This window comes from Pecten maximus, chromosome 15 (genome assembly GCF_902652985.1).
Source record: "Pecten maximus chromosome 15, xPecMax1.1, whole genome shotgun sequence".
NCBI classification, from domain to species: domain Eukaryota; kingdom Metazoa; phylum Mollusca; class Bivalvia; order Pectinida; family Pectinidae; genus Pecten; species Pecten maximus.
The window spans coordinates 29,707,977-29,830,268 of NC_047029.1; the positions used below are offsets into that span (position 1 = coordinate 29,707,977).

At 33.8% G+C, this 122,292-nt stretch overlaps 2 protein-coding genes across 2 annotated transcripts; both read left to right on the forward strand.

Annotated features, from left to right (window-relative positions):
• Window positions 1-8,095: 8,095 nt before the first annotated feature.
• On the forward strand, window positions 8,096-70,141 carry LOC117343508 (polycomb complex protein BMI-1-like). The gene is made up of 11 exons (XM_033905881.1): window positions 8,096-8,210; window positions 23,316-23,419; window positions 52,500-52,650; window positions 61,717-61,813; window positions 63,487-63,542; window positions 64,685-64,732; window positions 65,111-65,249; window positions 66,328-66,382; window positions 66,964-67,062; window positions 68,022-68,102; window positions 69,182-70,141. Exons 3-11 carry the CDS (start codon window positions 52,539-52,541, stop codon window positions 69,944-69,946), a joined length of 1,452 nt encoding a protein of 483 aa, XP_033761772.1. The 5' UTR covers window positions 8,096-8,210; window positions 23,316-23,419; window positions 52,500-52,538; the 3' UTR covers window positions 69,947-70,141.
• On the forward strand, window positions 45,447-47,330 carry LOC117343377 (oocyte zinc finger protein XlCOF6-like). Its single transcript, XM_033905718.1, has 2 exons — window positions 45,447-46,093; window positions 47,195-47,330. The coding sequence occupies exons 1-2, from the start codon at window positions 45,447-45,449 to the stop codon at window positions 47,328-47,330; spliced, it is 783 nt and encodes a 260-aa protein (XP_033761609.1).
• Window positions 70,142-122,292: the final 52,151 nt, after the last annotated feature.

Below are 122,292 nucleotides of genomic sequence, written 5' to 3' on the forward strand. Positions count from 1 at the left end.
AAACAGAAAATGTACTGATATTGCCTGAGGGAATACTATGAAAAAGTTGTCTCCTTGTAAAATTTGCGGGGGATTGGGGAGGAGTATTTTTATGAGTGATATAGTATACGATATTGTTGTTACACACAGTCAGAAATTATATCATTTCTTTGAAGTGTCTTCCTGTTTCGCATTTCCTTCTTCCGATTTGTATTGTTATATAAGCACGCGTATGGCCTTGTGTCATAATTCTATTCTAAGATGAGTGGGTTTTTTTTAATTGTGTACATTTTTGAAAAAAAAACCCAGTAAACTGTTTCTAATCTTACAGACAATGTACATAATCACGATGGTTTTTTCATCAATGTACAGTGAATATGCCACACTTTGTCAGAACATACAAATAGGCCAAACCATTTAGATACTAGTATTGGTTTTTAGTAGCATGACCCTTTTTAAAGCAAAGCTATTTTCCCTAATTGCCTTAAAAATACTCCTTTTTTAGTAAACGCCTATAAAGCTATAAAGATTTTCACTGACAGCACATCTCATGTATCCAGCCGTTCGTGATAACCAGTTATCATTTTCGGTGAAAAGAAAACTTAACGGTCGCCAAGAAGAAAATAAAACACACACAGAAAAAAGGAGGAATTAGAAGAAAATGAATACAATTGTCAAGCTTTTGTAAGAGTACGATGACAGGTCAGACATACTTTACGATTGTGTTGTATCATGACGTCGGCGATTTTTTTCCTAAACCTGCAGGTGTGGAAAAGTATCCATTTTGACATAAAATATTGCAATTGAGTCTAGAGCATGTCGCCCCGTCGGAATGTTTTATTTACTTGTGGCAAAGGGTGACGTAATCCAGCATAAGGTTTATTCGCGTTAATGAATTAGGAGAAAACACGAAACTCATATTCTAATCATTTTTGTGTGAAATATTCTAAATAATAAGACAGACATCGGATGATCCGCACAACACCTAGTTGTCATATACAGTTAGGGTTGCCCTAAGGCTTGATATGACCTAATAGGAGTTTGGGACCAATTAACGGTTGGTGATGAGTATCAGCCCCGCGCGCGCTCTTTTAAGGTCTTATGTCGGTACAAATTGGTATGTTACACCGTCAGGAGGGGGTTCCAAGCTCTCGTTTAAAACGATAATGGGTAGTCAATGGCAACGGCGTAATAGTGGCATGAGGAAAACAGTTTCATCAAAAGACGCAAGGGGAATTATTTGTGTTACAAACTTTCTTTCTAATATATCTTTGCATCTATTAAGTTATAAACTATTCATCTTACAACAATTTCGCAATGTTAACCGATATTTGTCAGCCCAGAAGGAAGCGCGCGAGGGGTCCTTATTGTGGAGAGAAATCGGAGAACCGGGAGAAAATATACATGGACGGAGAGGTGACCAAATACCTGTCCATGTCCGATCGGGGAATCGAACCTCGGTAGTCTAGGTAAAAGGCGGTTGGGTTACATGTACTACCCGACGACCCTTTAAATTAACCATTTATGTAACCTTTGTGAAACATATTTCACCAAATCAATATAGGAGTATCAACCAAGTAAATAATGCTATTTGATTATTGGGATTAGTGAGGTAAATAACGTTTAAACATTAGGAACATCTAAAGAAGACATTGCTGAAATACTTGGAGCTGGCCCCAATATAAGTACTGCCCAAACTCTTCCAACTAGTTAAAGACAAACTTACTAAAACATTTCTGAACTTTGGGACCAGCCAGTCAAATGAGTTTAGGGTAGGTAAATCTATTTCAGCTATCGGGATCAGCCAATAAACATTGTTTAAACAAGAGGGGCCAGCCAAGTAAATAGTCATTTAAATTGTCCACACCAGTCATATACCTACTATCGAACTACCAAGCGACCAACCGTGTAAATGGTATTTAAATCGGAATGAGCAGCGAAGTTTTCTAATCTTACTGTGAAGCGTACATATTATTTACACGATAAGAGTTACAATATTTGATTAAACGTTGAACTATCTCGGTGTGGTAGTTATGGTCGTTATAACTGATAGAGCCTTCCAGGGCAATATCACATTGTGCTAGCTTCGACTACAAATACCAAATCAAAGCAGTGCGATGTATTTATATACATATATATATTAACATGTCCTCCCACATGTACTGCCTGATACAGATACTGATAAGATTAAGTCTAAGATAACACACATTATTATCGGCAGTGTGATACTTTACATACAACAGCCATTTTGACGATACACTTTTGCCATTTACGTGGCTACGTTTATGACATTATAACGGACACGCGCTGAATGGCATTTACAGTCCTTTGAACGCATTTCTTTCTAGTGACTTCATATCGCGGGAAATATAATATGTTTTGCAGTAACAGCATGCCAAGTTACATTACACATACATGTGTTAGTCAATATTAAATATTAAACTCAATATGAAAGCACGGGTAGCTTCTTTTTTATGTTAACTTAATTTTTCTACATTTCATTTTTTCCCGTTTGCTTTAATTTTTTATATTACATGAAAATCAGCAACATTTGACTATCCTAGGTCAACGTCATCGTATGGTAAACGATACCCTAGCATGCTAGACTATAACGAAAAGGTCGAAATTCTACTTAATTGGAACGGATATTTTACATTTCAATATTCGCCTATACAATTTAGTTTGAAATTTTATTATAAGGATTGCAAGTTATGCAGTTGCATAGCACCTTAAGACATACATTTAGAAATAGGTACAATATATAATAGATAACTCATTATAAACATAAATCATCGTCTGCTTTGTTCTGCTAGACGACGAGAAAACTAAATGTTAAAAAAAGTACACTTAATACAGTAATCGTGTTATTGTAGGTTTTGGTTATAACCATGTATAATTGGGCGTTTTAGCGGTCATAAGAGTAAAATCGACCAAATTTTGTATCAGGAAAGGAATTTATATCAGTTCTAAGCTTCTTTTCCTATCCCATAAAAATATGTTTATATGTATTGATCGAGTATTTTGAGTAATGAATAAAATATGTTTTAAACTTAATTGTATCAGTGCGATATCAATATAGATTACCTTGGTGGTATTGCGCTACTGGTGTATTTCCCTTTGGTCAGCATAATAAAACAAATATAACATTGAAATAGATATGTTAGATATCGTTTATTTATAGCAATACATGAAAGAAAGCTATGATTTTCAAGCCTCACCTATGTCCATAAGATTTGCGGTATCAACATGTATGCACGAGCATTTGATATCCCTTTTCCGTGTGTATATGTATCTAATATCACAAATCATCATACTGATTTAATTATGGGGTTAGAGCACATTCCAGTCTATATTTTAACAGTTATCCGGTTTTCATATCATGCATGTTCTGCTAGGATTTTCTCTCGTTTGGCCCCCAGTATAGAACCGGAAGTAAAAAATAAATAAATAAAAAATGTGCGATCCAATTTAATTCATTTTTTGAATTATTCAGCAAAAATGTATCTGTAATAAATTTAAATTCAAAGATGGCATTCACATTTTCACAATCATTTGTTTTGTATGCTGTTTGTGCCATCTCCGTTTTTTGGCTAGGTGTGTATGCTGTTTTATGGCTGTCTCCGTTTTCGGCTTGTTGTGTTCGCTGCTGTCTCCGTTTTCGGCTTGTTGTGTTCGCTGCTGTCTCTGTTTTCGGCTTGATGTGTACACTGTTTTTGCTGTCTCCGTATTTGATTAGGTGTGTGTGCCATTTTTTCGCTGTTTTCCTTTTTGTTATGATGTGCACGCTGTTTTTGCTGTCTTCATTTTCAGTTTTGTGTGTACGCTGGTTTTGCTGTCTTTGTTTTTGGTTTGGTGTGTACGCTGTCTTTTTTTGTCTTTGTTTTTGGTTTGCAAGTGTACGCTGTTTTTGCTGTCTTTGTTTTTGATTTGATATGTACGCTGTTTTTGCTATATTTGTTTTCGGTTTGGTGTGTACGCTGTTTTTGCTATATTTGTTTTTGGTTTGGTGTGTACGCTGTTTTTGCTGTCATTGTTTTTGGTTTGGTATGTACGCTGTTTTTGCTGTCTTTGTTTTTGGTTTGGTATGTACACTGTTTTTGCTGTCTTTGTTTTTGGTTTGGTGTGTACGTTGTTTTTGCTGTCTTTGTTTTTTGTTTGATATGTACGCTGTTTTTGCTGTCTTTGTGTTTGGTTTGCAGTGTACGCTGTTTTTGCTGTCTTTGTGTTTGGTTTGCAGTGTACGCTGTATTTTCTGTCTTTGTGTTTGGTTTGCAGTGTACGCTGTTTTTGCTGTCTTTGTTTTTGGTTTGATATGTACGCTGTTTTGCTGTCTTTGTGTTTGGTTTGCAGTGTACGCTGTTTTTGCTGTCTTTGTGTTTGGTTTGCAGTGTACGCTGTATTTTCTGTCTTTATGTTTGGTTTGCAGTGTACGCTGTTTTTGCTCTCTTTGTTTTTGGTTTGGTGTGTACGCTGTTTTTGCTGTCTTTGTTTTTGGTTTGATATGTACGCTGTTTTGCTGTCTTTGTGTTGGGTTTGGTATGTACGCTGTTTTTGCTGTCTTTGTTTTTGGTTTGGTGTGTACGCTGTTTTTGCCGTCTTTGTTTTTGGTTTGGTGTGTACGCTGTTTTTGTTTTCTTTGTTTTTGGTTTGGTGTGTACGCTGTTTTTGCTGTCTTTGTTTTTAGTTTGGTGTGTACGCTGCTTTTGCTGTCTTTGTTTTTGGTTTGGTATGTACGCTGTTTTTGCTGTCCTTGTTTTTGGTATTGTGTGTCCACTGTTTTTGCTGTGTTTGGTTTTGGTATTGTATGTACGCTGTTTTTGCTGTCTTTGTTTTTGGTTTGGTGTGTACGCTGTTTTAGCTGTCTTTGTTTTTGGTTTGGTGTGTACGCTGTTTTTGCTGTCTTTGTTTTTGGTTTGGTGTGTACGCTGTTTTTGCTGTCTTTGTTTTTGGTTTGGTGTGTAGGCTGTTTTTGCTGTCTTTGTTTCCGGTTTGGTGTGTACGCTGTTTTTGCTGTCTTTGTTTTTAGTTTGGTGTGTACGCTGTTTTTGCTGTCTTTGTTTTTGGTTTGGTGTGTACGCTGTTTTTGCTGTCTTTGTTTTCGGTTTGGTGTGTACGCTGTTTTTTCTGTCTTTGTTTTTGGTTTGGTGTGTACGCTGTTTTTGCTATCTTTGTTTTTGGTTTGGTGTGTACGCTGTTTTTAGCTGTTTTTGCTGTCTTTATTTTTGGTTTGGTGTGTACGCTGTTTTTGCTGTCTTTGATTTTGGTTTGGTATGTACGCTGTTTTTGCTGTCTTTGTTTTCGGTTTGATATGTACGCTGTTTTTGCTGTCCTTGTTTTTGGTTTGGTGTGTACGCTGTTTTTGCTGTCTTTGTTTTTGGTTTGGTGTGTACGCTGTTTTTGCTGTCTTTGTTTTTGGTTTGGTGTGTACGCTGTTTTTGCTGTCTTTGTTTTTGGTTTGGTGTGTACGCTGTTTTTGCCGTCTTTGTTTTTGGTTTGGTGTTTACGTTGTTTTTGCTGTCTTTGTTTTTGGTTTAGTGTGTACGCTGTTTTTTTTTTTTTTTGTCTTTGTGTTTGGTTTGCAGTGTACGCTGTTTTTGCTGTCTTTGTTTTTGGTTTGCAGTGTACGCTGTTTTTGCTGTCTTTTGTTTTGGTATTGTGTGTACGCTGTTTTTGCTGTCTTTTGTTTTGGTATTGTGTGTACGCTGTTTTTGCTGTCTTTGGTTCTGGTATTGTGTGTACGCTGTTTTTGCTGTCTTTGGTTTTGGTATTGTGTGTACGCTGTTTTTGCTGTCATTGTTTTTGGTATTGTGTGTACGCTGTTTTTGCTGTGTTTGGTTTTGGTATTGTGTGTACGCTGTTTTTGCTGTCTTTGTTTTTGGTATTGTGTATACACTGTTTTTTTTCTGGCTTTGGTTTTGGTATTGTGTGTACGCTGTTTTTGCTGTCTTTGGTTTTGGTTTGGTGTGAACGCTGTTTTTAGCTGTTTGTGTGCTGTCTTACGATTTTATTGGAATAAAAAATTACGTATGACACTTATATGATTGGATCGGCTCCATTGCGATCAGATTGGATGAGCTCCATTTCAATCTCACAATACTTTAAATGATGAATTAAGTAATATTAATTACGTTTGAAGTATTTACACAAACAATCTATAATGCACTTATGATTGAAAACTTAAAACTTGAATAAACTATTCATGATAAGGTTGGGGACACATCTGGCAACTCGACACAAACAATCAACTAAATAATTAATTTGAATGCTTAATCAGTATCGCTTATTTTGACTTAATCTCTTACTTCAACTATGTGCATTGTCGTTTCGCTTTAGACTTTTTGCAAATGCTATCAATTAATTGATAACCTTTAGCGATATTGTCTTTTTTTGTAATTATCATTAATATCGTTTATGAGTATGTATCATCAAATAACATTTCATGTATAATTAATATTTTTTCTTTATAAGTCGAAAACTAATTTCTGTTGATTTCAAACAGAACAGCTTCTCATTTGTAATGCAAAGAAATTCGTCATATCTATTACATTTCAAAGTCATCAGATCATTCTGAAAATCACTTTCTCCCAATCCGTTATAAATTTTATTGTTATCATCTTGATATTAATGACGTTATGCAGTTGATCGTAATTGTTACGTCATAATTTAACTATTCGTGACGTCACAAGTATAATTATCAATTAGTTAAAAATTACAAACACGTGACATTAACGTATCGAAAAAAGAGCACGTGATGTGAATTGATATCAAAAAGGGTCACGAAAATAAAAATATCCCAAATTTGCAAAATCAATTACATTATGCTACAAATACGTCTTTGTCTTAAGTATCGAAAATGTAATATCTATGTCGTCATGACATATGTTATATTGAATAAAATATTTATGAATATGTTGAACTAAAGAAGTGTAATATAGTTAATAACATTCAAAGTTATACATCTTTATAAATGTAGCCATTAAAATTTAGGGATTCCGGAAACTTTAACCTTATGTCGAAATCACTAATATAGCGAATAAGATACGGATCCTTTTTTTTTTTTTTTTTACCCTTTTTTTTTATGAGAACCAATAACATGTTCGGGTCACGGCCAAGACCGAAGTGCTTATAATTTATTTCTTATTAGAATGTAAAACACATGTCATAAATCAATCAAGTTTATATTTGTTTATTTATGTCAAGACTCTACCTTGATGAGATAAAAGATATCTTTTAAGCTTACATCATTCGAATAATAATGAATTATCATAAAAAGAAAATCTCGAAAAAAATAGTCATTAATAAAGGAATGCATTTTACGCACACGTATACCCTGTTTCAAGTTTTATAATAATGACACTAATTAAGATATACGTTTCGAAGGAACTATATAATAAGCAAATAAAATGTTTCGTTCCTATAATTAATCAAGACACATTTAAGGGTCAAAGGTCACATGGCTAACACCTATAAAGACGATGCCTGTTCTGTTATATGATCCGATTTCATTATTAAGACAAACTGTAATGTATATGTATCGAGGTGCTGAATTATCGAAAAATCACAGGTCAAAATGCATTGTATTTCAAAGAAGCTTCCTTTCTATCATTCATAGTCGTGGATATAGATATGTCTTCAAACAAAAAATAATTTAATTGGAAAAGATTACAATAATGAAAAGACATATCTGCTTATTTTTTTTAATCTAAAGTTAATATTGTCTATCTATATTTAAAAAGTTAAAATAAAGTTATAATGTAATTAAATTGAACAGTAGAATCTGTTTCTTTAAAGTAGCTTTTATTTCAAAAATAGTTTTCACGTGGTTTAATTCGTTTAAAGTGCAATTGTTATATTACAAACAGCCGAAGATTTGCGGTCTCCAACCAACACAGCAAGCAAATGATTTTCATTCGAGGGTTTAAGGGGTTCAAATTCCACCTTATGTAACGAAGACCAAAACTCTCATGCTGTTTAATATGTAGAAACGCGCTCAATAGTTTTTTCCCTTCAAATCGAGCTGCTCAGTCGACTGCATTACCATGTTAATATACACTACGCGCTTTTTGTCCTATTCTTATCGAAGCTTAGCCTTATAAATTACCGCGAGTCACGTGACTACACCTAGAGCTATCGGTATCACTGCTGTTCACAGCGACCTACAGGGAAGCTCCCCACGTAAACACAAGGATTACACAGTTTCCAGCCGGAGGCAAATTTTTCTTTATACACAGGTAATTTCGTATTTATATTTTCTGTATATATTTGAGTTTTTCTTGTACAAATGTCAGTAGATTGACTATATTTTATATTTACTCTCTCGATGCGAAGTTATGCGGAACGTCTCTGTGTGTATTCTACAATATGGCGGCCGACAGACGAGCCAGTGTATTTGCGTGTAGTTGTTGACATTTTATAAATGGGAACGTTACTCTGTAACATAGGTATGAGTCGGGATATATCAAGTGTAATTTACTTCGCCAATTTTCGATATGGTAGAATTTATAATCATTTATTCGCATTGAATTTTCTTAATTAATTTATCAGCTATATGTAAATGTACTGGCATTCTGCCACGACTAAGCTCCGCCCCCATTTCTGAGCAGACGATATTTCATGTGTCGCGGAAGACATTTACGCACACAGTCTCGCCACCGGCCGATACGTGCACTGGGTGTTTGCATGCATGTGTGTGTGTGTATAGGGTGATACATTTAAACGTTTATTCGATAAAAAGTCGGTATAAAGAGTTGTATTCGTCGTTAGAATTTACACACACACTCACTTACATTGACGGGAAACGTGTCGGCATGAATCTAATGTTAGTGTTAACCTTGGAATGCGAGTAGTTGGAGTGAAATAGAATGCCTATTGGATGCATGCATAAAAAACGTTAAATATGTTTGAATTGTGTAACATGACGATTTATGTAAATACATATCGCTATAATGGAAGTCGTTTATGTTATATTTAACATGTTTTACAATTACTTCCCTATGTGATTTCAAATTTACTTTGGAAACCAAGGATTATTAACTTGCCTGAAAATTGTTGGATTTTACTGGAGTGAAAACATAATACCATTTGAATTAGATCAAGTGGTAGTATTATCAGCCTAGAAACAGCTGGTTTAATAGCTTTTACATTTCAGCCTTAATAAGCCCGGATTGTACATTTTATCACTATTGGTTGCTTGGAAGTTGAGCGAGGACACGTTTATTGTTGTGTCGAGGCATGCCTTGTGATGGTATTCTGCAACTATTGATTATACAGCAGAGTTTGGGCTACGGAGAATTTAAGGACACACGTTATTTCCTTAATTACTTTTTCGGAGAGGATTTAAAAATATATTCCTGTGAAGCGGCTCGATCGAATTTAAAGTTATGATATTGATAAATTTCATCTAACATGCCCAGGCTTGCTGTGTTTGCGAAGGTTGTGGAGTTTGTTAAAACAGCTACTTCGTCTTGTGAAAAAAAAGTATGAATCAAAACAAATCTGGCTACTTTCTGGTCGATAATTGGATTTTACTCTCTGTATCTCCGACGGATGTCACGTCAATTTGAGAAGTAGTTAATTGAAGTTCCTATAATTGATTAAGAGATAAAGTGTGGCACGTTTCCATGGGATGTACTTGGATATTAGCATATCACCGGATTTGTATACGAACGCAGAAATTCTGTCTGCCTGAAGAAAACATAGATTTTTATACAGTAAAAGAAAATTCGAAATGTCAGTCAAATCGGTGCATGTGTATCAAAGTGAAACAAGTACATATAATCTGATGTCGTAGCAAAGCTTTATGTTTTGTGAGTCAACAAGTGCGTCAGATTCCGGCTAGGGTTTTATTAGCCGATTAATCAATTGTTTTCATAAATAAGACCAGATTCTTTCCGTTGTTGTTATTTTTAACAAACCAATTTCGCTGTTAATATTCCAATGGCAAATGAGACACCAGTAAGTCGATAATATCTTAAGCGATAAAAGCGGACGGATGTCCCCCCCCCCCCTAAATTGTATATATCCCTGTGACAAGCCATTCCTCACTTTCATAGCTTCGCAATCGCCCCAAACTATTTCTTAAACTCGATGAGCAAATCACGACGGCGATATCGATGAACATCCTGTCCCTCGCTTCCTTTCATGTTGAGGTTCATAAGTACAAAAACCCCATTGCGAAAATCTGAAAACATCTTCACTGAGATATGAGCGCGTGATGGACATTAGCATGCAATTACGTACATATATGGAAATGTAGATTCCTAATGATGGAATTATTATGGAATATAGCATTCTCTCTGAAAAAAAGGTTTGATGATGAAAACGTGAACATCCGCTACTATTTCCTGAGAAAGACGAAAATCCATTGTTGGCTCTTCCAATTAAACGGAAAATATCTTAATTCAAAACGGGGATGGGATGGGGGCTAATTTTAATCTAGCCCCCAAAACGTCTCAAAATGTGCTATGGACACTAGGGAAGGTACAAATACAAGAAGACTGTTACACATTCTAAAGTCCATGTGGTGTGTATATGTCATGGCAACGAGCGAGCCATTCATTTGAGAACAAACATGGAAATGATGCCTTTAATGGCTTGTTTAGTTTCGTAACCTGCTTATATCAAACCTACTCGGTAATGTTCTGCTATGGTAGGCGGAGACAATTTTCATCGCCGCAAAAATGGTAATTTTTGTTATTTATGATGATTTTATATATCTTTTATAGCAGTTCAGAAGTTAAGTTGTCGGAAACTACTATAAATTGTATAAACGTATTTAAATGTCTCCGCGACTTGACACAAATCCCAAATCCACGGTCCATTATGATGGTACATATATATTTATATGAACCGTGTGTAGCGAATTAATGAAGTCGCTGTGTTTAATGTCATAACGTTTAACGCGATCATCAGAAAGCTATAAAAAATTCTTCAGTTTTAGTTCCCAATAGCTATCGACCATCACTCAAATAAAGACGAGGTTTTCCGGTTTAGCGTTAAAGTTAAACTGGGAAATACTTTAAAGCGGAAAGTTTAGTACAGCTAATATCTTAGAGTGTTTCGTGGAAAGTTTAGTAAACTTTTATCACATGTGATTTGCCAGAAGTGAACCGGTGTAGTCGATAACCTTTATCTTCCGGAATCTAGAGTAACCTCAAAAACTCCGTTTATACCAACCAGAAACCCGTTTAAATACTCTATACAAAGATAGAAGTTCTTGTATGGATTGTAGCGTTAACTCAGTATAACTTATTAAAAATTAAGTTATGTAAAATTGATCACAGTGAATACCATAAATCTGATATAGAGGTTCAGACTCTGAAGACTTTACCATAAGTTAGGTTTTACAGGTTTCACTTTAGAGAGGTTTTACTTGACTTTTATGCATAAACACGCTACAGAAAACACAAATTCAAGTAGATGCAAACTACGTTGATTGGATTGACTAGCAGAGGTTGCTTTTAACTGTATAAGAATCTTTTACTGTATATCATCGTACAATTAACGGTCAAAAGACTCAGATTCAGCATATTGTACAACTATACTAGTCTGTACTATCGTCGGAAACTGCCCATAGTGACTTGGCACAAATTCCAAAACCACAATATTCATTCATACATAACATAACGTGTATGGTATTGATGAGAGCTGTGGAACTGCCCTGTACTGTCCGTCTTCGAAATGAGTGGTTCCGCTGTCAATACGCACAACTATCAGGCTAGTCTGAAACTGTCGTCAGGGACTATGCACACATTTCCAAAGTACGGTTCATGCGTAATATGTGTGATATGGAACAGGGGTTGGGGACTGGTACCGAATTTCATTATAGCTTTCTTAAGCTCGTGACAGGAAGACGATCTGATATATTATCTGTCTGCTTATTCGGACAGGAGTATATTCGGTTTCAAACATAACACATTTGACGGATATATGTTCAGATGTCTTACTCGATTTAGTAGACCAGAGGAAACTCGGACCTGATCTATTTCGCTTGCACTTTCTTACGGAAATTATATGATTACACAATCTCAAGAATGTGTTTATTTTTAATCTCAACAATCGCAATGATGACAGGCTATGATACCTGTGGTTTTGAATGTCAATTACACCGTTTTGCCGCCTCACGACTCCCTTTAACAGTCATAATCCATAAGTATGAAGGACAAATCAGCTTTTAAATTTCACACGTAGACGTATGTTAATATGTTACTGTTACAATGAACGTAGGTAAGATATATATATATCGTGAACGAAACCCCTGGATTTTGAAGTTGTCTATCGCCAAAGCTAAAATGCACCATAAGGCACACAAGATATTGCCATCCTTCAATGGAGCTAAATACAGTAATCTGTACCGCTGACACAATAGATACTATTTTTCGGAAGTTGAAATATCAACGGAAGCAAATTCTGACCTTCGTATTTCTTCCACGTGGCAATACTGGTGTCGTTTACGAGATGTAATAGTTCTTCAAATATTGCATCTCACGTGGAAATCACGTGCTTTTGCCGTTACCTAAGTTTGTCAGCACTATCTGATCAGACGCTAGCACAATTTCTAAGCATCCTTAATTACACAATCATTTTTTTTTATTTAACCCCGTCATCGTATCAGACTTGCATGGTCCAACATGCAATTTGGTGAAATTCAAAACTGCGATAACGAATTCGAATGTCAGAATGAATATCGTGACGGCAAGTGGCATTTCTTTCATTTTTTTCCTTTGCTGGTAAAACCTCTTTAATTCAAGGTTTGTCAAATCCGACACAATAACTCTTAATAGCGGCAATCGACTGACGTCAATATCAGTATTTGAAAGACGAGATGTTTTGGTGTGTAATGCGAGGTTTGCTGACAGTTCGTTGTAGTTCTTTACTTCCCTGTGGGCATGCAAGTAACATTGAAAAGGATATAATGAAGACTCTTTATCTGCATGCACCCGTATTTTTTTCCTCTTGCTGGTAGTTAAATACATTACTGACTTCATAAGCAGATTTGTTTAACACGAAAATACCGCCAATTTTAGGTTACAGCCATCTTTCATCACACGAAACAGAGAGGAATTACACAGCTCCTTTTCGAAACACATAATAAAGCATTGCATATATGCTTATCTTTGCTGTGTCCTATGGTCGATATATCGTGGAAAGAAACTGTTACACTCGCAGTGAGCAATTTCTGTTGGTTCCTTACACAAGACATTGACTAAACTGTCACTTGAAGATTACAAGAAAACTACACCAAAATCAAGCCTTGTCAAATTTACCAGTTTTCTGCTTAGTCATCTCGTATTGTCCATAAGATAATGCGGCAACAGTCTTCCGTGTTGTCAAGCGTTTAACCAGGTTCTTTCCATGTCTAGAACGGAAACTGGTGAATATGAGCAGATATTCGCTAGACATACCAAAGACGATTTATTCGTATGCAGTTACCCAACAGTAACATTTCACATGGCTCCTTGCGCTATATCCATTTGCGTAAACGACCCCAGGTAACAATACTTCAAATCGCTGTCGAAAAAAACACTATTCACATTTCGTTTGAAAGTGTTTGTGAAAAGACAGCGGAAAGCTTTATGGTCTTGTGTTGAAATATTAATCGCGGCACATGAATCACATTGTCATACCTATTAAGTGTCAATTTATACTGTTCTGGTAGAGATATTTCTGCTCAGGTTTTAAACATGTTCCAAAGCATAGTTTATACTCGTCAACTGGAAAGTTTGGGAAAGGGGTGGACGGGCCTTCATCATCCACCAATGAGGGTGTAATTAAGTGTATTCATTGTTTGACGTTCTCTCATCGTGTATGATCGTTTAAGAACACTACTATCGACAATATAAGCGAAAAGTTATTTATCATATATATATATATATATATTATGCATATTTTGTTGTCTGTCTGTGTACCGGTATTGTCCCTTTTTCACCGTACTTTATTTGTGTACCTGTTTCATGTTCTATGTCTAGATGTGATCGTATGTAATTTACCTGTGTCTTGATAAACGGGCAGATTGCCTCGAAAATTCGACAATTTACTCGTCTGTACTATCGCTGTTACTACTTGTCAATTATCTATTTCTAGTAATACGCATCCAACGAACATTTGTTTGCTAGGATCCAGTACCTATATTGGATTATACCGTCGTTATCACTTACTAGACCCTATATATGATCATATATATATATATATTTGATATGCCGTCATGAAGGAAGAACAGTTGGTGTATATTCGACTTGTGGCCAAACAAACCACACGAAACATAATTCGGCGTCATAATTTGATGGAAATTACCATACATACAGAGATCGCAATGCATTCTGGGAGTAACCATTCAATCTGTGCATATTGAATTCCAAAGAATTGGATCGATGCAAAATTTGGCCAGGACTTTGTGGTATGCGATGTTGTGTGGAATTTCAGACAGATCTAGATCTCGTGTCATCAGCGAGGGTCACCATTCTATCTCGCCCGGATACAAGTTGCGTACGATTACGTCCGTCATCGGTTTTCAATCACGTGACTGAAGTGGTTAGTTTGATTGTACGTTATCCGTAGAAATCGTCAGTGTCGTTCGTTTGATTAAGTCGTCAGCTGTTATACATAATGTACATATATTTCCCTACAATCGGTCTGTGGTCTGTATGGCCGATCATCGGTCTGCCGTTCGCATGGCTAGACTATCAGTCTTCCGTCCGTATAAGTCGTCATATACTGCCCGTTGGTACAGGTCACCATTTCTTCAATATAATATAAAGTCGGTCTTGTGTCCGTATCACTATGTTTTCCCCAAGTACAGCAGCTGTTTGACTGATCACACACGTGAATCACGTGGCCAGGAGATGTGCGGTCTTTCGCCTTTTGACCAGTCCACCCTTAATTGTCTGTTTGTACGCATGCTTTTGTCTAATCTAATAGGTATTCGCTTAGATTGTGGTCATTTAAGCTTTGAACTGGTTTTATTTGGCATTCATGGACTTATGAATGAACTGTACGAAAGCAAATTTAATGAAGCGCGCGCACAACATACCAAAACCTTCATTTGCATATTTCGCATACACCGTCTGACCACCATGCATATATCATGCGCATAGTCGTATACATGAACGATACGTTATCTACAACGTATCAGATCGCACATTTTGTACGGGTTTGGCACGGTTCTTTGAATAATATAACGATTAAAACTCAAACAGAAGACTCTCGCGCTTGGCTATCAGTGTTGATCGGTGACCAGAAAGGCCATTGGCTATTTGACAATTACAGTATAACTTTGTGTAATGTTATAACTGTATTTATCACCTAACAAAATTAAAATATTAAAAAAAATAAAATTAATTATCACGAAAATTATCAAAGTAAGGAAACTACATTATTTAAAAGATACATTTGAATGGCCCCTACATTTTTCGTAAAAAAATGTTCATCTGAATTCTAATTAATGCTAGAGTGCCTCCTTGACAACCGTCCTCGTATGACCTTGGCTATTACGGGGACGTTAAACCCCTAAAAACAAACAATATAATATTATATTATATCCCATTAATTTGAAACTCTAGAATCAAGCCATAGCGTATAGAACACATTATAAAACTCAATTATATTTATGATTTTGATATTCTAGAGACAGGGGTACCAGTATAAAAGTGTCTTCAATCACGTAAAAAGCAGCTGGTTCAAGCAACACTTCTAGCTACCACGTTAATATTTGGAGATCATTTACCTTTTGTGTTGACACGTGAACATCACATTATCTATATTATCTTTAGGCTTTACTCTTGCGCGCTAGGTTGCAAAATTATGCAAATAAGACATTACCTTCCGTTCAACGTAGAATTCATTCTAACACTTTATGCGAAGGGAAATAAAACATATTATCAAAGTTTTTAGTTCTTATATTAAAAGAAGAAAGCGTATTTCATTAAAACAGTAACAGCATTTATGAACACATCTCGCTAGGTGAGAAATGTGGTGTCGCCTCTCTGGTGAAACCTCTCTGCCACTTGATATCGAATAAGATATTCTGAAAAAAAAGAGTTGTCTTAACAGGGAGGGATCGTACAACGTCAAGCGTGACACGTGCAGGGCTTTGAACCGGTCACGATTCGCCAAGATATCTTGATGTGTTGTATATATAGAGGATCTTACATGGGATTGAAACGTGTTTAATAATTTGATGGCATATACTAATTCAATGAGTTTGATAAATCCTATATAACATAGCCACTAGCCCGAGTTTCCTCAGACCCTGACACCATGTACCAGACATGGTGACAGGGCCAAAGGAAATTCGGGCTACATAACCACGAATGTAAGATTATGTTTTGTCCATAACTTATATTTACAAAGTTCATGATAATATAAGTAAAAACTGACAAACGACTCGGACGATACGTAAAACGTTGCAGGGACAATCATGCGACGTCACCGATTTATTGCACTCCAATATTGTTATAACACACGTATCTTAGATCTTTATAACATGGCCGTATGACACAGTTGAACAGCCCAGTTACATGTATGTGTCGAATTAGGAAGTGTCTATTTACAAGCGTGTACATGCTGTGATTTACTGTCTTTTTCCGTTAAGGAAAAACCAATAGTCCCATGATATAATTATCTTTAATAAGCCTAATTACATGCAGTATTTGTATTGAATCAATGCGCATTTTGAAAACTGTCGGGGATTTTTAAACCGTTATTTATGTTTTGCAAATTTTCAAACACTGAAAAATACGATTATTTAACTAATATATTTAACTGCTTGTATATTATCAACACGGTGTTTTAAAATTTACGTATAACTATAAGAAAATCATTGATTTTTTAAAAATTTATAAGGATTAACATATAGAATAACGAGGTGCTGTGTACTTGTCAGTCACCCTCTGACTTAAATTATTTTAGCTTAAATTTAATCGTGAACAGTAGGAAATATATGTACAATGTAATCATTGGTAATACAAAATTTTGTTAAGCATCACAAAACTTGTGTTTTCATAATAATAGCATTTTGAATTGCAGCATATCTTTAGGACAATTTGAAAAATATAATATCGCAGTTGAAGTTTTACATACTGTGGAATTGACGAAACGAAAATATGAATCGTTCGGTTCAAAATCAAGAATGAATTAATTTTTGATTTACAGTTATAAATTGCTCGGTTTAAAATCAAGAATGGATTTATTTTATATTTACAATTGAATTTTTATGTTATTTTATATACATGTTTGCAATCCAACGGTCTGGCTTTCGATGGATTCGTTATTGTTGACGAGCGAAACCTTTCGCTTTCGAAAAGAACGCCTTCGCAACGACCGAGGTCGTTTGCCAATAGACAGCACTATAGAAAAGAGAAGCTTTAGGGGTCAGGTGTTGGAAAAGGGACGGCAGAAAGGTTTTGCGTAAAACATACGATTTGTAATATTCTCAAACCTCCCAATCCCCCAAAACCACATCCTCCACCGATTCTGAAGTGAGTTCCTCATTTATTTATTTAGACCACTTTTATATCTATAGATAGAACAAAATTATCAGTAGCTATGTTTATTGATGTAAAACACAGCAACAACAGTCTATAATTTCACCATTAATGCGAAGCTACTGTGTTTCTGTTTTATCTGTTACACAAAAATTATTTCAAGATTACAGATTTCTGAAATACACGCATTTTAGAGATACAGAGACACAGCAGCATGTGAGAAGCCCTATGTATTATGCAATAAAACGTAATCCGTCTAAAATATATATGAAAAAAATATAGCATACGTGGATAATTCATAATCTGTATGTCATGTAATTGTAACAAAAATGAAGCAAATATGTTTTCAATCTTTGGTTCTGTTCATTTTCTGAATGCCTAATTTGCCATGTTCACAGTTTAATTGCTGTTAGGGCGGTGGTGGATTTTAATATCTGCATCTCAAGCGGTGTACATGTACTGCGCAATAGATATTTAGTGCGTAACTACGGTTTTTTCATCTGACGTTAGTTAGCGTTTTCAGCAGGCGTTTTCAAATTACGCGTCTGGCATTTCAAATTCTGTGAAACACTTGACGCTTACAAGATAAAGAAAAACGAAGGGCGGTGTGAAAATTAAATTAACGAAAACCCAAAGCGAACCTCAATAAAAAGGTGACAGAAACTGCTATCAGCCCTCCGATGTATATGACAGCAGTATCTGGGTCATGTTTTGTCATGCGTCATCGAAAATGACGTCATACTTATATATATTAGCCGTCTTTTGAGGGCATTACGGTCTGATAGTGTTGTCGGAGGGATACGTGCTAATGCATCTCGAGACAACACTACAGTATCAGACTATAGTTTTTAGCACATCACACTTACATTTGCCTTGCTAATTTCAATACCCAACTGAAATATTTCGCCACCGGAGGGTCTGTCAGCGTCAGCCGTTTTCGTTGTCAATCTCGCGCCAAATTTGATACTGTTGATAGACTATGTAGACGAGTGTTAGAAGGATGTTTGGTTATGTAGCAATTCATATCGTATAGAGAAATAAAGTGGACACCAATTGAGCATGATTGAACTAATTACTGAACAATCTTTGGCGATTCCAATGTCGATCTTGCACGTTATTATGTAAAATATCGCATTGTTAAAGTTATTTGAATGATACATGTATGAAATCAAGAAAGAAACCGATTTGGCTTTTTTCGTAATTATAATATTTTTATGTTTTCGAAACCTTTCATTGCATTTGAACGGGTATCATTTCGATGCGTTTTGTGCGAGCATGCCTAGAGGAGGTAATCTGGAACGGGAATTGGCGAATGTTACAATGTATGTTCTTCTCAGTTATAAAAGAAATGTATTCAAATATGTAATATATCGGTAATATACAAAAATAATTGTGATGAAGGATATTTTAACGCTCAAACAAAAGTGAAAGTGTTTGTTGACCATTTCAAATCCTCTCTTATCAATTAAAACAAGTTAGAAAGACTAGAATTTGTAAATTATGCTGTCTAAAGATATAACAACACGGCTGTTTGGATTTTACTTTTTATATGTCTTTTTCGTCTGTCTTCCAAGCGATAGTGCGAAACATGAAGCGCATGTTTTGATGATGTCATAAATATTCCTTTTCGGACAAAAATACAATTGGGTTTTTGACAAATTTGTTTTTCGATCATCCGTTACTGTTTTACTTAGTATTTTTCGGCCAATAACAGACTGTTTTCGAACAAGTATGTTAACAACACAAAGGAACTAAAATTTGAAGTATATAGTTGCAGCAAAAGGCGCTCTGGAAATTTGAAACGACCCGTTGTTTGGTCAATGTCAAAATCATCGCGCCATAAAAAAATCACATTCTTGCTCTTGTAAGTTAAAAGTATTTTCGTTATAGATTTCTTTTCCTTTAAGTTTCGAAATAAAATTTTAAGGATTGATCGACATACCAATTCATTATCTCGTTCAATCCTTAAAAACGTTTTAAGAACGCAAGGGGGTGTTGTTCAACGTTAAAATTGGTAACGTTCTAGACGCGATTTATGGGAATTTGCTTTAATTTGTGACGTGATGCCTCGCAAATGTGTTGTCTGATAGGAAATCGGATATTTTCTAGACAATTACTTAGTTTTCTATCTTAGTTGGTGAGAAAAGTGGCCAACAGCGGCTGAGAGTAATAAAATCATGTCTTCCTACACCGATTCAATCATTTTAATAATACAAAAAAGACAGGTGTATTTCATCAGTTTCAAAATTAACCGAGTCTTGAGTGTTTGTACCATCTCCATTATCATATGAGGCTACAGTATAAAGAACTCTGACGCTTCCCTTGTACACTTTTATGATCGTGTATGTTTAAAATGAGAATATCACCCAGATCATATGTTTATGTTGATTGCCGGGTTTAATAATCACATATATACATGTATAACTTGACCCCGTATTAAAACACGAGTGCGCTAAGGTGAAATGGAAAAACAACCTCTCTGCCTCATTTAATGAGTAATTGCTACCGCCAGTTAATTGCTGTATACGGGAGTACTATTTCATCAGTGTACAACGGAATAGGTATGTTGTATCTAACTCGTATTGTTACGGTTTGACGTGGTCAGCATGCGAATGACCGGTCGTACGCTGACCCGAGTAGAGAAGTCAACTAAATACCTTGGTCTATAGTTACCTTGGTATTTTATGTAAAATTAGTCATTATCACGATAGGACTTAACTCCGTTGTTAAGTGTTAACTCCGTTGTTAAGTGTTGTAGATTTTTATACATAGCTAGCTTCGAAACGGTTCACATATTTGTTAATGTTTCAAAAGTTTCGTCAGAATTTATTTTCACATGTTTAAATTGAAAGGAAGTGTGAAGCACGAAATTTTTTTAGCACTCCAAATTACATATTTTATGTATCAGCTCGGCTCCATTGTAAACTCAACTCTGGAATGCGTGCTTAAGTAATTTCCATTTATACAGCTGAAATGGTCGTGCAATTTAATGTTTTTGTATTTGCAAACCGAAGACGTGACATTATTACCAAATAACAAACCAATTGATGTGAAAACGCGCATTTTCAATTCGTCTTCTGGGAGTCTATAAACAGACCAGACAGCGGTGCCAAATATCCGGAATATTTATCTCGGGCGCACACCAACCCCAAATTTTATTACTGCTGCCAAAAGTGTTTCGAAGAGTGTTTATATACGCAGATTTCGTATTTCACGACCGGGAGCTGGCGAGAGTTGACCAACGAGCGAATCTGTCTACGAGCCCTCTAAAACACGATCGTTCATCATTCGCCAGCTAGTATCAGTTTCAATCAATCTAACCCCAACGAGAACCACATGGTTTGCATGCCTTATCCCCCTGACGCTATTGTGCTGTTTGAAGGAACGTCTTCGGCATTTACAGTCAAACATCTTTTAAACCATTCTCTATAGGCACAGAATGTAATTAGGTTTTATACACTGCGTATGATTTATTTTTCGCGAGCTGTCTATTTTCGTTTTAATTTGCCATTAATGTTTCTTTCTAAGAATTACTGGTGTCACAACTAGAGTAATATATTGCTGTTAGTTTAGTTAAGTACCTTCATCGGCATTCCTCCATCCACTGTCTTCAGATCTCCGAAAGCGAAACAATACAAATGGTATTACGTAGAACACACATGCTATTACGTAGCGTACAATACACTTTTGTTTGCAGAACGAACAGTGTGACGTAGTACACACAAATCATTACATGGTGCAGACAACTATTGTTGAAATGATAAAGTGGAAGGGACTCACATTTCTGTATGGTCGTTTATTGTAATGTGTAAATTGTAAATTTCATAACGTATTAACTATGTCAGACATACAATTCGATATTGGTCACGTGACACACAAATGATACCAAATTGTTTAAAAAATTACCATGCTGCTCTTAGTTTCCTTAATCAGTTTTAGCTGCTTCCTAAGTAAGGCGGGGCCGCGGTGGCCGAGTGGTTAAGGTGTCCCGACACTTTAACACTAGCCCTCCACCTCTGGGTTGCGAGTTCGAAACCTACGTGGGGCAGTTGCCATGTACTGACCGTAGGCCGGTGGTTTTTCTCCGGGTACTCCGGCTTTCCTCCACCTCCAAAACCTGGCACGTCTTGAAATGACACTGGCTGTTAATAGGACGTTAAACAAAAACAAACCAAACCAAACCAATCCTAAGTAAGGTTTCTCATTAGAAACTAAAGCATGCTATCAGAAAAATTACATATGAACTGAAAAATGGGATTTTCACTTTTAAACTTTTATGAAGTCAATATACACTAGCTACATACTCATTAAAACAGTTTAGTATTCACTGTCAGTGCTATTTTTCAATCATTCCGAGGCTGTCGGTACGTGGTCCTCCACCGGAGATCCGGTTCCTGTTGTGTGAGGATGTTCCCATTGTCCTAGTAATACAACACCCATATGTATTAATCGTGACCGAGAGATAGACAATCCGTGTCACATGTGTATCGATCAACGCATGTGTATCATATCCTTATCACAGGATTGATATGTATGGACCAAGGTTATAATTCAAAGGACTTTTCATACGTTTATTTGATTAAATTGCAAAAACGATCAAGTAGTTCATTTTTGTATATACTTCCATAGATGTCAAATAATCAGAATAATTAAAAAGAAAAAAAAATAAGTAAAACATAAACACATACTTCTAATTTTATCCCTTAGTGATGAATATTGTACGGAACTAAATTAAAAAAGAAAAAGAAAAAAGTTTGGATCGACTGTCTGTAAGTCATTGACCACGGCGACAATGTACTGTCTTCTTTTCTGGAAAAATAATATGAATATATTTCAAATGGTCATCTTCAATGAAAAGTCATCGAATGTCTACTACAGCGGTTGTTATATTAAAACAGTTTTCACATAAGTCCCCTCAAAGTCTACAAATGATCAGTTGTTAATGCAGCACTTGTACGATGTACTTGAAATATGAAACGTCCACCTATTCCTAATATATGAACACCTCATTTCTTAAAGATTCACGATTCTATAGGTGCGTGCTCACTTAATTTGTTTTGAAAGGTGGTGATAGCTTGTGTATCTTTGATACAGTCCTTAAATCTCTGAAATGGAAGTATTTCCAAGTAGCTCGTTTTGCTTCCCTTTTTCTTTTTCTTTTCTTTTATGTCATTAGGTCATCTAAGACAAAGTCTCACGTGACCTTTTCTAATCCCTTTTTGTCCGTCGTTGTACTTCTGTAAACAGTTTACATTTTCGACTTCTCCCTTTACAAATTAACTTTACCAATTTTCCTTATATGGTCCAGGGGACTGAGAGACAAGGCCAAAAGGGGCCAATTGACTGAAAATTCAAAAATCTTCTTCTCAAGGCCACCCACATTAGGTAGAATCAAATACACTCTCATAAATGGAACGGGGGTACAGTTTACTATAGTTTATATAGGGAAATCACATGTTTGCCACCATTTTATTGAATTTCTATTGAAATTCATTCTAAGTTAGTTCAAATTAGCAGGATGGGATGACAGTTTGATGGTATGAACATTTTAGCGCTGAATGACCTCCTTGGCTGATGGGCGAGGCCAGAAATGAACAAATGGTAGAAATATTTCAAAACCTAGGTGACGCTAAGGCCCATTGGCCTCTTGTTAAATTTTCGCAATATCAATACGAGCTGAAATGTGATCGCTAATCACGGAATATGTCATATCCAAATGGCATCCATGTTGGAGACAATACCATCTAAAACATTTAGTTGGTATTTATTTAATATATGATATTCAACGCTTATGTATGTGGAATCTTTTAATTGAATTTCTGTCATCACTCATGGCGATTTTACCCTATGTTGCAGAGGCTACCAGCGGTCAGCAACCCGATAATGTACGGCACGCCACGTGGTATAAATTGACCAGCAACCATCTCGACATTTGGTCAGGAAGTGAACACCATAAAAAGGTATGTATTTTGGTTTTGTTTAGTGCTTCTACAACACTTTACATATGTAAATTCACATAACTTGTAAATGTATAACTTGTGCAACTACACCCACACTCAATGTCCTGCTCCAAGCTACAACACTGACATATTGTGTCATTTCACGAGACAAAAATCCCGGAACCCGTCAAACGAAACCCTGTTACACGTGCACATAATTGATGCTTAACCTCTAATGTCACTTTCTAAAAATTATAAGCGGAATGCGGTCAAGGGAAACTTCATATCACACAAGGAAATAGAATATTTCTAAATGATGCGTCTCTTCATCAACCAGTATTTTATATCCCTTGCCTATTTTCGATATGTCGCCTCTTTTCACTAAACGTGTAAAAAGTGAATTTGTTATTCATTAGATGTGAGAAAAAAAAATGTTTCTAAAATAAATTTGACATGTCAGAAATACTTTGATTTACCCTGCCTTTACAATTCATTGTGTGTGCGATATTGTAACAAAGCGTGGGTTTATTAGTAAGTGGGTTTATTATTAAAAAGTGAATTTGTTATTCATTAGATGTGAGAAAAAAAAAAGTTTCTAAAATAAATTTGACATGTCAGAAATACTTTGATTTACCCTGCCTTTACAATTCATTGTGTGTGCGATATTGTAACAAAGCGTGGGTTTATTAGTATTGATCGTTTTGCTACTCTGAAGGTCAAAGCTCTCAAAGCTTCCATTTCACTAGCCATTTTCAAAAGTGCCTCGTTGTTATTGTAAGGAGTGCCTTTAGATACTCACAGAAGATTCAGTTAATGCCCGTGGTACATTAATTGTCCCTTAACCTTCGATAAGTAGTCTAACATACATAACAATGGATGATAAGTTGATAAATTATCCTAAGTTGATTACGTGGTCATAGCGTTGTGTGGATTAAATTTGATTACATTAAACGACTACGTGAACATTTAACAGAAAATGTCTGCAACTTACTTTGTATTCATGACGTTTTAATTTTTTTAGTTTTTTATTACGTTAATTTTTCCACTCGAGTATCGCCGTTTACTCTGCTATTTCGTCTGCAGTCATTCGGTGAAATCCGATTCCAGATATTTTCGACGGTTGATCGCTTGTCTTCGACTCGGTTACATCTCTCGGATACTCGTAGACTTTCGACGGTTGTTCGGATATGTTCGCTTCTAACTCGGGTATTTCCGACGACAGCGGAGCATACAGCAAGATCGTGCAAACTATATTGCATCTTATAGTGCACGTGAACCCACACGCACAGATACGCACAAATAGATCGTGCCGAAGAGAGTAATTGAGTAACCAGTGCTAACACATGTCCCATTTATAAGTCTTTGAAAATAAATTGTGTGCATCTGTGCTCATTAATAGACACGGGTACATTTCTCTGCTAAGCCACCTACGCTGCGCTTAACGCAACATGCATAATAACTAATGCACGTGCATTGAGCCGCTATTAGTGATGCGCAGTATGGTTCTTTTAATCTTTACTCTTGGCCGAACCACTTTGCTGTTCGTACGGAATGCAACTAATGTACAGTTAATGATTGGATACGAGATCATCATTATGTATTGTCGAGTGGATGTTTTGTAAACATTCCAATTGTAAATGACTGAATCATACCTTTCCTCTATCTATTCAGTTGGGATGTCAATGTAACATTGTATTTGTGCCATTTCGGTATACTGTATATTTTGTAATATTCGCTTGGATATTATATACACTGTATTCGCGGTAATTTATTACAGAACGAAAAGGAATATTCCATGATTAACGTTATAAACAGGTAACCGCGTGAAGGTACTACATTTGTATATATCTGTTTTTATGTGTTTCCAATGTTTGAAAAGGCGTTAAATGTTAAAGCCGCGAACTAGATCCAAATAGGACAACCGCGAAATATCAATCCCGTGAAATCAAACAATTCTGCAGTAGGAATCCATGTTATCCAATGCCCTTAGGGTATGAAGTAAGCATTCGTGTGTAGTCAGGAACCTCAGGTGTAGTTTTGTATAATTGCTTTGTGAAAATTACCTGTCATCAAGACAAAAGATGCGTTTGTATTCCCTGTAATTGGACTAGGCTAGGCTTGTGTACCGTAATTTCGCAATAATAACAAGGCTAGTCTTGTATTAAACTATATATGACGTTACGCTATGAGGTAACGATCAAGACTTTTTCATTGCAAAAATATTTTATTATTCAGATCTTAGATGAAAAAGGCACCAGGCAAAACCTATGAAAGCCCTCTCCTTAGATCAAAGCTTCTGACTCGTAGTCAAGAAAAGATGTTTGCTTTACGACCATTCTTATATGACGTTATGGTTTTAATATAGTTTGAAATAAATTGTTGTTTTGATTAACATCTTATCGAATGCCATTGTATACGGATTTCAATAATAATCTTAGATTTCAGGATTTGACGTTAGTTTAATGGAAGGACTTAATTTAGTTTGTATACTCTCCCTACGTCATTTAGATAGCCGTCGGGTTGCCCAAGGAACCCAGATACTCTACTTAGTCATTAGAACATGGAGAATAAAGACCACATGAGTTTTATTTGGGCATCTAAAATGAATGAACACGAGGTCTGAACGACGTTGTTTGTTGTTGCATAACATTACTTTTATATGTAATTGAAATTAACGTCTACCGAGCACGACACAAGTAACTGTAGATGTGAGTACAACGGCTCCCGTAAGACGAATTCGAAATCACGATTCAATTATTGGCTTTTAAAGTAAACCAGAGAAATTGTACCATTGCGTCACCACGTAGAGACTAATCGATACACAGAGACAATAGCAGTAACCGAATAGACTCCAAAACAAATGGAAACCGTCATGTTCCTCTCACTAAATCACAGGTAAAACCAGAGGTTCCGGAAAGATAAAACGTACAGAATCTTCATTATTATTCCAGGGACTTTAAGATGGTGATGCTGTGTGTTAATCTCATTACAAGGCTGACTATAGTACAGGTCCGTGGTAACTCCTGTAATATTCCCCATTAACACTGTGTTAGTCTGATTACAAGGCTGACTATAGTACAGGTCCGTGGTAACTCCTGTAATATTCCTCATTAACACTGTGTTAGTCTGATTACAAGGCTGACTATAGTACAGGTCCGTGGTAACCTACTGTAATATTTCTCATTAACACTGTGTTAGTCTGATTACAAGGCTGACTATAGTACAGGTCCGTGGTAACTACTGTAATACTCCTCATTAACACTGTGTTAGACTGATTACAAGGCTGACTATAGTACAGGTCCGTGGTAACTCCTGTAATATTCCTCACTAACACTGTGTTAGTCTGATTACAAGGCTGACTATAGTACAGGTCCGTGGTAACTCCTGTAATATTCCTCATTAACACTGTGTTAGTCTGATTACAAGGCTGACTATAGTACAGGTCCGTGCTAACTCCTGTAATATTCCTCATTAACACTGTGTTAGTCTGATTACAAGGCTGACTATAGTACAGGTCCGTGGTAACTCCTGTAATATTCCTCATTAACACTGTGTTAGTCTGATTACAAGGCTGACTATAGTACAGGTCCGTGGTTACCTACTGTAATATTCCTCATTAACACTGTATTATTCTGATTACAAGGCTGACTATAGTACAGGTCCGTGGTAACTCCTGTAATATTCCTCATTAACACTGTGTTAGTCTGATTACAAGGCTGACTATAGTACAGGTCCGTGGTAACTCCTGTAATACTCCTCATTAACACTGTGTTAGTCTGATTACAAGGCTGACTATAGTACAGGTCCGTGCTAACTCCTGTAATATTCCTCATTAACACTGTGTTAGTCTGATTACAAGGCTGACTATAGTACAGGTCCGTGGTAACTCCTGTGATATTCCTCATTAACACTGTGTTAGTCTGGTTACAAGACTGACTATAGTACAGGTCTGTGGTAACTCCTGTAATATTCCCCATTAACACTGTGTTAGTCTGATTACAAGGCTGACTATAGTACAGGTCCGTGGTAACTCCTGTAATATTCCTCATTAACACTGTGTTAGTCTGATTACAAGGCTGACTATAGTACAGGTCCGTGGTAACCTACTGTAATATTTCTCATTAACACTGTGTTAGTCTGATTACAAGGCTGACTATAGTACAGGTCCGTGGTAACTCCTGTAATATTCCTCATTAACACTGTGTTAGTCTGATTACAAGGCTGACTATAGTACAGGTCCGTGGTAACTCCTGTAATATTCCTCACTAACACTGTGTTAGTCTGATTACAAGGCTGACTATAGTACAGGTCCGTGGTAACTCCTGTAATATTCCTCATTAACACTGTGTTTGTCTGATTACAAGGCTGACTATAGTACAGGTCCGTGCTAACTCCTGTAATATTCCTCATTAACACTGTGTTAGTCTGATTACAAGGCTGACTATAGTACAGGTCCGTGGTAACTCCTGTAATATTCCTCATTAACACTGTGTTAGTCTGATTACAAGGCTGACTATAGTACAGGTCCGTGGTTACCTACTGTAATATTCCTCATTAACACTGTATTATTCTGATTACAAGGCTGACTATAGTACAGGTCCGTGGTAACTCCTGTAATATTCCTCATTAACACTGTGTTAGTCTGATTACAAGGCTGACTATAGTACAGGTCCGTGGTAACTCCTGTAATATTCCTCATTAACACTGTGTTAGTCTGATTACAAGGCTGACTATAGTACAGGTCCGTGGTAACTCCTGTGATATTCCTCATTAACACTGTGTTAGTCTGGTTACAAGACTGACTATAGTACAGGTCTGTGGTAACTCCTGTAATATTCCTCATTAGCACTGTGTTAGTCTGATTACAAGGCTGACTATAGTACAGGTCCGTGGTAACTCCTGTAATATTCCTCATTAACACTGTGTTAGTCTGATTACAAGGCTGACTATCGTACAGGTCCGTGGTTACCTACTGTAATATTCCTCATTAACACTGTGTTAGACTGATTACAAGGCTGACTATAGTACAGGTCCGTGGTAACTCCTGTAATATTCCTCATTAACACTGTGTTAGTCTGATTACAAGGCTGACTATAGTACAGGTCCGTGGTAACTCCTGTAATATTCCTCATTAACACTGTGTTAGTCTGATTACAAGGCTGACTATAGTACAGGTCCGTGATAACTCCTGTAATATTCCTCATTAACACTGTGTTAGTCTGATTACAAGGCTGACTATAGTACAGGTCCGTGGTCACTCCTGTAATATTCCCCATTAACACTGTGTTAGTCTGATTACAAGGCTGACTATAGTACAGGTCCGTGGTAACTCCTGTAATATTCCTCATTAACACTGTGTTAGTCTGATTACAAGGCTGACTATAGTACAGGTCCGTGGTAACTCCTGTAATATTCCTCATTAACACTGTGTTAGTCTGATTACAAGGCTGACTATAGTACAGGTCCGTGGTAACTCCTGTAATATTCCTCATTAACACTGTGTTAGTCTGATTACAAGGCTGACTATAGTACAGGTCCGTGGTAACTCCTGTAATATTCCTCATTAACACTGTGTTAATCTCATTACAAGGCTGACTATAGTACAGGTCCGTGGTAACTCCTGTAATATTCCTCATTTACACTGTGTTAGCCTGATTACAAGGCTGACTATAGTACAGGTCCGTGGTAACTCCTGTAATATTCCTCATTAACACTGTGTTAGTCTGATTACAAGGCTGACTATAGTACAGGTCCGTGGTAACCTACTGTAATATTTCTCATTAACACTGTGTTAGTCTGATTACAAGGCTGACTATAGTACAGGTCCGTGGTAACTACTGTAATACTCCTCATTAACACTGTGTTAGACTGATTACAAGGCTGACTATGGTACAGGTCCGTGGTAACTCCTGTAATATTCCTCACTAACACTGTGTTAGTCTGATTACAAGGCTGACTATAGTACAGGTCCGTGGTAACTCCTGTAATATTCCTCATTAACACTGTGTTAGTCTGATTACAAGGCTGACTGTAGTACAGGTCCGTGCTAACTCCTGTAATATTCCTCATTAACACTGTGTTAGTCTGATTACAAGGCTGACTATAGTACAGGTCCGTGGTAACTCCTGTAATATTCCTCATTAACACTGTGTTAGTCTGATTACAAGGCTGACTATAGTACAGGTCCGTGGTTACCTACTGTAATATTCCTCATTAACACTGTATTATTCTGATTACAAGGCTGACTATAGTACAGGTCCGTGGTAACTCCTGTAATATTCCTCATTAACACTGTGTTAGTCTGATTACAAGGCTGACTATAGTACAGGTCCGTGGTAACTCCTGTAATACTCCTCATTAACACTGTGTTAGTCTGATTACAAGGCTGACTATAGTACAGGTCCGTGGTAACTCCTGTAATATTCCTCATTAACACTGTGTTAGTCTGATTACAAGGCTGACTATAGTACAGGTCCGTGGTAACTCCTGTGATATTCCTCATTAACACTGTGTTAGTCTGGTTACAAGACTGACTATAGTACAGGTCTGTGGTAACTCCTGTAATATTCCTCATTAGCACTGTGTTAGTCTGATTACAAGGCTGACTATAGTACAGGTCCGTGGTAACTCCTGTAATATTCCTCATTAACACTGTGTTAGTCTGATTACAAGGCTGACTATCGTACAGGTCCGTGGTTACCTACTGTAATATTCCTCATTAACACTGTGTTAGACTGATTACAAGGCTGACTATAGTACAGGTCCGTGGTAACTCCTGTAATATTCCTCATTAACACTGTGTTAGTCTGATTACAAGGCTGACTATAGTACAGGTCCGTGGTAACTCCTGTAATATTCCTCATTAACACTGTGTTAGTCTGATTACAAGGCTGACTATAGTACAGGTCCGTGATAACTCCTGTAATATTCCTCATTAACACTGTGTTAGTCTGATTACAAGGCTGACTATAGTACAGGTCCGTGGTCACTCCTGTAATATTCCTCATTAACACTGTGTTAGTCTGATTACAAGGCTGACTATAGTACAGGTCCGTGGTAACTCCTGTAATATTCCTCATTAACACTGTGTTAGTCTGATTACAAGGCTGACTATAGTACAGGTCCGTGGTAACTCCTGTAATATTCCTCATTAACACTGTGTTAGTCTGATTACAAGGATGACTATAGTACAGGTCCGTGGTAACTCCTGTAATATTCCTCATTAACTCTGTGTTAGTCTGATTACAAGGCTGACTATAGTACAGGTCCGTGGTAACTCCTGTAATATTCCTTATTAACACTGTGTTAGTCTGATTACAAGGCTGGCTATAGTACAGGTCCGTGGTAACTCCTGTAATATTCGTCATTAACACTGTGTTAGTCTGATTACAAGGCTGGCTATAGTACAGGTCCGTGGTAACTCCTGTAATATTCCTCATTAACACTGTGTTAGTCTGATTACAAGGCTGACTATAGTACAGGTCCGTGGTAACTACTGTAATATTCCTTATTAACACTGTGTTAGTCTGATTACAAGGCTGGCTATAGTACAGGTCCGTGGTAACTACTGTAATATTCCTCACTAACACTGTGTTAGTCTGATTACAAGGCTGACTATCGTACAGGTCCGTGGTAACTCCTGTAATATTCCCCATTAACACTGTGTCAGTCTGATTACAAGGCTGACTATAGTACAGGTCCGTGGTAACTCCTGTAATATTCCTCATTAACACTGTGTCAGACTCATTACAAGGCTGACTATAGTACAGGTCCGTGGTAACTCCTGTAATATTCCTCATTAACACTGTGTTAGTCTGATTACAAGGCTGACTATCGTACAGGTCCGTGGTAACTCCTGTAATATTCCTCATTAACACTTAGTCTGATTACAAGGCTGACTATAGTACAGGTCCGTGGTAACTCCTGTAATATTCCTCATTAACACTGTGTTAGTCTGATTACAAGGCTGACTATAGTACAGGTCCGTGGTAACTCCTGTAATATTCCTCATTAACACTGTGTTAGTCTGATTACAAGGCTGACTATCGTACAGGTCTGTGGTAACTCCTGTAATATTCCTCATTAACACTGTGTCAGACTCATTACAATGCTGACTATAGTACAGGTCCGTGGTAACTCCTGTAATATTCCTCATTAACACTGTGTTAGTCTGATTACAAGGCTGACTATCGTACAGGTCCGTGGTAACTCCTGTAATATTCCTCATTAACACTTAGTCTGATTACAAGGCTGACTATAGTACAGGTCCGTGGTAACTCCTGTAATATTCCTCATTAACACTGTGTTAGTCTGATTACAAGGCTGACTATAGTACAGGTCCGTGGTAACTCCTGTAATATTCCTCATTAACACTGTGTTAGTCTGATTACAAGGCTGACTATCGTACAGGTCTGTGGTAACTCCTGTAATATTCCTCATTAACACTGTGTTAGTCTGATTACAAGGCTGACTATCGTACAGGTCCGTGGTAACTCCTGTAATATTCACCATTAACACTGTGTTAGTCTGATTACAAGGCTGACTATAGTACAGGTCCGTGGTAACTCCTGTAATATTCCTCATTAACACTGTGTTAGTCTGATTACAAGGCTGACTATAGTACAGGTCCGTGGTTACCTACTGTAATATTCCTCATTAACACTGTGTTAGTCTGATTACAAGGCTGACTATAGTACAGGTCCGTGGTAACTCCTGTAATATTCCTCATTAACACTGTGTTAGTCTGATTACAAGGCTGACTGTAGTACAGGTCCGTGGTAACTCCTGTAATGTTCCTCCTTCACATTGAATTTAGACAAAAGGGAAACATTGAAATGAAAGCGACTTCACCTCCCGATAAACTAAATCTTGATAACTGAATAGTCGATAATATTTGCGGCCATTTAATACATTGCTAAAATAAATACTCAGTTTATACTTGCTATGTAAATTATGATACCCGTGAATATGTTCATATATAATTATAAATGTTCGTGTGTAGTTTCTTTCGTGGTTTAAAGTTTTCACAATTATTTCGCGGGTACAAACTTTCATGATTAGCGTGTTCAACAGCAGTATAACATTAGTACATACAGTAATATCCGTTGTATTTGTATTCGTTGTTCAATAGCAACCACGAAAAACAACAAAAGCTGTACAGAAGGAACGATTCGTATGACACAGTTTGTACAGACATGATTTCCTGTTAAATATTACAGAATTTTATGCTCGCGAACTTATTTGACCTTGACAACAGCGAAATATTAGCAACATTGAATTAAATATACACAGTATACCTTAAGGTATTATGCCCTGAAACTTATTTCATTTAACACATTTTGGCGGTTTTTAGAAATATCCTTTATCCAATATATACGGAATTAGATCAGGGTTTCTAAGTTCACTTCCTGTTCATATTTTAGATTTTGACTTCCTAATTTGTTCCTAGTAGACTTCTATACAAATATTCGCCGTCTGTGTGTAAATATTATATGTATACATTCTGGAATGACTTTAATACCAAACACTCTCTGATATCGTAATGTCAGATGATTGGAGGATAGGCCAGTTGTGTGTAATTCGTATTGGCATTGCCATACGTGTTTGCTGTGCAGAACAATCGTTCATTTAATTATGCTCCTATATTGATTGCTAATTAATTCGTTCACTCTTACGGAACACCTATATTTTCCTTTTTCAAAGATAACTTAATGAGGTATTTTACTTTTCTCCTTTTTTAATCCTTTGTTCAAGAGTAGGCTACTTCTGACATATTCTATTATATAACACAAAAGCGATACCTATAACCAAGGGATATCATTTATGATTCATTCGGATATATAGCGTTGATTTAAACTGTATTTTATTCATAAGATGACAATATAGTACTGTACGACACACTAAGAAAGCAGACAGAAACTAGCGTGAGAAGAAGGATTTTAATCTCTCACAACGGTAACATTACCCAGCCATGGTTAGTCTGAAATGACAATAGTTGAAGTGAATAGAAAAAAAGAAAAACCGATCTTCCATACGTGTTTGTGTGTAATTCCCGACACATCATCTCATGCAGTGTAGCAGAAAATAACTAAATAGTTACGTCGCAGGCTATGTCCATGTAAATGATTTAAACAAAGTTTGATCTTGTTGAAAAATTGAACAACATATAATTGACATCATTTAAACCCTATAACTATATTTAATTGCAAACATAGCCAATTGCCTGTATAGAGACTACAATCTGTTGCTTGAGAAATGCTTTTAATTAGTTATATTCCTGATGTGAGTTTTTATCAATTAACACGAGTTGTAACCATACACCATCCGGACCTAAGGTTCCTTATCAGACAAACAGACCTAGATTAGCTTACAAAAATGATATTCCACTTTTAAAACGGAGATACAATCGTGCTCCGATTCTTTGTAAGTAAAGAGACATTCCGTCATGCTAAGAACATATCTCTCGATCAAGCCAATTATCGGCTCGTATACAGTCACAACGAACGCCGTCTAAGAGTACAAGGCGAACACAATGCGATTATTACGCGTTGTCGACTAGCTTTACATGCAACGCTTCACAAACCCAATACATGAAACACCTCCGCGTTTGACAAAAAATACTTCCAATAAAGTTTAAGGTAGAATTTTAAATATAGAGTGCGAAAACGGAATGATCTGTGCGATTTGTGGGGCTAACAAAGGTACCATTATGCGGGAATGTGAGACTTTTCCCCCTTGTTAGAGTTTATCTCCGTCTTGATCTGTTTTGACAGGAAGCAAGTAATGTTTAGTCTACCTGGGCGAGATGATTGAGTCAGTTGATTGCAGGTAACGGCTCATCAAGGAGGAAAACTCACAAATACAGAGTCAATGATACCGGGCTTGTATTCAGCACGTCTTGTGAGCCGTTGTTGAGTAATTGTCATTAGTTAAATAATGGAAAAGAAAAGAAATTCTACATTCCGTAAACAATACTTCCAAACAGGGATATAAATCAATGGTATTTTAAACAGTCTTTCCCTGAACCTGTTTAATCTACATTTAATAAATGGTACAACATTTGACCTACATCGGATCAGTCTATTTGGTAGGTCCCTGCACTTGCGTTTAGTATCGTTACTATCGCAACGCGCGCTCGTTTAATGTATCAGACTAACGTCTTCGTTTTTCCAATGATATAATTCACGATAAGTCTACCTAAATAGACTAATAATTCCAGGATTATAATATTGAATAGTACCTAAGCAACACAAGCATATTATTTGCCATTCATCTAAATGATAGTGATGTAGTTTTATGACAAAAATGATTATTTGAGTATGTGATCAATTATTTCATTTTTGAATGATTTGGCTAATTTAATCTGATAATGATCGCCTGTAATGTCATATTAATCCGATCCAATCCAATGAAAGCTCAATATGTCATTCATTGCAATATAAATCCTGCGTGCGTGTCGCACACGTGTGTACGTGTAAGTGAAACACTGTTCCTACTATATGGACCCATATCACGTGAAGTCGGCGTCAATGTTGTTGCATTGACGAAGGAAACATTAAGCCGACTTCCTTCGTATACTTAAGTACACACGCAAACCTAAATGACCTTAACCAGACTGACGACATGACCTCCTACACAAGGTGAGCATGTAGCACATAAAACTATCGTCAAAGTTGGAAGACTTGTTTTGATATATGTCTCTCATACATCCCGAAGGAAAAGTGAAAATAAAAAATAGATACCTAAGGGACAATCATGATATACACAATGAAAAAAATTGCTATTCACTCTCAGTGGTGTATTGATATGCGATTTGGGTTAACATTAACATTTCTTTCGATATTCCCTAGTTTTTTTATCATCAAGAATATGATCACCTAGAGCAAAGTAACATAAAATACTGGCATAAAAAACGAAATTATTTCTCATCAAAAATCGACAAACGAGGGGACAAAATATAGATTTTCATGGAGACTTTTAATAAAAATTACAAAAAACGAACTTTACAATTTTTATCACAAAAATACTTTTTATCATTTACATACGTTAAAATATGTTATTATTATCTTCTTAAAATATTGCCTGATTTGTATCCATCCATGCAGGGTAAAACATTTCCATCATTGTCTTCGTCTCAAATTTCTTAAAAAATGTCCATACAACGAAATGAACTAAGATTGCTAAAGCATAAACTATGGACTCGTTAAACATGTATTGGACTTGCTAAACGTCACACGTATTCTTGAGGAGCATCTACTAGATATCGACAGCCAGAGGAAATCCGTGAAACATGGTTATGAGAGATGCAAGCTTATGTTTGGGAAAATATTATGATCATATACTGATCACATTAGTGAATATATCTATTTGTAATACATTGTTCCGGCGTGTTCGTTACCCCTACATATTTGTAATACCTTGTTCCGGCGTGTTCGTTACCCCGATTCTCGTTTTGAGATCATGCTATCACTCGCATTTAGGTTAAATTCATAGGTTTCGTCGATTAGCAAGATTCACTATCAGTGTCGGAACAAAATTAAGAGTTTATTCTTCTGGATCGTCTTGATGGATTTCGATGTCATTAAAAAAATCTCAATGTTTTCTTCCTTCATAACTTTTTCATTTGTTTTGTAATGTTGGCAGTTTCTCAATTTTAATGTGTGCTCTTCCAGTGTGTCGTTATTACGAGGACTTATCTCGCTCATCAAGCATTAATGAATGTTCCTTATTTCAGAACAAATATTCTCGTGGTAATTTTCGAGTAGTCTTGTGAATTAACGCAAGAAAAATAAAGTGTTTTTCGAATTGGAAATAGATAGTAGTAAACGGTCTTGATATTCCAACTATATATATATATACAATCCAGAGACAAGTTGACAGCCATATACATATAGCATGATGCAATTCTGTGATAGTCATCCCTGAGAAGCCGTTATTATCCATTCTGTAAAGGTTAACTTTTCCAGTAGCGCTTCCATTACTTCACACACAAAAACCTTTATCGTTATAGCCGTTATACGTGTGTTGCGGAACTGTGACAACGGATATGTGTTTTAAACCTCTTCAGTGCTCTTACGGTTCTCCCAACAATGTCTATCCACAATATCTTGAAAGACAAATATGGCATTTATTAATTAACTGAGGGCACATGCATGTAGACTCTGTTTGACAAAGTGAATATATACCACGCATTTTAGACCTGCAGCAGTCGTCGTATGGTTCTTCCACAATGCTTATCCCCTATGTAGGTGAAAGGTCAACTGTACACAAACGAAAGATAGATATGGCATTTATAATTACATGACGATATATGCCAGTAAAGTCTGACACAATGGACACAACAGCATGCGTGATGAAATATCACGTAGATTCAATCTTGTGGCAGTAATGTTATAAAACTTTTATGTCAATAAAGTCGAAATAATTAATTTGTTCACGAAAAAAAAATTCAATTAAAACCACAAACGATATTCTTTTTTTCTATGTTAGGTAACAATTAAAACCACAAAGGATATATTTTTTTCTATGTTAGGTAAATAGTAGGGCATCACGTGAACATAATTATTAACCATGATTGTTTAACCATGGCTACGGCATTTTGTTTTTACCCATATCGTCGTCAAAGAACTCCCTGATGCCATCAAAAGATAGCACGTAGTTCAAAGCGACTTTCAGCTGGAATTTGAAAGAAGCAATGTGCTTTTGAAGCTGGTCATGGATATCATTAAGCAACGTATGAAAATGAGACGGGCATTTTATGAAAAAAAAACTTTACTTCATACATTTATTTATACAGCGAGGACAAGCAGTTGTATTTTGAGTTAAAGATACAAGAACTAATAGGTTATGTGTTTATTGCAACAAGAAACCTTCCATAACTGCCACATGCTGTAGACATAAGCCTGCCTACACATGGCATGGAGTTGGTATTTTTGTAATCCTGCCTACACATGGCATGGAGTTGGTATTTTTGAAATCCAACCTACACATGGCATAGAGTTGGTATTTTTGTTATCCTGCATACACATGTCATGAACTTGGTATTTTTGAAATCCAACCTACACATGGCATAGAGTTGGTATTTTTGAAATCCTTCCTACACATGTCATGAAGTTGGTATTTTTGTAATCCTGCCTACACATGGCATGGAGTTGGTATTTTTGTAAGGATTAATTTTGCCTTTCGTTTTGCTGTGCAATTTTATGGGTTTATTTTGTTGTGTTATGATGTTGAGAACGGGATTTTGACCAAGATCGATCTTCGCGTGTGCCATTGATAACAAAGAACACTTTTTGAAACACATGGTTGATTGATATTTACTCTTATATTTCTAGGATTTCAAGATGAATTAAAGAGTTCCTTTGCTGATATTGCCATTTTAAAATTGTTCGTGTAATACATTTTTGTTTTGCGTGACAGCTGCAGCGAAGATTGTGCTTAAGATTTTTCTTTCTTAGATATTTGTATTATAAAGTAAAGATATGAATAACGTCACTTTTTGAGAGTAATGTAGAGTATTATAACTTTAAACATTAAGAAGCTCCGGAAAAGACTGATAGTATGATAAAAAAACTATTCAAATATATATCGATATTTTAAAAAGTCGTTTATTTGATCAATTGCAAAATAAGAATCTATTATCGATCGATTAAATAATGTATTGCCTTATATAACTACATGACATTAGCATAAGATTAACGAAATTCAATCTATGAATGACAATTGATTTTGAAAAAAAGATACATACATATATTATATCCAAACAATTTCACCTTGAATCTATATACATGAATATGAAGGGCAAAATACAAGTATGCATCAAGGTAAGTTCTATTAACTATGTATAACTATAACTATTTATTAATACGCTATGATCTTCAATCGATGCGAATGGTAATGAATTTACTAAATATCTACAAACTGTTAATGAAATAACATGTCTGTAAGGATTGTTCAAAAGATACAGTATATTAAGTAAAGTAATAATTTGATAATACAGTATTCTAAAGATAAGTTGATTAAAATTGAATGATTCTTTTAAAGTAAAAATAAGAAAGTGTAATTAAAAGAAAAAATCTATTAATTATGCTTCATCGTAACACCGCAGGAAAAGGTAAATATCAAAAGTATGATTTAGTAGTAAATCATAACTATAATCATGATGAACAACGTGTACTGCTCTGGGGTATGATTATCTTTGACATTCTGCTGGTTAATGCACAAGCAAATCAAATTATTTGGCAACACGGTGTTAGGACGCTCAAAGGGGTTATTCCCGGGCATTCCGTACTTAAATCTAGAGAAAACAACACTCATGAGTTCTTTCTTAATTAAATTTTGAAATTAATTGTTTAAAATGCTGCCTCTGATAACATCAACACATTAAATCGACGTAAATCTTAAACAGCAGTCTTTACTTGTTGAGTCATATGTGATGTTTCATCTAAATAGGTAAACGTGTTCATGTTATTCTAAATTGAATACTTGTTTGAGAAATTGCATTTGAATATTTGCCAATATTTCATTTTATTATTTTCATCAAAGTTGTATGGGTATACTATGGAGTAGTTAATATATTTAAATGCTTGACGTTATCTTAGCAATATAATCTGATGGGTGTGATTTATGTGTTCGTAGAAAGCGTTTGTAGTCTTGGCATTCGTGCAGCTTAATGTTCGCTATTACATTAAATGCAATATTTCTTACTGCACTTCACTAGAAAAAACAACATATCAATTGAATAGTTTGAATACGATTATAGTCTTTAAAACTTTCACTTTGTAATGCATTTGAAATAAGTATACTGTTCGTTTATTGCGACCTACAGTGAACGTAATATTAGAAATTGGCAACGACAGCACATTAGAGACTAACGCTGCTGTGGGATTATACAAAAGACAAACAAAATTTAACATTGAGACAAACAAAATTTAATATTGAGAAAAACAAAATTTAATATCGAGACAAACAAAATTTAATATTGAGACAAACAAAATTTAATATTGAGACAAACAAAATTTAATATTAAATAAACAAAATTTGATATTGAGACAAACAAAATTTAATATTGAGACAAACAAAATTTAATATAGAGACAAACAAAATTTGATATTGAGACAAACAAAATTTAATATTTCTGTCTGGCTCCAATTTTATCGAAGGATCGTTAACATTACTTCAAGGCGTGTTTAAATTTCACTACAGCCATAATTGATTTAAATGCAGTTATATCTTTGAGATACTGAAATGTATATTTTTGTATGACATATACAGGGTGAACAATTGTTGATATACAAAGGCATTCGGGAGGAGTAGTTTATGGAACTTTCTTTACAGTCCTTTGTCATATCGTTTTTTTAGGAAACATAATCGCGTGCCTCAGATCTCATCAGTAAATGACATGTTATCAAACTGTTTAAATGTATTCAGATGCACTGTTTTGAGGATACATACGGTAGTTTTTTTAGAGCTAAATTGTTTACAGATACAAACACATTTATTGGTAGATAATTCATCCGTGAATATCGCCTCCGTTCGTTTTAATATGGAAAGTCAAATGTCAGCCGAAGTAGGCTTTTTGTTTAAATTTGCCTTGTGGATATGATATTTCCATTGGTAAAACTATTTAGATTAGAGATAATTTGAGATGATGTCTAGGATTTTAAAGAACGACTTGTTGAGGACACGTGGCTAAATGAATGAAGTTCTGACATTCATATTATGTTAAGGTCATCAAAAGAAAGTACGACTCGTATTAAAACCTAAATATCAAATCAGTTTTGACACACTTAAATCAAATACCATTATCTAGTCTCTGAAATATATGAAGAGTACACTTAGGTTAGAGTATTACTGATAAATACTCTCATGAGTAAATATTACACTATGAACATGATTATAATCTCGAGAGAAATACATTTCAGGATAATTCGTGTAATTGTTATGAGATGCTAACGCACAGGATTAATTACAGGTATACGACCGACCGCGGTTATTCATTACAGTAAAATAGTCCGCAAAAAAGAAGTGCATGAGACTGAAAAAGCGAAATTTTCTACACAAAAAAAGTGGTTGAGAGTGATAAAGCGGTTTTTTCACAAGATAAGACAGTGTGTGGGAATGAAAAAAGCGAGATTGTCCAAGAAATAAATGTGCGTGAGAGTGATAAAGCGAGATTGTCCATAAAATAAATGTGCGTGATAGTGATAAAGCGAGATTGTCCATGAAATAAATGTGCGTGAGAGTGATCAAGCGAGATTGTCCGCATACTATGAAATTGCGTAGGAAAGGTTAAACTACTGCATCTATCTATTCGTAAGAGTAGCAGCTAAAATTAACATTAACTGTAACATTGTCTATTAAACAATATAACAAATGCTTAAATGACTACAAATAAAAGTGGTCAATATCGAAAATTGAGCCGCGATTTAGCAAAAACTAACTTTGATTCGTGTGTAGCTAACAAGTGTAAAAAAAAGTCTAAATTAAGTATCTTTCTTATTTAAATTCTTCCACTTCACATTGTTACCTTTAATTAGGACAAAAACCTACAAAGCAGCGACCTCGATTATCACGTGACTTGGAGATAGAAATGATACCTCTCGTATTGATGATAGGACTAGCCGGAACAGATGTCTCCCGACACTGTTGTGTTGGTTTACTACATCTGCGGAGTTCAGAGGTCACGCAGTATGTATGTGAAATATATCTGATGATGCCACGCTATCTGTCAATCAACACTGATATTGGAGAGAGTGTGTATTTGTGCAATGCACTACGCTGGTATCTTGTCTTTGAAATTCACTGAAGCAAGGAATGAAATATTTGTGTTTGGAACTACAAGCGAAACGCCGCCTCCACTGAACCTACCCATCAACAACAGCACCTGACGTTAGGGTGTTGATAAAGCCCTGCGAAGGAATGAGGCTACATATCTGATACAATTGCATGTGTTTTATTGTCCTTGAACCTCAACTCAAGCAGCATCTGGCTACAATTTTACAAACGACTATATCAAAATGCATACGTGTAGCATAGCGTGTACTAAGGAGGCAAGCTTTCGTCGTATGCTCACTGGAGCATGGCATCAAAATATCCCGATGTCTGCTCTGGAACGAATTTGTATCGGACTAGCATGGTGGGTTAATTACGCAAGGCGCGATAGGTTCATCACCTGGGCGTTTAGGTACTGCTCTACTGCACATACTCACAGTCCGTGCTGTGCTTCTCAAACACTTGTTAGTAAACCCGGATGTAGAACCCGGATGTAACTGTCAGAACTGCCAGTTATAATATCAAATCAGAGTTAGATGAAAAGATCATATCAGAACCTATCGAGGTTTGCCGGTCATTATTTAACATCGTTGTAATTCTTAATATTTACATTCATTGATTATTATACTGCTACTTATGCTAAAGATATACCTTTCGTTTTACTAGTATTTTCGTTGAAATGCAACTAATCAATATTTTGATTCTCTTTCTCAATAGTTTTAAACCTGCCACAATGCTTCCAAATTACATATAAAGCTTATTCAACTCTTCTCCATGTAACCTTTTGGGTGACAGGCAGGCACACATCGGTTTCCCTTCATTATTTTAAACGGATTAATTCAAGACTTCATAGATAGGTTCATTAATACACTGGTTCACGTGAAATTATATGATTTTCGTGATGGAAAAAACTGTTGCGTCTGATTTAAATAATTCGTTAATTTACATGTTACAACAGATTAATGCTGACGTTTAACACATGATTAGAACTGAAGAATCAATCACTTGCATATATATGCATCTTAGTAATGCATCACTAAATATCTTAGTAATACATCACTTAATAACTAATACTTGACATTTTATAATGCTTGCGAAATAACGTAAATACATCTAGTAATGCTTATTAATCTTTCAGAACACATCTAAAAATAGATAAATCATAGGGACGTGAATTCTGGATGCAGTTATATGAAATAATTGAAAATCAAGCATGCAGTTTTTATGACGAAATTAAAAATATTCCAGTTCCCTCCTAAGATCTTATGCGCGCTTCCATCCGCACCTACACGATTAATTAACATATTACATGTAAGTTGACAAAACTTGTTTGATAATTGTTACATAATGAAATATCTGTTACCGTATTGAAACGTGTCATAAATACAAGTACGCGGAAATATTTTTAGGCAATATAAATATATATATATATATGATAACGTTTTCAACCAATGTTGTATATGGTAGTGTGAAGGTTCTATTTCAAATGTTTAATTTACCATAGTGTATCATGAAACAAGCATGCGTATTGTGTATAAAATTACCTTTTGTCGTCAGGAATTTTCTAAAATCGATACTTAAATATACTTAAAACCGCAAAATAGCGTATACTTTGGAAAGAAATTAATGTAAGATTTAGGTTTTTTCGTTTCCCCCTTCCATTGTAATTTGTGTATATATTAAAAAACTGTTAAAACTATCCTGCATAAAAGGAAATATTCGTCTACACAGTAAAGTTGTGCGGTCTTATCGTTCCTAGTATATCATAGAAGTAACGTATGTATAATTATTTTGTAGAACATAATATCTGGCAACATGTTGAATGCTTCCATACTCATTACATCAGAACACGATATGTTGAAAGCGGACTACCAAACACTGAGTATGTAGGTATGGGGATACTTATTAGTGTAATGTACCAGCTGGTTGTCTGTGTCAATGGTACATATATGTATCTGGTCTCGTTATCATAAACAGGTTTAAATTGATACCAGTCGTGGTTCCCAGCACACTGCAATCTGGTACATTATCATGTAAGATATTCAAGTGATAAAAGTGTGTCACTAACATATTACTTACTACTCTTACTACATCTGTAAGTAAAAGCGTATGTGGATATGAGTTAATGTATACATTTATTTATTATTTTAACTATCATCCACATCTGGTGTAACGGCACACTATTAGCATGACAATAAATGCGTTACATTTAAAACCCAGGCGTTTGTATAATATATTTTTTGTGTTCATTAGCGTCAAGCAATGTTTATTGCTATTAATTTATATAAAGAATCATATCTATACTGTGCTGTACGTGTGGGATTAATTAACTGTATTGCTTGGTGAATTAATCCTTAATATTAATAGGATAGCGTTTTAAAAAAGTTGATATGCTCTCATGGTGACAAAACAAATGAATGAGTAATGCCACATTATACTGCTGTATATTATAATGAGAAGTTTTAATTTCTAATCAAATTACCACGTGCAATTCATGCTCTTGATAGCATTTCGTATAAATAATTATGTACTTCCTTGTAAAATTTTAATGATGTAATATGTCTTATCAAATTACGCAACTCTGCATATCTTATTATCGTGGTTTGGATTTTTTTTCAAAGTTTTTGTTTTCTTTTAAATCAAAACAAACTCTGGAATTTAACCCCGTATCCGGTAAGCATATCTAATGTATAGTGGCATGTTTCTGTCATTCATTAATTTTATGGGCTACTTTGAGAGTACATTTTCGTAAATCGTGTTTTTTTCTTTTCTTTTTTGCTTTTGCGACTTTTAACATACCTTAACATGTCTCGACTGAAACAGTATTTGTTTATTGATTTTTTTTTTCAACAAAAGAAACAAGTCTTAGTTCCATTAAGAAATATGGAGTTAGTTCTGTTGACTTAGTGTGAATTCGAGAATACCGGAACAACTCTTGACTTATTCTGTGTGCTGCAAAGTAACAGGAAGTTGTTGAACACGTACATGTGAAGTAGAAAACTTCAACTATAGCCTGGTAACAACTATAGCCTGGCAACAACTATAGCCTGGCAACAACTATAGCCTGGCTACAACTGTAGCCTTGCAACAACTATAGCCTGGCAACAACTTTCTGCATGGCTAAGATATATGGCTGGCTACAACTATTGCCCTGGCTACAACTATAGCCTGGCAACAACTTTTTGCATGGCTAAGATATATGGCTGGCTACAACTATAGCCTGGTAACAACTATAGCCTGGCTACAACTATTGTCCTGGCTACAACTATAGCCTGGCTACAACTATTGCCCAGGCTACAACTATTAGACTGGTTGAACGTATTCGCCTGACTTCAACTATTATCCTGGCTACAATTATTGGCCTGGCAATATATATTAGACTTGCTAATAGATAATCATTTCCTTACATTATTTTACAAAATACCACAACTTAATATTTGTCAAAAGAATGTGTGTAACATTGACACGATATATGGCACCAAAATGATTTTTATTTACCGTTTCCCTCCAGATGTAACTATCATATTTAAAGCAACAGAACATTCACAGTGGTTACATAAATACACGATACACGCATACCATACATTTATAGGTAATATGCATGAAAACTTCAAATATATATATATTAGCCATACAAATTACCATGCATTACACGCATGTACACCTGCGTGGTATAAACTCATGTGTGCGCGCGTCTCACATTTGAATGATACATTTCACTTCTTGTGTGTCACACGAGACATACACCTTGTGCATGCGCCCATGTAGTGATACAATGTTCATTCAAATGTTATATGTACATGTATGTATATTTTTTATATAACGTTTAACTAAAGTATGTCACGTGCATACCTCAAGATGATGTTGGTACATACGAAACATGCGTTATAGTTTCCCATTAACTTCCGTATCACAACAAGCGAAACCTGCAGTTACGTGTGGTAATAGAATTTAACCTTGGGAACGTGTTTCAAGGACAATATCAATGATGTAGTCAATTTCACAAAAGGATATTGACCATAGACAACTATCAAAATGATGTTACTATCAGGTAGTGAAATGGGATTTTCCTGTTTTAATTTAACATTAAAATGTATGGGGAACCTTATAGTTTCACGCATGTAGACGAGGAATGCGCCCGCTATCTTGTAAAGGAAATGTAAGAGTTCCACAGATAATACTAGCGCTGGTGCCATAGCCGATCAATAGCATTTATGCCGTGCTTTTGTTGGCAATGTTTCATGTCCGTGTGGGGTATCTTGTGGGGGAACTCTCTATGTCTCGGTACCACAACACATCCGGTCAAGGTACCACAAGACACACAATCCGGTCAAGGTACCACAAGACACACAATCCGGTCAAGGTACCACAAGACACACAATCCGGTCAAGGTACCACAAGATACACATTCCGGTCAAGGTACCACAAGACACACAATCCGGTCAAGGTACCACAAGACACACAATCCGGTCAAGGTACCACAAGACACACAAGCCGGTCAAGGTACCACAAGACACACAATCCGGTCAAGGTACCACAAGACACACAATCCGGTCAAGGTACCACGAGACACACAATCCGGTCAAGGTACCACAAGACACACAATCCGGTCAAGGTACCACAAGACACACAATCCGGTCAAGGTACCACGAGACACACAATCCGGTCAAGGTACCACAAGACACACAATCCGGTCAAGGTACCACGAGACACACAATCCGGTCAAGGTACCACAAGACACACAATCCGGTCAAGGTACCACAAGACACACAATCCGGTCAAGGTACCACAAGACAGACAATCCGGTCAAGGTACCACAAGACACACAATCCGGTCAAGGTACCACAAGACACACAATCCGGTCAAGGTACCACAAGACACACAATCCGGTCAAGGTACCACAAGATACACAATCCGGTCAAGGTACCACAAGACACACAATCCGGTCAAATCGCATTCCAATGAAAAGATCATTTTTGCTAGAATCAATGATTCTCTAGAACACTTTTCCGTATTCGAACATATCGTTACCGATTTAATTAAAAGACCTCTTTTATCCCTACCCAAACTCCCATAATCGGACATCTCGAACGATTTCGGAGGACGTGATTTTCCTCACCTCATAAAATACAATATAGTTTAATTCGTAGTACTTCACCTTTTACATATAAAACACATGCATAGTTTATAACTTAAACCTTCTTAAATTCTTTGTCGTATTTTTAACATAAACTATCCTGTCTTTGAAGTTTATATAATCGTATAGTCGTATCGACACATTAACAGGTTAAGTACTGTTTCTGTTTGTTGGGTAAGTTTTAATGACCTACAGGGCGATTGTACTTATTCTGATAAAAGAGGCACACATCAGTGATTTCAAAATGTAATTAAGATAATATAAGGATTCATCAAATCCTACTTTAATGAAATTGTCATATTAAAGAGATAATACATTAAAACGAGACAGGATATAGCACAGGGCATGTATTTCAAGTCGTATCAATCCAGAACTGGTACAGAAATAGAAATGAACGGTCGACGTGACACGTCAAGCACAATATTAGATAACATACAAACTATTCATAGCATGTATAGTTGTCCATTGTCAACTGCGGGCGTTATGATAATTTAATTTTATATGTGGAATGAACGTTTTGGGTAAATTCATTTCCGTGTATTGCGTGATATATTCCCAACATTTGGACATGTTTGTGTTTTTAATGTAAATCATCTGACAGATTTCGTAATTTCGGAAATGGTTTTTTGTATTTAATAAATCTTGATCACACCAATCCTGTCATCGACGCAAAGTTACAAAAAAAATGTTAAATAAAGTTGAGATGTTATCTTTTCAATGCAAAATTGAGGTGCAACTAGTCGACCTTTGTGGTTAAGAAATATGAATAAGGTGCCACGTACAACAGAGGTAAATATATCGTAGATATTTTAAATAAGATACTCTCACCGTAAGTAATCGGGACTTTTCAAAACGGCCTTATATTGGGTCTTTTTGTCTCATTTTAGGAAGAAAAATCGTGAATTAGGAAAGAGTTGGGAGAAAACTGCATTTATTGGGAAGATACCCATTGACGACCCAAAAAGCCCTCAGACAAAGCCCCTTAGCTACTGTATTTCTATCAATCTCAATAACTCTGATTAATAAGGTTGTGAATCGCAATATATCATGTCTTGAATTTGAATGGAAACAATGAAATGTCAGATAATATATAAAATTAAAACTGAGAAATATTTTAATCATATTTAGTTACAAGGCATAGATCAAATTTAGCACAAGACGAAGTTTCATACGTGTTTGATTTATTTTGAATGTTTTGGTAATTTTTTCGATTTATTGTGAATGTTTTGGTAATTTTTAAAAACATATTACTTATATACTTAAGGACAATTTGGGGAATCTAGTGAAATTCTCAATTTATGCTAAGACGTTTTCAATTGATTGAACATTAAGAAATAAATAAGTGATATTTCTTTTTTATTACATCTTTTCCTTCAAATCATGAGAAATTATAATGTAGTAGTTTACCATATTGGTTCGTCTGAAGTGTATTTTTGATACTTTCAAAGCTTCAAACATGTTGCTCAAATTGCAGATAAGACGACGTTAGCTTTGTTGTAAACCAATACAATGTACAGAATAATAGCAGCAGACAGAAAAATCAACAATTGATATTTCCATTTGCTCATCATTATAACAATATAACCTTACTAAACAAAATTATCAGATGTTTCTCACATACTTCCCACCGGTCTAGTGATATGAAGATCCTGTTCGTGACGTCATTAAATGACATTGTTTTGTCCGAGTCTCTATATTTAGTCTATTTTTGACGTCACGAAAATTAATGCTCTTGGATTAAAAAAAACAATTGATCAACGTTGCTTGTGACACTTTATATGCTAGTAGTTATATTGTATAAAAAAATAAGTCCCATTGACAGCGCGAAATGTGACTTTGAAATGCGATAAACTTGTAACAGGTTGGCGAGAGAAGAAAAACATAATTAAACATAAAAAAAAACAACAGGAATATACGTGTTAATCCGCCATCTTTGTAAAGTCATTGCACAATATTTCTCACAGGATTGCAGACATTAATTCTACGTCTTCAATATAATCAATATAATGAACATATTAATTATAAAATGCAATTATATAACGTGTGCTATGTTTTAATAATCTATTGATGTTTTATTTCCTTACTGTTGTGTTATACAGTAACTTCCAGAGCCTTTTATTTTAATGTACCTTCTGTTTCGATAAAATATATTTGTACCGAAAATGTCTCTATTTTGATCAATTGTGATTCACAATGATTAAAGATGACTACATTGCTACGAAATAGTAATTAAAGGTGTTCTTTTGACGAATTATTGTAATATAACGTAATATATCAACATGGTAGTACACTGTTTATTTCCCACTTAATAAAAGAACATGACTTAGACGTTGAAGATAAAAATAAATCAGATATTGTTTCCTATATATTTCTGTCCTTAAATGACCATCACTGCTGATAGGACGATAAACCGTACAAAGTCATGCATTGTTGTGTGGGCTATATAGTTTATCTTCTATTTAGCAGGGTCCATGCGGTATGTACATAACAGCTAGTATTTGATTGACTTTTTATAATGGCGATATATTAGAACATCTAAATTTGTCTACATTATTATGTGGACTCCCTCTATTTTAGAAAAAACGATAACATTTTCAGAATTTGAAATATTTCAATATTAATTTAATGTTAACTTTATAACATTACTTATGTAAACTTATTCACTATGGCAACAGTGTCGTTATCATTTAAGTCATACCAAATGCTAATTACCACGAGCTGAACTCATTCGCGGTCTACATCGAGGACATGTTATTCGGTCGATAAACTACACAGTTGAATTAATAATGAATGGTAATATGATAATTCATTAACACGTTGTACAATTTGTACATAAAACTAGGCTTGATATTTCCAATATATTCAAATTGGATCCGTACATTTTAGAAAAATTATATTCATAATGCTATTTTCTAAATAAACTTTATTTTCATAGAATCAAGAAAAATTAGACCATGACGTATTTGATATTGAAGGAATATTTCAGGCTCGCTGTCATATCCGCTTCATGCTTCATAATATGGTATCATTATAATAAATCCTATATACGTTCATACCAAATTTATGTTTAGTTATGCTATTAGTTTAATACAATAACGCTACACCCACTATACATATCATAAAAGAGACAAAATCTATTTGTATCAATTCAGAATGAATTTGTCATTGCCCGCGGCAAACACCGATTTATCTTTAATGTATAAATGATATAGATATGCGGATGTTTTTTTTATATACAATGTATATATAATTTTTCGTAGTGCGCATCATGTGTAGTTTTATATTTCTTTTCAAACTGAATGATGTTTATTTAAACTGAATCCAGATCCATTTTAGTATGACGCAGTTATTGTTGTCGATAACTTATTCGTTTCTATTTTCATGAAATGAAAATGTTCTTTTCATGAACCGAAAATGCTCTTATCAAAATACGGAAATAATGAGGCACTTTCGTTGCATCCTGATTGATGTGTGAAAGACATTCAACGATCAGGTTATTTCCGTGCATGTTGGTTTCAACCTCCATGTGACAGGTGCTATTTTTGACTAGGCAATCAATCCATACATAAATAAATTAACGTTTCCTTTTGAGTGAACCACATAAATAGCATGCATTACTAATGCAACCTATTACACTAAAAATGTATATCCGTCTTTGAAAACATTCTGATCGGGAGTATGTACTGTTTGTAAAATAGAAGAGTGTGTGTACTATTTGTTCAATAGTAGAGTGCATGTACTATTTGAAAAATAATAGAGAATATGTACATTCTGTTGGTAAGAGTGATTATACTGTTTATGAAATAGTGAAGTGTATAATAATAGAGTGTATGAACTAGTTATAGAATAGAAGAGTGTATGATAATTGAGTGTTTGCACTAATTGTAAAATAGTAGATTGTATGTACTCTGTAAAATATTAGACTTTATGTACTCTTTGTAAAATATTAGACTTTATGTACTATTTGTTAAATAGTAGAGTGTATGCACTATTTGTTAAATAGTAGAGTGTATGTACTATTTGTAGAATGACAGAGAGTATCACTATTTTTCACATATTAGAGTGTATATATAGTATGCGCTTTAGAGAAATATTTATACGTTTATGCGTTTAGCTGGATTCTTTTTACGCCCCTGTACGTTATTTCATCAATACAAAATGATCATAGATTCGTTTTTTTTTTAAGAAATGATTAAATAAGGTTACTCAAAATACTTTATCAAAACAAATTTCATTTTTTAAAGCAATATATAGTTCTTCAAGATTAAATCAGGTTACTAAAAATACTTTATCAAAACAAATTTCATTTTTTAAAGCAATATATAGTTCTTCAAATTTAAATCAGGTTACTCAAAATACTTTAGAAAAACAAATTTGACTTCAGATATCTATTTCTTAAACAATTATTATGATAAGTGATATAGGAAATAAAAGTTGAAATGCCTTTTATTAAATTTGAAGCTGTTTATTTCTAATTTGATGTATGAGCTGATATCTATTTTTGCGATAGATTATCGTATATAGGGATACCATATCGTAGCAATGGCCAAATGTGCTGCATAACGTCGTTTAGAAGACATATTACGAAATCCGTTATACAATTATAAAAAATAATAAAAATCTTTTTGTTGTCGATGTAAAGAATACTAATGACTCGACAATGTTCTTCATTTTTACTGAGATCGGGCCATACTAAGTATTGAACTAAAATACATTAACCAGGTCATTATACTGTCGACGAACCGTTAATACTAGTAACAATATAAAATACTTGATATACCAAAACAGCTGTATGTAGTGGTCAAGTATATTTTGAAAACTTACGAAACCAAATTAAAATGTGGTTTCGTTCAATTTCTGAGTTTTCGGTTTGACATCAAATGATAATCTATTCGTCATTGTTTAGTGTGTTGTATACCGAGAAACCTTCGTCATTTATTCATAGTGATAAGGGAACACGACTTATGCATAAGCAAGATAAAAATATATTTTGTGAGCTAGAAAGGGTACTTCATGTACTAAACTATATCAAGTGGTTTAGCGATGTCATTATATTTGTGTGTTTGGAATTGAACATGGAATAACATATTCGTCACACCAAGAAACTATCAACACAACTTATGCATAAACAAGGTAAAATTATAATTTGATGACAACAGTGAACCGATAGTGATGAACTGATACTAGGTACGCATATACAGCTATATGAAGTGGACAAGTAGGTTGTAGAAACTTGCGTAACTCATTGAAATATTGTGTTTAAGGCACATCCTCTTTTATGTCTCAGCATTGTTTGAGACAACGATTTTTCTGACAATAAGGAGTTCAGAACGAAAAACATTAAATAAAAAAATAGTATGTACATACTTCCAATATATGGTTTACTTCCAATATATGGTTTATATATACATTCATGCTTGTATATCTTTTCTTTATTATTATTGAAGACAATGTAGATATAATCTTATTCTGTATATGCATATGTTATGTTGAATAATCTCTATTTATAAATGTTACATGTTTCTCGGTAAACACCCACGCTAAACAGTGACGAATATATTATCATCCGATACCCAACCACAAAATAATGACGTCATTATATTATTTTAAAATATGACTATGTCGCAACATCATGCGAATGTTAATCCCCATATGCCTAACAAAACATCGTGTGCAAACGATCTCATTAATGCAAGCCTTTGTATATTGCTCGAAATTGGAGAAAATTGAAGTATTTAGGCGGGAGGTGCGTGGTGAAGGGAGATTGTGGAGTGTCTTGTTCCTCAAGTTCACGCCAGCAAGCCTCACTTGAGACCTCTAAGTTGCTCTAACCACCGTACTTGTATACAACTCCCCACAATCGCATTGACGTCCTTCTCCAGTAGAATCACTTGAGTCGACTTATATCCCGTGTTTTTATTCATATTTGTGTGTACAAGTGAATGACTGCAGAGATTTTGATTACGATATGCCCCTGTCGGATGTACTGCCATATCTTATATCCCAGATAATGTTTACTCTCCCACACGTTCTTGCCTGGTGCGGTAAACGTTTTTTTTATCCCTAATCTTATATCACATACACGCACAGACATATATACATTATATCGCTATAATCGCAATTACGACCTTGAGATTGATTACTCGTCTATGCTTCTTTATCATTAATTAATTTACGTTTTATTTGTTCCAGTGCGTTTCCATGTGAAGTGGAAGGACGACACTCTACACCATGCATCGTTCGACTAGACTGAAGATCACAGAGCTGAACCCTCACCTCGTGTGCGTCCTCTGCGGGGGCTACCTCATCGATGCTACCACCATAGTCGAATGTCTACACTCCTGTAAGTAGAACATTATACGTTGCTGATATATTTGCTCTCCATTTGATACTTTAACAGGTTTCAGTGAGATCTAAATAAATGTAATTTATCTACAAGCGGATGTGATAATGTTTGGGGCTGTTGCTTCCACAGGCGGCCACGATAATTGAAAGAAAGGTATATTCTGACTCAAAACAGCAAGAGCGAGCTGTTTGCGAATTTGAGATCAAAACGAATTGACTGAACAAGATTACGCAACAGACATAGTGAAGCGGTTGCTTTTCTTGCTCCGGTCGATACAAGGCTGCCTGTGATATCAACTCCCAGTCACTGAACAGGTGTCTGCTGGCGCGGAAGGGTAAAATTGTGTATCGGAGACTAGGGCAATGTAAGGAGAAACTTCAGATTGGTTTATTGGAACACGTTTATGAAAAAAGCAAGGTGAAGAGCAGTAGTACGAGCACAGGTTGGTTATTGCCCAGCTCAGATATCAAGAAAATTGTGAGAATTCCGCAGTATATCATAAACTACTTTTATAGAGGAAATGTAATGTAATCACCACCACGTTGTGTGGGAATTACACAAAAGACATGCTAGATGTTAGAACCTTTTAATACAAATAGATAAATATCTGTATCATATAACATATAGACGTTTCGTCCTTTAGGACCTGCCAACGATTCTAAGGTTCTAAGGTGTTGATGCATAAGACACCGCGAAGGAAACTGAAATGAAATTGTTAATGAATGGAAACATCGCAATTAATTGACAGGAAAACTAAGTTTAGTTGGATATCGTCCATATGGTCAGTATGAGTAGTCGCTCCGATACCACAAAATGTCATCACTGTGAACCACATTACTGCTTTGATGTTTCCGAGTCCGTCGTCGGTAATGCACTGATGACACGAAACAATAGCTGCAACTATTGACCTCTGCCTCTACAAAATGTCAAAGTAAACCTATCCCTCGTCATTGCAGTAATGTACCGATATCAGGTTCAAACTCCCCAACGACACTGACAAAAACGACACCACTACTTGTCATTGCTAAACATACACCCAATTTACACATTTAATTGTTTATCGATACTCTCTCTATATATATATAAATCACTGCCTGCCTGCTATTGGCATGATGAAGGACACTAATGTACTAATTTTATTTACTTCATCACTGATTACCAATGTAGGGATACATTCATCAATCGCCCCGGTGAACTTCAAATGCACCAACCGACTCCAGCATTTTCTTTTTACGTTTAATGCAATATACACGTTAATGTAACAAACATGCTTTTAGTTTACTTACAGAAACCTGCTCAGTATTACCAACCAACCGGTAAAAAATCGTTTCTATCAGACTCAGTTTGGTATTGTATCTACAAAATAATTTTATGTGAAATCATTTAAAGATACGGTTAGAAGTTGTATTTTAACTTATTAACATGCGTTTTGATAGTTCGTATACTTCACCTGCCAAAATGCTGTAAACCGATTGAGCATGTAACGGTAGATTTGAGAAAATGCCTGTCTTGTTATATAAAGTTATATATATATATGTGTGTGTGCCTTTATAATTTAAATTGTTCATAATTTGTAAAACTTGTTTATACAACTTAACAATTCCGAATATCAAACTTTTTTTTTGAATTTTTTTTATTTTTTTTTAAACATGTAGTATCAATATTTGTTTTCATGCATGTGAACAATTCAGAATATCAAAATATTTATTATTAGAATAATTTTGTGTTTTCTTATCAAACGCAAACTAGTTGTTTCCGATTTCAATTATTTTCAATAATTATAAATCTGTTCATATTTAAAATTTCAGTTTGATACTATCTTATAATCAAACGTTATACATGTACACGTTCTCCTCTGCACGTTATTGTAAACAGTTGTAAACCTGGAAGATAAAGGTATCGTGAAATCTTTTTTCAGTTTTAATCAGTTATAATACTATCTATTTCATGTCCAATTTGAATACATTTGAATGGCAACGACACATGGCAGAATCCTCTCAGATTTCTGAACGGTGTTTGTGTTCGTTGATACATCACAAAAGTGCATTATAGCATTGCTCTAGGGGTCGCCGACCCGTGAAATGAGAGTTTCGATGTTATCAATGGTGCGCTTCAACTTATCGTTAAACTGCAAGAGAAATCAAACAAACTAACATAAAAGTCCCTTGATAATTGTTGAAGTTGAGATATATTATACACAGAGAGGTCGTAAATAGAAAAGTAGGGAAATCTGTACACAGAAATAAATGTTTTCTTCATTCGGGCACCAGATACCATCACCGTATACAGTGTAATGTCTGCATAGTTGATACAAAACACCCCTTCCTAAATTGGGGAATTCGTAATGAAGTGTAACGCAATACAGAATTAATACAGTGATAGTGTCGATAAAAGCAATTAAAGGTATTAATCACTACTTTTCGTACAATAGTAGCTATGTAAGTAATATATACGGTAGATAAGGTAGATATAGTAGATATTACTCTGTGGTATATATCATTGACCGGTACCAAAGCCAAACTACTCCTGCAATATAGAAACGAAACTTAATAGGCTTTGATAATAGATGGAAGTCACACTTAAATCACATCAAAACAATGTAAATTGTCACGTATATAAATGAGCAAGGATCTAAGGCACCTTATCGCCTAGCCAGAAATTATGACGTTTCGGCCTTTTCACTGCTTCACAAATAAAAAAAATATGAAGACATCTTATCATCATGTGACCGTTTGTTATAGAAATATAGACATTTGATGATAACATGACAACATATAAGTAACCTGTCGATTGGCTCTCGGTGATAGTGATAGGTATAGAGGAAGTCATCCTCTTTTAAATTCGAATGAAATAACTTTTCAGGTAGTCCTAAAATGAGGAGTTCACGTCTGCCCACTATATGCTGATCTGAGTCTTTTGACACGCACAGGGAATTATTCCGATGTTTGTGCGTATCTAGAAACATATACCTTATTTTTTTTGTGTTTTCTGAGAAGACATGTAACCATATACATGTTTCCTGCCTAATTCTCTATAGATCGTCACTTCAAATATTTACTACTTCCGTATCGTTTGGATTTTACCAGTGAAAGAATAATTTTTTTTGTCTATTTTCACACTTGGCTTTGTTGTAAAAATTATGATACCAGAAGCAAATTAATGCGTTTGGTATTGATATCAAAACTGTAATGGTAGAAATACAAGATATGGCATTTCCTGAGTCATAAATTATTCATTTTAATATTAATTCTACGTTAATGAAAAAATCAATATATTTAGACGTAATATAAGATTGCTTGATTCGTTAGCGCGCTGTTTGTGAAAATCATATATCAGGAAAAGCGATATATTTAAGTTGTTAAAACTATATGAATTATAAGTTTATTTTCAAACGTGAATTTAAATGCATGAAATATGCGAAATACATGATTTTAACGTAATTAGGTATCAAGCTGGGGTGTTTCGGTGGAGAGTTCTGATATCGAATATATTCCAATAAACGTTTGGTTACCTAACACGTTATGATTTTTATTCTCTAGTTATATCTGCAGCTGTTAGGAATTGATGTACTCTAGCGGCAGAGTACGTGTGAACTGACACACATATTTATCTGGTCATCAATGAATCAAATGTGGTGAACGAAGAGGAAGAAGCGTCATTGTGAACGACTGCAACAAATGTAGTAGTTAATAACACTGATGACGTTAAAAGTCTTAGATTACGATCGATCTATGATTAATCTTTTTAAATATACACTGATAGATATTTATACAAATTAAATATTGATAAATGATTGTTAATATAGAGCTAACATGACGGTATACGGAGTAATGAAAACAACCTTTCTGAACACCCTGAGGCGATTAATGTGGAAAGCGCAGAGCTATAAATTCCGTGGCATCTGCAGAACGACATGAATTGCAGGTTTTAAAAATGCTTTTGCGTTGGTGTAAGAATGAGGCAATTTCCGGAAATGATATAAACGGATTTCCATAAGTAAGGAGCGTATGAAATGACAGAGCGCGCCCAGATTTAGGCCAAAATATGGGAATCGCAATTCATTCAAGATAATAAAACAAACGTAAATCTAGACTTCATTTCCCAGTAGCAGTAACGATTGCATCCGTTACATCCATCTTCTTGTTAAAAGTCGCCTAAATAGCACTGTCAAGTGGTGTTGCTGCCTGGCTATTGAATCTACCATTTGCTGTGATGGGGCGAATCCTCCTTGGGGCTGATCATATTTCAATTTTACTGATAGAATTGAAAATTAAATTCTGTAAATTCCCTTGAAAACACACATGTGAAATGGACATTTCTCATGCAACAAAGCCTACTTAAACTCCTGAAATGTTATTGATGCGAACAATAAAGCTCTTATGCCAAGTAGATTTACAAATCAATTCACTTGCAAGATTTCAATTGGAAACATTTGAAGTTCAGGATTGCGATCAATACTGTAACATGTAGTGCTTCTCAATGGACATGGAGAGTAAATAAGCTGGTAGTTATTCGCATTTAATACCGTAGTGAACCTAACAAAAAAACCAGATTGTGATTAACTGAACAAAGGCAATGGCATTATGTTATTTCTGTGCCGATTCATATTGATATAGCTTTGGGGGAAATACGAAATGGTAGTATAAATATTTTTTGATGAAGACTTTATATCAACTTTTTTAATCACTCTTATTGGCCCGGTCGGAAGCGTGAGAGGGGTCTTACTGTGAAACCGGAGTACCCAGGTGACTTCATACTTCTTCACGTCCGAAGGTCAAATCGACTTTCTAGGTGAAAGGCATGTGTTACCGCAGTTTCACCCAACCATCCAAAATATAAATATGTGTGAGCGATGTGATAACTTCCTCGCATCTATGTTTAATCCTTCTTTATAATCTGAGATAAAGTTGTAGTAAAAGAAAGCTTGTACAACCAGTATAATTCAAATGTTACTAATCTTACAACTATGAAGTCAAGTTATAATCTTACAATCTTATGTATAATATCATAAAAAAACAGCATTCCCTTTGATTAAATTAAGATTTGTATGTTAGAAAGAAACATGTATACAAGATCTAGTACGAGAAAAAGGATTTCGGCGATATCAAACGTATTCAAGAAATACATTAAATGACTTTAGATCTAATATTTGCTAAGTTTTCTCGAATGTCGCTTCTGGTATAAGGATATATATTTATATTCAATTTGCAATCAAATCAAAAAGAAATTTCGAACTGTAATACCTTGTCTACGCTGTTTATACTATCCCTAAACACGTAACACGTATACCTGTGAATTCAGTAGGTTTTCATTCTAAAATATGTTTTATCATCCAAATCAATTTAAACTATTTATCTGGCTCTATTCTTTCCGGAATACATTTAGTATTTTCAATGTATCTGTACTCATGGTTTTTCCGTCTGTGAAGCAATTATAACTTATTAAAACATTTTTCGGGAATTAAAACTTGTAACAAAATTATTCAAAGTACATGGATGCGTTCCGAAATGGTATTGTAGATCGCTCTATATTTAATCCACGTCATAATGGATTTCTTAAACGATTGATATTGAAGTTCTGATATTTGCTTCGCCCTATCTGAAGTATCCGCTGTTGCCTCCTACAGGTGTGGACATTTTAGGCCCTAAGCATCACTGACGAGTCCAGGAAAGTAAAAACAGCTGTATCTTATTCCGTGTTGGAATGTGTTAAATATCGTGTTTGGCCTTTAAACAAACATACATGATAGATAACTGATGGTCTCTAAGTTGAAAGACATAATCGTTGATATGGGTATGAAGTGAAAATTTGACCAAATAATTAAAGGATAGCAAGTGCTTGACTCCATAAATGTGGCAGAATCCGTGGTTGTGAATAAAAGTCCTGTCTGAGAGATATAAAGTTTAATCGCTTTACACGCGTAGTTACGGAAGTATAGTATAACTAAGGGGAAAGGATTTACCGTAGTCACGTTTTCGCGTACAGAAAATTATTATTTTACATTCAAATTGAAAATAATCATACTTCCGATTTATGATACCGTTCTCTTTGAACATCTGAGTGTATCGTAAGATAAATCAGCTCATAGGGAGACGTTCATAAAGAACAGTTATTTAGAGACTGGACTTTGAGCCGTACGATTTGAATTTGATCATGCTTCTCACAGCTTGATATGTTACTTTATTTATTAAGTGGCTACTGTTCCACAACGTGTTGAAACTGTATTAATAAACGTCAGTGTCGTCTGGTAGGGATTTTAGTAATAAAGTCATTTCTATGCATAACACAATCCTGACTTATCTCATCAGGATTTTATATTCATTTCCTTACTTTAACACATTGTTAGTTCATGTGAAGTTGAATATGGTAAAATTACTTTTATAACGCGTAGCCTTACCCAGGATAAGCTTTGTGTTTACGGCGTACATATAGCTTGTATCTAACTACCTATTATATTTAAAATTCAGTGAAGGTCGATGCGTACTAGGAACTTACTCATGTGCCTCTACTATTAGTATACACCTACCATCTCTGTTACATATGCAAGTTTACTCATACATATCTGGCTCTGACGTGGCAGTTTTTGTAGATGTAACTGAAGTGCTATATACTATTACAGTTAGTTAACTTAAGCACGCGATACTGTATATCAAGTTACATATGTGATGTTTTATTTTCATTTCTTCCCCAATATCCTCATTTGCAAAGTGCTTTTATTAATATTAATTCCATAAACATTAGGTAACGTATTAACATCTTCTCGGGGAGTTTAAGTATTCACAATTAAACTTTAATATATAAGAAGTATTAATAATTATAGTTAAGATACGTGTATGTTAACTTCAAAATGTTGTGAGCTATATGATATTTGTTTAATAGAACAATGATTAATAGATAGCCATTAATTGAAAAAAATGAATAAAATGCCGACTTCAATTCATTATTGTATTATTATATTTATCTAAATGTGTTTGCAGCATATATATTATTTATTTAAAAGTGTGCGGGTCATATTAGGGTGTTGTTAAGTTATTCGAAGTTTTTGCAATTGATCTTCATTACTGTTTTCATGATAGAAAATTAAACAAGTAATTAACACATAATTAGGATACAGACAAAGATCTACTAGAAGATCTATCCCGAGGGGACAGTAAATTTATAGCATAATCCTTTAATATTACACCAAAGATATGGTTTGTAATCAAAACAGGTGTCATTTATCAAAACTGTTAGAATATAAATAATATTCTTTTATAATCAGCATACATATTCTTTTAATTAACTTAATTAGCACGTGTAGAACTGTATGATTATATAGAGCTGGATTTATATGATTAGTTGTGAATAAATCAAGTCACAGAACTCATTTGACTGTTTCTAGTGTAAGATGTTTTATGTAATTTTCGTGTAAAATGAATGGATGCAGAACGATACATTCATAAAACAAACTATAACTAATGCTCAAATACGTGTTTTAAAATGATGCACAGCTGTATATCTAACAAAAGATGGATCTGATTCTATTTCTGAAATACTTTAATGAAGTTTGAATCATGCATATCTAATATATTGGTGTTATATTCATGAATAGTAAATCAACGAAATGGAGCGTAATTATATTATTTTGTATTGCAAAGGGTTTAACTCTTTTAAATAATTATATTTAAATAGAGAAGCACGTGCTCTTTCTAATTGGCACATGGCGTGTATTCTAAAATTAATGTAATTTGCTCTCGGATTTATAAACGTTAGGGTTTACTTTATAATATACAAATAGGTTTTTTCTAAGATAATAAAAAAAAATATGTTTTTCTAAAATGAACGAATTAACAGTGCTAAAAGGATCATATTGCTGTGGTATGGACATATTAGTCAGAAGTTAAAGTTACAAGTATTTAAACTTTAAAGCAATTTTCTAACTTTCAAAAACAGTTGGATATTACAGACATTTGAATGAACTTCCCCGAAAAGATTTTATCAAACATAAAGTATTTTTATGAATTAAACATAGTGAAATATTTGAGATATAATATTGACGAACTAATTTGATATGAAAGACTTCAGTGTGATATAGGGTGAAAAAATACATGGTTTTTAGAATACAGTGTTCCTGTTAGGATATTTAAATGTAAATGGTTAATCGAACAATGAAACTAAAGTAAAAATAAAATCTGAATGGTCTTAAGTCATTTCGTTAAGTCTGACAGGCAGAGCGAGAACACTGAATTGCTTTCCTTGTTAAATAATTTATTATTCAAGAGTAATAAACGAAGCCATGAATGATTGACATTTACTATGAACTGTATTGGGAAGCTCTTCCGAAAGCCTCCATAAAGCGAATATCGACCAGTTTTTGCTCGCTGCACGTGCTTTATCTGCTTAGGCACGTTCTCAGGGGAGGCATTTCATACCGACATTTTGACAAATCATCAGCAATTGAGAAAGCTGGTATTTCTCTCGTGATATGTCTTCACTCATTGTCGATTTTGAAACATGCAAATATCGATTATAAAAAGAAACATAACCCACAACAGGCAGTATCCTTTACAGATATGATCACTGGGTGGAATCAATGGTTTATACCAGTGTGTTGTGAAGAGAGGCTACAGTTAAATGCAGAAAGTCGTTAGGAGTAATGCCACTTCTCTGGAATTATCTATCACGAACAGGAGTTTTGTCATTCGCCAGTGTAATGAAACTTATTATTGTTGTTTCAAAATGAATCGATTATTGTTCTAGATGCGCACTGCGTTTAAAAACGATCCAATTTATTATCAATGCTTTGGGGATTTTCATATTACTTTGGAATGACTGTTTTTACTCTCTATAACTAAATAACTTTTCAATTTTCAAATTGAAAGGTTCTTGGTGGTGAATGTCGTATTTTTCATGTGTAATTTCTATTCAACAAGACATGATTGGTTTGACTATATGGTTAATATCTAATTCATCCAGTCTCTTCTTTTGTGTTTCTTCGATTGTTTTTAAGGACTTGCTAATGATTGTATTAATACACATTATATGGTTATCAGTAGCGTACATTGTCTTGTCTTTATTTTTCAGTCTGTAAGACTTGCATCGTCCGGTACTTGGAGAGCAGTAAGTTCTGTCCCATTTGCGATGTTCAGGTCCACAAGACGAAACCTCTCTTGAATATAAGGTGAGTTGACAAGTAACTCCTAGTGCCATCCCGTTCCAATGATTACCTTCATAGAATCAATAAATAAATTTCTACAGAAATTACCCAAAAGCTTCACTATCATTATTGAAATAATAAAGTCATTGTGTAATTCAAAACAGTCGTCAGACTTTTAAAACAATCAAATTCCTATAATTTACAAATAAAAAATATGATTTTTTTTTTATCTCCGGGCGATCTTTTTACCGTAAAGAATGATTGTAAATATTTATTAATCGAAAGCGGTATTCGAAATTGTACTGGGAATGGACGATCAATGCGTTTCAATTTCCGTTTATTGTGATATGTGGCCGACGCCCGAGGGTCTGTTACTATTGACTATCAGATCCGATTTTCCCCTGTTCGTTGATAATGTGATATTTTTTTCTGTTTTGTTTTGCCCACGCAGGCACACGTAAAACAAGTGTTATCTGGAACACATGTTAATTTTCATGTATTTCTTCTTTTATAAAACGCCGAGGTCTGGGCCTATTTTATAACTTTTACCGCTTAACAGTTACGTAGTTTTATATAGATACAAAAGTAGCAAATGCTCTATGGATTTGAAAGGTCACGTTCAAATGTTTAACCATAATAAACCCGAGCGGTAAATCTTACTGAAAGTAAGCACACAATGCGTAAACAACCAGTATACTTATACACATTGAAAACGTATCCTGTTTATCATGTAGATACGCCACTCATTTTAATGCAATTCATTTAATATAACCACTGATTTATAACAGGTGCACTTATAAACAGTATATATTGTTCTTTGTTGTTCTAAGATCCCAGGTACAGTGCCCCACCTATACTGTGTTGAATATAGTACATGTCTACTAACAATAAATGTCAGATCTTTGATGTACTGTCGTTAGAATTCCGTAGCTCCACACTCTCTACAGTAATTACGCACAGATGAAATATTAATATTGACATTGAGTTCAGATTTCAAAAACCATACAAAGCAGCGCGTGTGTTAGAGAAGACCACGCGCGAGCACGCGCCGTGTGAGTACAAAAGCAGACGATCATTTGGAAGTAATTCAACACAAAACGGGAGGAAGGGTCTATTTTGGCTTTCACTGCCTTGGAGCGAGTGTGCGTCTAAATTGAGATTTTCAATGCATTTCTTGGCTTCGTCCGGAATAAGACTGCACATGGCAACGGGTTATACCGTCCTCATTCTAACAGAGGCACTGCATTCATTTACTCACGGAATCGTTGCTTTGATGCATCTCGAATATTGTAATATTCATGATAGTTTATGTAGCTAACCATACGTCGAAATATGTGGAGTCAGGTGGTTTTAATCTTGTCTGCATCAGTAATAGTGGAATCATTTGTCTTCTCTCTACACATATGTTGTAACATGAGCATACAATATACCGTTACGTTAAACTTGTACCAGCAGGAGCGTGATTTCGTTTGCTACACTATAGAAATAAGCAGATTTGATATAAAAAGTGTCAGTAGCTTGAAGAAAAAAATGACGATCATGCTTATATACATGTGTTACTTCATTCAGATTACGGTTGTTCATTATCATAATTACGGTCGGACAAAGATGTTATAAATCAATACTAATATGAATCTGGTATATAGGTTTTCCCGTTCATATTAGATGTTAACTAAGTGTCGATCACTTTGCTACAGGTTGGATCATACACTACAGGATATTGTCTACAAATTAGTGCCAGGCTTATTCAAAGGTGAGTTTTTTATGGTAATTACAGTACCAGTGTCGGAGCAGAACAATGGAAACAGTATAAAAGAAACCAGGTTACAAGTGATGCATAAAGATGCACAAACGTAGATTGATTTGAAATGCTCTAAATACATAATTACATGTATCACCACTTACACAATAAGCCAGTTTATGTGTCACAGTTGTTACTGTTATTCGAGGGTAAAATGCGTATGTAAGTTTTCATTTTAAAACTGATGCATAGAGGTGACCCTTAGTTCAACTCCGTCGATTGATTTTGATAACTTATACCCTTTTTGCCTTTAATAATGCCTGACTTGCCATACCTGGATTTGATTTCAGCATAGTATTGCATACTACAGTTACGTAATTTTGATTGGGCAATTTCCTATCGTTAATACACCTCTGAGATAAAGTATAATGCTGGTGCACGGTTCGTTATATTGTTACTACATCCCATGGGTACGTTTGCTAATACCGTCTTTTCGCACTAGTTGTGGAAGAATGAGGATGCAATTTATATTTTGACGACTGAAATATGTGGAGCGATGGTCTGTTTTTCAGCACCAATTAATGTCGTGTGTGACGTCAATGTGACCGCATAAAGTTAAATGTACTATTGTTCAACACAAGGTTAGAATTGCCAGAGAAGGGACCGCTGTGTACGTAGCGCTAGATCATTACAAGCTTGAACAATGGCGTGAAGATTATCGTGAACATTTACAGTTGAATTATTTTCTTTAGTGGAAGGCTTTGGCATGTATTCCCATCAGAAACATCGCCGATATATTTTACTTTATATTTTACTAACGAAACTGAAAACGAATCTCAACACAGCTGAAACAGACGAGGATGTGTGAAGTATACAGATTTCTCAAACGTATCTATCATATGTGTAACAGGATAAGACCTTAATATTGAATGACGAAATATTTGGTAGATAGAACAACATAAGGCTTACCAGTATTTGCCCAATGTGTTTGATCAAAACTTACATGACTTCAGGCTTATATGAAGTTCTGAATACATCGATATCAAATTTGCGGATATTTGAGATTTGGAACGTACAGTCATTTCCATAATGCAGTTTAATGCCGTTTTAATCCGCTAAGATTGCCATTAACGTTATTTTATATTTAATTGCAGACGAAATGACAAGACGGCGAGAATTTTATAAGGACCAACCAAACGATGGTATGTTTATATTACGGATGTTTTCAGTGCTTCGAATTTCTGAGAACTCATATATATTTTAAGAATGTTTTTCGTAACCTGAGAGAATCATACTTATAACCACAAATATAATTGAATCACTGCAGTGGGATAGATAGTTTTATTAGGTACTCAGTTCAATTTTAAAGATTTCATTACCTTGGGGGTTATTTTTACAATACTGAATATTAGTTACAAGCACGATGGCATTTACAAAATTTTAATGCAATCATCCGTATACATTGTATTTAATTCAGTATTTAATTGACAAAAATGTACTACAATATTATAAAATGTTAACCCTGGTCTTAAGTAAGTAGATAATAAATGGATGTATATATACTATCACTTCTTTGCCAGCCAATGCGGCATTAGAATTACGAGGAAAAGCGAGAAGTCCCGGAACATGCATCGGAGACGACGAGGAAGATGAACAGAGGGAACGGGTCATCTACTCAGAGGATGAACAAATAAGCCTGGCCCTACAACTAAGTATCAAGTACGTATCTGTGTTATTGTGCGTTACTGTATGTACAGTGGAAAACCAGCAAGGAGATACAACACATATTCTAAAGCAAAGGGGAGAATGGCTTTCGATAACATAAGATATATAGGAATATAAAAGGTACTATGTTCCCGGAAAAAAATGGTTCTCGGAATTCGTGAACATATGCTTATTTTTTTAAATTTATTTGTTGCGGTGATTTGATCTCGGACGTTGTAGTTTGTGTTTTCCTGTAGTACCTCTCTATGACGTTGTACTTTTGTAGATTGTGTTTTCCTGTAGTACATCCCTATATGACTTTGTAGTTTTGTAGTTTGTGTTTTCCTGTAGTATCTCCCTATATGACTTTGTAGTTTTGTAGATTGTGTTTTCCTGTAGTACCTCCCTATATGACTTTGTAGTTTTGTAGATTGTGTTTTCCTGTAGTGCCTTTCTATGACTTAGTAGTTTTGTAGATTGTGTTTTCCTGTAGTGCCGCCAATATGACTTTGTAGTTTTGTAGATTGTGTTTTCCGGTAGTGCCGCCAATATGACTTTGTAGTGTTGTAGATTGTGTTTTCCTGTAACTCCTCCCTGTAGTTTTGTAGATTGTGTTTTCCTGTAACTCCTCCCTATATCACTTTGTAGTTTTGTAGATTGTGTTTTCCTGTAGTCTCTCCCTATATGACTTTGTAGTGTTGTCGATTGTGTTTTCTTTTAGTCCCTCCTCGTGTGATATTGTGGTTCTGTTGTTTGTGTTTTCCTTTTGTTCCGCTCTATATGATTTTGTAGTTTTGTAGATTGCGTTTTCCTTTACAATATGACTTTGTAGTTTGAGGTGGTTAACCACTGTACAAACACATTATTGTGATTATAATATAGAGTGGCAGATATCATTTAGCTTTATCTATGAAATACAACTTTTCTATAAGTGTGTTTGGTAAATTTCCAAGGACAGACGATGAAAATATAAAAAAAAACAAGAGAGTCTTAAGAAACACTTGAAGAACTTGCATAGAGTTCCTGTAGGTAATAACATATAACAGCAGTAAACCTAGCTCATTATGTGTTTTCGTTTTCCTTTCATTTCCAGTGGTAGACCACCCAGCCGAAGTCTTGCGGAGAACGGCAAGGACATGAACAGTAATGTAAGTATCATGATACGTAGGTGTTATATATAAACAGTAAAGGGGATGATTCTTTCTTCTGTAATTCTTGCAGACATACTATGATTGTGACAAATCGATGTAGGTTTATTTTTATGTATTGTTTTCTGTATTTAAGAGTGATTTAGCAAATATAGATATATAAACATCTATTTGTCTTTAGTTAAAATAAACTGCATTTATATAACTATGAATACAATTGCGTTGCTTTTCTCATTTTTCCAACTGCGTGTTACATAACTCAAGCGTATAAAACAAACTGAATGTTATGGATTTGGTGTTTAGTGGCTTGCGGTAAAATATCTCCTGATTTCTGTATCAACTTTCTTGGTAGGTGTTAGAATGCATGTTACAGTATGCTTGGTATGTACATAACTGCAGGAATATATGAATAAAGAAAGCATATATACGACATGTCCGGCAAGAAACATATCGTTATTCACTTTATGTACTTGTTGGCGAACACAATATGCATCTCAGCGTTAAGTCCGAAATAAAATGATTGAAAGACCAGGAAATATGTTTTACATATAATATAATTTATTTCCTCCGTTATGCTGCAGGTGCACGACTGCCGTTACCTATTGTGTCCTGCCGCTGTCACGATTGGACATCTCAAGAAATTCATCAAAATGAAGTTTAGCCTTTGTGATAGATTTCAGGTAAACGTCTCCTAAATAACTTAACCTGGTGTCTCCGAATACCTCATGTATAATATTTCTGTAAAATTACTTCTCAATTTGGATAAGTCCAAAACCTAAAAACGTGTGTTGTGTATTATAACACCTTTTCAGCAAACATAAACAACTCCGCATCATTTTATTCTAGCTCTAAGACCGCTTGCCATATGACAAAATTGATAAATTTGTTTTGATTCTATCATTTGGAAAATGTTATTTATATTTACCTAAAATAGTCTATATACAATTGTAGTGTAAGGCTTTCATTTAACTGATAATGATTTAAAAAAAAAGAGTTTTCAACGAAATTGAAGCATGGAACTTTTTTATAAAGAAATCTGGTACTCAAAACAACAATACATGGAAAACGATTATCTTTACCTCTGAATTGCCGACGAATAATAGACTTTGGTTTCCCAGGTTTTATTATTGGTTTGAGTTAAAAAAAAAAAATATATGTATCTATGTACTGGAGATCCTCTCTTGAAATTAAGATTATTGTCATTTGACCCGATAGGTCAGGATGGCCAATACCTGCAAGTTCAACTAGTTGGATTTAGATAAAACCTTAAATGATTCCTCTATGCTCTTGACCAAGTGTAATTATTTTTCTGATTGGTGTGGAATCAAATATGGCTACCTTGACCGACATCTTGAAAACCAAAAATCGGTCGGAATCATAAGGGAAAGGTGACGAAGTGTTGTTATAATTTGGCCACGTCACATCTGTGATATGACAGCTAATGTGTTAATTTTATAGCATGATTATACAAACAGGGATTTCATAAACAACACATGTTTCCAACTTCTTCTTCATCTCCACCAATGGAATAACAGCAGTACATTTTACAATCCAATGATCGTTGGCCTCTTATTTAATCAATATATCCATGTTAGCTTCCAAACCTGAAAAAAAATAATGTCGATTATACACATTGTAGATCGATGTGTACCACACCGACGAATCCCTGCGGGATGAGTATACGTTGATGGATGTTGCCTACATATATTTATGGAGACGGGTGAGTAAATTTGTATTCTGATAAATGTAAATATTTACTTCATTGATAAATTCACCTCACAATCAAGATTTTGATTTTTCTTCCGACCTACATTCAGTATTCTCGGTTGCCTCCTATTTATCACTGCTGTAAGACCTGAACATCACTGGCGAGTCTTAGAAGGACGACACAGCTGTATGATGTGGTCTTGTTTCTGTCTCAATTTGTATTAAAAGGTGCTGTCTTGTCCTGTGCCTTTTGTACAATCCTTCATGATAGTTCATCACACTACTTATAAGAGACGATTGCTCTTAATGGAAAGATAACAATAATGAATATACTGTTTCTAAATACTACATGGACAAATTACACATGCCATATCGAGAAAATGTCTGGACGCACATATATCAGTAAAGCTGGGCATTATAACTATATTTGCAATATAAAAATGCTATAGTTTTACTCTTGGGTCTCTTGCATAAGCTTTTTTTAAGCCATGGTTTACGTAGATATTGTAGTTAAGCAATATGTTACTTAAAATCTATTTTTAAAATTACTTTTACCATTCATTCCGTCTGATGTGGGCAATAGTCTTGTATATTCGTCTTTGTTGTGTGATACTAGTGACATTACGTTCGTCACACGAACATGCAGATTTGTCGATTTCATTAGGCATTACCAAAGAGCATAAAGAGAACCGTCTTTGATATAACCATTGTAGACACCAGACGGAACTATTGCCTTTTTCTTTTCCAATTATTTGCTGGTTTAATATTTTCATATAGATTCATTTTAGACATCTGACTATGGCTATATAACTTAAGCCTGATGGAATTTTATAAATCAACCACACGGATAAATGATAGAAATGTTAATATTATAGGTATTACCAATATTCGGTTTTGTACTAGCAGTGTCCTGATGGATGTCTTCGGCATTACGCTTCAACAAGCACCCTCATTTTCATCACGCGCATTCATCAAAAACCATAGTTGCTGATTGGATGTTTAACAGTATAAAACTAAACTAGTCAGTGTTGCATTTATGTTTTCCGCCTGTAACATTGTAATATGTTTACCAATTTTATGTTTTAATTACAGAGAGGACCCATGAAATTGTTTTATACTGTCTACACCAACCCTGCCAAACGATTTAAGAAATCTCTCTCGTGCACAGTGACGTCACATTTGCAATTGGAGCAATCTTCTAATAAACGTGAAATAGACATTGACAAGAAAACCACGTCACAGGAAAGTGCCATAGCTGCGGCATCCGCTGTCTTGTCATCTACAAAGTCATCATCCGACATGAAAGCGAAAGAGCCTCTTCGAACAACAGAACCAAGTGTCCCCAAAACAGTGGAACCAAGCAAAAGTCCGACTGTATCAAGTACCGTTGTGACGTCATCGATTTCTGTGGAGAATGGTTTTCATGCTCCACATACACCAACTCCCCCATCTTCAACCCCCTCCCCTACAGCTTGTGTGAGGAAGGAGGTAAATAAAACCCCAGAAAAGACGTTACCGAAAGAGCGAAACGGGACAAATCCTGTCGTTCTCTCAACACCCAGATTGAACGGTATGAACTTGATATCCACGTACGCTTTGATGAACGGGAACAGCCATCTCAGTAGACATGATAGTAACGATGTGGCTCAGGACTTGAGCATTAAAAAGAAAACTCCTCTGAAAGAGCCTACAACTAACGGAAACAAACCGATGGCGCCAAAATCAAACGGGCTTCTCCCGAATGGGGAGATTGATAGATTTGCCTTCACAGACGAGGATGATGATTTGCCAGTCCCGCCACTTAACAGTCATAAACTTCACCATCAAATCAAGGCCGAACCGGTCACAATAGACTGACACGTTACCAACACGTGCTGGTCAGTGACTGACACGTGAGCATTGTACATACCCAGAGAGGGTTGAAATTATGATGACGTATCGGCAGCTTTTGTGTGACATATTGATTTGAAACAAGGATTTTGAGGATTGCTACTGAAGATTTTAACATTAGCGAGAACGGCGTATCGGTATATTGTGTTGACAACGTGCTGTGTTGAAGTACAAGAACATAGAATATTGGAATATGCCTGTGATTCATTTGTGTTCATCCTTCCTCTTGAAAAAGCAAAATGTATCTGGAATCAATGTGATTGTTATCAAGAGAAGCCAAGGAATTTAATGTGTGCCATTAAAATAAACATGTGTTTGAAATCAAGGTGATATGTACTGTGTATGCAACGCCGAAAGCTGTTTTAAATTCTGTACTGAAATGGGCGAAGTTGCACAATAACGTTTGGTTAAGTCGCGGAAATTGGGACAATACTCGATATTGGTATTGTGCTAAACGTTTCATCATTTATAAATTGTTCTTGTAACGTTTCTTGTTTAATGAAAACCACTTGCTTGTTTAAATATCAATCTACGCTGAAACATTGCCAGGAATATCGTTAGGTTTAAGATTGCGCTTAATTCGTTGTATATATATTTATTGGTAGGGAGTGTATACCATTCTCCGTTACTCATGGAGGGCATATGTGTATTCGAACGACTCCGTTTGTTAATTCTATTCTTTCTTAATTTGCTGTCATACACTTTAATGGTTTGCACAACCTTATACAGAAATCGCCGAGTAATAGTGGTGTACAGCTATTTCTCGGGTTTATTGTATAACAGATTATATGAGATTATACTGTATCACAGTATAACCGAATTAATGGGTCTTTAAGGAGTTCCTATACTAGATAACGTGACTCCTTCTTAATGATTAATTAACTTTATAACTTAAAACACAACAAAATCAATTTTATATGTTAATTTGTTTACATTTTAAGAAACCTTTTGATATTGTAAATTCATGTCTGTGTTCAGAAGTAGTATATTTTAGTATGTGCAGATGGTGAAATACAAAACCATTACATTGATGTGGGATAAATATTTTGGTGCACGTGAATCGCGGTTTTAAGTATCTCGCGATTATGTACAGGTATTCTACCAATTGAGTATTTTGAACGTTTATTTTTTGCATGTTAAACTTTTACCGATAAGTTGATTAACGGATGACAGCTGAAGGATTTACTCAAGTTATCAAATATGCATTTTACATGGTGTCGTTTCAAGACTAAAAACCTATTTAAGTGTAGCGTATTTTACGTATATTTTAAATGGCAACTAGATTGCAAATTACTTGCCAATATGCTCAAAGCATGCAACAAGGAATGTAAATAATTTAGCTAAGTTAATTGTGATAGTCAAACTATCTCGTCATCGGTTAAATGTAGAATTAGATTATCATTAGGGCAATTACGTTTTCTAGCTATAGGGCATCCGAGCTGTATTTGTTCATTTACACTGTCCCAAAGGTATTTTTATGTTAACAGCCATGTATTTTAGATCATTATTACATCTGGAATATGTTGTGCAAAAGTCTCCAGCCGTTTTTAATATAAGAAGAAACTTGAATAAGTTTTCAAATTGATTGTAATTCATTCTGTTACCCCTATAATGTTTAAGTTGTGTGGATAAATGATATTTTGTGCGAAAAGTTGCTTGTTGTTGGACCTTAACTTCAGTTACCCTGTTGTTGTTTCACTTAATCATTTCATATTAGTCATACTGGTTATCTTTCGGAAGTTGTCATATGTTTTGAATTTAACAATTCAGAAAAGAGTTTCCAATTGTTCACTTGTATAAATCAATCATAACTTTAAAAGTTTTTGCTTGAATATCTAGGTTACTTTTAATCTTTTCCTTTTAATCCTCTCGGTCAAAACATCGCTTGACAAATTTCAGAATAAAAAAAAAGTGTTCGGTAATTATCAGACATCAATATTTAATTGATTTGTATATAATTTTTTTGTCCATTATTTAGAAAGAAAAAATGAAAGAAAATGTACTAAAACGACAAAGATTACAGTCATACATACAATACGTAAACCATAACGATTTAACGAGGACAAAATGTAATCTCAAATATACGTTTGAATTGAGATTCTTAAAAAAATGCAAGGATAATATATCAGACCATGTTATGCGGAAGAGTAAGCGTCCTCTACTTCATCGACAACACACGCCATACACATATGGTTGAAATCCGTCTCAATCTCAAATATTAGCGCCACTTTGGCGACAAAGGAACCACCAGGCACAGCAACAAGTCTCAAAGTTGAAGCGATATTGCTATCTAGAAATGGAAAATTGACTAAGGAAATTGCAGTCTTCGCACTAAGCATATGCATGAAATAAATATATAATATGAGACGGAAATAACTGTTTGCTGCACCAGTGATAGTCAAGGACAATAACTAGTGTTCAAAGGGTGCATAGACCATCGGGAATGAGAACAATTACTCTGGCCCCGACACCAAAAAAAAAAACCGGTATATAATCAACACTATTCGGATTACACAAAATTAGATCATGACTCTGTTGAGGTTTGGCATTATACCAGATTCAGAATATGGCAATCACTTAACTCAAGCAATGATTACGTTAATACCCAAAAAGTATAAAAAAAAATTGAATAGTTCCTGATAACAAAAACTTCGTATATACGAAACGGAAATCTGACAGTCGATGAAGCTCCTGATGAATTCTGCAGCCAACTACTAAATAATGTTCCCCTCTATATATGCCTGTTTTCCGTGGTTGCGAGAAGGTATTATTCCAATAATACATGGTTCGTGCTACCCTTAATGCCTACACTCTAAATCAATAACAAATCTTTTGTTTGGTAACAAAACAAATATCTAATAACACTGTTGTACTTGATTAGCAATGTTCAAAACATTCAGGAAAAGCTATCGCAATTACTTTTTAAATTCAAAAGTATTAATTTCGACAAAAATGTTTTGTATATTGGGTCTTGAAATCCCTTCTCCACCCCCACTCTTACTTCAAACTCTCACCCACTTCCACCCCACCGCCTCCCCTGACAACACGCTATTCAAATAACAGCGCCAACAGTATTTGAAGGACAGTCGGCAAATATTTTATGTGCATTGCACACTATGCATGTGTAACGTGACCTAATGTTATCATATTAGGCTCAGCTGGATTTGATACGACATATGTGACTGCGTTACATAATAAATGCGTGCCATGTGTAATGACCTAGATAGAACAGTGCTGGGAACTGTTTACAAGTACAAACATTCCTTCCTGTTATGTTACTGCAAGTAACATCAACTATTTATTCTCATGTATATACTCGAGATATTCACTATAAAATATCTCTGCATTAGTTCTTCTATTCGATTGTTTGAAAAGCTCGAATAATGAATCTGTGTGAGTCTCTTTCAACCAGCCGCTTTATCACTGCGTATCCCGTGTGGCGTAGCATGCTCAATGAACAAGAGTCAGGTTGAATCAGACTCAGTTTGTGTATGCATTTCTTTACCAGTTCCGGACTATTTTCTTTACACTTCTAAGCTTGTTGGCTGGTTATTTTAAATCGTAAGTGCCAAGTGTAATCAGTGACCTCGAGAGCAAGGAAGATATGCGCAAGTCCCGAATTTGTTGTTCGTGTGATCAATGAAATTTAAATCTCCTGCATGAACGTGACTTGACACATTTGAAAATATTATAAACAAGAATTACTAGATGGGTATTGTGCAAGTCTACAGGAAGGTTCTTTTGTTAACTACTTTTTGTGATATGACGTAATCAAAACCATATCCGGACATTTGTATCGGGTATGGTTCTGACCGTATATATATGTATGTACATACATAAGTGTGACTAAATATTTTATTTATGATCTTGTGTTTGATTTCCTAGTGTTTGCAGGATGTGTACCTATGTATAGCTAGCTGAAAGCGTTATAATCTATACTTAATTGAAAATGACTTTTTTCACTTATATTTTAACCGCCATAACGATATTTGTCAATTCTTCTCGGATCACCAAAATGTTCCAGTGGGAAGTGTCGTAATAAGTTCAAACATCAGATAAAATATGTTAAGATATTTCATTAATGTTCACTTCTTTTATTCCTGAAAGGATATTCGGTGTATTGGTACCATTTCGTTTGGAAAACAGCTAAAACAGAACTGATTCTGTTCTTTGCTACTTGTGTATATGTTATACAGACTTTGTGTTATAAAAATGATAACCAGTTGTCTTTTTTATGATTTTGATTACAAGAATATTTTTGTGTTAAACATTCGGCTAGCAAACATCCAACTATTTAATTTTGCCTAATCTGAATTTATGTTTCAAAAGCATGCCAAATTTCACTGTTCATTCATTCATCATCTATGTCAATTGTACATTTATTGTACTAGTCAACCCTTTTTGACCCCAGGATTTAAAATCATATCGGCTGTCATAATGAATTGTCAGTTTGGTTATGTTTTATTTAAATAATATGTCGAGGAAAACAACAATCCTATATAAAAGCAACTTTTGAATTTCTGTAAATTGTATATTATGGTGATGTACAATAAAATCAACCTCTGATTCAATGTCGTCCTTTTCTTTGTGTTTTGTCTGAATTAGATACATAAGAACTTACCATAATTTTTCGAGCTATTTACCATAATTTTTCGAGCTATTTTAAAGAATGCTTTAAAAAAAACGCTGTCAATTTAGGACATCAATTCACGAAAAAACCGTATACCGTCAATATACAGAGAATGAAAAATCTATTTTTACGCAATGCCATTTTAGCACTTTTCACTAATTATGAATGGCCGGGTTGCAAAATGGTAACAACTGCTTTTTTTCCTAGGCAGTCGGGGTTCGATTCCCTGATCAGACGTAAAAAAAAAAGGTATGGGTCACCTGACCAAACACGTGGGTTTTTCCTACCACAGGAGGGGTCCCTCTCGCACTTTCATCTGGGCCAACAAGCGTGATTGATAACGTGTCTCGCAGTTATACAATGAATAGGTACGTTTATAATTGTGGTTGTGCTAATTAATATTTATGTCCATTGTTTCCTACGGAAAGTGCTCTGGGAGCTATTGCCCTAATCTCATGAATTCAGCGCTAAACTTTAAGTGAGCCAAAACAAATACATTTATATCATCAAATAAAATATAGTTGAGACAATAGGATCACAATCAAGGTGCTAATCTTCTTAAGGAGTGTAAACAAAACCATAATAGACGAAGAGTAAGGGTATCCACCGGTTTGTGTCTTTGTACAATGCGTCAATTGTAGATGTTCGAAACGTACTGGTAATGTTGGAATGATTTGTTGAAAAATAACATTGTTCACATAGTCGTTATAATAACGTAAACGTATACACTTTGAGCGAAACTTATACCTCACTTACTGAAGTGAAATGAAATGTACAATTATCAGCTTAAAACTGCACTTTTTATCAGTAAATATAAGTGAGTCGAACCGTCATATTACAACATATTGCCGACAAGATAAATGAAAGTGTGTAGACGATATCAGACATTCTATAAAGCAATTTTCTGCGCCAAAAGTGACTTTCGTCATTATTACTGTAATTTGTTTTGTATTGTCCGCGGGCTATATTATTAAAAACATAAAAATATGACTTTAGCGGGCTATACTTTTCAAATTCAAGTTATTTTTGTGTGTTTCCCTGGCGTACTGTCAGGTGCCGACACTACTATTTCATCCGAAATGTTAATGATACCTTAACCTGTGGTTTGCCATTTCAAGTACAACAACCCACAATTTTGTCTTGAAATACGGTTATTAACACTGTTCATTTGTCAAGGCAATACACGAGTCTCAAGTGTGAGAGCTAAACACACAAAGCGGGGGCTTTTCCCTGATAGTAAACTTGTTCTTATATTGATAATTACCCGTGGGCAATGCACTGGAGCGAGATATCTGCAGATTTCAAATTATTAATAAAACTATTACTTTTGCTTGTGCGAGCAATTTAACGGAATGGACAAAGCACATGAAATCACGGTACACTTCCAAGTCCTTGATTTGTATTTATATCTGTAAATCATCAATTGCAATTCTAACTGATAACGGTAAAACCGGTAAAACCGGTGATTACGTCACATGCTTCACCTATATCGAGAGCATATCAAATTTTCTTGTTGTAAATAACGTATATGCTGATCTAAATTGATCAAATAATGCATTATCAACCAACATCTGACTACCACTATTAGGATTCAAAAAGGTGTTAAAAGTAAAAGTACCAATGTCAATCATATCATATTGTTTGGTATCATTAAATGTCGACAGACAACTGGTGATGTCTTCATGTCGCCGATGAACTATATTGTCCACACAGGAACTGATTTATAACACCCACAAAACCATGCAGTCAAGTACATAACTGCTCAAATAACGATAAAGTATACATCCCCAGATCACAGTTGCCCGAGCTGCCCAAACAGGACTTCCTATAGGTAAAGTTACAAACACCGAACATAATATGAGAATACAGTTTAACTTATGTCTATCTGATAGGCTTCCGTATAAATATGTATATAGACGTCATTATAAAACGGATTTGAAAATATACATTTCTATGGAAATTATGAAATTGACGTAGCGGTTGCTCTTTCAATGGCCTGCTGACGCGGTTGACACTTACCTGGTCTTCATTGAAAACACTGCAGTGCCTCAATTTTACTATTATTTTATGGTCGGTGTCGTCGATGAAGGAAGAGGATAACCATGTGTACCTTTCCGAAAACCTGAGCCCGCTTTTATGAAACTACATGTATACTCGTGCTAAAGTATGATATACACATTTAGTGCTTGGGCCCAAATAGTTTTGGTGATAAAATTTGATACCCAACAAATTAATATTTTCAATGATAAGCGAGTTTAAAGAATGTTTGGTTGAGCACCGATGTCATGTTTGAGCATGAGAATTGTTTTATGAAAACTGGTTATTTTTCGTCTTATATCTAAATGGCCCTGTCCACTTGTTTTTAATTTGCCCTCGTTTTTATCGGTTTAGAGATATGCTATTGCTTCCGTATACATTCGGTATTTTGATTTAAGACATACCAAAGCCTTTTCTTATTGACATTTGTCAATTTCTATAGCATGGACCTGTGATGGCAATGATATATGCGCGAATAATGTGCGGTAAAAAATCGCTTGTCCTCCAGGAACACCTGGTCAGTGTTTCGATTTCTTTGGTGTCTCCGATTAGCTATATTCCTGTTTGATTTTATTTTGTATTCTGTCTAGGCTGTTGGCTATTGTTGCAGTAGATGCCAACATATATACGTGTCAAGTAATGACCTTCCAGAAACCATTCTATATATAGAATAAGATCTCTTCAAATGCCGATATGTTACCAATTGTTATAGACAGTATATATCCTGTTATTCATGGTACTTAGTTCAGTACCTCATTACGAGAAATAGCATATTACATTTACAATGATTATTGTGTACCAGACCTCTCTGAAACACCAAAGCCAACCATGCGCTGTGGGCTGTGTCATTTAGTTTTGTTTTACATTACATGTTTTATTTTCTACTAGGCCTTGACATTTTGCAGAAATATCGGCTTTCTATTTTTGTCCGTAAACGTGTTTTGGAAATCTCATTTTTTCCATTCTGATTTTGCCTTGATCTTTTCACATGAATAATATTGTCAAATATTTTATTGTAGTGATAACCGGAATCACAGTTCTCCCAGTGAAAAAGCTGGCACATGCAACATCGTGTTCATTATACGAGAAATCAGCAAACTATCAATAATTTCATAGGGAATCAACGCAGTACACGAAATATCTTTGATTGGCCCTTAAAGCAACGGGCAAAGCGTGTTGTATTTATTGCTGTCATAATAGCAGTTGGATGGTAGTATTTTATGGTGATACTAGTGGTCGAGGACCTATTATCTTAATTAAAAAAATATCAGCGACACAACTGGGACATGCACGTGTATCTTGGAGACATTTGAGCGAGGGACTATAATCTTTATTTTGGTACTCCTGATAGCAGTGGTTTGGCATTGTCGTATCGGTATTATATATGTTATGCTAACAGTACGACATAGAAAACTTCTACCATGGCTCTTAATTTGAGAACATGATATTACCTAAGTTTTACCTAGATTTTAAGGTGGTTAACGATGCTTCAGAATATGCAAACCCTTTCTAAGCACCTGACCTTATCGTTTTTGGTATTGTTCAAAATCTTCGATACAGACATAAAATTCATTTTGTTCCCTGATTTACCTATCGATGTAATTTATATGTAGGTATTTTGTATGTTTTCTTACATCTGTATATCAAAACGACAACTCTAATTAACAACTTTGTCTCATTTTGTATCATCGGCCATATTTTAGTAATCCGTACTTACGATGTACTTTTGGTACTTTAACGCCAACACAACAACACATTTTATGATGAAATTAGAACAAACCTGGAATGTCTTGTGGTAATCTCTTTGTTACAATTAATTGGTCGAAAAATGTTATCAGCGCTTTTTATCTTTTTTTATTCTCTGTAACATGGAAATACTGGACATTAAAAAGTAATACTATAGGATGCCCACTGCTCCACTGGGATTTATTCATTGCCGAAATTAAATAAATTAGATCACCCAAGCAGCGTTAAGTTTATGATACACTAAAGCTAATTGTAATATATTTAATGCTTTATTGATTGAATGTGTGCCTTTAATGGCTTATATTATCATTATTATCATTCTGTAAAATAAAAACAAGTTACACAAAAACAACATTATTCTGTGGTGTCATCGCTACTCTCTCTCTCTCTCTCTCTATAATACATATCGATACATTTCCAACCCAAAGTAGTGTGATGGCAGATTGGTTTATGTGGGATTGACAGAGCAGAGTTGAAAATGTACCAGTCCTGTGTAGACAGTTGTTGGTGCGATGTTTAGTCTCGCAGCTATTGTTGAGATGTCCTTGGTGGCCAGCTATATATATAAATGTATTGTAACAAGTTTTAAGGGTCATCTATATAGCATAATAATCTTGAATTTCAAACACGAATACATATCTCAAGATTTGCACATGTAATTCATGTAATATACCAAAATTTTTGTTTTGACATGTAGTTTCTTACAATCACCAATAATATGCTGTTGATCCTCTCGGTTTCTTCTAAAGAGTTACTTTATGCTAAGATCTATCATGGAATAATTCTAAGTCACGCAAATGGCCAAACCTGAAGAATAGCCAAGCTGTTATGCTCACAAGTATCTATAGCACAGAGTAGGAGCATTTGTTTGACCGGATTTTACTTTATGTATGTATAAATGCTTATTTTGTTTTGACCTTGAAATGCAAATGCCGGCTTTGAATAATATTACACAAATATGGCATAAAGGGAAGCATTTAAATGAATAAAAATGCTCCTATATTACACTTTTAAGACATCTGGTCATAGTAAGAAGGACCTTTTTAAGTCAAACTGTTAAACTGGTGAGTGTTTGGCCTTTTTCAGAAATAGGCATATTTTACCCCAAACTCAATGGTTGAGCATTTTTTTTTCTAAAAGCGGTCTTCTTGTTATTTCTAGAGTTCTTTATAGTGTCTATTAAGGGCACTGTTGATGGTTGAAATGCCTCCTTATATGCCATTTTGTGTGTGATATCATCCCGACCGCTGTTTGCATGTCAAGGTCAAAATAAAACAGTGTTTATACATACAATTAAGTCAAATCCTGTCAAACCAATGTGAAATGGCTATTTTGTGCAATATATGCGATACAAGTCCCCCTGAAACATGCATTTTCCGTATGTTTTGTTGAAATTTACAAACAGCTAAACAAATAACATGTCAACAGCAAGTCCCACGGTTTGCCATGATACATCCTAAACGTTCATCAAGTTATTTCTGTTAAATTGCACCGTAGTAGAAATTTATAGGCTTGTAAAATATCACTATTTTGACTGGATTTGCTGTTTAGATGCCCCTTAAGTCGGTAAGTTCTTATGAAACGTCCTCTGTGGGTTACTATATTCCCGTATGTCCTCTGTGGGGAACATTATTCCAATCTTTCCTGTGTGGGCAACTTTATATACATGTAGTCCTGTGTTGGCAACTGTAAGCCGATTCCTTTATGGACAGATGTATACTATATCGTTATTTGAGCATATGCAGTTATGTACTTGATTCGTGGAAGTTATAACCCAATTCGTGTGTGGACAGTATAGATCATAGGATTCTACGTGTGCCTATGTTTATATGAGTTATGTCAGCCGTCATTGACGGATTGCCTGAGAGAAACTGTAACAATTGTCGAATACATACCAACAAGTTTTAAGAGATGCAAGTGTGTGAAATTGTGGAAGTGTGTATAGAGGAATTTTCTTATAATTGTATTTTACTGTATAAACTCGGATACTACAGTAGATAGCGGGTATCTGTTCTATTATTTACATCAGCGCTGCTAGTCATGTCCGTCAAAGTTACAATTAAGCAATTCAGAATTTCGTCTACAAAGGATTATACTCGTATTGAGCAAAAATGAGATAAAAAGTAGCATCATTACTTTTTACAATGTTTCATTTCAGTCACGTTTAAAATGCAAAATTTCTAACTAATTCGTTTCGTAATTGATGTATAAGCGCAGAACTTTTAAACGTCACAATTTTTCTTGCTTGAATAACACTTCATCTGTGGCGCATGTGGCACTTGCATCTTTCAAAAAATGGAAAGGCTGGTATTTTAGAAGCTCCAGAACTCCCTTTTTGATCTCTCAATGTTCTATATTGTTCAGGCTGTCATCTGTGTATATTGTATTCGTACTGTTAGGTGAGTAAACATATATATTAAATATAGAAAACAAATTGGAACGATTGTAAGATCATTCATTTCTAATATTCACTTTAAGATAGACGCGCTGCAGATAATTACGAGAATGAGAATATCAAAATAACGATACTATTATAATGGTCCTAAGATTTTTGTAAACAAAGTTTTCAATATATAACACCAGTCCGTACTGGTCTCGACCGACCGCGCACCTGTCGTCCTCCCTCACCTGTCCACGGTTGTTATCGGTGATAGGGCAAGTTAGTAGATATACTCAGAATCGATTATCTTCCACAACAATGACAAGCTTTTCAGTGAGCGTCGAACTAAAACATTTTAATGATACAGACAGTAATAGAGCTTCCGTCATATTTACGAGGGTATTAGCCTTCTGTACTCCAGAAGTGTTTGAGAAATGTAGTTGAGCCTGAATCAACACTCGAACTTATCTGTCTGGCAAACTTTGCGGCCGATATTGACAAACAATCCTCTTGGTCGTGTGGCAGCATGTACCATATAGTCAAGGTATACTTTGACAAATATATAGAACATGGAAATCCAATCTGATTTAATAAAAAAAGAAGTGCTCAAATCGAATACCGTATATTCTCGCACTAAAATTATAGTTCATAGCCGAAATGAAACATATTAGCATAGATAACTTAATTGGCACATAAATGATATTCGCGGTAGATAGCAATTTACAGACAATGCAAGTGACATAATAATACTTTAGCAGCTTAAGAATCTACCGCTAAAATATATACGTTTGAAGTATATGTGGGAACGTGTGATCTGTGACAGTTACAGTAACATGGCCACATTATAAAGTTGTACATTTTACATAATCACAACGAAACACATCAGACATATTTCGATCTATGACACACTAAAAAACGCCACCCTTTTCAACATATATCCTTAATTTACTTTTCACTAAAACTATTTTCCTTACTTTTAAGTCTGAACTGCGAGCATTAGCCTTCCTTTTGTTTCCTATGAAAGGGCACATTTTGTTGTTTATGGAACATGATGGAACACTACAATTAAAGAACACGTTTGATTTAAAACGATAAAAAGTATCGAATGAATCAGCGGTATCATTTGCCCTATCAAATGTTCGTGAAACAATGGAAAATAAAAGTATAAACATAAAAGACCCGGATTTAAGTGTCTCAGTAATATACCATTAAAACAAGAAATCTTATATCATTTCATACATCAATACATAAATTTAAATATTTTCTCATCATTTAATTATCATATCCTTGTAACCAAACTAAATGTAATTACGAACATCCGGTTTCGAGTCTGGCAGATTACTAGCTACGCGATGTAGCTTTATACATGTACTATTACATATGCGTCTTTTCTGGAAATATTAAAGGCGCAGATACATATCTCAACCTTGAGATTTTGCATCAAATCAAACATTTTTCATGCATTAATTTTCTATCGAATCCCTATACAGTTTAGCCAGTTTAATCAATTCTATCATGTGATATTTATGGAAATGAGAAAAATCTTGCAAAAAACACTACGTGAAATAAATATTTCATTACTCCAAAGACCGTAACCTTCTTGTCCTGCACTTCCGGGAAGTGGATTCTCACAACATTAATAAATAAAACTAGTCTAAATAACTAAATTTATAAAACGCATCATCGAAGAAATGCTTTACGGAGTTAGCAAAAGAAATAGGTACACATCGGTCAATGAAAAAATAGAACAAACAAACCGTAAACATTTCATGATATTTCATTTATTTCATCAGCCATGTTTTCTTTTGAGAGACATCCTGATTAATTAAATGGTGGAGTGATTTAGACAGTATATCGGCAGGCGATAAGGAGTCGACGCCCTAATTAGCATATTTGATAACGAAGAACCGAACCCGAGTTGCATTTATGCACTGATCCATTAGTACATATAGTTAACAACATCGATCAAAACGAATTGCGCGTGCATGACGTATAAATATCTTCGAGATTAGGTTTAAGTAGCATACATGCTTGATGCATTATTTCAGTTTAATCTGTGTCACAATATATCAGGAATGATTGGAGAAATTGCATACTTATATTCAAAAAATAAAACTCGTGTTTGCCATAAAATTATCTACATTTCTTTCCTTACAATATCTACCACAATGTAATTGTGGGTTGCTTCACTACAGTTTTTAACCCTTAATCAGATACAAAAATAATTGGTCGAAGTAGATTTAGCAATAAAATATCATGATGACTATAGGAATATGTAGTTGTAGTTGCCGGTGTTTTAGATTAATCAAACTTCATAACTTGATGCAAAAGATTACTGCAATCACCGCAGAAAATAAAATCTAGACACAACGACGTGAATTTTAATGATCAATCGCATACAATGAATTGAATATCTAAATCTTAAGAAACTGAAGGGTTATGTTTGAAGATAAGACACACAAAAATAAACGTATCCGGCGAAGATAAATGCATGGAGAATTGTTTATCAGAAAATTAATCTTCTCGGAGAAAATGCAGCACAGCATGTAAATTCATAAAAAAAATCACAAAAATAATCTTCCTAGAGAATCTGCATGACTTCTTCTTAAGATAAGCTGGGCATGTAATATCGGTCAACTGTGTAACAAGCAAGCTTAACCCGGCGTGTTCTCTGTGCGTGGCTGTTTATTGATTGAAGCAGCGATCCCGTGACCTTGAAATAATGCTGCAATGGAAAAATGGGAAGAATTGATCCAACGACGGCATTGTCCTGTGGCTTACTGACAACAAAGGACATACTATTAAGGCCGTTGATGCATTAGGGTTCCCACAGATCCTCAATAGGCACTCACACGGTTTGCTCGAGATCAGCAACAAATCACATTCGTGCAACGCATGCTGGCAGTGCAGACAGTATGTGGTCCGCTGATATATAATATCACTGGATTTTGTACATAAACATATACAAATAAATAAGCGGATATCATTCAATGAAAACTGGATAGATGTTCGATCGGATTATACAGACAATAAATCCTCGAAAACGGTTCATTTAGCAACAGAGCATGCTATTCAATTTTCTAATTCAGCGGGTTAAAGTACTATTTCGGTACGGTCTAGACGACTTCGACACTTAAAGGATGGAAACATAATTGAATTTATTTAGACAATATCGAATAACGGGATAGCGAGCAAAGTGCTCGTATACTTAAACGAAAATAAATCAGGAATGTTTTTATAAAAGTCTGGCCGTATGCATATATCGCTGATTTACAATGTAAGTCGCTGCCGTATATTCAAAACCGCAAAATAGATTAATAAAAACAAATAATTGAATAATTAAAACACGTTTTTTTCTTTAACTCTCAATTGCTTGATCATTTTAATCCCAATATCTGAATATTTTGACAAATTTTCATCAACATTCATACTATGCATTCAAACATATTCAAAATAACTTTGCCGTGTTTTTTTCGTGATATGCGCGACGCCGAAGATTTTTTTTAGAACACAACAACGTTGAAAAAAATACCTGTCTATCGTTAAATCTACAACATCGTGTCTTTCAAAAATATCAAAGTTGACATAAATTGTAAACGAAATTATAAACCTCATATATGTCATAATAAATAAATTAATCAATTATCATTAATTAAGCTTCATGCTGCATTAATTTACTGCTACTTATTTTTAACACATCTGAAGCATGATATCATCTTTTATGGGCATCCTAACATGTCATCATGATTCATGTCACTTCAAGTCGTTAAATATACTATGAGTGTGAAAGCTGAATGTAGGACATTACAGTATTCACATTTTTATTCAGGTTGAAATAACTATGCTTTATGTTATCAAACAAAGGTTTTTTTCTCAATAATTCGTCGTCAAACACATGATGAACAAAAAACAAGAATAAACCGGTTATAATTTATAATGTAAATGTAAAAGCTAAGGTAATTTATTTTACAACAGTTTCAAAACAATTTATATCAACTTTGATTTGTTAATCACAAAGCAAGATATATCAACTTTTGTTAATCACTTATTGGCCTGGTAGATGGAAGCGCATACATTGTCTTATTCTGGAAGGAAACCGAAGTACCCGAGTAAACCCTAATACTCGGACTTGTGACCCCATACCTTTCCGCGTCCGAACCGGGAATCGAATCTCGGCCGTCTTGATCAACGACACCACTATGTCACCAGATCATCCATTATAATATTAAGGAACGGTAACACAAAGCAATTCATTTCGAACGCTGTACCAATGGCACGACGGAACTCTGGGAAGTATTTTTTTACAGCAACATTTATTTATCATATGATATATATCTATATCTAAGTGTATTATGAAAATAGATCATTTGAATCGATAAGGACACATATTCACTATATTTTAACTTACCAATTCCTTTATATTCATTGTTAAGTTATAAGGCAATGGAAACCATCACTTTACTATGCAGGTTTGAGACGCTGCGTTATATTTGTTTCATATTATTCTCTGCTAAATTCATATCAAAATAAAACACGATTTATTCCGAACGGTTAAATTGATATCGGCACTTCTTTGGTGAGATTATTTTGTTTATGTCTTCCGGTGTCTTAATTTTTTTTTTTTTTTTTTTCTTATTTCTTTTGTGCTTTTTTTGTCAACTTCCAATACCATATGTAGTGGCATCGAGTCTCCTTTACCTGTAAATATTATTAATGCATTTTTTCAGGTTAGTTTCGCGTGTAAGATGTTGTAAACAAGCATGTTATTATGATAAAGATCAATTCCAAAATAACCAACATGAACACTGATATGAAAGGAAAGGTAGATACGCTATACTAGAATTGCTTATGTATATTTGGATTAAGGAAATAGAAAATGACTCATATAAGCTGTGTGTTTTAAATGTAGTTTTCGTCAAAGTGAAACTTATACTCTGAATATTACGGACAATGATGCATTTTTTTTTATTTTGATGAATTGTTTCTAACTTAAAAATACAATCTTGTGAACATGCAAAGGGATACTTTAAAAAGAATTAAATATACCCGTTTGTTTCTTTCATCAACATCAGCTGATCAACATAGCTGGTTTTAAAGATTTAAAATAATTTGCATTACAAGAAATAGACAAGATGAGAACAATTTATGTTCAGATCTTGTTGGAATATATTTAAGAATTGGGGTACCGTTTTTCATTATCAAATCGTTAATAAGCAATAGAATTAAGATTAAAACATCAAAATATGTAAGTGCTAGGTCTCCCATCAATAGTACAACACAGAATACCGACAAAATAACAAAATTATGATTTGAAATCGATAAAAAGAGGGTAATACATTAACAAAACTCTATATTTAAATGAAGATCCTTAAAAAGTACATGGTGAATAAGACCATACTTTTCGAAGGGTAAGCGTCTTGAACGATATGAAAAGCATGAATAGTAACAGAACAAATATCACTCTCCAGAATCTGTTCCAATTGTAAGAAGCTGTAAGAAAATATCTACACATTATCAAATATTACGTTTGAGGTAAATCACATGAAAGTAGTTTTGTCGATTATTCTAAATAATGAGATAAAAATCATAAAAATTGTACAACAGATTATATCTTTTATTTTATATACGGTATCTTTTTCAAAACTTTCTTGTATGCGAGGAAATTAGCAAAGTGAACGGGCAGGTTTAAGTTAATATACTAATATCTTGATCATGACTCGATATCATACTTTGTTTTCCCTCTATTTATCACAGTCTGCATGTACATTTATATCTATATACTATATACTCTTCAGGATATGACAGGGGACTTCTAAACATATTAGGGTAAAACGTGAACAACATAAGTTATCATAACTTAAACCGGATATGACCTGGATTTGTATTTTGGGTGTTGACGATGACGCAGAAGACGCTTATCCCCAGGAACACCTGATCCTATTCTCCTTTGCACTTTTTTCTCTATTTAAATCTATATATTTGTTCATCTCTCACTCTAGTTTTATCGATTCTGAGTTGGTATTGGTTTGTTAGTAAATGCATTGTCTGTTATGTTGGTATGTCTAGAATATCTGATTTCTCAGCCAAATGGTTCATCGTTTTTTATTCATGTTCATTTTCATTTTATCGTATCATCAATAAATGATATATGAGGCTTTGCTGTAGTAAAGTATAACATTCTATGCAATTCGATGACACGTTTCAGTAAGTTTGGGATTAAGGTTTCTAAAATAAATAAATTAAAATTTTAATTTATACGTAGTATTATTTCTGAAATATTTGATGAAATGTATGTAGATGTTTTAACGTATTAAAAGCACAGAATGCATTAGAGCATATAACATTAATTATTTTTATACACCTAGACGGAATACCAAGTATATTCGTTTAAAAATATACAGCCTATCATTTAAATAGCAATCACTCAAATCTAGAACTAGTGAATATATTTTATGTATGAAATTCCACACGGAGGTCTAAATCCGCTGCGGAAGTCTTAAAATCAATAGATGAAACCTATGCCTGCTGCAACGTGTTCTAACTACACCATATCTTTTTTTATACCACGCTTGGTCGCCCTTTTCATTTGATAGCTCCAGAGATTTGCGCCACGATAACTCAAGATATGGTTGTTTAATGTTTATCTTATGGCCCTTTTATTGTATAATTTATTTCCTACGCCTCAGTGTATAAAAAAGTTCTTGTTACCGAATAAATATACTATAACCGTATCAAGGTTGTAAATACTGCGACCAACCTACTTAGATGTAGAGCTAATTTACATATCAATCATGAGTTATAGACATCAACTGAAATTTCAGTTTTTATTTTCTTGTTTTAGACGTTGATTTTTCAGAGTCCGTTTAAGAGAGTTATAAATTTGCAGCTACATCAATATTACTTATTGATAAGTTAAGTTATACAAAGATGTGTTATCTTCTTAAATTACAAGATAATTCTAAAATAATGCTTAAGTCCAAGTAAGCATTTGCCAGACCACTTTATAAATTATCATAACGTTTTGGTGATACAGTATGTAATGATAAATCACATTAGGATAAGATAAAATGGAAGTTTAATTTACATATCAATCACGAGTCTTAGGTATCAGCTATTGAAATGGTAGTTAGGAGGCTGCTATTAAATTATATAACCTTTTGAGAATAAAAACATGTTGTTTTTTTCTTTTAAATCAGGGTTCCGCTGGCTTTAATCTGCTAATTTGGTCACATGATTTTTTCCCCGTGTTGATGAGTTTTGACACATTGTTCGTTTCTTTATTAGGCTATTACTGTACCGCTTTCCAGGTAAATGCTAAATACTGATATACATATTTTAGATTTATCGATATTTTTTGAATATTTGAATGCGGGCCTCCTGTGCGTAGTAGTTCATTATGATAGTGGAACAGACAATTGACGAAAATGATGTTTGTGTTATATATTGTATATATATCTATTATTTTCGTTATTTTCACGATTGTTTTGTCACGTGACCAAACTTACGGATTGATCATTAGTTCATTTATGTGCGTCCATGACGCCTGGTGTCAGATAATATACGAGATATCACTTGATATATTTAATGTCCACCTCTTCAGAAATATTAGCATACCGTTTCGGTATGGATATATAAAGATGCTATTTAATTCATAAATATTTCAAACTGATATCCATGCTTTGTCTAGACGTTTTCGTTACCTCTTAAACAAAACGTTTTTGACAGCTTATGACATTTGGCATTCAGTATGCTTCGTAATATCACATGCAATAGTATTGGATATATGCTTATATGGATAACAAAAAACAAAAACGCACACAATTAACTCGATTGGTATCTGCATGAATATGAATGTATATAACATTTCTTCAGTTGATTTTTTGTATTTAAGTAAACGAGGCCCGCAGTTACATATTAAGATAATAAATTTAATGGAAAATATATGTATGTCACCATTTAGCTATTGTCTGTAACTGGGGTTTTAAAGAAATTAAAAATGTGTCAAACATGCATCAACACATCAACATCTAAACCTATATTTTGAGACTTATTTAAACATTTGATGTAGATTACATGAACCGTTAAATACTGACCATTTTTTTAAATTTCAGTTTTTTGTTTTTGTTTAACGTCCTATTAACAGCCAGGGTCATTTAAGGACGTGCCAGGTTTGGAGGTGGAGGAAAGCCGGGGTACCCGGAGAAAAACCACCGGCCTACGGTCAGTACCTGGCAACTGCCCCACGTAGGTTTCGAACTCGCAACCCAGTGGTGGAGGGCTAGTGATAAAGTGTCGATACACCTTAACCACTCGGCTATGGCGGCCCCTACTTTTCAGCAGTGAAATAAACAGCACACAAATTTGTGCATTTGAGGAAAGGTACATTTTTAGAATAATTTTGGTAAATTAATTCACAAGTTCTCTATCAGAATGTTGTTTTTGATTTTATATTTCAACATAATGATATGATATCGGTATACAAGACCTTATCTAATTTAAGAAATTAATTTGGTTTTGGTTTGTTTTGTTTAACGTCCTATTAACAGCCAGGGTCAAGAAATCAACATACATCTTACACTACTCAAACATAGAAATATAACATATATCTCACTCATACGAGTAAAACATATTTTATATTCAACGGGAAATCATACAATTTGCTACCTATTCCACACAAGACACCAGAGGGGTGAATTTATGCGTTGTGAAAGCGTGGGAATGAGTAGAAAATCCCTCACGTCGTATCCTTATGACGTTGCACTAAACAACAAGATGGCGCCATTTTGAATGGGCTGTTCAACGCAATTTCAGCGTTTTTCTTATGTTATCGGCAGGGTTGAATAGATCCCATCCCTCTGATTGGTCAAAATCAAAAGTATACCTTGAATATGATATCAACTTTATCATGTTAATTATTTAGGATATTTCACTCGTAAACAATTGTAATTAATCGTTGTCCTGTCATACTTGTTTGTTGATGACTTTGCTTACGACATTGTCATCAAAAGGTATTTGATTAAAGTTGAACAGTTTGTAACGAAAAATGTAAAAAAAAAAAAAAAGTCATTTCTTATACCTACTTTCTTCATTTTCACTGGAAAGAAAAATCGGCTGATTTCCATCTGATTGAGCAATGTCAAAAAATATACCATTACTAATGATGATATAAGCCGTGATGATAAAATTTCTTTTCAAATAATTTAGTTGTAATATATAACTGGAAATTGTACTAAACACGGTCTGTAATTATTGTAGCATAACGTGTTGGTAACTATTCTAGCATTGAACGAACAATCAAGATAGAAGCATCATGAATCAAGTATTATCATTTACGTTTATGTTTCTAGTATATGTGGAATTCCAAAACAGAAAGCCATACAGCAAAGTATCTCTATTTATTAAACTGTCTGTTCGGCAGATTGTTCAAATTCTGATTAATGAGAGTCATCTGGTTCAGCATATCATGTCATCTTCTGTCACTTTTATGTTACAGAAATCTGTAGTTAGTGTTACAGTTGCTGGCGAATCTGTGCTCACAAATTAATCCGAAATCAAGCACTTTCATACCCTCATGTCCGACCATAGCGTGGTGTTACCATATTGTATTGGTTACCCGCATTGTTGGTTGAATCATCCATATAAAAACCCGTATCATGTGATATAAAAATGTGACACTGCTAACTTTAATCAGAACAGAAATCTCACCCGCCTATATGTATATGTAATCTCTATACCTTTAACTTCCCTCCAATTTACTTCTTCGATAGTGTGTATTACTTATCGACATTAGATTCCTGCTCTGATAAATGCGAGTCAACATGTTTTTGACCTGGACCAGTCTCAATAAGTATCCCGCGCAATTGTAGAGCAAATACATGAACAAATATTGCTACACCATAAAGTAGTGTTTGCTCCATACAAGGGTATGGAGTATATGAGTATATGTCAAGGTCAATGGTCCTTTTAAAGGTTGACTAGTTTCCTTACATGGCATATCTGTCCGTGGGTAATTACAAATATCCAGTGACTTTTTGAAATATAGTAATTGCGTCATAATGCGCATTTTGGTAGATGAGATAATGATATTATAACATAAAATACAGTAATTGGTTAATGATCTATATTTCACAATGTAGTATATGTTGAACATATATATTTTACATAATCATATGATTTAGATTTTTACCCTTTCCTGATTGGTTAATTCTAAACAATTTTAAACTTTCTCACTTTGCTCAAATACCATACCAACCCCGAATCCGCGCTACAACAACTCGAGTTCGTATCCAAACATAGTAACGAGGGACTTTCCCACTATTTGTGACGTCAAACATGTATCCCGGATAGAGTTTAGTAGACTGAATTGGTAATTGTCGTTACATCTACATTTTGTTTGATTTTAAGCAATGATAAATAACGAAATTCAATTAACCGCTCATATTTATTGTCCTACCCAATCCTATGATGGCTAATGAGAATCATTCTGTAATGTAAAAATGTTGCAGTTTTGTCATATAATAAAGCAATTATCTACCTGTTTTTAGGATAATACGAAGATTTATCAACCCTCGAAAATGATAATTCCCCCAGCCTTCGGCCGGAGGAAATATCACTTTCTCGAGTTGATAAATCATCATATTCACCTGAAAACAGGTTGATAATTGTATAATATCCTACATGTTGAATTTTATATATTTTACAATGTAGTAAATGTGCAGTACATGTTAGATTATATATATTTTACAATGCAGTACATGTTAAATTATATATATTTTACAATGCAATACATGTTAAATTGTATATTTTACAATGAATACATGTTCTTACAATGTAGAACTACAATATGTACATGTATAATACTGATACACAATATATATATTATACTATGCACAGTACATTGGTATAGTGATTTATATTCAATGCAGAATGCTTATTAATGATAACTGTGTATATTATACTCTATACTGTAAATTATTTACGATATATATTGAAGTGCATGTTATAATTATGAAATATTATTTACTACATTAAATTGATAATTTATATTCAATATAGAATATGTAATAATGATATGTATAGAGTGGGCCAAATCCTCTACCTAATACATATATGCATAGTCAATTTATTTTTTTCCATTGTTTTACCCTCGTGGTTAAAGGTTTAATTCTCCTTAACATCGAGTAAGATAGGAACACTGGCTCTTAGCAAGACAGTTCTGAAAGGGGAATAAGTCACGAGAAGATAGTGGCAAGTCTTAAAGTCCAAATACACGCAAATTTCACTTAGGAATCGAAGATAAAAACAATCAGTTTATACAAAATCAATATAGTTAATATTGTGTTAATCTGAGATATAGTTCATACGATATCGTACGCTAGCATTGATATAACAATGATTGAAATTCACTCTTTGTAAACACGCCACAAAATTCTTTAAACATTTCCGTGAAGGTTGGAATTCTAAAATTAACTCGTGTTTACGAGATCACTATATATAGTCGGACTAGAATGACCTGTCGTGTTGCCCTTTTCGTGGAATTACAATGTAGACGATCCCATTTGTTTGTACAGGGTATGTCAGCTTGATAATTTAAGTGTCGATTCATATACAATTTCATATATTGTACGTGTTCACGTTGTGGGGTAACTTTGTCATAATCAAATACAAATTTTGATTGGCCTGTTAAATACGATATTGCATATTGTTTATAAATGGTTCACAAAATACAAGCAATTTAGGTTGACACCGATGAACGGTGGCACGTCTTTCGAAATATAATCGTAATAAAGTTCGGCTGCCACACGTTCAATGTGTGCCTTACACAAACAGGCACAATAAAAAACTGTCTTTGAAATATGAGCATTCATTTGTATATATTACATAACATAAATCAGCTTTGCATTATTAAAATCATACATGATATGTGCCGCGATCTTTAGATTTTTCTTGAAATTTGACAGGTATATCAATTTTCGAGAAATTCAAATTGCAAACAAGGGAGACAGCGATAATTGAATATAGAATTGCGCAAAAATAAAATAAAAAACGAAAAAACAAAAAAGCACTTATATAACAACTCAACAACAAAAGATAATTACTTTAATAAGGGAAAAGGTCTTTGAGATTCGAACCCTTCACATAAACACCTGCAAATTCACTTAGACGTCATGACAGATACACGATCTTGTACATCATTTGAAATTACTCCACATACACATATAATAGGTAGTAGGCCTGTTTTCCCTAAATCGACTCGTCTGCATTTAATATGCTTATCAAAGTTTAACACGACATGTCATTCTTGTCGTACTATTTGATAACTAACAATGTTGTGTCAGAATAGTGTTTAGTGTATAAGCTGTACTCCACAAGCTTGAGGCAAAGAGAAAGTATCATCTTATGTTTATAATTATTTTTTTATAGAGTAGAAGAGTGGATGCTGACCTAAAATAATAAATTAACTTACAGTGTTGTACGGTACATCTACTTTCTGCGTCCGATTTCAACAGCTGTTACGCTTTCAACATCTCGGCCCTTTCGGCCTCATCCTGTATTAAAATTCTGAACTGTCCCCGAAATGTTTCCAGTACCTTCTTCATTTACGTACTTTCCCTTTGGCTTTGGTCTGACACAAGTTATCGTCTGCCTCATACAGTCCTTCGTAGTTTTTGTTTATGTAGAGTATGAAGGTTTGTATTTTAGGAGGGACACACTTTCTTTATTGTCATTACTATTATCTCACCAGGCGTGCCTGAATAGATACCGCTCAACCTAAGTATGTTTAGTGCTATCTCTGCAAAATTACCATATGCAATTTTTCTCATAATCTGAATAACGAAAGTTTGCCAAATGCTGCTCATATTGCGGCTATAACTGTTGCTATATAGTAACAGATCAATATTCATGTGTCTTCAATATTTCCTTACCAGGTGAACCTGCATTCAATCACCTCATTCGGTAACACCAAGTGGAACACAGCTTGTCTATTATCTCACAGAAATGGTCGACGTGTTAGGACACTAAGGTATATTTTACTTGTGGACATATCTAAATTCTTCCAACGAATCCAACTGTAGAATGGTTTGTATTATCGCAGAATTCTCCCGAAGGTTAAGCTCACGATACATGATCTGATATGTACGTTTTAGGATATAATCATCACTATTTTTTTCATATCAAAAATGTTTTTTTACCTTTGTGTTGTATTCGGTACAATCAATTTAATTGTTCAGAAACATTTTTAGTTTTATACATGATCATTATTAATAGTTATCGCATTCAAATGATTATAATGTCAATAGTATTGCGTTAGGCGTATAGCCAGTTAGCAAACCTCATTGCAGCAAACGGAGCCACTGTCTGTTTCTCAAGGATCATTTATTAAAGACAGAACGTTTGTCTACAGGAGTACATCAGCTGCCAAAATGGCAATGTTGGTATTCCGGAGTAAGTGGTTTTGCAAGTTTTTACTTTACATCTGAAGAGTTGGGTTATCAGACAATATATAATCCTCGCCAATTATTCTGTGAAGTGCTGGAATTGTTTCGTAGGCAGAACACGCCCTATAAATGTTTACATTATAAATACTCGTCTTGTTTTCTTCACTATATGGACGATTATTGATTAAAATCCCTGCTAGGCACGTTATTAATTTCACATACCGTCACCACGTACAATGTAAGTGAGATGTACAAATATAGTATATTTATGGATGTATACGAGTGTGTAGCGATAATGACCTCAGATAACATACAATTTCAAGTTGATGATATATATAATTTGATAAAATAACTGAAAATAACACGATGTCTTTATTTTGGAAATGCATGTTTTATTTAATGAAATGATGGTAAGAAGAGTATTGATGTTGAAATATCCCGTCATAAAACGATATAATAAAGATATATCACAGACCCCCATCATTTTGTGACGTCAGTATGGCGACCATAGAGACTTGAAGACACTAACAGCGGAATTGCACCCTTCACGGTTTTTGTTCTCAATATACGTGAAAGTATCTGATTATAGAATAATAGTGACGGTATCACGTCATATAAGGACCGTGGTTGTGACAGCTAAATTGCAGGCAAGCTAATAATCATCAAACATGCCGAACTCCTTAATCGCACTATCATCAAACATGCTGAGCTTCATATAGCGCCTGAGATGGCGACATCAAAGCGTACCTATAATTTACATTGACACGTATCTTTTACAGCCCGTTATTTCAAGTTCGTTTCCCATTAGATGTCGACACCTATCTCTACAATCGAAATACTGGTACCAAAACCTTAAATATATCGAGTCAAATGTGACATTATAAGCTGCAGTTGGGACTCATACTCATTATAATCGTCAAATGGGAAAAACGCAATAACAAACTTGAAGTCATCTCGCTTTCCATACTGCCTAATGGTATGCTAAGCATTTTGATTACGTTGTAAGTAAAAACATCTTTATATATAAGTAAGCCTATATTGTCTTTGATGCTAAGCTCAAAAGAGTATACATACCATCGTCATGATCAATATATATCTTGTTATTTATCTTTAACTTCCCTTTCACATATGATCTTGTATTCCTTCAATTTCACCTAAAGGTATAATTATGATATGTTATCTATAAATAACAAAAATATGTCGATCGGATAAAGCCCATTAGTATCTACAAAGACTTTAACGTCAGCCGATCGGACCGATCTATGCTTATAAAGTAACGAGAAGGGACAGCTTGAAATGAAGCTTAATGCAAAGCATACATTTTCTAATTGTTAATTTTCCATTTCTAGATAGTGTAACATCCTTGGAACCGCTACCTACAGTGTCTCAGGAGATTCAATATTCAATGACTGGTTCCAATTATCACCATTTCCGTAACAGTTTTCGACTACTGAAGAAAAACTTAACAACACGAGGATTAGAGGGATACGGTGAAGATAGATAATTTCATTTGAAAATGTTATATTTCCTTGTGCGGTATGAAGTAAGACGTGTTCGATGTTTGTTCCAACTATAAGGTATCATTTTAGGAATGTTGCTCATTCCGGATTTGACCTAGATTTTTTGGCAGGTGTCGTCGATGAAGCAGAAGACGTTTATCCTTTCCGAACACCTGGTCGTATTCTCCTTGTTTTCTTTAAAGGGTTTTTATGCTTATCTATATGTTTTCTCCTGATTTATCGATTTTCAGTTGGAATTAATGTTTCATGGTCATCAGTATACAAGTATTCTGCGTTCATGTAATACTGAAACGCGTGTTTAAAAATTCAGTTTTCTATTTTTGTGCCTTTGGTTTGTTTGCATGTTTGTTTGCTTGGTTGTTGTTTTTTTTCTTACTGGTGAATCAAATTTAGCATGCTATCGTTTTAGATCACTTATATTATGAGGAATTCATTTTTCAATTAAAAGTTTAAGCTAATGGAGACAATTAACCCTTCCATAAATTCCACTTACAACTTTTTCGTGTTTATTTTTGATAAGTAATACTATGTTTTGACCAAAGAATCTTAGATTTGGTCAACTTGACAGTAGATGAATGATGATAGGTATGCAAATTCAGCTTGTAATGATTCTGTTTAAAGTCTTTGCATAACCCAATAAACATATTCAATAAGATTTATATATATATAACATCGTAAATAATTGTTTATTTCATATAAGATTTTGTGAAACGAGGCACATAAGTTCTTATTCTTGTGAGTCTTAGCGAGCAAGTTTTATAAAATCACATCAAATGAAAACAATTCAAGATACTTTTTATCACATTACTTTCGAAAATTACATCAAAATGTGGAGGGCAAAATCAAACGGAGGCAGCCATTTTGTTGAAGCATGTACAATTCATGACGACACGCCATTGTCCATAGTATGACGTCATAATCGATTTCTGACAGATGCAGTCAATAAAAAAGCACCCCAAGGTAGATTATACTAGTGTCATATACGTCAAAACAGTACATTGGCTAACTCATTGCATAACATTATGTGATAGATATTAATTTTGTGGATTTTGTATTGAACAATATTCTAAATGTGAAATAACGATGTTAATGTAGAAAATTAAATGTGTGATAAGTCGTCCGTATACCCCGAAGAACAAATGAGTTGAAATAGTTTCAAGTCTAGATTTGTAACACGCGTTGAACTATGTTCGAAAAACATGAAGCTTGTTCGTTAAAATAAACTAAATTTCTTAAATAATATCTTTGATTATTTTCAATTTCATTTGACTAATTTGAGCATATCAATGTATACTCTGAAAATAGTTTAATCTGTGCTACCAGTGTCTGTATGAATGTAATCCTTCCGAGGAGTATTATATGTTCGTGAGTCCTCGTTCATATGACAGATAAGTTGACGTCTACTTTCAATTCAAACATGATAGATTTATTCCAGGACTTCAAATGCTCTATGATTTAATAACTTAAAATCTTAGCATTGAGACATGCTGTTAGCGGAATTTTAATGCAAGATGCTAATGTTTTCCCTTAGCGAAGTAAATACAGTTATACCATCATTATTCAGTCAATCTGCTTAAATTGATTGTATTTTAAATCATTAAAATTGCAGGACGCTTCAAAATAATCTTCCAATATGGTATCTGTTTATGTAACTGCAGCAGACACCAATTTATCATCTGTTGTTGTAGTGATTCTCTCTGTCTGCTGTATATCCCTGTTTCTCCATCATCGATCTGGTTTTGTAATGTACGTTCTATCGCGTCTACCTGACAAAGCCAGCTGTTCCACACTGCTCGGTTATCTTCTCCAGCTCTTTTAATCATGTGTACTCCCAATGGCTTCTCGCTATACCGAGTAAACCCTGATACACCAATATACATGATATATCCATTTGTTTGCGTCAATTGGTAGGCTTACGTAACCTGCTAGAGTGCATATCCTAATTAATTCAGTAAAAATACCTGTCCATGGTGTCTTTCCTTATATTTAGTTTTAGTTACAGATGCAAATGACATTGAAATTCAATGTTTATTTTTTTATTTTTATTTATTTATTCATATTTATTTTTACATTATTGGGCTATTTCACTCCCAATTCAGATTTTAACATTACATTCTACCTGTTTGAGATTCTGAAGCCACATTTTAGGTGTCAGCACTTTAAGCCTTGCATCACAGGGAATCCATAAGGACAAAAATTGATTTTGCTTCTGCTGCATCTAACACTCAATTTGTATTGAAAGATACTATCAATGAAGTGGTTTTTTAACAACTTTTTATTGTCATTGTCAGACGAATGTTTAATGCAAACGAGTAACAATGATACACGAAAACAGTAGTAGAAATTAATAAAACGATAAGATCGTATATGAACGAGAAAGCTGTCAATAATGAACTTACAGCCAACGGATAGTGTAACACAGCAGATTAAACACTTGAAAACACCACAAGATAAACGTTATGGTTAAAGAAATAGGTGAGATGTAACGTTATGTTTTGAATCACAGAGCAATAAGATATGTCGTACGTATTCCATATCTTTCATGCAACGCATTGAAACGCATATAATTGAATTGACACACAAAACAAAACCGCGTGTTGTGTAAATTTCATTTTTACATGATGTACATATTGTGTTTCGCAACATCCCCGTGTGTAGAATAATATAATCATCCTATTTACAATGATTTCATGCTTTCAAGTTTGTCGATCTGTGTTTTGACATGTTAAGTACTATTAGCAGAACAATTTCGAGGTGTACGCAACTACAGCTAATTTAAATCCCTCTTCACTGAAATAATGAGAGCATCATGTGCGCGTGCCATATTGCTTTTGCATACATGCCAAATAGCATGGAATGTTCATAAGAACGCTCTTTGAAAGGCAAATGTGTAGATTAGTCCTTATGCAAAGGAAATTGTGTTTCCAATATGTATACTTTACCCAAATTCCCTATGATGTTATATTATAATATGTTATTTTATATTTCTTCATATTATTTGTCGTTATATTATATCATATTTTATTATATTATATATTATATGATATAATATTGTATTGTATTATATTATAGTATACATCGTACGCACATGACCAGTGTATTGACCAGTTTTTTTCATATATTTTGACTATATATATATATATATATATTTGTTTCAGCCTGTTTTTGTAAGTAGTGAAATTTTACAGATCTATCGCACTTAACTTTGGCAAATGATCAGAACTAATCTTGGCACTGCACTGTTTGTTTATGGGGGGATCGCGTGCCTTCCAAAGCTGATGGCCTTCGTCAAGGGTCAATTTATTGGCCAGTCCAAACCCAAAGTAATAAATCAATGTCCAAATGGAAAAACACCCCATGGGGCCCATAAGGGATATGGTTAATAATTTTTAACATCCATTGTTTTTTATCATTACGCTTCCTTGATAATGTTTTTCATATTGGTTTTATTTGTCTTATTTCCCCAACTATATCTTCAGGTAATATTTATAAAGCACAAGAGAAGATCTTCAAGTTAACGTTTCCCTCAGACGCCATTGAGTAATAGGATATCTGACAAAAGAAATAGCAAAACCACATGCGTCAAATATCTCGCTGATTGAACATGAAAGACGTTTCACTAATGTGAACGGTCCCTCCTTCTACTTAACAACAACAAGTATTTGTTTTGCGTTAATGCACATGCATTAACACCAACTCCTGTTGTTGAATCAGTTTTGAATCATAATATCCGATTTAATTTAACTTACATTGAAGAGTCATGCCTTTACTATACAAAACATAACTTAATAGATTTTCCTCTCTGAAATGCAATCCAAAATATATTTTCCTAAAATGAAAAGGAAAAAAAGAAAAGGAAGCCACGTTTTTCATAAACAAAATCACATTTTCTGAGCACGATATGTTGATGAGAATTGAAAAGCCTATAATTAGTTCTAATAAGATCTCTCATATCAAAGCTAAGTTTTATGGTATCGCCATTTTACATTCATGTTAATTATACAAGCAAAAAAAACCATGACGAAACCATCATAATAACATTGCACTTAGATATTAACAGCATCACTATAACATTACACCATCATTATAACATTGTACCTAGATATTAACACCATCATTATAACATTGGACCTAGATATTAACACCATCATTATAACATTGTACCTAGATATTAACACCATCACTATAACATTGTACCTAGATATTAACACCATCATTATAACATTGGACCTAGATATTAACACCATTATAACATTGGACCTAGATATTAACACCATCATTATAACATTGTACCTAGATATTAACACCATCACTATAACATTGTACCTAGATATTAACACCATCACTATAACATTGTACCTAGATATTAACACCATCACTATAACATTGGACCTAGATATTAACACCATCATTATAACATTATACCTAGATATTAACACCATCATTATAACATTGTACCTAGATATTAACACCATCACTATAACATTGTACCTAGATATTAACACCATCATTATAACATTGGACCTAGATATTAACACCATCATTATAACATTGGACCTAGATATTAACACCATCATTATAACATTGTACCTAGATATTAACACCATCACTATAACATTGTACCTAGATATTAACACCATCATTATAACATTGTACCTAGATATTATCACCATCATTGTAACATTGTACCTAGATATTAACACCATCATTATAACATTGTACCTAGATATTAACACCATCATTATAACATTGGACCTAGATATTAACACCATCACTATAACATTGTACCTAGATATTAACACCATCATTATAACATTGTACCTAGATATTAACACCATCATTATAACATTGTACCTAGATATTAACACCATCACTATAACATTGTACCTAGATATTAACACCATCATTATAACATTGTACCTAGATATTATCCCCATCATTATAACATTGTACCTAGATATTATCACCATCATTATAACACTGTACCTAGATATTAACACCATCATTATAACATTGTACCTAGATATTAACACCATCATTATAACATTGTACCTAGATATTAACACCATCATTATAACATTGTACCTAGATATTAACACCATCATTATAGCATTGTACCTAGATATTATCACCATCATTATAACATTGTACCTAGATATTAACACCATCATTATAACATTGTTCCTAGATATTAACACCATCATTATAACATTGTACCTAGATATTAACACCATCACTATAACATTGTACCTAGATATTAACACCATCACTATAACATTGTACCTAGATATTAACACCATCATTATAACATTGTACCTATATATTAACACCATCATTATAACATTGGACCTACATATTAACACCATCATTATAACATTGTACCTAGATATTAACACCATCATCATAACATTGTACCTAGATATTAACACCATCACTATAACATTGGACCTAGATATTATCACCATCATTATAACATTGTACCTAGATATTAACACCATCACTATAACATTGTACCTAGATATTAACACCATCATTATAACATTGTACCTAGATATTAACACCATCATTATAACATTGTACCTAGATATTAACACCATCATTATAACATGGTACCTAGATATTATCACCATCATTATAACATTGTACCTAGATATTAACACCATCATTATAACATTGTACCTAGATATTAACACCATCATTATAACATTGTACCTAGATATTAACACCATCATTATAACATTGTATCTAGATATTAACACCATCACTATAACATTGTACCTAGATATTAACACCATCACTATAACATTGTATCTAGATATTAACACCATCATTATAACATTGTACCTAGATATTAACACCATCACTATAACATTGTACCTAGATATTAACACCATCATTATAACATTGCACCTAGATATTAACACCATCATTATAACATTGTACCTAGATATTAACACCATCATTATAACATTGTACCTAGATATTATCACCATCATTATAACACTGTACCTAGATATTAACACCATCATTATAACATTGTACCTAGATATTATCACCATCATTATAACATTGTACCTAGATATTATCACCATCATTATAACATTGTACCTAGATATTATCACCATCATTATAACACTGTACCTAGATATTAACACCATCATTATAACATTGTACCTAGATATTAACACCATCATTATAACATTGTACCTAGATATTATCACCATCATTATAACACTGTACCTAGATATTAACACCATCACTATAACATTGTACCTAGATATTAACACCATCATTATAACATTGTACCTAGATATTAACACCATCATTATAACATTGTACCTAGATATTAACACCATCACTATAACATTGTACCTAGATATTAACACCATCATTATAACATTGTACCTAGATATTAACACCATCATTATAACATTGTACCTAGATATTAACACCATCATTATAACACTGTACCTAGATATTATCACCATCATTATAACACTGTACCTAGATATTATCACCATCATTATAACACTGTACCTAGATATTAACACCATCACTATAACATTGTACCTAGATATTAACACCATCATTATAACATTGTACCTAGATATTAACACCATCACTATAACATTGTACCTAGATATTAACACCATCACTATAACATTGTACCTAGATATTAACACCATCACTATAACATTGTACCTAGATATTAACACCATCATTATAACATTGTACCTAGATATTAACACCATCATTATAACACTGTACCTAGATATTATCACCATCATTATAACACTGTACCTAGATATTAACACCATCACTATAACATTGTACCTAGATATTAACACCATCATTATAACATTGTACCTAGATATTAACACCATCATTATAACATTGTACCTAGATATTATCACCATCATTATAACACTGTACCTAGATATTAACACCATCATTATAACATTGTACCTAGATATTATCACCATCACTATAACATTGCACTTAGATATTAACACCATCATTATAACATTGTACCTAGATATTAACACCATCATTATAACATTGGACCTAGATATTAACACCATCATTATAACATTGGACCTAGATATTAACACCATCATTATAACATTATACCTAGATATTAACACCATCATTATAACATTGTACCTAGATATTAACACCATCATTATAACATTGGACCTAGATATTAACACCATCACTATAACATTATACCTAGATATTAACACCATCATTATAACATTGTACCTATATATTAACACCATCACTATAACATTGGACCTAGATATTAACACCATTATAACATTGGACCTAGATATTAACACCATCACTATAACATTGTACCTAGATATTAACACCATCATTATAGCATTGTATTTAGATATTAACACCATCATTATAACATTGTACCTATATATTAACACCATCACTATAACATTGGACCTAGATATTAACACCATCACTATAACATTGTATCTAGATATTAACACCATCATTATAACATTGTACCTAGATATTAACACCATCACTATAACATTGTACCTAGATATTAACACCATCATTATAACATTGTACCTAGATATTAACACCATCATTATAACATTGGACCTAGATATTAACACCATCATTATAACATTGTGCCTAGATATTAACACCATCATTATAACATTGGACCTATATATTAACACCATCACTATAACATTGTACCTAGATATTAACACCATCATTATAACATTGTACCTAGATATTAACACCATCACTATAACATTGTACCTAGATATTAACACCATCATTATAACATTGTACCTAGATATTAACACCATCACTATAACATTGTACCTAGATATTAACACCATCACTATAACATTGTACCTAGATATTAACACCATCACTATAACATTGTACCTAGATATTAACACCATCACTATAACATTGTATCTAGATATTAACACCATCACTATAACATTGTATCTAGATATTAACACCATCACTATAACATTGTACCTAGATATTAACACCATCATTATAACATTGTACCTATATATTAACACCATCATTATAATATTGTACCTATATATTAACACCATCATTATAACATTGTACCTAGATATTAACACCATCATTATAACATTGTATCTAGATATTAACACCATCATTATAACATTGTACCTAGATATTAACACCATTATAACATTGGACCTAGATATTAACACCATCATTATAACATTGTATCTAGATATTAACACCATCATTATAACATTATATCTAGATATTAACACCATCACTATAACATTGGACCTAGATATTAACACCATCACTATAACATTGGACCTATATATTAACACCATCACTATAACATTGTACCTAGATATTAACACCATTATAACATTGTACCTAGATATTATCACCATCACTATAACATTGTACCTAGATATTAACACCATCACTATAACATTGTACCTAGATATTAACACCATCACTATAACATTGGACCTAGATATTAACACCATCATTATAACATTGTACCTATATATTAACACCACCACTATAACATTGTACCTAGATATTAACACCAGCACTATAACATTGTACCTAGATATTATCACCATCACTATAACATTGTACCTATATATTAACACCATCACTATAACATTGTACCTAGATATTAACACCATCATTATAACATTGGACCTAGATATTAACACCATCATTATAACATTGTACCTAGATATTAACACCATCACTATAACATTGTACCTAGATATTAACACCATCACTATAACATTGTACCTAGATATTAACACCATCATTATAACATTGTACCTAGATATTAACACCATCATTATAACATTGTACCTAGATATTAACACCATCACTATAACATTGTACCTAGACATTAACACCATCACTATAACATTGTACCTAGATATTAACACCATCACTATAACATTGTACCTAGATATTAACACCATCACTATAACATTGTATCTAGATATTAACACCATCACTATAACATTGTATCTAGATATTAACACCATCACTATAACATTGTACCTAGATATTAACACCATCATTATAACATTGTACCTATATATTAACACCATCATTATAATATTGTACCTATATATTAACACCATCATTATAACATTGTACCTAGATATTAACACCATCATTATAACATTGTATCTAGATATTAACACCATCATTATAACATTGTACCTAGATATTAACACCATTATAACATTGGACCTAGATATTAACACCATCATTATAACATTGTATCTAGATATTAACACCATCATTATAACATTGTACCTAGATATTAACACCATCACTATAACATTGGACCTAGATATTAACACCATCACTATAACATTGGACCTATATATTAACACCATCACTATAACATTGTACCTAGATATTAACACCATTATAACATTGTACCTAGATATTATCACCATCACTATAACATTGTACCTAGATATTAACACCATCACTATAACATTGTACCTAGATATTAACACCATCACTATAACATTGGACCTTGATATTAACACCATCATTATAACATTGTACCTATATATTAACACCACCACTATAACATTGTACCTAGATATTAACACCAGCACTATAACATTGTACCTAGATATTATCACCATCACTATAACATTGTACCTATATATTAACACCATCACTATAACATTGTACCTAGATATTAACACCATCATTATAACATTGGACCTAGATATTAACACCATCATTATAACATTGTACCTAGATATTAACACCATCACTATAACATTGTACCTAGATATTAACACCATCACTATAACATTGTACCTAGATATTAACACCATCATTATAACATTGTACCTAGATATTAACACCATCATTATAACATTGTACCTAGATATTAACACCATCATTATAACATTGGACCTAGATATTAACACCATCACTATAACATTGTACCTAGATATTAACACCATCATTATAACATTGGACCTATATATTAACACCATCATTATAACATTGGACCTATATATTAACACCATCACTATAACATTGTACCTAGATATTAACACCATCACTATAACATTGTACCTAGATATTAACACCATCATTATAACATTGTACCTAGATATTAACACCATCACTATAACATTGTACCTAGATATTAACACCATCACTATAACATTGTACCTAAATATTAACACCATCATTATAACATTGTACCTAGATATTAACACCATCATTATAACATTGTACCTAGATATTAACACCATCATTATAACATTGTCCCTAGATATTAACACCATCATTATAGCATTGTACCTATATATTAACACCATCATTATAACACTGTACCTAGATATTAACACCATCATTATAACATTGGACCTAGATATTAACACCATCATTATAACATTGGACCTAGATATTAACACCATCACTATAACATTGTACCTAGATATTAACACCATCATTATAACATTGTACCTAGATATTAACACCATCATTATAACATTGTACCTAGATATTAACAGCATCATTATAACATTGTAATTAGATATTAACACCATCATTATAACATTGTACCTAGATATTAACACCATCATTATAACATTGTACCTAGATATTAACAGCATCATTATAACATTGTACCTAGATATTAACACCATCATTATAATATTGTACCTAGATATTAACACCATCACTAAAAAATTGTACCTAGATACCTAGAAATTCAATATCATAAACTATTGATGTTAATTGTTGACCAAGCGTTATACAACACTCATATTCAATTTGTAATTGAAGGAACATTATTAAAGTGCATTTCCCGAGCGGTAACTATGTTGTCACTTGAATCATAATAAATAAAGTATGACCAGGTTACATTATCGACAATTAAGAAATTTCCAAAAGTTCTATAGATCTATTGAACCACTTTGAAAAGGGCATTGAGTTATGTTAAGCATTCCTATGTAAAACGTTCACGCATTAGAAAACATATTTCATAAAGCTTAATATTTGTCCAGATTAACTTTGTCCTAAATCATATTAAAAAATATATCACTTACTTTCGCGTCACTATATTCCTCGTCAAATACTCATTCATACCAATTCATTTTATTCTTAAACTTTATATACCCATTGATACTTTACAATGAAATATAGTTTGTCAAAAGTCTTTGTACAACATACAATTTATGTTCAAAAGACCTGTGACAGATATATCATTTTTATTCGGGTGTTATCCACTGATTAGCTACTTCATTAATAAATGTCAATATTACAATTTTACTTGAATATGAAAACCGCTGCAGCATCAACATTCTGGGACTCCTCAATGGCACCAGTAGTCTATATAAACAGTTATGTTACATCACAACATTATTAGATGAATTGAAAGGGACCGAAGGCACTGACATTTTTGAAAACAAATAAATATACGCTGGGATCAAAACTTATAACGCGGGTGAACAGGTTTTAGGACGAATCGGTTTCGTTGATAAAACGGCATGTTTTTCGATAATTACACCTATTTAGAGTGGTACCAAATAAGTTTTTTATCCAATTATTGTTTTCTTTTGCATTTCGCACATGCGAGTATCGCGGAAGAAAACTGCAAGAGAATATTATTACGTGAGCACATATTAACTAAACATGCTTCATTTGCATCATAATGATATGTCAGTTACTCATAAGTAGGGCTGTATCATTAATAGTTGGGGAAAGACAGAACATCAAACATTTTAACATGTTTATATTCTTATCATATTGCGAGTCGATACAGCTGTTCCTGATTAAGCTTTAGGCAAACATAGTTGCAGCGTATCACGAAGTGCATTACTCTGCACTAGAAGGCCTGGCCTAAAGTATGAACGGGTTTGAAAAGCTTGAGTGTTCCAATCATATATATAACATACGCAGTTAGCTGGAATGCTTGTTTTTGTTACCCGATTGACCGAGTTAACGAGGTTTAACTGTAAATCAAATTGTCAATAACATTATTTTTCTATTCCTATGTAACAATGTCTGTTTCACTTTCAGTGCTATTTTCAAATAGTATTGTATTATTCATTCTTTCACGACACAAACAGGTTAGTTATCTATAGTGACAATATCCTATCTCGACAGTCAGAACGATGGACTACGTGACATATCTGCCTCGACAGGCAAACGGTTCACTATTCAGTGAACTGGACAATAGTCACGTCACTGCCTCACCATGCTACGCTATAGTGACGTAATCTTGTCTCAACAAAGCTATAATGACGTAATCCTGTTTCATTTACTCAAATTGCCATTGTCACACTTCGTATGAAATCTTAATAAAGACATGTGTATTTCAACATTATCATCCTGTGTTATTTTAGAGATTGTAACATTTCTCAAATAATGTACGATTTGCCAGGTTTCACATGGATACTCAGTTTTTATTCTTAAGAAATCTGTATTTTTTACATTTATATTCAATTCATCTTTTACGTTACGTAGTTTAACAAAATGTAGTTGTGAGAAGTTTTTTTTCTGATTTTGTATTATAGAAATCACCTCATTTCCTGATATTTCAGGAGGAAATAAGGGAAACGTGGTGGGCTGATTTATGTAACACGTGTGTATGTCCATTAGGACACCTATATAATACTCTATCTAATGTTCCTTCGTTTACTTTATCACTATTCTGTCAGCATTGATATATGTAGTCTTAGCAAATTATTTGCAATTTACTAGATCATCGTGTGTGTATTACTGCTAATGCCGCTCCTTTCAGGTGTACTTATCTTAATATACGATGTCAGATAATAGTCTGCAAGATGCTCTGAAGCATGAAAACAGATTTTCTGAGCACATGTGCGTGGGTTTATGATATTAATATATATATTTTAATAAATCTGCTTTATGTACAGAAAACTTTGACATTAATGCACATTTTAAAGGCAAATCCCATTATACATTTAATTTCATTAATTATTAATTTCATTTGTGTGTATAATTTATGTGAAATAATAAGGAAATATATCGGAGTTTAATTTACATTTGACTTTTTTTATTACCTGATATTTTCCAATTATTATTGTCTTCATTAAAAATCTAAAAGTTGTTGATTCGAGCGGTTTTATACCTTTTCCCATCTTCAACGATGGCATTTTAACGTGAACATTGATATAAAATACGTTTTTTCTTCTTCACAATTAAGTTTAGTGATTAATACATGCTTTAGATTCAGATATTAATAGTCATCGAATCGGTGTTATACGGAATGAATAAAATTTACATTATGACGATAAAAATTACGATAAGCTGTTTTGTAAATGAAATATACTGACTTCCAAACTGATTCATTCTAAGAACATATGCTATTGTAATTCATAAATCTGAAATATAATTGACCTTAAATCATTGTTATGGATGCTACTCAATCCTCTGATCAGAAACCAAGAAAGTACTCTTATCTGCTTTTAATACCTTTACTTTATATTTTAGGGCCAACATATGAGGCACTCTTTTTAATATAATTAACAGTGCATATATATATATAATTACTTTTAACATTATGCTAACACATTATTATTATGCCATTAAGGGAGAGTCATGAGAATTTGAATTAATTTCTAATTTACATAATACTCCTATTTCGTGAAAGGACACTGTTACAAACGCATGTAATTAAACAGACAGTTCTATTTTACTTGGCCACATTAAACAGCCGTCTTAAAAGTATCCCTGCCTTCTTTAAAGAAAACAATTCTCATATCGATAAAATTAAAATCAATAACACTGATCGAATTAAAATATCTGTCGAATTCATATTGATTTTTTCCTTTAGTTAATTCTGGTAACATTTATGATATATTTTAGTATTCATTCCGGGAAGAGTTTCAGCGTTCATATGTTCAAATTTAATGTTGTAGTTTTTCCCTGATGTAACTGATTTTGTGTTAATTTGAACATGTGTTGTGTCATATAGGTAGGAAACATACAGTACAGCTATTGTTTCTTGATATTTTAATTATGCCTTGGTATCAGGGCGGGTCGTCTGAAAAAAAAGTCGTTATTACTTATCCAATTATCTATGTATTTATGCAATATAATTAAAACCAACGTCTGTTTGTTTTGAGCCAGTACACATTCGTTATAACTAACCAGGCTTCGATTTTAAAGAGCATTACATCAATGTTCTGTAAAATTGGTTAGGTCATAACCTTGATATTCTATGATATGTTCAATATTTGACAGCAAATGCATTGATGTAAATAGAACTGTTAGATTAGGGCAAAGTGCCAACACGTACAAGTTGAAGACAGTGAAAACAGCCACAAATAAAAGCAATTAACACTTTATTAATAGGTTAGATTTAATGCCCGCTGTAATATGTAAATCATTAATATCGCTTAACTTATCTTTATGATTTGTATTGATGTTTACTCCAAACTGTTCGTTGTATATAAGAATTCGTAGTTTTCGTTGTTTAAAGGTGCTTAACAATAAAGATATTGAATACGGCAGATGAAAGAACATCTAATTGTTAAGATGATTGTTAGCAGATGAGAGTTGGTAAGCTACGTAAAAGGTCTGAAACAGTGAAAACAGTAAAATCAAAAATGTCATTCAATACAGTAAGTACAAATCCGCGACGTATAGCATGCTAGCACGATATGTTAGTGATATACCAGTAAGAACAAAATCTACAACGATTGACATAATTGTAGAGTTTTATTTTAATACATTCAAAACGAAATCTCTAATGGTCTGTGTAAATGTAAGTTTCGTTAGTGAATAGTAAAAACAATTTTTAAATGTTATGCATAAATGTAGATTGGGTTATTAATATATTAGTATGAACAAGTTTAAAACACTTGGCGTATCTGCTAAGTGGGTTTATAATATATATTAATATTACCGAAATATTCCACGCTTGACGTAACAGTGAAGTACTGGCGATAGAATGATAGAAAGATTGGATACGTCTATAGTAGCATACGTCCAGTAAGTACAAGTCTACAGAGTAATATACTAAATACAAAAAAAAAAAAAAAAAACCAAACAAACAAACAAACAATAAAAAAAAAAAAAAAAAAATATATATATATGTAGATGTCTCAAAATACGATTGTCGAAATCATGAATCTCCTTGTAATCATAGATTTGGTTGGAGCCTAATTCGCTATCTATCTTTTTGTGGGGCAAAGAGAGCTGGTTACACCTTACTTTATTCATGATAAAAAAGCAACCTGTTATGAACCATTTTGGTATCGGGTACCTATTGTGCATATTGCGTTGAAATGTCATTCTACGTGACGTAAGCTACTGGCAGGTGCGAAATTAACTTGCAATCTCTTATTTTAAGAAGCGTATACGTATCAAATACGCCATTTAAAACGAAATATTCTAAAGTAAAGATGCGGGTTGGTGTCCAAGTGCGTGGTATATCTAAGTGCAATCAGACATATATTGTGCATAATAAATTTGCCGTAATGACTTTAATACATACATGTATATTCATATATGCAAATGCAGTCATTATATCACCTGCTATTGTTATTTAAGATAACCTCTTCAGTAAATTGAATATATTATGTTGTTATGTTACGAATATTTGATCGGTGCTATAATATTTTTTTTCATTAAATAATTGCATCTGCATTTAAAATTGATTATTTATGGACCGTATTTGGAATTTATGTTTGATATGAGTCTTAGTGTCGGTGTCTGTTGTCAAATGAAAATTAAAATGAAGAAATGGAATTGATGACGTTTATGTATTATAAATAAGGCTAATTTATAGCATGTCCTGATGCTTGATGGCATTTAATGTCATGATTACATTTCATATACTGTATAGTTTAAAATACCATTCTAGGTCTAGAAGTGAGTTAATATACTACACATGCTTATGTTGTTTTACATGTTTGATACAAATATAGTTTGACTCATCAAATGGGACCAGTAAAAAACATCTTTCAGCCGGTGCCTGATACAAGTGACATAATCTGAATTGATCATTTACAATATAAAGTATTTAGCTTCATTCAGAAAACTATGCAACTTCAATTACATTGTGTATGGAAATACCTGCTTTCTATGCGGACAGTAACACTTTCACTTTAATCAGTGTTAACGAAGTTGTTTCAGTTTGTTGTCAAAAGATGATTGATGACTGAATTTCTGAGTCTACGAGGTTTGGGTTTGACTTTGAAGGCAGCAGGGCGAATATTACATATGGTCAAAAAGCGGTGATCATGACAGGACACCTGTTCCCGCCTTCATTTTTATACAGGTATAATACGTTAATGAGCTTTTGGCAAGTATTCCTTCCTTCTATTCTTTTTATTCAAGGGTCCTTGTTGGCTGCCTTTCATGTGCATAAAGTGTTATATCCTTTATAGAATAGTATGTATGCATTGTATTATTTATTGTGTATACAGTGGTATGAATTTACACATCAATGGAATGAAAAAAGACATTTCCATCTAATTAGGTCGATAGATGAATTGAAACAACCGTTTAGATTCTAGTTGCTGTCTTTCTCACATGTGTATTCACCATTGTCCAAACGTCATGTATCATTTTATTATATCATCTTTATTCTATTGTGAAACATCCTTATTCGTCGGTAGGAAACAAATGAATCGAGTGAAGGAAATGAATGTTTAAAATGATTTATTATAGAGTTGATGACTGGCAACAGAGTTTCCATGACGTATATAGAGACAAGATTTGATACAAATGACATTTACATACTGTTAATATAGCAATTCTCGATAGTTAACATTTTCATTCCTTAAACTGTAAGTTGAATAAAAAAAGTTAATTTCGTAGAAATTGTGCAGTGAGTCTTTTGCTATGTATTTAATTTCCAATATATGTTTTTTTTCGTGAGTTTGCAGAACCATTAAACACATCGCCTGTTACCAATAGGCAGCAAACATACTCAAAACTCCCAATTAAAGAATAACGATCAGGATTCCTTTTGAAGTAGATTATTCAGATAATTTAAATTACATCCATTTATCGAATTACGAAAAAGTAAATAAATTTTAGCGAATGATAAGCACATGTGGATTTCGCAGATCTGTTTGCTGGTATACAACCTAGTTAAACCTGAATTCACAGTGCACATATAGCTAGATAAGACGATAGATTTAGTAGGCATGTCAACCCTTAGAAGTATATTGATTTTTTCCTTGGATGCATGCTCCTAAGGTCACTGTATACGCTCCCAGCGCAAATTAAAGATTGTACATGTCCATTTTAGTACGAAAGGAAACGAAACCATCGCTTTGAATATAGAAAACAAATTTCGAGCGGATTGTATCATTTAGATGCACCTTAATACACGAATGTATTTGGCATAATATTTTAGACCTATAAATAAACGTAAAAATGATGTTAATTAACGTATATCCTACTTTGAATCTTACTTCTCAACTGCAAATATAACCCCCTCTGTGTATCATTATATATATATATGTATCAATCTGTATATATTGATAGACTAGTCAAGTTTTCTTATATGCAAATAGCATTTGTCTCTGTTTTCGCCGAGGTAAACAAGACCCAATGATGATAGTAGTGTCACGAAAAACATGTTATACCTTTACCGACGATCGAGCTCATAATATTGTGGCCATCAAGGATAGTGATCTTACATCTGGTATACCTGTAATGATTTCTTGTATGTAAATTAAGAGTGTAATGGTTATTTGATATACCAAGATAGGGAAAGAAAAACAGACTATGTTTTAACAGCAGTAACAAGAAAGACCAGGTGCATACCTGCAATATTGCTTTATCACGCAATATACTGTGGTTTGTGATATACGATAAGATATATTTGATGTCAAACAGCCAATATAAAGCCAAACATTATATTTCAGTTGAGAAATTATACGATGTAGAGATTATCTAATGTACTGTAAACAACCGCTGTGAAAAGGCATTTATTAATGAACTATATTCTCATAGAAATTATTACGCCGCTGGATTAGCCAATCAAAATCGACGTTACAAACGACGACGTCATTTTTTACGTAATGGACTGATAACGTGATTGTTCAAATCAATGAAATGGTACTAGCAAGATTATTTTTTAAAGCTATGCAATATATCGTGCGTAGTGCAGTAAAAGGAAAGTGATGTAAGTTCTCTTATAAGCCAACATGTCAGACAGTATTGCTAAATCAATGCCAAAAGGCATTCACATTCTTGGCTTCAGTTCGATATCTGGGATATGAAGAAATTGCTCGTGTTCAAATAGATATCCGAAGTATATTCCCAGTTTGTTTTAACAAAAGTAACACTCAAAAAATGCAATTCATGTGAACTATGCATGTTTCATTCAAGGAATAATTTAGTTTTCGATTAAAAAGTGTATATTTGATTCAATACTAAATATACATTAGTTTTGTTAATTATTACCGATAGCAAATCTAATTTAGCAAATAAGCATCCTCGTCAAGTAGGTTTTTTTCTCTATATAACCTGAAAATAGATATCTCACGAAAAGATAGGTGTTTACAGTAGGTGTATGACACGTCCCGCGGATTCCTATCCTTATCGTGATTATATAGCTCTGGTTGCTTTAAAATGTGTATATTGTGGTGGTATCCGTTATAGAATGGGAGTTTATGATCCATAATTAATGTGCGGAAGGCACGTCATCTTTTTTCTTTCAACTATCCATTTTATCATACGTACACTGATTTTAAAATCATAAATGGTCTCATAAATAGCTGTTATTTTGATTACTATATAGAATTGATAATTCATAATTTTTAAAAATTATTTTTTTCATTTGCAACAATTTTAATTGCAAATAATTATTATACAAAAATGATATCAAACATGTTTGATGGGTAGGAACAGAACGAAAAAATCACCGGAATCGATCATACAACTTGTCCCCGTTAAAGTATTTGACTAAGTTTTAAAATAACGAAATTAAGAGGATAATGAAAATATCACTATATGTGACTTACAAGCGATGAAATACTATTCAATGTTGTATATAAAATGATAATGATACATTTTAATCACATTACAGTATTACAGTTAATTATAATACATGGTCGGTTGGTTAATGGGTTATTATAACGTGTGAAACGAGATGAATGCATTGTTAAAATATATCGTTTCAGATATAATCTGTTCAATGTAACATGCTGACTTGATCAATACAATTATCAAATAAAGCATGTGCAAAGAAAGTATCTTAATACTTATACAATGTAACACATACCTGCATGACAGATATGATACATGTATCTTATAACTTATGCAATGTAATACGTACCTACAAGATATTTATGATACATGTATCTTATGACGTATACAATGGTAGCACATATCAACATGACAGATATGATACGTATACCTTATAATACACTTTAACACATACCTCCATGATTGATACGATACGTATATCTTATATCCTATATCTAATACAATGTAACCCATATCTATATGATAGATATGATACGTGTATATTATATCATATATCTAATACAATGTAATCCATATATATATATGATAGATATGATACGTGTATATTATATCATATATCTAATACAATATAACCCATATATATATATGATAGATATGATACGTGTATATTATATCCTATATTTAATACAATGTAACCCATATATATATGATAGATATGATACGTATATCTTATATCTAATACAATGTAACCCATATCTATATGATAGATATGATACGTATATCTTATATCTAATACAATGTAACCCATATCAATATATGATAGATATGATACGTGTATATTATATCCTATATCTAATACAATATAACCCATATATATATGATAGATATGATACGTGTATATTATATCCTATATCTAATACAATGTAACCCATATCTATATGATATATATGATACGTGTATATTATATCCTATATCTAATATAATGTAATCCATATATATATATGATAGATATAATACGTATATCTTATATCCTATATCTAATACAATGTAACCCTTATCTATATGATAGATATGATACGTGTATATTATATCATATATCTAATACAATTTAATCCATATATATATATATGATAGATTTGATACGTGTATATTATATCCTATATCTAATATAATGTAACCCATATATATATATGATAGATATAATACGTGTATATTATATCCTATATCTAATACAATGTAACCCATACCTATATGATAGATATGATACGTATATCTTATATCATATATCTAATACAATGTAACCCATATCTATATGATAGATATGATAGGTCTATCTTATATAACATATACAGTGTAATACATAATGTACACTGTGTAACACAAACTTACATAATGGTTATGATGTATCAGACAATGTATCTTATAACACAATCTTACATGATGAAATAGTTATAACATATTGCCATTGCCTAGTTACATGATAGTTATGCCATAAAAGATACATTATATTATAACTTACACATTTCGAAATCTATACCACAATCTTTCATGATAGAATAGTTATAATATATCGCATGCTTGCATGATAGTTATAACATAAACGATGCAGGTACCTTATAACTAATACAATTCATAATCTATACCACACAAACTTAGATATTAGAATAGTTATAATATACATGCATTGTCTACTCGCATGATAGTTATGACATAAAAATACATGTATCTGATAACTTGATATGAAAACGTGTGAAACATGTGAAAACGTAATATGTTATATATATATGTATAAGCTGCGGGTATTTCTGGCTAGGCGTTTGGGTGCCGTAGAGTTCGAGGCCCGGTCAGGGCACGAGTCAAAAAGTTGTCTTCCTTCGTCATTTGTGTTGCTAAGTTATATATCTATCTATTAGCACAATGTATCATATACACTATGTGTTGGTGATCCGAAGATATAGTTTGAATTTCCTGTCGTAGTTGTACCGGGAGAAATATATATATATAAGTACTTGATAATGTACAATGCAGTACATGATAACTAATGAATATAGCACATGCTTTTATATATACACTTTTGTATTTAACAATTACAATATATCCACACATGCAACAATATCATAAAATTATTAAAAAAAAAAAAATGATAAGAAGATGCTACCATGATATATAGTGATATCTCATCTATTCAATAAATGTTTTTCAGTGATTTGGTATATGCTCTTACATATATTTTCATCAAACCTTGTACGGCAGCTTATAAATGCGCTACTTGAAAAGACTTAATTTGACATTTGAACGAATTTGGTTGATATATTCATTACCCAGTCCATGTTGTACACTGAATCACCGCGGGCTATGCATGATAGGCTAGCTGGCACGGAAGTGAACATGTTTAGCCCACGGAATGTAGACTTTAATGCACGTGTTTTCATACCCTGGGTTAGAAAGCAATAGCATGTATATACGATTTAATTAACGATACGGTTTTTATACTGAAGTCACGTTTGGAGGGAGGGAGTCACCTGTTTATAATAACATCGTATACGCGTTACTTTAGGTGAGGGAAGGAAAGAAAAGACATTGTGAAAAGTGGAATGTGAAAAACCAACTTCCATTGATAGATACCCCGGCATCTCGCTGCTAATATCCCCACAGTGTACCAAAATGAGGTCACGGGCAAACGATAACAAAGGCATCACCAGCTCATGGTTTAACAGCCAGGACCTCAACTGTGATAGCAAGCAATATTGTCCATATCGATTTTCCAACGTCACGTTTAGGAAAAAGTCGAACGTTGAGAGATAGCATGCGCTTACTAGTAAGTGTGTAGGAGAAACGATGAGATCGAGGCAGGTACCAGATTTTATATTTCCTACTTTAACTGCCAAGCATCCTACTGAAGTCAGCCTCTGCAAACATTTCTTAAAACAAACATAAACCATGCAGCTGTTTGCTGGAGTTAATGGCATGTTTTATAAGTGGATATTGTGTAGTATTATCGTAGTGTATTTTAGGAAAGCTAATTCTTAGTATGGTGTGTAATAATGTCATAGGGGAGGCATTCCAGGTGGTCTGATATCGGGCATTTTTTTCCATATTTGTATAAAACTACGATCGATGCCTGCTTAAATAGATATAAAACCACAACATTTCTGTGTAATACGGACACAAAATGCCATAAAGAGGTTTGATATCCGATTTAACGTGTATTATTCAACATTACGACCATCTAGCATTTCCCGAGGCAAAAGGAAAATTATTCGCCTGCACTTTCAAACTTTTAGTACATACAATTAAATGTGCATGGAAATGTTATTATTGATTAATTTCTATAAATAAATATTATGTATGACTTTCACAGTATCATGTCCTACCACTCATTTTATATGGAACACTTTTTTGTGTTTATAGGTTATGTTTTTAAATTCGTAATATAAGTTTGAGATTTCATAAACAGAATTGTGCTGATAAGTTCGTTTATGATCGTTCATAATGTACGGATTTGTATTTGAAACGCAAAGATGAAATATTGATAAGAATTTGAACTGGCTTTGTGCTCAATACAGACAGTGTTTAAGGTGTCGTCTGCTAGAGAGACATACCTCTTGGCAAAACTCATGGTAAACACAGAGTAAAGGAGAGAGGTGACTCATACGCATAAAAGCTCTTCTTGTGAATAATTAAATCAGCCGGGAGGGCTTGCTGAACCTAATGAGTTTTCTACCACCCTCCGTGCCGAAATCAAGGGCGTAACTGTTGTCGGATTGACACTTTAGTGTTATTTTGTTCCTCGTATAGAAAAGCGGACCAAGCGAAGCGAAGAATTTTCTTCAGCCAATGAAAATAACTCTAATACCGATTCAAGGCCACTTACTACGAGCTTTGAGTGGCAGGGCGCATTGCAGCGATAAGTTAATAGAAAAAGTACCCGCTTCTTGTAATCATGAACATGGGGACATATTCTTCTTTATTCCTCGGTATGCAGGCATATCAAAAGACACTTCAAGACACTTTATCGTACTGGATATACATCTGAAAGCAAAACATTGCAAAATAAAATGAAACATTTCTTTTTTCTAGATTAAATGATACCTGTATTTTATTATTATTAAGTATCAGTTCTTCAAACATATATTAAATTTTATACGCATTTACGCTATAAAGAAATTGTATGATGAAAATAAGATGTTCTTTTATTAAAATTTTGCCTTTATACGCGAGTATCAATAGATTTTCCTTTTATAAATTAATTAACATACACTTTTGTAAAATATTTTCTCTAAGTAATTATTAATGTGCAATGGTTCACATTTCGTTTCAATGAGAAAATACTAGTTTTAAATAATTATAAGTCCAAATGAATATTCATTAACGTCGTGTTTAGTTTTTATTTCATAAAAATTTTCCTTTTAAGGAGATCGTACAAAATGCAGAGTTAGATGCAGTAGAACAAAAATGAAATATACTGCGGTATACTGCTGTTTCGTCCTTGTAGGACTAAATGATGTATAGGAGGCGACGAAAAGCAAAAGACGAAACAGATCAAAAGAAATGCCAAAATATGGTTTGTGAGGAGCAAAATACCTATACTTCCAGCATTTCTATAATTTTCAGTAATTTCATCATTATCAATAAATTTCATAATTTTCAAAATTGCATTTCAAAAGACCATTACGTGCATGTGAGTATTCTGAACCATGTCACTATTCGAAGTATTAAAGATTAGAATCAACTTAGGGAGCTGAACACTCCACAAGCAGTATTGTGCAAAAGACATACTTTTATTTCAATAATTTTTTTTTATTTCAATGAAATTTTCCTTTTGAAGGGATTGTACAAATTGAGGCTTAGATACCTTAGAACAAAGGCACATTATATCTATTTCGTCCAGTGACACCACAGGTCTATAGTGTTATTAACAAGCGGGGGACCAAAATAAAAACTGGCCTATATGATGATCTGTATCATCAACGTTCCTTTCAAGGAATGCATTAATATCACGATCACTGCCTCTTATCGAATTTGTTTCATTTCACTGGTAAAGCAGAATGGAACGATGACCAAGAACTGAACAAAGGTTTGATACAAAGTATACATTAGTGGCTTATATTTCGTTTCACTTACTGTGAAAAAATAACGATATTGTCGCGGACTTTTTTTTGTCTTTTCTGCTGCCCATATTATGAAGTTGTCGAAATTATTGTTGATTTATTTTCTAATTTGTACGTAAAATGAATGTTTATATTGCTGCAAAATACCATCCGATATAATATAGACTTTTTTCAATCTTATATATAAATAATTGTAAAAAACTAAATTCATCGTTTATCATAACCTGAATATTATTGTTTATATTACATTAGAGTATCCTAGTAAGTCTAATTTATTTCAAAGACATGTGACACAGCAATAGTCCAAAGAAGAAAAGGTATGGCAAAATCTGTACAGTCATTTCTGTTTTAAATGTAGTTACACCATTTTTTCACAAATATGTCATTCTTCAGTGAAGAATTTAACTACAGATCATATGGATACCTTGCAGATAAATTACTTTTGTTTTCGTTGTTAAAATCTAGTCTCAGATGTTCTATATTCTTATTATTCTGTATTTATATTAACTTTTACTCTAATATATTTTGATTGCATTAATCTGCACGTACCTATATATACTTAATGTAACATTTTACTTTAGTCTTTTTCTGGACACAATGATTTGTAATTATAGAGAATGAAAATTTAAAATTACCATTTCTATCAGGATTCCATCGCATTTTAGTTTGAATTACAGTTTTGCTCGCTGTTCCATATATTTTTTGTTATATGGATAGCTGATTTCCCTCAAATATGGAAAAAAGAAAGGAATCAATGTTTACATATACTTGTAATGAACATATAAAAATTCTCTTACATGAATACATTAGAAATAATCATATCTGATGTTTTGATAAAATGACTTTGTCCATTAACACAGCAAAATAAAACTAATTGTATCGTTAAACGCGATACTGGATGTGAATTGTTAGAATCACGAAAACAAATTTATATCAAAATGAGAGAAAGAAGTCTCATAAGTGAACTATTTTACATTAATTTGACCCATATATTATTATGTTTCATAACAGATTTGAAATCATAACATATTTTATGATGTTTATTTCTACTTTTGTAAATATCAATTGTCAGTATAACACTAATTCATTGTTTTGTTTGTTTATATTATTAGGAATCCAAAACAAAAGCAAAACAACAACAACACACACACTCACAGGTGAGTAACACCTTCGTATATAGATTTGATAATTAATACAGAAAATGTCACATAATGAATATTAAAGTGCATCACACAGCTGTTTTGTTCTTTTGAGACCCGTCAGTGTTTCACAGACTAAACGAAGGGAAGTCAAGTTTATCAAAATTGTCATAAACAATTGCTGAAATACAAAACAGGTGCATGAACTTCATACCTTAAACAATTTGGTATTTTTTTTATGTTGGATAATTTAATCATTGAGATCATGAAATATGCAATTGTATAATGAACCACTAACCACTTGCCATTATCATGAGAACATAAACGTGACATACAGTGTAGCATGCCATAGATAAAAAAATGCTGACATGTACTCGTCCGGCTTATATTTGTAATATAATTTTAAGAGAGTCTTATGTCAAACAATTTCATTTTTGTCGTATAGTATGACAATGCATTCCAGTGTATAGAATGTGTATGTGATTTTTTTTTTCAGTGATACTGGTTAATAAACATAGAGTGTAAAGTGCCATAGCATTCTAATATCCTTTAGTTCATGTGTTATGTTAACAATGATATGATATTTAATTACAATGAGTTAATTTCAACAACAATTATTATTCATGTATATGCCTACAAATCAATTGTCAATTAGCTTTTTAAATTCTGTATGTGTTTATATCGCTACGACCATATTCATTAGTTAAAATCAAATCAACCAGTAACTGTAATGTAAATTTATATTAATTATTTAGTTCTAAAAGTGTAATTTATAGCCATACATGCTTTAAAAATTCATATATAGGCTGCAATCACTGTCATGATTGACATTAACTGATGTTATTCATATACATGTATGTTGTAGTTTAGACAGGAAGTGTTATAATACCGGTTACTGGTATCTAAAGATAGGTCTCCTTGTCCATTTTGACAGAAGTCATAGAAGGATTCTGAAAAAAATCCGGAGGTATGTAAAACATTTCATTTCTGGCTGTATTTGGGTATTTTTGTCTCGATTAGTATTGTAATGAGGAGATTTTTCTTGTCTTATGGATAAAAAATTGCGTATATCATAACATTTGTGTACAAATACTATTCATTGTCCCAGTGATATGCCTGGCTATTAGAATAATATTTTTTGAAACATAAAAAGCTTGTACTATGTAGCTGAGATAACAAACTGCAAACATATTTCCTTAAAAAATATGGTGGTTATTTTGCAACTTCAACACAATATCCATATAAAAGAAAGAGGTAATGACAAAAATGACATTTGCAATGGGTTTTTCATATTAAGGTGATGGCCTCATAGAAATCATGAATCAATGTATAAATTGTAATT

Coding starts and splice junctions, on each gene's coding strand:
- LOC117343377 (XM_033905718.1), top strand. CDS start 45,447: ATGTCTCGGTACCACAACACATCCGGTCAAGGTACCACAAGACACACA. Junction 46,094..47,194: donor AGATACACAATCCGGTCAAG/GTACCACAAGAC, acceptor GTCTCATTTTAG/GAAGAAAAATCGTGAATTAG.
- LOC117343508 (XM_033905881.1), top strand. CDS start 52,539: ATGCATCGTTCGACTAGACTGAAGATCACAGAGCTGAACCCTCACCTC. Junction 65,250..66,327: donor GCCCTACAACTAAGTATCAA/GTACGTATCTGT, acceptor TTTCATTTCCAG/TGGTAGACCACCCAGCCGAA. Junction 66,383..66,963: donor GCAAGGACATGAACAGTAAT/GTAAGTATCATG, acceptor GTTATGCTGCAG/GTGCACGACTGCCGTTACCT.